Source organism: Grus americana, chromosome 1 (assembly GCF_028858705.1).
Source record: "Grus americana isolate bGruAme1 chromosome 1, bGruAme1.mat, whole genome shotgun sequence".
In the NCBI taxonomy this organism is placed as follows: Eukaryota; Metazoa; Chordata; class Aves; order Gruiformes; family Gruidae; genus Grus; species Grus americana.
The window spans coordinates 16284487-16407778 of record NC_072852.1 but is presented as its reverse complement, the minus strand read 5'-3'; the positions used below and the strand labels follow the sequence as shown (position 1 = coordinate 16407778).

General features: G+C 44.2%; 3 protein-coding genes and 1 long non-coding RNA gene across 5 annotated transcripts; 2 read left to right on the top strand and 2 right to left on the bottom strand.

Moving 5' to 3' along the window:
* Positions 1 to 13236: 13236 nt before the first annotated feature.
* LAMB4 (laminin subunit beta 4) lies at positions 13237 to 56393 on the top strand. Its single transcript, XM_054841717.1, has 34 exons — positions 13237 to 15815; positions 17040 to 17197; positions 20869 to 21004; positions 22477 to 22550; positions 23205 to 23393; positions 24192 to 24255; positions 24802 to 25016; positions 25809 to 25929; positions 26653 to 26841; positions 27909 to 28088; positions 28673 to 28782; positions 29257 to 29336; positions 29738 to 29888; positions 30833 to 30964; positions 31718 to 31903; positions 33056 to 33177; positions 33887 to 34001; positions 34976 to 35153; positions 36491 to 36634; positions 36862 to 37093; positions 38675 to 38832; positions 40437 to 40661; positions 41744 to 41964; positions 43183 to 43279; positions 43634 to 44009; positions 44380 to 44540; positions 47685 to 47890; positions 48781 to 48984; positions 50541 to 50685; positions 52508 to 52712; positions 53175 to 53313; positions 53554 to 53730; positions 54735 to 54888; positions 56254 to 56393. Exons 1-34 carry the CDS (start codon positions 15782 to 15784, stop codon positions 56391 to 56393), a joined length of 5418 nt encoding a protein of 1805 aa, XP_054697692.1. The 5' UTR covers positions 13237 to 15781.
* LOC129212882 (uncharacterized) lies at positions 52636 to 61305 on the bottom strand. Of its 2 annotated transcripts, none has more exons than XR_008579316.1 (3): positions 61179 to 61305; positions 59868 to 59919; positions 52636 to 53197 (listed from the first exon to the last, which is right to left on the bottom strand). It is a non-coding gene; the product is annotated as an uncharacterized LOC129212882 (long non-coding RNA). The 2 variants fall into 2 exon arrangements; XR_008579318.1 differs by having other exon boundaries at positions 59868 to 59962; positions 61179 to 61302.
* On the top strand, positions 60979 to 104761 carry LAMB1 (laminin subunit beta 1). Its single transcript, XM_054841849.1, has 33 exons — positions 60979 to 61194; positions 61340 to 61509; positions 63914 to 64049; positions 66056 to 66129; positions 67997 to 68185; positions 68297 to 68360; positions 69803 to 70005; positions 71300 to 71420; positions 71598 to 71786; positions 72147 to 72326; positions 72744 to 72856; positions 73810 to 73889; positions 76494 to 76629; positions 78697 to 78855; positions 79639 to 79766; positions 80212 to 80335; positions 80880 to 81084; positions 81244 to 81387; positions 81484 to 81715; positions 82223 to 82386; positions 82772 to 82996; positions 83858 to 84075; positions 84178 to 84274; positions 93692 to 94061; positions 95757 to 95941; positions 96977 to 97218; positions 99243 to 99446; positions 99818 to 99962; positions 100657 to 100864; positions 101085 to 101226; positions 102056 to 102232; positions 103441 to 103600; positions 104450 to 104761. Exons 1-33 carry the CDS (start codon positions 61158 to 61160, stop codon positions 104584 to 104586), a joined length of 5358 nt encoding a protein of 1785 aa, XP_054697824.1. The 5' UTR covers positions 60979 to 61157; the 3' UTR covers positions 104587 to 104761.
* A 2112-nt stretch (positions 104762 to 106873) lies between these two features.
* On the bottom strand, positions 106874 to 122829 carry DLD (dihydrolipoamide dehydrogenase). The gene is made up of 14 exons (XM_054841977.1): positions 122720 to 122829; positions 121574 to 121649; positions 120683 to 120762; positions 117548 to 117616; positions 115040 to 115109; positions 114568 to 114668; positions 114078 to 114221; positions 113811 to 113912; positions 111874 to 112064; positions 110633 to 110803; positions 110031 to 110220; positions 109521 to 109658; positions 107988 to 108077; positions 106874 to 107882 (listed from the first exon to the last, which is right to left on the bottom strand). The coding sequence occupies exons 1-14, from the start codon at positions 122756 to 122758 to the stop codon at positions 107817 to 107819; spliced, it is 1527 nt and encodes a 508-aa protein (XP_054697952.1). The 5' UTR covers positions 122759 to 122829; the 3' UTR covers positions 106874 to 107816.
* Positions 122830 to 123292: the final 463 nt, after the last annotated feature.

The window sequence follows — 123292 nt, the reverse complement described above, 5'->3', positions numbered from 1 at the left end:
GGCGGCGCCCCGCCCGCCCCGCCTGCGCGCATGCTCGCCGCCCCACGGGCATGCGCCGCCCGCCACCGCAGCCGGGGGCAACTGTACAGAGGCTGCTGCTTCTTCAGGGAGGAGCAGATCCGCGACCTGGCGAGCGAGAAGGTATAAGCAAAAATACTGATATATGGAGCAAATGGACGCTGTTTCCCGCCCGTACGGCTTGGGGGGAGCAGCGGCTGCCGTAACGCGAGCGCGGCGCGCTGGGGCCCCTTACTGCCAGGCCCGGCTTGGAGAGCAGAGCCAGGAAGAGACGCGGGGCTGAGCCCTCCGAAACCGTAGTTAAGTTACTTAGTCCGTGTGAAATATGGGCTGCAGCTCCGCAGAGCTTCGTTCACGGACCCGCCGCAGATCCTTCAGATGTCTTGGGCCCTCGGGAGCTGCAGCTTCCTGCAGAGGTGGGGTGCAAGGCCGCCGGCACGGTAACACTCAGAGAAGGAACATACTGCTTCAAGGAGAAAATGGGTATCAAGAAGAATTTGTGAAGCTGCGAGCTACTGAGTGATCATTTAAAGTGATGTATATCAAGTATCAAAAGCAAACTGGAAAAGTGCTATAACCTGGCTTGCAGTGGTAATGCTGTTTTAGACGTGATGGATATAAAAGCAAGCAATGCTTGAAAAGAGACAGTGTCTTCTCTCAGGTTAACTATGAGGGGGAAGGCTTTAAGACAGTGAGCTGTAATAGTGGGGAAAGACAGATTTTAAGCTCACAAGCCAGTCTTCAAACCTGAAGTGAAAAAAGTAAGAGGGCTCATTTATGCCCAAAATCTCTGTTCTGTTCCCTGTGTTGGTGGAGCTAATAAAAAGGCACTGCCTCTCACCGCACACCTGACACTCAGTAACAGCATTGCTAGTTTTTCTCCAGATTTTCAATTTTTGTGGGGTTACATTATGCTACTGTCGCCATCCCCACAAGTTCACAGGTAGCTAACCTAGACATCTTCCTACAGCCAAAAGGAGAGCTCTCCAATTCCTTTTGGGAACTACTAACATCTTGGGTGACATCAAAGTTATTCAAAGAAAAGTGCTCCATGTAAGATTTTAAAAAAAACACATTTATATTCATAGATCAGAAAGAAGAGAGACTGAAGACTCCAATATTTTTTGATAGTGAGGCAAGCAAATAAACCCCACACCCCAGAAACAGAGAAAGTGATGAGTTTCACAGCATTAATACAGATTTGGTCTTTTTAATGCTATAGAGGAAAAAGTAGATCAATGACAAGAGAGTCTCAAGTAGCATGTCAAAGTATATACAATTTGAAGAAAAAAACTGGGTATCTACAGTATTTGAGAGCAAAAGGAACCTGAAAATGAGAACAGAATCAAAGAGTATTTTTTTACTTTTTAGGGATAGGCAGACCGTGGGTTTCAGGAAAGGAAAGAACATACAGGAACGCTGATACTGTCACTGAATTCTGATCCATCTGTTTTGATCATTTTGGCAACTATAACAACAACTGGATCAGAGAGTCAGAAAGAAAAAGGGTGTGGGGGAGCAATACTACAGGAGATAAACATATTTTCAACCTGGTTATTTATCTGTACAACAGCAGACAGCTTTAGCTACAGCACTTAAAGCTCTTCTATTGACATGCCAGTGGTTGTAGGGTATGATTCAGCAGCCAGGGATTTTGCTGGCTAAGCCCTATTTTCCCTTGAAATGCTCTCAGCACTGAGGCCTGAAAAGAGCAACCGATAGATCTGGTTATTAGCTGTGCATCAGAGATGCTCAACAGATGTTCTCACAGACTATGAACTAAAGCAATCCAATCTGCTCACAGACAAAACCAGTTTTGGAATTGGTGCTCAACACCACACTGAGATGCCTCTTGCAGAGGAGAAGTGGGGTGGGACAAAACTGCTTGCACCTGTGCACCTTTATAGTCATTATTTTAACTACAGATTTCTCTATAGGATTTTATGAGGGAAAATGCAGTAAACATTTTTCAGAATTTAAGGAAAATGGAGAAAATTATATAGTGATAACACTGTGCATTATACCAGCACTATGTATTCAACTGTACTGTGCTAAAGCGACATAATCATACTGCATATGGAGAAAATTATATAGTGATAACACTGTGCATTATACCAGCACTATGTATTCAACTGTACTGTGCTAAAGCGACATAATCATACTGCATCTACCAAATGCCAGACTATTCCAATTCAAACTGCTCCTTTCCTTATGCACCTGGTGTGCTCGTTTTCTGCTCTCCTGATCGCACCTTGGTGGTGGCAGCCTATGAGCACCTGCCAAATTACCTTCAGGAGCCTGAAGGGAGCTGGGAAGGAGGAAGAAATCCAGCTGTGAACTGCAGCCACACAGGCTAGCCAAGGGGCTTCCCCTCAGATGCTGCTTCACACACATTTGTTTCACTACAGTATTTAACAAGATCACAAAGCACCCTGAGACTTGAGTGCAGTCATCTATGTAAAAATACAACTACCTTGCCAAAAAACCCAGCACTTCTTAACACTGGTGATTTATCAAGTCTCTTGATGAGTGCAAAGAGGGGAAACCACTTAAGATGTCTCATATCTGTACAGTTTAGCAAACCACAAATGACTCAGAACAGAAGAAAAAAAAATCCCAGGAATATTAGGGTATGAAGCACATTGATATCTAAGACAGTAACAGAGAAGATGTTAGACTAAACAAGAGGAGCAAATGTAAACATACACAGATTCCCCACCTGTGCTTCAACACACTTCAGCATTAACACGCTGGAAACCGTATGCAAGATACACAAGGCAAAATTTAAAACCTGGCTAAAGCATTTTGAGACTAAACCCAAGCCCCCACCATTTGCTGCTGCTACAGTTGCCTGCACAGGTGGTTCACGACGGCTGAAAAAGCGCTTTGAAAGGGTGAGAGAAACGGGCCGGGTAGCAGGAGTGGCTGGGGGTTAGCCGCCCCCCGGCAGGGAGAGCCCGGACCGGCGGGAGGGCAGAGGAGAGGAGCAGCGCGGAGGGGATGAGGCGAGGCAGGGGAAGAGAGCAGCCGGTTTACCGGAACCTGGAGGATCGAGGTGGCATATAGGAAGGAGAAGGAGGAGGAAATACAGGTGCAGAAGAGCACATATGGAGATGAGGGGGTGGGAGTGGGAGTGGCTGGAAAGGGGGTGGAGGGGAAGAAAATCAGTGTCGGGGGCTGAGCAGTGGGGGCTGGAGGGACTGAGAGGGGGTATATGGGTGCGACACCGCGGTGTGGGATGGTCAGGGGCGGTCCCGAGGGAGAGCAGCCCTAAAGCAGCTGCCGGGCGCCATAGAGCAGCGATGGCGGCGGGAAGTGCCGTCGGCCAATAAGAAGCAACCACGCTCGCAGGAACCAGAGAGAGGGCAGGAGAAGGGGCCATCGCCGTCATGCCTGTCTAGCCCTCGCCGGGCGCTGGGGGGAGCTGGACGCTGCCGTCCCCTGCCGTGGCGCCGTGCTGTCGGTTGCCCGCGTCCGTCCTGTGCCGCGGTGCCGCTGAGGGAGGTGCTAGGTGACCCGCGGGCCCTCTTAGAGCGGGGCCCTGTGCGTTGCCTCCCGCTGTTTTACCTCAGGGGCAGCTGTGCCTGTCGCCCGCCTCTGAGGCGGTGAAGCTTCTACGTCCCCCACTTTAGCTAATGCTTAAAACCAGTTTGTGTTGTCACAGGTTGCCACACGTCTGTGCCTCTTGCCGGTGAAGTAGCCGGTCAGCCCGGTGGAGGCGCGGAGCTGGCCAGGTCGGTCGGTCCCGCGGCCTGGGTGGAGGCAGGCGGCAGCGGAGGAGCGGGGAGCCGCGGTCCCGCCATGGGCTCGCCTTACCCCGTCGCTGCGGCGAGGGTTCCCGCAGCTGGAGGCGCTGTTTCCTTGCCCGAAATCTGGATGGAGTTACCGTCCCTCCGTGTGTAGGGGTTGCGATTGCATTGCAATGCAGTAATGCAAGTGGTGGTCGTGGCTGTGGTGGAATTTATTTACGGTCTTCCGTTTTCTTGGCGCATTTGTAGCGGGTTTAAATAAAAAGATGGCAATGAAAGGGGGCTTTGGTCTCTATTCTACATTGTTTTTCCACTTCTGGTCTTTTTAAATGATCTTCATGAAAATTTCTTTTCATAGGGTCTCAAAAAGCAAAACAGTCCAGTTCACTGAAAGGAAAAATATGTTACTTAGGCTATCTGAAACAATCCTATTTACAATTAATTCGTGTACACAGGATAACTCTCTTCTACGGAATTACCACTGGTTTAATACATAATCCAAAATTATTTACTGCTACAAATCTTTTTTAAGATAAATTAATCCTAATTCTTCTTTTGAATATTTCTGTGACTTAGCTAACATTTAAAATGCAATTTATACAGCTGCTTCATGAGGCTCAGACCTCACTCAGAGGGGAGCTGGGAGACAGTACTGTACTCAAGTGAAGCACTGTGAAAGCTGCAGTTAAAAATATTACACTGTAATCTTGTTTTTTTTCCTTTTCCCAAGAATTTAAATTGTTCGGTGTAGGCAGGTAACTGATTCGAAGTTGTGCCTTTAATTCAGCGGAGATTTGCTATATGTTGTTGATATGGGGTGTGCGGGGAGGTAGGGAACATCAGTCACTGAGCTGAATTCCTGTCTAGTTTACAAATGTCAGGCTAGTAATAAATCCTGATCTATCACCACTTGGCTATTTTTAGTAATTAGATCATGATTACAAAGCAGAAATATTTTTATAATTGATTAAGTTACATAAAAACACTAATCCTTTCTCATTATGGCTTCTTGAATTGTCTAAACACTCAGCACAAGGCCAGCAACTATCAGGAGACAAGAGACACTTAAACTAGTGTATCGTATGACCTTCTGTATTTCTTTGATTTTAGTGTTCTGTTTTCCGTTCTTTGGAACACAGTTTTCCTGAAAAAAACACATGACCATTAATAGGTTTCTCAAAGTTTCTTTGAAGTTGTATCCACAAATAATCATAATTTTTTAATCCTTTGCTACAAGTTTGTTGTGTCCCAGCATAAAGCTTAGTCTTGAAAAGTATCACTAGTCTCAAAAACCTGGATGGTAGGAAGGATTTGGGCTTCTGCAGGGCTACCTGGTTGAGAATGGTGTTAGCTGGTGTGGTGGAGGGATATGAATGATTTGCCTTTGATAGAAGAAAAGGCATTGCTATTTGTTAATTGCATAAAAGACAGTAAAGTCTTTTTCAGGGTTCAGGAGAGGTCTGGATAAGCCATATGTGAGCTGATGTTGATACTAGGATATTCATATATGACAAGTTTGACATAATCTTACTAATATTTTTATCAGAGTTTTTCAAGTTGTTGTGACAGTTGTGGTGTTAGTAGTATGCATGTATGTAAATTGATGCTTAACCAGCAGAACAAGGTTTCCCCAAACCTATTGTGAAATCTGTGTAGGTAAGTACACACATTTGATTGTTTGGGCTCTATAAGAATTAAAACTTTAGAGTTTTCTTGAAAATGTTCTGCTAGGCCAAACATGTTGTAAGAAAATCTTGGCAAATTGCTAGAAAGGTTTTGCTCAATAAGTGTATTGTTTTGATTTTAATAATAACATTAACTCCATGTTTTGGTGGTGTGGGGTTTTTTAATTTTATTTTACCATGCCTGTTGCTTTCTGTAACAATTTGAATATGATTGGTGAGAGCTGAACCTAGCAAAAATAACAACTGTTAATTAAGCTTTATCTAGTCTGAGTGTAACGTGGCAATCACCAGGGTTTCAATTAATTTTCAGAACACTTCTGCAAGGCAATCTGAAGGGGTCAGGATACTCTTACATGAGCACCTCAAAATGCCCAGTAGGTCCAGTGCATCCCAACTCTTTAAACAGATGTACTTCTGCACAGACCTGCCCACGCAGTGAATGGAGACCCTGTAGCCATGCCTATGGATAGCCCTGTTTTTTCAGGCTCTGTTCCTCCATGACAATACCTTTTTTCTGAACTCCTAGCACACAGCACTTCTTTCATGCCCAGCTGACTAAGCCACAACTTCCAGCTACAGTTTGCAATGTCTTCTCTGTAATCCCCTGCCCAGCTCTCTCCACATCTTCCTTACCCGGTCCATGTCCCTATGAGTACCTGTGGACCTTCTCAAAAGATGCAATCTTTTCCCTGCCAGGGTACCTAAATCAGCTGCTTCTCTTCCCCCTCCCACCCTCTCAATCCCCAACTTCAAACCGACCCTGGCTTCCCAAGCACGACTACAGGCTGGGCGAGGAATGGATTGAAAGCAGCCCCGAGGAGAAGGACTTGGGGGTATTGATTGATGAGAAGCTCAACATGAGCTGGCAGTGTGCGCTTGCAGCCCAGAAAGCCAACCATGTCCTGGGCTGCATCAAAAGAGGTGGGACCAGCAGGTCGAGGGAGGTGATCCTGCCCCTCTACTCTGCTCTCATGAGACCCCACCTGGAGTACTGCGTCCAGCTCTGGGGTCCCCAGTACAGGAGAGACATGGAGCTGTTGGAGCGAGTCCAGAGGAGGCCATGAAGCTGATCAGAGGGCTGGAGCACCTCTGCTATGAGGACAGGCTGAGAGAGTTGGGGTTGTTCAGCTTGGAGAAAAGGCGGCTCCGGGGAGATCTAATTGCGGCCTTCCAGTACCTGAAGGGGCCTACAGGAAAGATGGTGAGGGACTGTTTATCAGGGAGTGTAGTGACAGGACAAGGGGTAATAGGTTTAAGCTGAAGGAGGGTCGATTTAGATTAGATGTTAGGAAGAAATTCTTCCCTGGTAGAGTGGTGAGGCACTGGAACAGGTTGCCCAGAGAGGCTGTGGATGTCCCATCCCTGGAAGTGTTTAAGACCAGGTTGGATGAGGCTTTGGGCAACGTGGTCTAGTGGAGGGTGTCCTTGCCCGTAGCAGGGGAGGTTGGAACTAGATGATCTTTGAGGTCCCTTCCAACCCAAACCATTCTATGATTCCCCAAAACTCTGGTCCTTTTCTACCCTGTTTTCTATTGCATACCCTTCAAGGTATAGCAGAGACTCTGAAGTGCCAGCTGGCTCAGTGTTCATAGACACCTACTACCCTGACTCCACTGCCGAGAGCTCAGAGTAATGGTCGCAAACTATCTGGTGAGAAAGGATGGGCAATGTGTGAGCAAACCGATTGCTGTTGAAATGCGCTTTGCACAGATGGTCAGCAAGGGAATGATTGCTTCCTGCCTCCTTCTGCTGAAGAGGAACTGCCTCAATAATAGCATTGGAAAGCAAGAAGTATTTCCTTCTCCAGGTTTTCTGCTGACATTTTCTGTGTTTGGCTGGGTTTCCATCGTACCCAGCTGCTCCTGCTTGGTGATGACAACACTTCCCTTCCATATGACAAGGGGACATCAGGAAAGTGAAGGGAAACGTTATTTTTCTGCTTTCTCCCATCTGGTATAATTAAGTACTTGAGAAGAAGATAAAGCAGAGGTTATATATTCTTGATCCTGGGCAAGTTATATAAAGCTATGCACCAGTTCCCAACTTGCTAGCATGCAATGTTATTACTGTGCTACTGTTACATTGGTTATATCATTAGGGTCCATGACAAAATCTAATCATTCCCCTCACTTATTTTATGTGTGACTTATGTGTGATGCTTCCTGTGTTTGTACAGATTCCAGATGTTACAGGATAGATACAGATAAAATTAAACAGCTGATAGTCAGCTAGTCATCATTCTGTCATACTTTTAGGTAATTAACATGTATATGTTGATAGATTTAAATACCCCCCAGAAGTCTTTATATTAAATTTCATTTCAGACTGAAAATGGAGAATCTCCAAAATGTCAGTTTAGCTGTTTATATTGCCAAGTTTGGCAAAAGAAGGTATGTGTAGCTGTTGAAGCTTTTGGCTGAGCTCTGGTTCATCTAACGCCTGTCTGCTCTGCGCTTGCTGTCTTCTGCAACCAGGGACCTTGTGGGTGGCCACAGGAGAGGGCCCATGTGAGGGTGCTGTTGAGGTCACAGCCAGACACCACTTGTATCACAGGTATTGGTGACTACAGATGGAAAGCATCAGGTTTCCCAGTTATTTCACCATGCAGACCTTTCTATTTCTGCAGCTTCCTGAAGCTTTATTAATTTCAGTCTAAACGTACTTCAGATTCCTAGTGATTTTGTGCTACTTTTGTTTTCCAATTATATGAGAAAGAAACCATTTTTTTCTAGCCAAAGATATAATGAGGAAGAAAAGTGTTTTTCAGTCCATCTCACTTTTACTAACCAAAATTAACTAAATGACCCAAAATTATTTTATTCCAGGTCAATCTAAACAATAATATTTATATTTTCAGTTCTAATAAAAAATAAGGAGAAACTATGAGGCCAGACTTATTTCAGAGACCAGTAGTTTGGACGCTCCCCAGGATGGTGGGAGACCTGGTTTAACTTTGTGCTTCTGACCAGAGGACCAGACCCAGTGGCTCCCATGGGAGCTCTCTAACCACTGGGCTTTGGTGGCTCTGCAGGGGATACTTTTGCTGCTGCTGCCATTGTCCTCCACTGGAGACATTTTTCTCCCCACTGTTTTCTGTCCTCAAACTGAAGCTTCAGTCATCCTTCTGTCTGTCAGGTTCTCTTCCCAATGGTCTCAGTTTCCTAGGGGTTTTGGGGAGCTTGTGGAATTGACTGTTTTCCCTTTGTTTCATCTTTGAATTGTGGTCTCCTGGGTTCTGATTTTTGTTTATTCCCCACCCCAAAAAAACTCCAACCATAACACTTAGTTCCCGAACAGACTACAGTATGGAAGGTTTCTGCATTGATAGCAAAGTGTTTCTAAGCCAGTAGGCCACAAGGGTTCCTCAGGGGCCAGAGAGATTTTCTGAGCTTAGTATAATTTCTAAACAACATTAATTTAACCTTTGCAGAAGAATTTGCTTTAACCTAGAGAAAAATACTTAGGATAATTTAGGCTGTCAGGTATGGAAAATCTAATAATAGGGATCTAAAACAGAACATTGCCACAAATTTGGGTGAATAAAAATAGGACAATCTTTTCTTAGCACTTTCAACAGTACAGAGACCATTAGCAGAATAAGAGGACTGTTATGCCCTATTAACAGATACTGTGGTGGAAAAAGCTTTTCACTGAAAAGCTTCATTATTTTATGTTGCAGGGTAGTGGCTGTTGCTGTCGTCCTAGCCCTGTGTATATTGTCCTCATACAATTTGTACTTTAAAACTATAATAGAATTTTAATCCCTGTTTTATTAAGAGGTTCTTTGGTCTTTTATTTGTTTGCCAAAATATAGCTTGATGTTTTAAAACAAAGTATGATTGACTCTTTAAAAGCATATAGGTAAATCTAATTCAACAGCTGCTCTTCATGCTGCTCGAGTCAATTTACTGGCAGAGTTGGAAGGACCGTACCCTCTGGCCTGTGTTGTGTGTACTTTTCTTGAAGAAAGTAATTGAACAAATGTCTTTCCAAAAAAATCTTTGGTCAAATTGTCTTTAAAACTAGCCATTTTTTGTGACTAATGTGAAGCACCTTGGCTTGAACGGCTTGAAACAAGCATCAGTTCTCTGAGAAGCAAACCTTTCCATGTAGTTAAAACAGTGAGATGTGCAAAGTGAATATTGGCTTTTTAATTTTTTTTCCAGTTGTCTTATTTGCAGAGACTTAGATTATTCCTGATAAAATCATCAATATAAATATAGCTTGTCTTAACTCCTGCAAGTCTGATACAACTCTCCCTTTTTAGTGGAGACCCTATTTTAGAAGATAAAATGTGCATGGTTAATTCTTACAGTTGTGGGGTTTATATATATATATATATATATATACATATATATATAGCCTACAGCACTCCTATTAAAGCCTCAAAATGCAATTTTCTCCTCATAATCACGGAGGAAACTTGTATGTGGACTTCATGGGGCTGAATAAAGCCAGGAACCCAGAGAATGTTCTTGGGAGGGTAAATCTGCTTTCCTTGGTGTACTTTCCCTTTGTTCCCCTGTGGAAGGTCAGCAGGGACACAGCAGAACATCCCAGGCAGCTATGGGTGACAACAGCCTGTAGGAGCAAATGCTCCATGGTGAAGCACCTATTCAGTCTGGGTCTCTGTTGGTGTCTCAAAATCTGTAGCAAAGCCAACAGAGGTTCTCCAAACAGCTGTGGAAATGTTGCTATGTGCAAGAAAAGAGCAGGGGATGCCAAGGGAGGAGAGTTATTTGTGGTTCCCCAGGCTGGACGTCATTTTGCATTCTCACCTGGAGGGCAGCCTTCATCAGGGGGATGCCAGTTCCATGGGGTTTTGCAGCTTATTGTTCAGGTATAATAAATCATCACTAGAAAAATGTATCTAAGAGCTCATCATAGCTATCCAGACAATGTGCAAAGCAAAAAGCAGGGCAACATCTCAAGCCCTGAGGAACCATGGTTACTGACACAAGGGGGGAAAGACTATTCATGAGGACTGTGGTGAGGGAACAGGCCCCTTTGGGAGGGCACCTAGGGCACCTATGAGTTCACCTTCACCATATGGCTGTGCTGATCTAACAGTTCTCCACGGCTGGTGCTCTGGCTTCAGCCTTTGTCCACATACCTGGCATCAGTACTGCTGTGTCTCTGATCCCATGTAGCATGGCACTGATGGGCACGGTCCCATGGCATCTGAACACAGCGGCCAGAGCTGGGTACTGGTAATGGGGTTTGTCGATACCCCCAGGCTCGATAACGGGTGAAGCAGCCTTGGGGTTCGTCCGGAGGTCTAGTTGGGAGGAAAGAATAGGAAGAAGGGCCAGAGGCAGCCTGGACACCAGGCTGCAACACCTTGCAGAGGTTGGAAAAGCTCTTTTGCTTCCTTTTCCTCATATGTGTCTTCAGTTGTTTCTTCCTGAGCATATTCCTTTTCTTTTTTTCTTTCTAGTCCCCTCTGCTGTGTTTTAGTGCACAGTAATCAATTTTTTCTCTTGAATTTATGGAGAATAATTATTTCTCATTAATAGGCTAGTAAAGCAATGAAAAATTTCAAGCACTTTTGTTTATTGATGTGAGAAGGTTCCTAGAAACAGCCTTGTCCAGTTGTACTGCGTGATCTCACCAATTCTGAGTAAACTAACATGAGATTGCAACAAGGTATGTGACAGACTTCTCATCCTGCCAGTCGTACTGCCAGCTTGGAAATGTCAGGGCCTTAGGTGATAACATGAAACACTGTGTCTTGAATATGTGTGTATATATATATATATGTATATATCTTGAATAGCACTTTGAAAATCACACTGATACTTTAAAAAAAAAAAATCTGCTCTGCCTTTTTTGTCTTTAGCGTTGATTACTACTGTCAGCAACACTGTGCCTGCCAGGGAGATAATATTCAAGTTGAAACTGCATTTCTTGTTTGTGGTGGAAAATCCAAAGACTTAAACACCTCTCTTGCAATCAAAGGTGAAGGGCACTGTGGGGTACTGACTATTAGAAAATGAAGAAGCTTCTTATAAATTATAAATAGACTTTACATCCTTTTGAAATGTGGAAAAGCTCTTTTAAGCAATTATTAAATACAATTTTAAAAGTAGCTGTTTGCTCCAGGATGCAAGGTACGGAGGAGCAGCCAGCCGGTGGGATGTGGAGGCAAGGAGGCTGGGGGACAAGGTGGTCTCCCTCTTCCCCTGCCCCTGAGCTCCGTAGCATATTCTGCTGTCCTTAGTTCTCTCCTGATCAGATCTGTCAAATAAAATACTTCTCTTAATTGTAAGCTTATATTTCATTCTGGTTTTACTATCCAGTGCTACAGTCTCCCAATGTGTAGAAAACCAAAAAATGCAGAGTCTTTTGCTTTGAGAAATTACACTTTAAGCATAAGATACTCTTGAAAAAATGAGAACAGAAACAAAAGAGAAGAGAGACAAAAGTAGCAAGATGGTTTTGCTTTTTGGACCATTTAGGATTTTGGCCAGTTCTCTATGGATGGGATTCATCTCAGTACACTTGAGTTGCTTAAAATACAGGCATCTGTTCTAGGTAGAGAACTGGGCTGCCCATAACCAAAGGAAAGCAGTGGGTACCTCCAAAGGGGGATTTATCCCTGTAAGATAAGTATCTAAAGGAGGTGGTAGGGTGGATCCTGTAGAGATCCCTGTCTTTCTCCAGTGACTCTAAAGGAAGCCCAGGTGATTAGTTTACATTAAATACTTTTCACATGGGAAGAATAATCCCAGGCTTGAATTATTTCATTCCTTATTGAATCTTTAAAGAAAACCAGATTTTATTTTTTTTTCTGATGTTTTTCACATTTTCATTACAGGTGAAAAATCCATATACCCAAAGAGACATTTTTATGCAGGATGTCCATCAGAGGAAAATGCATCCCTGTATGGTGCCAGCTGCCTCTCAGCCGGCATCCTGGGGCCAGGGTCTGAAGCATGGCTGGTGCCTCTGCTCCTGCCCTCTTCCCTCACTGCTGGCTGGTGTCTGGGAAGGATATATATGCCCAAGTGCTAGCAATTCCTGTCCTTTGTGTGTATCACGGATACGCCTTGGGCCTAAGAAATGACAACCCTAGGACCTGTGGCGACTTGAAAAATCACGCACCAATGCTATCTGCCCTCGAGCCAGCATGGGACGAGTGATGCATTATAAATCCAGATCCTTTACCAGTGGACAGATTAAGGAAGCAAGAATGAAGTTTCTTAATCCCTGCCTCAAGCCATTTAAAACCTCCTTCTTGCTTGGGGTCCGACATAAATCAAAACACAGGACTGGCTATATTCTGCAAATAAATCTTCCTTGATATTTACTTCTCACATAAATTCTTTGTAACAAAATGTGAATTCCCTACCAAATATGCTAATAAAATGTCAACCATTCTATAATTTAGTAGCATCATACTAACAATACTTTCCTCAGTTACATGTCATTCTTTCAGAGAGCATTTGACATGCTGCTTACACATAAAAAGTAAAATTTATATCTTAATATATCACTTAGTCTTTTATTTCTTAATATTGAAACCACTAAATATAAACCATATGTACAATAATTAATCATGCATGAATATAGACCAAATGCAGATTAAATTAGCCTGAAAAAAGTCTCCCATGAGTAATTTCCACATGCACTTGAGGAAAATAATTCAAAAAATGTGAGTATATTAATTATTTCTGCTAGAGTGAACAATCATAGTAATGGCAGAGGACGCTTAGTACTGAATTAAAGAATGTGTATCTTTTTTTTTTTTCTGAAAGAATAGGACTGACCAAAAGAAAAGCAATGACTAGTTTATAAAACATACTTTGCACATATAAAAAACTTTGTGTTTGAGGATGTGATGATACTTACAGGCAATCATGAATTAAGCCTTACAAGCAGTCAGAGGAGAACTGATAACAAATATGTCACAGCTAAAAATATGTACCCAAGACAACCTGACATTCTGGAAACTGGAATCAAAGTGTCACAGGTTTCAACAAAGACACAAAAACCAGTGGCCAGTTCTGTACATGACTGGTGAACGCCATTTGGAAGCTGCTCCATCACCGCGTTTCCCATGACCGCCCTGTACACCGCACACCACCCTGCCCCATGCTTGCCGCTGTGGGCAGTTACAGGCAAAGCTTGTGCTGAAATGCAAAGCTGTGACTCAAGTTGCCATGCTATCTTTAGCTTTAAATTGAAAAAAAACCCCTAATGCTTACGGCAGCAATCCAGAGCTTGAGCAAAATTTGAAGCTGGCTCAATATGCCCATATGGGTGCAATCACAGCTTTCAGGTAGGTATGTTTACAGTCACCTCAAAACCCCAGATCAGCCCTTCCAGACCGTCTTCACCCCTACTATAAGGAGTTGTCCTTTCTAGCCCACATTCAGATAAATCAGTGCCACTAGACTTCTGATGTTAAGTCGCTGTAAAGACTTTGACGTTTGGTTGCAAACCGGATCAACTGAAGAGTTGTTTGCCAGCACTTTAAGAATCCCAGCCTTCTTTTTTCAGTTGCATGAACTTTTTCTGCTGTGAACTTAACCTGTCACAATTTTCTTTCACTGCACATATTTGCTGATGCCAGAAGCTCCGGCAGAAAGAGTTCACAAATCAAGCCTTTGGCAGGTTGCAGGCTGGGTCTCATTCTCACCTACACCTCGGTGCCTCGGGGGACGCACTGTCTTCTCCAGCTGAACCGCACAGGTATGCCTTTGCTTGCTTCCCTCAGCCGGCTGTGCTCATTTCCAGCTGAAACACTTGGCTGTCTGAAACCCAGGTAAGACCTCTTCAGTATTTAATTTTCCTGCTAAGCATGGAACTAAAGTATGTTGCAGTTTTGCCGGTCCTTGTTTCTCTGTTAAAGTGAGTCACGTTTAAAGAGTATCACTGGTGTTGAACGTCATGGTGTTAGACAGGGTAGGGACTGAGACATAGAACTTCCAAGATTACTCTTAACGTGGATACCTATATTTTACTGCAGTGCTGTTGCAGTTTAAGTCATTTCTGAGCCAGTCCATCATTCTGACAGAGTATAAAATTTAAAGTCCAACTCAGCAGGAAAATGTTTGCTCGGTTTTGCCTCAGACACCGGCTCTGCTGCCAGCTCTCTCTGTATCCAGGGAGCCAGGCGCAGCTGAACGGATGCTCTCCAGCATCGTCTCACTGTCACACGCCAGGCTTTCTGTGGTCGTGGCAGGTGAGAAGAGCTGAAGCAGCACGAAGTGCTGGTGGCCCTTGATATCTTTCCCTGCCTGTGGTTGCTGAAATAGCTGTGTAGATATGGCTGTTGTGTCATGTGCTGTATAGAGCTGCATGAACCAAGCCTATGTGGAGCCTGTAACATCTGAAATGCTTTGAATGCCTTTGCTTTGTTCCCCCTGCTCTGAGGGGGGTTATTTCATCTTAGCTCATTCAGCACAGCGACGGCTGTTTGAAGGTGAGGAACAAGAACAGAGCTGAGAAGGGGCACTTTGGGCACGCTCATGTGGGAATGCCCCAGCAGCTGGAGCTGCATCAGGGTGTGCTGGCCCCGCTGGTGCCTATAGATGGAGAAAGAGATGGAAGGCACAACGATGCGGGGCAGGCTGCAGTTTGGGAGCTCTACTTGGTGGCAGGATTGGGTTGTCTTTTATACCCATGGGTGCCTTCTGTTTTTCCAGCAGAGGTTTTGTGTTGGCAAGTCTTATTTTCCTCCAGGTGAATAGGAAGAGGAAGGATGTGAAGTAAATGCCACAGTGAACCTTCCTTGGGTTCACTCTGAAGTTCCCCTGTACGCATCTTTTGCATTGATGCTGACATTGCCTGTTTTTCCTCACCACACTTTAAGATGCAGTTATAATTTTGTCTCTGCCAAAATTCATAGCACCTGACTTCAGGCATTTCTCTCTGGCGTCTTTGTTAGGACATCGATCTTTGTTTTAAGTCAATGCAAGAAACATGAACCTCCAGAGGAGTTATATCTCTGCAAACAGCCCTGCTGAATTTAGTTAGGATTAAATAGCTTGTATTCAAATACTACAATATTTTTCCTGATAGCATTTTGTTTTTACTTTAAGTGTGAATATGTTTTTTATGGTCTTCTCTGAAAGCACTTGTGAGGTGTCCCTTTGCTTTCATCCCAATTTCAGCACTGAAAATTTTCAGGAGAAATTATTGCTAAAACAAAATCAAACCCAGAGTTTCCTTTTAACCTTTATATTTTTGTTATGGCTCTGTCACTTTACTAAAGGCTAGTTCTGAGTAAGCCTATGTGCAAGGGGTGCCTGGGTGAGGCAGAACACTGGATGAACCACCAGTTCTTCTCTTGCAGTGGCACCAGTTTGAGTTTCACAGGGAGGCATGAGGCTGGGGCTGGCCATCCTGTTACACCTCTGTAAGTACAGATGTTACAGTTATTCAGGCCAATTTTGAAATATTACCATGTGATTTACATATCTTTCCAAGATTTTGTTAGAGTGCTGCTTTTATGTATGTTATTAAGACACACATGCCAGTGAGTCCTTATTCCCCACTCTCCTGCCTGGGAGCTATGAGTGATATGAAACCTTTAAATACAAAGCAAAGCTAATTGAGTAACTGTAATTGAGTCTGAATCAGGTCCTGAAAGGGGCAATCATTATCTACTGACAGCTAATACCACGGATCTGGATAAACAAAGGACAGGCTAACCAAACTTATGCATGGCTTTATACCTAAAGTGTCAGGCTTCACTCATTATCTGAAGTATGCCTGAGCCATAGACTGAAACCTGGCTGTAAAATACTGTATATTTACTGCTGTAATTGCATTATTGCTTCTGGTGTTCTGTGGGATCTTCATGTATTGATTGTAACTTTTTTAACCGCACTTTTTATAACAAGTTGAGCCAAGTAAAGCTGAACAGATAAAGCCTCCAAGGTACCCATTCCTGTTCAGGGTTTCAGGACAGAACTTGTTTAAAAGGACAAGCCCTGTAAGGGAAGACTTAACAGAATGGGGAAAATATTTAAAGTTGTTTCAGGCAAAATAACCCAAAAGATCCTGCAATCGTTTAGAGAATTCAGAATTATTCTGCTTAATTATTAATGATCATTCCATGGTGTTTGAACGGAGGATTCTGGGACTGGACCAGGAGGTTCATTGCAAATCATCAGAAAATCTGGGGGACCCCTGACATCAGTCCTGGTCTCAGTTCCACCACTATAATTTGGAAATCAGCAGAAATCAGCAGAATTAATCCAAATCTGGCTCTGCTCACAGAGTCAATTGAAATGCCTGTGGTTCTGCTGCAGGAGTGCTGGCTATGGGTATGCCAGGGTAGGAAGCATAATAAATTATTGCTCATAGCAGATTGTCATGTTTACTGCACAATAATGTGCTGAGAATTTAAGTTGTAGCATAGATTTGCAATATGCTAGCTCTATTTTTGATAATGATTTTGCAGCAGGTGTGTTCATTACCAGAGCTCTTCAAGATTCTACCAAACGATACTATTAAGGACAGAGGCAAAGGATAATTTAGTTTTCTGCTGAAGTGAGGATGTAACTGATTTTCTCTGGAGAATACTGCTAGGTATACAAAACAATTTCATCTCTCTTTGATTTTCTTTTGCGCTCAGCGCTGATAAGACTCCAGCATGCACAGGATGACTGTGATGCTGGGTCTTGCCACCCGGCCGTTGGGGACCTCCTCCTGGGTCGCAGCAAGCAATTAACGGCCTCATCAACCTGTGGAATGAATGGCCCTCAGAAGTACTGCATTATCAGCTACCTAGAGGTTGGTTTGCTCTTTCTTTTTTAATAAACTGAGCTCTGCTTACTAACAATATTCTTATCTGTAAAAGGAAGATACCCAGACTAGGAAGTTTCTACTGAAGTGGTCTCAGAAAACATCAGACAGCATGGCATAAGCCTGGTGGAAGGCTATGCCTTATCGCAGCACACGTGGAGAGTTTGGCAGTAAACAGCCTCCACAGTGATGTATAACTTCTCAGGAGGGAGAAACATCCATGAGATGCAAACGAGCACAGGGATTTCTGAAGGAGCTTTGCTATGGGGGTCCTTTTCCCACTCATGCCTCAGAGGTGAAGACCACAGTTTGCATGTGCGTGAGTGGTTAGCAGGAGGAGTGCGGTCCTGCAGGCTGTAGGCACTGCCTCAACAGGCCTTTGCTGGAGGACGTGGCCCATACAGTGTTGAGATCTGAGGCAGCCTGTTAAGTGATTCACACCATGTCTTCTCATGTCTTTTCATCTGAAAGTAGACCAGTGTTGATAAAAGCAGAATGCCATTGCTGGCAGAAGGAAAACCTAACAGTGTAGTTGAGTCTTTGGCCATGTGGGTGGGTGGGCAGATCTGAAATGTGGGTGATCAGAGGGATCCCCCTCGCTCCCTGGCCGCAGCAATGGGGGCCTTGGGGGACCAGCGGGTGTGCAGGAGCCATGGGCAGGCAGAAACGGGAATTCCCCTGTTGCATGTCCTGGAGGACTTGGCCCCATTAAGCTAATAAATTGTTGCAAATAGAAATATTTTCGCTAAATACCAGCTGTAAAGCTGAAGAGGAATTTAATAAAACACAACTTAATTTATAAGCATTTGAAAATAATTACAGTTTATGACCTTCTGGCAAAACACTGTGACACATTTACAGTGCAAAGCTCTGCCATACTCAGATGGCACCAAGCACTGCTCCCGGTTACTCATTGCAGCTACAGTTTTCTGCAAAATGTAAATACCTCTTTCCTCTTCCAAAAGAGCCTGTGAGCCACTCTTCACCCTTTTCTGGTTTTCCCCACATTATTTGAACAAGTGGATCCTGGGCAATAACTCCTTGATTGTGCTCTCAGTCTTGGCACTGCTTGGTAGCTCGGCACAAAGAGCCATCTCAGAGACATCGCCTTTCTGCCCCTTAGCTGGATGACTGCCTTTTTTTCCCCTCTTTTTAAGAGGAGATCAAAGAGCAATAAAAAATTAGTATTTTCACTTGCCTGTACTTATCCTTTGAAATATGTAAATACAGACTTATGAAAAGGAACAGCTGTTCCGCAAAAATCCCTGTGATTTAATGCTGCTTCAACTTATCTTGACCCCTGGTGACTGTCTCCTGAAGAGGATGAGAGCTACAAATTCTGCTGCTTTGCAGAGCTTGAGAGATGGAGGCTTATGCTCTGGCAATGTGATCTGCTGTACCAGCTCCCCTTAAATGTGTGTGTCACCTAAGGTGTATCAGAGAGTCCAGCTCAACTTGATTCTCTTTCTCACCAGCACATTGTTGAATACTTGGCTGGAGGCAGGCCAGGAAGCTTTGCATCTTGTGTCTTGCAAAGCCAAGTGCTCTCTTCCTTAGTTCCCCTCCTGATGACCTGTGCCAGGCGTTACGATGAGAGCAAACCTGACTTGTGAAAGTGTGTGTTAGTCAACGTGGCAAGCTGCCAAGAGCCAGGTCTCGGTTGGGATGTCTTATTGAAAATTCAAATTAAAAAAAATTAGACTTTAACTGCTTTGTGTTTGAAAAGAAGCATTGCAAATCATTTTCAGTCTTTAATGTGTCTTATTGTTTCTAAATATAGGTCAAGTGGGTTTTAGCCTTGTGATTGGATTTACTACTTACATATGTTTTGAAAAGAAAAGAAAGAAGACTCAGTATTAAGGACAGTATAAAGCTGCACACTTCAGAGGCAAATGGGATCTGCCAGACTTGCCTTACATGGACATGCATGTGCTTGTCCTTTGGGGCACAAAAAGATTTTTATGGAGCAACCTTAAACATAAGTTGACTGAGCATCATATTGTATGTGTCTGTATAAACCAGAGAGTGGGTGTGCACAGTCCTGCCAAATGCTTTGATAACCTGAGCTCTCCTTACCAGAGCTTTGTGAAATGAGATGACAGAGTATTTTTTTGTATTTCTGTCTCGTCTTCTAAATTGTACATTTGCACATTTGTCAAGTGTAGTATAGAATGACTGAATATAATATATATTTATCGTAATGTTTAAAACACATGAATTATACCATCCCTCTAAATCTATATCTTTTTGTTTATTTAAATGTGAATAATTCCCAGGTGATTCCATAATACAAAGATGTTCCTAATACTTCTTCGTAGATCCTGAGCAGGCCAGGCAGGGTGCCTCTCCACCCGTCCCCTTCTGGGTCATTTCCAGCCCAGCTCCTGCCACTGACTTCCACTTTTTGTTTTCAGCAGCATCCCTGCCAGCCTCCCAGCCAAGGGCACCGAATTTGTGCCTCCTCCTTCAGCTCCCTGTGGGGTACTATTGTGCCCCCTTCTCCCTGCCAGTCCCTGCCAGCCAGGCACACAGCTTGGGCACCACCTTCTGCTTTGGCTTATCCCTAAGTCCTCGCACTCCGGCTCTGCCCAAATCTCATAGAATCCGTCTGTGTAGCACAGCCACCTCTGCCCACCCTGGGCATCCCCCGGTGCAGCCACTGCCATTCGCTTCCCCATGGCACTGTCAGCTGCGATCCCATGCTGCTTGGGCTTCTCCACGTGGCTCAGCCCGGTTCACCTCCCAGCCTGGCATGTTAACCTTGTCTCCCACTCAATCCCCCTCTTATCACTTTAAATAGGAGCTCATTGCCCTCACTTCCAAAGCCTTTTCGCAGACAAAAGCCTCTCCTTCAGCATTGAGATATTGGCTAATCATTGCCACCTTCCTCTTCTGCTTGTTACATTTTCAGACAAGACCCTTTTGTCCTATTGACATCCTGATTTTCCTCCTTTTTAAACTTTTCCAGTTTCCCTATGCCTACAAAAGGCACTGACAGTGGTTGGGGTGGTGGTGTCAGCCCAGGCCACCTACTTTGTACCTGGATCCAGCCTTGCCTTCCATTTGTGTAACAGCACCTGTCTGCTGCTCCTGGCTGGGTCTCCGAGCTGCTAGAAAATGTGCAAAAGAGAGAGGAAAAAATGTATAAATGATTTAGTGAATGTTACTCTTCAAGGCTTCTTCAGATCTTGAAAGATCCAGTCCTCCTTTATATCCCCTCTGCCTCCTCAGTCCTGGCTCTGGCTGAAAGTTTCTACAGCCTTTATGAGACATGAATAAAAGCTGAGGTTTTAAAAAATAAATTTCTCCCAAGAAACTCTTGCAAAGCAACCCCTCTGGCAGCTAAACCCAGAACCAATAGCTTGACAAACTTATTTCTTTGCTCTTACTGAAATTCCTGCTCCACAACTGGAAAAATGTATTGTTTATAGACTACCTGGGGCAAACCGAGGCCAACATTTACTATATGCATGGTTTGTGCATATGATGATTTTCTTGGGCTTGTCCCTCATATATGGAAGCCTGAGTGATTAAAAGCACAGGCGCCCAAAGCAACATGACGGGCTCCAATCTTGCAATGGCATAAACACGTGTACATCCACTGGATCTTTAGACCAGAGACCAAATTAATCTTTTATCCTGCTCGTTTTGTTTTCTAGGCTGAACAGAAGTGCTTTCTCTGTGATTCCAGATACCCATATAATCCCTATACACAGCACAACAGTCACATGATTGAAAATGTTATCACAACTTTTGAGCCCGATAGGAGAAAAAAGTGGTGGCAGTCAGAAAATGGTAAGTTTCTTTGAGAAAATATTACTGCAAAATGTTACTGTGAGATTCATTTATATAATTGGAATGCATCACGTTGCTTCGTGAAGAGATGAAACAAAACTGCATCCATTCTCTGATTCAGTAATGGGGTCATTTAAACCTATTTGTGTGTAACAATATAGGATTTCAGAAATTTTATTTTTCTACAGACAAATTTTAAGCACAGTATGTCCAAGAGCTGGCCAGAGGACCTGCACAGTGCTGTGTTATACACAGTGGCCATGTATCTTTCACAAAGTGCTTTTCAGGGAAATGTGATTTGTGGCAAAAGGTACATTTGCCTACAGCTGTGTAATGACAGAGTGTGTAAAACACAAATATCCATTAAAAAAAATAAAAGTGCTTGCAGTGTAAAGCCTGAATACTTTAGGAAATAATTAAATGAAGCTTGGCTATCAACACACTTATTGCCACATGTTAATTTTGTCACAAGCTTCTCTGTAGTAGTTCTTCATTGATATCAATTTATATATTCTTACAGCTTCTCTGTGAAGGCATGATAGGAGGAATAGCATCTACTCTACTTTATTTGACATGTAGTGAATATGTAAAAAATATTTGACTTGTTGGAAATTAAGGCATAGAAAAATTAAGATAATTTTGGGTATCCAACTAAAATTCATAAGCCTTGTTTTTTCATGTAGTTTGGCAAGGAACTGTCACCAGTTTTGGACATCAATGTCAATAAAGCTGTGGGCCAGCTCTTAGAGGATCTTTTCTTGCTCTCACCATCTTTCTTCTGGGATGAGGTCTCACGCACAGCCTGGTCAGCAGGAGTCCTGGGATGCTGTGTGCATATGTGAACAATGGGGATATCAGCTGAGCTCCTGCAACTCTCTACAAAGAATGTGTGAATTGTGGGGGTTTTTTCCATACTTGTTGCAATTTTGTAAGATGCCTGGTGGGATAGCTCTGCTCATGACAATTTCAGGTCTGGCAGTATAGAAGGGTTTAACAGACCTGTTTAGCATGAAGAAAACCCCATATTTTTATTTGGTTTCATTTTTTTTTAGAAATAAGCAAACTATTTGGATGGATTTAAAAAAAATCTTACTGGATACAGGAAGACTGTCGTGGATGAAAATATTTTGACATGTGCTGGGGCAGGGTTGCACCACCACAAAGACGTAAACCTAGAACCTTACCATCACCATCACTTACAGTCCAAATGGTCTGAACAGGACTTTTAACCACCTCCTGCAGTCTCAGTGACATGTGGCATTGCCAGTGCCAGTGCCGGAAAGGCAGCGCATTGCATTGCCTCCGAAAGAGAAATCCAGCTGCATGCCGGGTTTGTGTGCAGGGGATGCCCTAAAGAGCCTAGCTGCTGTGCTGGAAAAGGCATCTTTAAATTCCCCACAGGAGAGCTGTCTCAGCACCCCCCCTCCAAAGTGCACACTGTGCTCTTCACTTCATTTTCATTCTCTTTTCAGGTGTTGACCATGTCAGCATTAGATTGGACCTAGAAACTTTATTCCAGTTCAGCCATCTTATCCTGACTTTTAAGGTATATATTTTACCAGAGCTTTTATGTAATGTTATACACTAATTACTTAACCGCAGGAATAAATTGCTTAGAGGGGCAGTGAAAGCTCCATCTTTAGAGGTTTGTAAGAACAGGTTAGATAAACACCTGTCAAGTATGGTTAAGTTATAGTTGATCCTGCCTTAGGGGAGGAGGATAGACTGAACAGCTTCCTATTCATGTGCCTTCTGGTCCCATTTTCTATAAATCTGAGAATTAAAGCTGAAAAAAGATTAAATTGCAAAATTACGACCTAAAAATTTAGGACATTTCTGAACTGAGGTTGCTCTTTCGAGTTTAGTTCAGTCTTCTCATGCATATCCATTATGATCCAGATGGTTATAAATTTTTTTTCTACAAAATTCCTACATTGTTATGGTAAACTTCCTTACTTAGAAAATAATCTTATGTCTATGTGGAAGGTTGCGCTCGTCTTTTGCTGAGAGGGTTCAGGTGAGGCATCCAGCTTTTTCAGAGAATCATGTAACCAGCACAGTAGCCCTGTAGTGAGCCTGCAAGCTCCCAAACACAGGATTTTAATTGGCAGCTGTTGTCATCCCCCATACAGGAATGTCAATAGAACAACTCCTGAGATGTCTTATCAACACCTTGCTAAGGAAATAATGTTTCTTGCAGACATTTCGGCCTGCAGCAATGCTGGTTGAGCGCTCCACTGACTTTGGTCAGACCTGGAAAGCATTCAGATATTTTGCACAGGACTGTGCAGCTTCTTTTCCCAACATCTCTTCTGGTCCAGCAACAAATGTGGGAGACGTCATTTGTGATTCAAGATATTCAGACATCGAGCCCTCCACTGAAGGCGAGGTATTGCCAAGTGTCTGTGTTTGTATGAGTTCAGATCACACGTGGCTATTTTTCTGGAGCTGAGGGTCTCTTGTCTGTATCCATCAGATCCACTTATCACTGAATCACAGAATGGTAGGGGTTGGCAGGGACATCTGGATATCGTCTAGTCCAACCCCCCTGCTGAAGTAGGATCACCTAGAGCAGGTTGCACAGGATCACGTCCAGGCAGGGTTTGAATATCTCCAGAAAAGGAGACTCCACAACCTCTCTGGGAAGCCTGTCCCAGTGCTCAGTCACCCTCAAAATGAAGAACTTATACAAGTTCTGAGACATGAAGTGCTATTGACTTCGCTGAAGTAAGAGGGGAAGACAAACACTGCACTTTACCCTCAGTTTCATATCCGAATGAACTCATAAAACAACTTGCAAAAAACCTTCTACTGCTCTTTCCTGCTTTCCAAATTCACATGGAAGTCCCCCCCTGGATCTTGACCATCCATCAGCCTCTACCACTAAAGGCAGGTGCCTGTCCTTTGATCCCTTTGGTTGGTGCTAGTCCTATCTCTACATCACTCTATGGCACTGCTTTTCCTTCCTCCTGACACATCAATCCACCAAAAGGTCTTTTTGCCTTGCTCAGCCAAGGCCAGGTTGAATGGGTGAGAGCACTTCCTGAATCAGGACCACAGCCTTGTGTTTTTTCTTTTATGGCATCAGTAAAGTGGCGTTAGTAACTAATGGGTCTCAGGTAAAAGACTTTATATCCCAAAAGAATAGCTTCAGTGATCTGTAGAGATGTATTAATTTGTTTTGCAGGTTGTTTTAAAAGCTTTGGACCCCAGCTTTGAAATAGGAAATCCATATGTGCCATATATCCAAGGTATGGACAGTAGGTTTTGTCCAGAGATACTTTGCTGGTGTTGCGTGTTTTGTACACTGAAAGGGTGAAAAGCTCAGCTGGTGTAAGTCAATGATGTTGAAAATTAGGTACCAAAAGATGGGAGACACCTATATTAATAAATAAAATGGGCCAATCTTATTCTCTAGCCCTGAGGGGAAATGGCATGGCTCTGCAGGGCTCATGCATGCAGCCAAACTATCTTTCCTTCTGGGATCAGGTGGCCCAATCCACACTGCCTTTTGGGAGCAGTCCCAGAGCTGTACATGAACCCACAAAGACATTGACTGGGAAAACACTGGGAAAAGCCAGAGCCATACCAAGGAGGGTGATAATGCTTACGCGGCTGCATGCCAGGAGTGGGTCCATGCCCTGGCACTGTATGGGTTACTGGTCTTGGCCAATATCAGATCATTTGCATTATTTCTTCAAAATGGCAGAATTCTTAGATGACTAATCCAAGCTGAAAATTTCATATGTTCATCTTCAAGTGAACTTGGGCTCTTGATTTCTCTTCTTTCCTTCCAGAGCTCATTATGTTGACAAACCTAAGGATCAATTTTACTAAACTCCACACCCTTGGCGATGCTCTTCTTGGAAGAAGACACAGTGATCCCCTCGAGAAGTACTACTATGCTGTCTATGAGATGGTTGTGCGGGGCAGCTGCTTTTGCAATGGCCATGCCAGCCAGTGTGATCCTGTGCAGAAGCTGCGGGGAGATGTTTTCCATCAGTCTGGGATGGTGCGTTGTTAATGTTGTCTCCATCAAGGGCATACCTGGTATTTTGGTGGAAGGAAGAGATGGAGGGAGGGAGAGAAAGCAAGGAATTTCTCTGCTGACCATTGGATTGACCATTTGCAACTCCAAGTTGTAAAATGTTTCAATACAGCTTCCTCCTTTAAAACCCTGGGCTGGATTGCTCCGAAGTTGTCTCTGTTGGCACTAGTATGGTGTTTCAAAAGCAACTGGGACAAGGCATGTTGAAAATAGCAGCAGAATACCAGAGCTGTAATGGTGCAAATGTAATGCAGTAAGTAGCCTGTGGTGTGTGCAGACTTGAATGGCCACTCATTGGATGCATTCCACACTCCAGCTGGGCTTAGGGGCTCTGCAGCAGGAGAGGAGGCATTGGCACAAAGAATAGCTGATAATGCAAAGCTAACCCATGAAAAATGGATTATTAAAAAAATCAGGAACATGGTTGCGAATTCGTTCCTTCTGGGAATAAGAGGTTTGTTCTCCTGGAAAACATGTATCCCAATATAGAGACCTGTAGGGAGAGAGACAGAATTTAAAAAGTTGAATTCTCCTTTGATATCTCTAGAGTATTTTTTTTAAAGTGTTGCTCAGTGGCTTTAAAACTATTTGGTTAAAGTTTGCAGGTATTCTCCAGACCTTTTACTCAAATAACTGAGAATTATGTCAGCTGAGGGAGCCAAAGAGCTTTTAATTTTCCTGATCTTGCTGGCATAACTCAAGCAGATATCTCCTCTCATGTCACCTCACCTCCTCTCTGTTCTCACCATGTTCCAGGTCCACGGGAGATGTATCTGCCACCATAACACCGAAGGTTTGTCCTGTGAAAGATGTAAAGATTTCTACAATGATGCTCCCTGGAGGCCAGCTGAAGGGACACAAGATAATGCTTGCAAACGTAACTCAAACACATTATTTTCCTTTTTAATAGCTGGGGGGTGGGTGTAGCACAATCCCGGCACAATGCATAATGGGATGGCCAGGTTTCTGGGAGGGAGATTTTTCCATGCCACATCTAGAAAAACAGACAGATTCCTGTATCCATCAGAGCTGTTTCATGTTCTTATTTTTCATAAAGTGGACAAAAAAACCCAACAGAGAGAGGAAAAAGCAGCTAATGCAAAAAAGATCATAGAATGGTTCATAGAATGGTTTGGGTTGGAAGGGACCTTAAAGATCATCTAGTTCCAACCCCCCTGCTGCGGGCAGGATCATTCATTGGTTTGCATGGGCTCTTTCTTGTGAATGAAAGAAGAATTTAGACAAGGCTAAACTATTTATTTCCACAATAATGCGTAAAGTAGGATATACAAGAATATTATATTAGGATCTGTAAGAAATATTTAGCTAGATCTTTCTTCAGTGGAGCAGTGTTCCGCACTGCGTGTCAGGCACACTCACCGGCATGGGTACTTTTCCAAGTGCGGGGACCAGTTCTGTCCTCAGTCTCTGATGTTTCCCCCCAGCTGTAAAGCACAATGCCTGGGAAGCTATAATCGTGCTGGGGCACTGAAATCACATGAGTCATGAGTAACCCCACATTAACAGTAAACAGCAATGGTGGCAAGACCACAGTAATAGGAATCGTGGTGCGAAATATCCCCGTTTGTTTTGGTTTCAGGATGTAACTGCAACGGCCACTCTGGCAGATGCCACTTTGACATGGCTGTGTACCAGGCCAGTGGTGGGGTCAGCGGTGGTGTTTGTGAGGACTGTCAGGACAACACCACGGGGCAACACTGTGACCAGTGTAAACGTTTCTTTTACCAGGATCCACTCAAAGTCATCTCAGACCCTCACGCATGCCTCCGTAAGCTTTGCTTCTTTAGCTTCTCTAAGAATGACTCAAAACGGGGTGGTTCTGGTTCTCTTTGCTCTGAGCCCTATGGCATCCTCATGATTATATGTTCATAGGTTTATAAAAAAGTTATCAAACCTATAACATCCAACTACCTTATAAAGTAGCTGCATGACAATATCCTTGAACCAGCATTGTGAAAAGGGCTGCATATTCCAACTCATTGCTAAATATACAGCAGGGCTATCATCTTTCTTGAACAACATCAATATAAATATGAATAGTAATAGTGGTGTTGCTTCTGTGAGAGTCAGGGATTACAGGAGAGGTTCAAAATAATGGGAGGAGCAGTAACTTTTGCTAGATACCTGCCACATATAAGAAAAATAAGCTTTTAGGCATGAAAGCCCTTCTTCTGAAAGATTAGCTAAATTCACTATTAACATAGGATGGGAAAAATGCTCTGAGTAGAATTTAATTGTAGTAATTGGTATGACAAGTCCTTAAGGAGCCAAGGGAAGATTACCCAGGGAAGTGGAGTGGTAAATGTTAGCTCTGGTGTGAGAAATGGTTAGTGCCATAGGAAAAAATGGGATGCGTCATGAAGGCAGTGTCCCTTGCTGAATCCATTGCTTCCAGTAAATAATTCAGCTATGGCCAACTCTGACCAGCTCTGGGGAGGTGGCTTACACTGGGTACCCCTCTGCAACCCTATAGCTTTCGTGAGAGCATCCCCAAAAGTTATATTTCATAGTTATAGGGCCCTGTCCTCCCCAAGTACTCTGGAGAGGGTAAGGAGTGGATGAGTAATGCCTATTTCTACCCAAAGCAAAGGGTGTATTTCCGCTAAAGTGAAGACTGTAACTCTCCTCTAGAGAAAAAGTAGATCTTAGAAACACTCTTATATTTCTTAACAGCAGCTGTGCATTAACTGAAAAGCATCCAACACAGCGAGCATGGATGAATGTCTCTAATCTTTACAAGAATCCTGAATTTGTGCCTGCTTGCAGCTCTGTAGTTGCATTTTCATGCTTATATCTAAATGTGCTTTTTTTATGTCTCCTTGACCACGCCTGTAGCCTGCAAGTGTCACCCAGAAGGTACGTTGCACAACGGCATGTGCAACAGCCACACAAATCCTGCTCTGGGAACAGTCGCCGGCCAGTGCCCTTGCAAGGAGAATGTGGAGGGGGTTCGCTGTGACAAGTGCAGGGCAAACTACTATGGGCTGAGTGGCAGTGACCCTCTGGGCTGCCAGCGTATGTAAACCACCTCTTTTGTTCTTCTTTCCATAGCACTTTTAAGAAATGGAGGTAGTTGAATGCACAAATGCACACACCAATGCACAGATACTACCTGCTTCACAAAATACCCAGTTGCCTACTGTAATTTAATGTCAATGTAATTTAATGTACCTGGTGCAGCATCTGAGATGGAAAAGATGCAAAATCACTCACAGAATACATAGTATATGATAATGGATCAGGCTGTTGTTAATAGAAGCATTGTTAAATATGCAATTTAATTTGAAAAGGAGATTGAAACACGTTATGCCCACCACATGGTACTCAGCAACATGCAAGGACTGTGCAGTGCAGATCAGCACACAGCAAACCACTGCACTGGACTTCTGCCAGTGCCCCTGCTCCCCCCAAGGAGGGTGCCCACTGGGGAAACAGTTAATTCCTCGAGGGCAGTCTGAGGACTGCAGGGTGCCAGGGCACGTCCATCTGCAGAGGCAGAGGACAGAGACTGCCTGTCACACTGATGCTACATCTAAAGCAAACGTCAGTCCTGCTGCCAGCACTGGGGCCTGGGTAACCACACGTTTCTCTCCCTGCAGCCTGCAACTGCGATCCCTCCGGCAGTTTACCTTTCTCCATCTGTGATCCTGCCACCGGAGAATGCCTCTGCCAGCGGTTTGCCACAGGGCGACGCTGTGAAAAATGCTTCGTACGTACTCAGTTTTTGTTATTACTTCTGCATGTGGTTTTAGAAATCCCCTTTCCCATCTACTGCCTTTTCATTGCCAGAAAAGTAAACAATTCTTCAAAATTCAAAATAATTCTACAGCTGTGTACTTCCATTTTGCATTGACACATCTGTTTCTTTTTTTACTGCTTGCAAACATTTGTGCAATCAAACTGCACTAAGAGGAGCACTCACACGAAATGCAAAATCATGTTCTCAGACCATCTTTGCTATTTCCAGAGCAACTTGCTTGCACAAATGGGTAAATATCGGGCTATACTTGCAGTGGCTGAGCACCCATGCAATCTGGTAAGAGAAGCAATCTCACATGGTCAAGCACAGGCAGGCAGCCCAGGAGTGCTCCAGAGCATCCTTCATCCGGGGGAATAAGTTCTGTTGTGCTTTACATACTTAAATATTTGCTGTAAAAAATCTTTCACTTTCTTTTTATCCCAGGTGGGATACTGGGGTCTTGGCAACAGCTTGTATGGCTGTTCTCCATGTGACTGTGATATTGGTGGATCCCAGAACAACTTGTAAGTTAATGTTCTTCAAGTTCTTTCTTGGTTTTAATTTTTATAAACTCTTACCCTAGAGTTACTGTAGGTAATAGATATAGAAAGAGATACAAGAAACGGATACAGGAATAGATGTAATGGATGCTCAGGAAACAAAAGGATCTGTGCTTCAGGTATGGAATGGACAGAGAAAGACAAAGCATGTCATGTCTCCTAAGCAATGAAAAAGTAGCATTGAATAAATCCAGCATCGGAAACAGAGGGGGTGGGTGGTAGGAAGACATTTAATAAGGGAGGCGATCCAACAATGGAAGAAACTAAGCAAAGCTGAAACAATGGTGGAGCTGAGCTGCTCTCATGCTGTGAGGACCCAGCCATGCTGCACTCTGATGTCCTCCCTCTTCCAACTCTTACCCTAGGTGCTCACCAAAGGATGGTCAGTGCAAGTGTCTTCCCAACATCGTGAGCCGCCAGTGTAACGAGCCAGCCCCAGGCTACTTCTTTTTACCCCTGGACTGTTATATTTATGAAGCTGAGCATGCAAAGCCCCTTTCTGGCTCTGCACCCTTGGTACGTGGTTGGCTTTTTAGGTGTCATACTAAGAGTGGATCTACACAGTGGTGGCACAGGAGGCAAGGCTGAGGAGAGGAGCCCTTGTTGGGGGAGCAGCTGGAGCGGCTCTTTAGCAGGAAGATACAAAGCAAGTCCCTTGACCGTCCTCAGTTCATCCTTGTTCTTCATGGACATGACTATCCCATAACTGTGGTTGTTACCAAGGGACAGTCGCTACAGCACAGCATGACCTGCACAGCTGTCCTTGCTGCTTCTCAAGTGTGGGCTGATCTAGCATGAATTAGAGAAATTAATTTAATTATTTAAATTAGAGGAAAGTGTTTGAGTTGCTAACAGCTATCACGAACTGTGATATTTCTGGGAATCTCCAACAGGGAAGAATCAAATTCCTCTCTGCTCCATTGGACTCATTCCTGCTGCCTTACATAATGGCACTGATTGTAGCCCAATTTCCTCAAGAATTTGGCATCTGTCTGTAATGTTTTTAGAAAAATTAATTTATTTATTTTTTCCTCCAAATGGGGGTAGTTGTTCCCCATGCAGAGTACAAGTCTGGAATGCATTCTTTCCGCTGCCTACATTTTTACTAACATTTCTTCTCCAATGTGTTGTCCAGAAGCTATAGAGAAGGAATAATAAAAAATGTTTATTTGCAGGTCGCATCCACAAATATTTAGCTATAATCACAACCAGTAATCATCCTACAGTCCAATAATTAAATGGAAAACAGATGTCTGGGACATAGCTTAAGAGGAAGTACAAGTTGATTGTAAGAGAGTAAGGGAAAAGGGTTTCCAGCAGCTGCTGGGCCATAGTGTAGAGTTTCACCCCACAGAGAATAGAGCTTGTTTTAAGAATGTGGATTTTCATTTAGCTGCTTACCTACCCTTCAACATTGTTGAGACAGTGCTGTCCCCTCCCTCATTAGTTTTACTTCGTAGGTTAAACCAAGCACTCTTCCAAGGTGTGACATCTACTTCCAGAAGCAAGGCTATGAGTTCATGATTGAAAATGGAAAGATTGTGTTAAACAGGAGCAAGAAACGAAGCATAAGAAAATCTGGACTGGAACAGGTACATTAGTACTTTAGTATTTACTTAAGGTTACACCAAATACTAAAATTTTATTTTGCAACAGAGGGCAAGGAAATGTCTGAGCACGTGGGATTCACAGTCCTAGACGTTACAATCCTGACACAAATGAAATCAATTTTCTTTGGTACACAGTTGGGCTGGACATTTATAATTCACATCAACAGGTTTGCTCTGGTATGTCCAGTGCCATTGTAGGCTCACGTTCAATGAATTGTTTACAAGGGAAGAGCCCCCATGAAAGGTAAAATCTTTTTTTTGTTTTGCTTGCAAGACATTTCCAACATTTGCCATTTTCCAACAAGCTTACCAAGACATTAACATAGTACCTACTGTATTTAAATGCTGTCAGCTTTGTCATTGTAAGTATTGATATGTATTTATTCAGCTTATAATGAAAAGTCCGGCCATGTATGAAATCAAGCTTAATCTGTTTAAGGTTTGCAACATGAGTGCTTGGAGATGCCAAATATACAGAGTTGGATGGATTATTCCAGTGCCTCTTGTTGCTGTTGTTGCAAAGCCATAGGAAGCTTTTCTTTATATGTGATTCTAAACATCCTACATTTGGGAGAGTTCTTAAATCGTCCATCTCGAGCTTGTTCAGAAAATGAGGCTGACTGATGGCCGAAATAAGTAAACAACAGGGCAAAAATACTTCCTTTCTTTTTTCTGAGTTTGTTTTTTTGTAATTTGACTCTATGTGCTGTTGAAAATGTCAATATGCCTTTGCAGGGTGCAATGCAGTTTGGACAGGACTCGGCTGTGGCGGTGGTTTTCAGGCAGCCCAGCACCAGTCGGTCTGTCACATGGACGGGACCTGGCTTTGCCCACGTTCCCAGCGGAGCTGGGCTGAGATTTGCTGTCAACAATGTTCCCTTTGCTATGGACTTTTATATCATGATTCGTTATGAGCCTGAGGTACTAGTGATGTCTTGAGTGTCTTGTGATGTTGTGACAGATGCAGGGTCTATTTTGTCAATAATAGGATGCAGCAATTTGTCCCCCTCTTTATATTTAAAATTAAAATTGTTTGCCTTTTCATCCTTATCAACCAAGTATACATGCCCTCCACTCAAATCTGAAAAATCAGCACTACAAGTGTTTTCTAAGCATCAGCCAAGGTTTCGTCTTCTGGAGTTCCTCTTTTGGTACCTTTGCTTGGACTGGACTTTTGTTCACAAATCAGACATATGCAAAGTGCAGCTCCTTTTAGATGGGCATCCTGTATTTCTAGCTGGGATTTTCTGGGCAGGAAAATGTGCACAGGCAGGAGTGATCTGAGTAGATATTTATCCAGGGCTTTTGCAGACATCCAGCTTCCCAGTTGCTCCAGCTGGGCTCTGAGATGTGTAAAAATTGTAGGAAAATAGTCAAAATCTTATTTTTTGCCTGGACAAAATTTCTCAGTGATGAAGACATGTCTAGGGAAATCTGTTAACCCAAATTTGGTTAAACCCAAGTCCACACCCATGTCTTCAAAAACACAGGCAAGTGTTTTATCGGTACCAGTGTTTGTACATGCCTTGCTCTTCTGCTTTGCAGCTCCCTGGGACAATCCCAGCACTCCAGATCCTAATTCTGTCTATTGTGTTCTGTTCTCTTCCTGTCATTCTGGGGCAAACAAAACTCCCAGTGTCTTAAAACGTGAGAACAACTTTGCAGTGGGCTCGTTTGATGTAGCTTTTTCCTTCTAAGGATTAGATTAAACGGTTGAATTTTAAAGACTCTTGTTACAAAGTCTTTTATGTTTGTTATTCATTATTAGATGTGAGAGGAGGCAGATAATGAAGGATATCTCCGGGACAACACTGTGCTAAGAAAGGAAACAACTCCAGTGACTTTAATGGAACTGTTTCCATTTGCACCAGCTGAGATCCCGTTTCCATCTCTGCTCTTCCATTAGCCATTGCAAATACAATGCATTTTTCACAAATAACATTATTTTTTTAGTCCTGTAAAGAACAAAATCTGTTTTGTCACTGCAGTGTGCAATCATTCAGGTCCCTGGCAAAGAAAAAGTGGGTCTTTCAGATATGAAAAATGACCATAATTTTTTTCATTTGTTTATAGTCCTTGGAAGACTGGTTAGCAAGTGTTACCATCCAGCCCGCTGGTATTTTGTCAAGTCAACACTGCAAAAACAAAGGCATTTCACAGGAGCCACATGCATTGCCTTTGCCAGCTATAAAGAGGTCTGACTATTCCTGTCCTTTCTCCTGTAGATTTTCTGTGTACAAATCTTTTACTGAAGCACTGCAGAGCGATAAATGTGTGGGGAAGTGGGAATATTAGAAACAGATGTGCGGCCTTTCCTATTGTCGTCACACCACAATACCACGTAGGCTCTAAGGAAGAGTCTGATGCTCCAGTCCTCAGCCTGGCAAAGGTTTGCCCAAGCCAGGAGAGCAGCCCGAGATCCTTCTGGGGTTAGTTGTTATTTTGGCAAATATCCAGCTGCAGCTCTTTCAGTATAGAAAGGAAATACTGACTTAAAGTCACTGTCCTAGCCTATTTTCAAAACCAGCTTTTCAGCTTGGACCTATGTAAAGAATAGAGAGGAGCCAAGAGGATGTGACTGAAGTCTTGATCAAACAGGGACAGGAAAGGACAAATATGAACAGTCAGTTGCAAACTCCTTTGCTTGAAGTAGTAAAACCAGCCATTTTCAGTTTAATCTGACCGGGTTTAAATTGCGCTTGGTGAATCATCCAGGCAGAAGTCATGCAGCTTTCCCGAAGCCTGCAAGCAGCAGGGCAGGGTGTGCTCCCTGCAGCAGCAGGGCTTGCTCGGGGCTGCAGGCGTTAGGATGCAAGCACAGAGGGGAGGGAACACTCACAGCATCCAGTAAACGTGCATTGTCCTGACTCCTGGCTATAACTGTGCTTTATTTCTGCTAAACAGGATTGCACTTCTGCAAACTCCAGTCTGCCTGGAGCCGGGAACAGAATATTCTGTGGATGTGTATTTTTCTCAGCCCTCTGACCCAAAAGTGAAATCATTCATCTTGATTGACTCAGTGAGTAGTTCTGTCACAGTTCCCTTGAGGCTGTTTTTATACCAGTGTGATTTGTTTTTATATAGACTTACTCAAAATATGTTAAATCATTTATAGCGGTTTTAATAGAAATTCAGGGAAGTGTTCTTCTGCTTACCTCCATTGGCACTGTGTTTGCAAGTTTTTGTATGGAAAGACAGAATTGTATCTGGTTTAATTTTCATGGAGCAATATCATAACAGCTCATCGTCATACTTGTTGCATATGTTAATAGTCAGAGTATGTACCTCTATCTGTTGCTCGTTTATTAAGCACACTGCACATATGCTGACAAGATGCTGTGGTTAGGGATATAAATTCATGCAGTTCTTCATCACTTACATTTTTTAAAAATCTCTATAATTGCCCTGAATCTAATTAAAAAAGTCATGGATATATTTGAAGATGACATTGGAAAAATAAAATTAGTTCTGTACTTGTCCAGGAATCAAGTCCAGACATTTCCCAAGTTTCCACCAAGTCAGGAACTGGGTGTTAGTTTTGAGTCCTTCTCTTGAGAAAAATATTTTTAAGTCCATTCCTCTAATTACTTCTGTAGAACTGGACCTGACAAGGGCTGGCCATACTTGGACATAGAACCTTGAGCTGATTTTTTTCTATCTCAGTAATACAAGTAAAATTTTTGGCCAGATACTGCTTTTGGAGTCATCAACACAGCACCTCTTAGAAGCAAAAATAATTCTGAGCGTACTTCTGAGATCTTATTATGATCTAACTTCTTAAACACATTCTCTTTTATTTGAAGAACTCAGGGAATGTCTAGACCTTCAGAATAAATGTGAATTTAGATGACTGACCAGCACAATGGCAGATTTGGAAACACAGTGCTCCAGGCCTCTGTCCTTGCAATGTGGAGCACATTAAGAGAATGTGGGAAATTCTGATTTTCAGTATATCTAAGCAAAAATATTTTCTTTTCCCTCTTAACGCCAAAGCTTGGACTTATTCCCAGAATCGGCTCTGTGGAGAACTTGTGCAGTGAAAAGGATTTAGATGAGTACCAGAAGTATCACTGTATTGAAATTGCATCAGAAGTTGGACCTCACGTCCTGCCTGAAGCGTGCGCACGGCTCATAGTGAGCATGTCAGCCCGTATTCACAACGGTGCCGTCGGTAAGGAGCAACCTGCACAGGCAGCTCTTTTGGACAGTTGCTGCTTTTTCCTTGAGTTTGTAGGATATGTTGACTGCAGAGCTCTCAGCCCATGGTGGTTTAGGTAAGCGAAGCTGACCAGCATGTGGATGTGCAGGATACGTCCCGCTGAACCCTGAGTGTGCTGCAAACACCTTTTGGTGGCATGGCTCTCGGAGTCCATCATACCTTGTGAGGTTCATGGAGCAGCGTGACAGGGACCATGGCAGTGCTTGTGTGTTTTCTGAAGACCATTTCAAACAGATGCAATTTCACCAGATGGTCAAAGCAGTAATTTTCCTACTTTTCTGGCTGCTGTAAAATGACAGAGGAGTTTTTAAGGCCTCTCCTCGGATGCTGCAGGCCAGTTGGATGCCCTGGTAGGACTCCAGGCATGATGGCACACAAGATGATGTGCTGAAAGAGATTCACCAAGAAAACCTTGGTGGTGTCCCAGCAAGAGGGCAGTGGCAGCTGGGGTTTGAAGCCCCAGGCAGTCTCCTGGACCCACTGCAGAAAGGGCAGCTGGGCTGAGTGGCTCAGGAGACTTCCCTGGTGTTGGGCCCAGAGAAACAGATCTTCTCTGCACTTCCAGTAACAGGAGAGGCCTTTCTGGACGACTTTGGTGGGCAGCTCCTTTCAGGGAGCCTTGCCTCTAGCGGACCTGATAGCATCTGCTTGGTTTGGGCTATTTTTAGAAGGACCAATGCCTCACTCACACATCATATGATCATGGCTATGCAGCCACACACACCCCTCATTTAAGTTTGGGCTGTGCTGACTCCCCATTAGCCCAATTCCCATAGTGATGGGATTCTCCCAGTGAAACATGGCACTTCGGCTTTCTAGCGCTGGCAACTGAGCAACCTGGACAAACATACTCTGTGAGTTAGCAGACCAGCTTCACTCAACAAGTTAGTCCAAGGTGTCCAGAAAGCAGCAAATAATACACAAATGCAGGCTAAGTACTGCTTGCAGGTTATGTCCAGTGCTGCAGCTAGACATAGATTTACATCAAACCCTTCTAGTCTTCAGGATATCTCCATTTTGGCTCTGCATTTTGCTACGCCCTCTTCTGAAGTCAGTGCCCTGAATGTGGCAGCTCCAACACCGAGACTTGTGTTGGTGCCTGACACACTATCACCATTGATGCTACAGCATCAAATAATCCAAGCCATGGCCATCAGTGGTTAGTGAACTCCTGATGAGAAGAATAAAGATTTTTCCTTCCTATTTTAAAGTGTAAAACCTGCAAGTTTACAAGAGCAGTCACGCTCCTTTATAACCAAACCTGGTTTGATTTTCTTTCCCCTTGGCAGCGTGTAAGTGCAATCCCCAAGGGTCACTGAACACCAACTGCAGTAAACTGGGGGGCCAGTGTCAGTGCAAAGCCAACGTCGTGGGACGTTGCTGCGACACCTGCTCTGCAGGCAGCTATGGCTTTGGTTTCCACGGCTGCTACGGTGAGTACTTGGCAGTTAGCACCAGTACCAGTATCTGGCTCTTCATGCATACCTCAACTTTTTAAGGGCTTTGAATCAATGATTATGTATGAAGCAATATAAAAAATGTTTCCATAAATAACTAATTTTCCATCCCCGCTGCTTGCTCTACCTCCGAGCAGTGTCAGTGATGAGCGGGGTTGGTGGGAATACCTTCAGGACGCAGCTTTGCTTTCGGTGTTTTCCAGCATGCGAGTGCCACCCGCAAGGCTCGCTCAGCACGCTGTGTGACCAGGTGACGGGGCAGTGCTCCTGCCGCCGGGAGGTGGATGGTCAGCGCTGCAGCCGATGTCTGGCTGGGTATTTTGGATTTCCCCACTGCCGCCCTTGCCACTGTAATGGCTACGCAGAGCTTTGCGACCCGGTCACTGGAGCATGCCTGAACTGCCGTGGGTTTACGGCTGGAAGCCACTGTGAAAGGTAGGGCGATGGGCAGCACTGCAAAGCTCAACCAAACACTGGTGCTCTCTGAAACACATGTAGCTGGAGGCCCACCTACATCCCCATGAATGCATCAATGGCCTTAACTGTAAACACATACCTAAACCCAGGATTAAACTGGGCCTTGCTGCTGAATGGCAGGTAAATGTGTGTGGAAAGGTGCATGTAACACCTGTGGGAGGACTGCAGGCATGGAACACACATAGGATCGCAGTGTGCTCACTGCAAGAAGGCATTTGAGACATGGGTGCCACGGCACCATGTGCTTAGAGATGTGCAAAGCGCTGCATATGAGATACACTGACTCCTGCCAGCTTTTCAATTGCCAAGAGGCTAACCTTGTGCTGAATACTCGTTTTAATACCTGCAATTATCTCTGAGGAGCTTAAATAAACATGCCCTGTTTTCTGGTTCATATTATTTCCATATGACCAGCAAATGACTTTTCCCACGTGTTCCATCTCCATTCAGAACAGTGCTCCTCTTTTTTATTCTGTACATGGGCAGCAGATTCAGAGTTCAACACAGACGTCAGAATTAAATTCGTTAGCTGTTTAGTTTAGTTTGGCTGGATTGTACCTTGTCATTCACATTTAAGAGGATTTCCCCATGAAACCTATTGAGCTTTTCTTGCAGTGCTTTTGGACAATACAGCCTTTGGCTATTGTGCTTGTAGGTGGCAAATAGATTAAAAATGGGAGATTGAAATACTTGTTGCCCTGTGCCTCTGCAGGAGCTCCAGACCCCAGGGCGAGGATAATCGAATAGCCAAGACTTTTAGCCTGGCTTGTATACATCTAGAGAATTGTGTTCCCATTTGCCATAGTAAAGGAGATCAAAGACTGAGGATACTTCAGAAGCCGCTGCATTGCCGCAGCTGCGGGGCCATGGGGGGCCGGGATGTGGAGGCAGGCAGGGTAGTGGGGGTGGATGAGCCCCCAAGGAGCCCCCAAAGCCCCCCGCCTGTCTGGGTAACGGCACAGCCACCACCACCTTGAAACAGCTATCACCCCAGGTTTGCACAACATGTCAGACACAGCATGGCTGCTTTCAATACATATGCTGCATCTAAAATATGCAGTATTCTCTGAGTGCTCTGAATGAATCGTTGCTTTTTTACCCATGCCAGGACTTTCTAATGTCATGCCAAGCACTCTGTGTGTGTGTGTGGAAATAGATGAATATATGTGGTTATAGATGAATATACAGAATATTTACATGGCAGCTTTTAGCTGCCTATGTGGAGCATGTATGATAAATCCTACGTATATATTATCATTTAGATTAAAACTGTTCCAGTGTAGGTGAAAGTCTTCAGAAATATTCCTTGAACAGCAAACATATGTTTTTTTCTTTTTGCTCCAGCTTTTGGAAATGCAGCTCTGATTTTCTATTTTAGAACACCTTTGAAGCTTGATAAATCTGTACCAATTAATGGGGATCACATTACAATGACCTGGAATGTTAAATTAATTATACATACATATAAATTGATTCACCTGCAGGGACTGAAAGGAGCATTTGATGATTCCTGCTGCTTTGTGTTGACTGCTTTGACAGGTGTGTGGACAGCTATTATGGAAACCCTCTGAACGGAGAACCCTGCCACCCATGCATGTGCCCAGGGGCGCCTACAAGCAATAGGTATTTTGCACGTTCCTGTTACCAGGACTCCCAGTCTGCACAACTTGTCTGCAATTGTCTCGAGGGATATTCAGGTACAAAGCAAAATAAGGACTGGTTTTGATTCTATTAAAAATAATGTAAGAGAGAAAAATGACCCATCCTCTGCCCATCCTCTGTTCAGAAATGACAAGTGAGGTAATGGTAATAAAATAGATAAGAAAAGTTAACACTCAAGTTTACTGAAATTAGGTGGAGAAGTCCTGACTGAGAAGAGTGGGAATTGTGCAATTAATGTTTGAAAAAGGGATTCACCTACGTGGATACAGTGAAGCCATTAATAATTATTCTGATGGCAATCTCTGGAAACCTTCTCCTTTCCAGAGGCACTACATTAACCTAGTGGGGAGAAGGAGGGAGAACTGCAGTTGCTTATTACCTCTGAAAAACAAGCGTTGGAGGCCCAAATCAGAAAGAACAGAGTATCAAAAAGAACCGATAAGATTTCCTAATCAGAGAAAATCTTTCTTCATATAGAGGAATCTTGCTTTGACATTATGCCCAAAAGTGACTGTTTCACCATTCAAACGGTCACTTTAGAAATGAGGTTTCCATTCTCAGCTGTCTCAAATGCAGATATTTTTGCAGCAAAAACTGATGCCTTGCTTCCTAAGATCCCATTGACTTAGCTCGAATTTCTGCAGGGAAAGCTGAAGACATTTCCCTCCCCCTGGGCATTAGAAAGATCTCCAGTGATGGAAGCAAATCCTAATGGGAAACACTGCTAAAAATTAAGCCAATGCTGTCATCCTTACTTAGGCCAAGTTCCTTTATAAGTCAGGAGCAGTTTTGCTTGAGTAATTGCTATAAGGCCAAAATGATCCTTGTTGGTACTCACCACGGGGACTTCTGTTCTCACAGAATGCTTCAGTCCTCAGTTCTGCACTTTCTTCCTCCTGCTCCTTCCCGGCAAAGCTCTTGATCACCTCTGTGGCACTGGGCTCACTTCCTCAGAGATTGTGAAAGGCTCTGGTCCTGAGGAAGAACCACAGCAAAGGAGCCGAGTCCTTGGTTGAGGATGAGCCAGTGGATGAGGTCCCAGCAACACCAGCCTGCCCAGAAAGGTTTCTGAGATGGAGAGAGGTAGCTCCCCAATCAGAGCAGGCATTGGGATGGCATGCAGAAGTAATAGCAATGCCAGCAAGCAAGGACAGAGCGTCCCAGAGCTCGTCTGACTTCCTGGGGATCCCCCACTGGGTTACAGAAAGGAGGGCAGGTCTGCTGGGCTCTGGGAAAGGGCACCCCACACCTTCCCATGCTGCTGTCAGGATGGAGGCCCCAGGGAAAATTCTGCAGATATGGCGAACCCTGACTACTGCCACTGAAAGGACTTTGCTGGAAAAATATGTTTGGAGGTGTTGTGTGAGGGGGTTCCTATTTACTCCTACTGAAAGGACTTTCTTGGAAAAAATGACTTGGGATGAGGAGAGTGTGCTTCTGTCAGATTTCAGTGTGAGAGATGATGTAATTTAAACTGATCGTAGGATTAAAGGGCAACAGCCTCAAACAGGTGGATATTTTCCATTGGAAATGTGCATTTGAACAGACAATCTGAATCTTCTAACAGTATTACTGGAAATTATATCTTTCACTTGATTTCCTATCAGCCAGCAAATATTTTTACCTTCCTCTCCAACAGGCAGTCGGTGTGATGAGTGTCCTAGTGGGTTCTACAAAAACCCAGGCAGCCCCGGGCTTGACTGTGCGCCATGTCCCTGCAATAACAACATTGATGTGACAGACCCAGAGTCCTGTAACAGGGTCACTGGGGAATGCACCAAGTGTTTACACAACACCCATGGAACAAACTGCCAGTTCTGCAAACCAGGGTATTTTGGCTCAGCCCTCCATCAAAACTGTCAAAGTAAGTAAGCAAGCAACAGCACTGCAACTGCATATTACTACCACAAAAAGTTTTAAAGAAATTAGGCCCTAGGGAGAGGTTAGCCCTTGGAGGGACAGTAAAACTGAAGCAGATCAATGGAGCAAAATATGAGAATGCAAAATATATTTCTATCCAGTGATACAAATAACTGTTATTACAGCATCTATTAAATTATTTGTCATCCAAATCTCACTAATCTCATACTGAATATCACTCCTAGGAAATACTCATTTGTGAAATTAAATCAGCACTCTCTATTAGAAAAATAAATGTGCGTTCAGCCCATTCAGGAAGGAACAAAAAGTAAAGGAATCAAAGATAACTGTTTATCCATGTTGCTGGCTGATGCCAACTAAGCAATGCTCAGTTAACCAGATGATCCCTTCCTGAGCTCCCCGCCTTACCAGTTGTTTTCATTAAGTGGCTAGAATGAGACTGTTCAGGCAATTTAATAGACTCCATGAGGACACTGTCAATAACTCAGTACTTTTAACAGTTAAGTTAACTTTTTAAGTTTCTTCCCAATGTTTCTCAAAGACTGTTTTCACAAATGTGCCTGATTGAGGGTCTAATTTCTACAGGCCAGACAAGTATAGGTATTTTCAAGAAACTCTTTTTCTGGGAATCTCTAAAATACAATTCAAGCCCATTCCTTGTTCATTCTTGGAAGATGTCTGTTAGACATGGTTAAGCAAGAACTTTTGGCTCCACACTATGAAGGTTTCTTATCTTACTTGGCTTACTGAGGTTTCCCACGCTGGATAGTGCCTGCTGTAAATCAGCTTCTCCTTACCCAGCATATTTAACATTTCATTCTAATAAGATTCAAAATTCACTGTGCCTTCATTTTTTTGTGCCTTTGGAAAGTACTGAAAGTTCCCAGTAGGTTTGCTCAAAGCAATATATAAGCTACAACAGAGAGATAGGTAAACTGTATGAGATTAAAAATGTATTCAAGCATACTAAAAGTAAACCTACAGCATGGGGTTTATATACAGCTCTGATTGTCCATCAACTGTCTATATTATCATCTTCTGTAGTAATTGCACTTCTTTTACCAGGGTGCATGTGCAATCCGGTGGGTGTTCACCCTGCCATGTGCCCAGGGGGAGATGCAGCCTGTCTGTGTGACCCAGCCACGGGAGCTTGCCCTTGCCTGTCCAACGTGGTGGGCGCGCCGTGCAACCAGTGTGCCTCTGGCTACTGGGACCTGGCTAGTGGAAAAGGATGTCAGCTCTGTGACTGTGATCCAAAAAACTCCCAAAGCAACCAGTGCGACCAGGCAAGAAAATGACTCTGCTTTCCGGGAACTGGGGTGGTGGTGTTTTGGTATGGCACAGTGGGGACCCTCTTATAAATGAGGATAGTTTTTTTGTTGTGTGTCCTGAAAACAAGAAGTCTTTGGAAGTTTGCAGTTGGAGCAATCACACTTTGAGTCATTAGATCAAACGTGCTGTTCTGATAATGTGGCTCTCCTTGTAAGCAATTTCTCTTTGCCTGTTTGTTTCTTTGTCAAGCGGATCTTAGAAATACTTTGTAAGAAAATGTCACATAGGAAATAACTGCCTCATAAGTACATGTCTAGGGCAGAAGGAAGTCCAGGCTTGGACCTGAGTCTTATGAGTATTTTTTTAAGCATTTATTTTCATAAAGTAGCAGCTGTAGCCATTACATTAATCATGCCTCTTCTATCAGACTGCTAGAGTACCTTTTCTCATCTTTAACTCCTATGCACTTTTTAGGGCTAGAATGTAGAAAAAATAGTGTTTCAGAATAGAGGGGTGTCACTGTGGTCCCATGAAGTCAACAGCAATTTTGGTATTGAGTTTAGAGCACCAGGAGCTTATCCCAAGCTCTTGCTGATGTGCTTTCACATTTTCCTTTCAATATGCTTTCTGTTCCAGTTTATTTAGTGGTTTTATTCTTTTTCCTAGAAAATGTAGCTCTTAACCTCAAAGAACTACTACTGCTTTTTTGAGCTGTACCAGTTATCAGAGCTGTAAGTCCCTGCAGTTTAATTTAATAGCTGAATTCCAAAATAAATTTTTTAGGGCAATGTGCATAATGTACCCTTGAGGTTTTCAGTTACAGTTAATATATCATGAAGTTAAAAGTTGAAATGTTAAGATGAGTACTTTGCTCCAGCAAAAATAAGAAATTAATCTGTTTTGCAAAGGAGAAGAATATTCTCTCAGATCATAGTCAGAGAATGAGTTCTCAAAGAGCATCTGTAGACTGGAACATACGAAATCTTTCATATTAGTAAAGTAAAACCACCTCTCAAAGTCCATTTTGTTTCACAGCCTTCAGGAGGTAGATGGGAAAGGTGGGCCAATACTGTATAAACTATGGTGTTCAAAGACAGTGTGCAAGCAATGTCACTGCAGTCCCCATGCAGCTATATGACATAAGTCACAGGGAGAAAAAGAAACCCAGTAAATGATGTATATCCAACCATATGGCTCTGCAGGAAGTTATTTAATCCTAACTGTCTTTACAGCTTACAGGCCAGTGTCCATGTAAACTAGGTTACAGTGGAAGATGTTGCGATGAATGTGAGGAAAATTACTTTGGCAATCCCCGGACGCATTGCATTTGTAAGTATTTCTAAGTGGGGGCAAGTGGATTAGAAAATGCCTCAAAAGAAACGTTTACTTTTTATATTCATAGGAGAGACAGGACATACGTCTAGAGAAGCTGGCTTTCATATATTTGTGTGCATGAGATGGATAAAAATGTTTATATTATTTATCTGTATGGTTCCTTCTACAGTTATGTTGGGACCATGGAAGTTAGAGATGAAGAAGAGACATTAGTCAGGCAGTCCATTTTGTTCTACCTCAAACACTGGTTTGCTTTTATTGTCTTGAAATGCACGATTGTACCTTTTGCATGAGTTAATCCCATGGAAAAGGAATAACTGGATGTAACTGGCTGTCCTTTTCTTGCAGCATGCGAGTGTAACCCGGAGGGAACCAGCCAGCCCAAGTGTGACAAAGCCACTGGCGTGTGTAACTGCCGTGCTGGTGTCACCGGCCGGTTCTGCGACCAGTGCGGCCGCGGCTTTGAGAAAGACTTCCCCTCTTGCCGTCAGTGTCATCTTTGTTTTGATCAGTGGGACACTGAAATTATTGCTCTTGCTCAGACTGTTCAGGGGTTAATGAGGTTTGCTGCAAATCTTGAAGATAAAGGAGGACAAATGCCCATCTGTGACATGCGCTTCAAAGCCTTTGAAGATGCCATTTCTGAAATTGAAAGAATTTTGAGACATCCTGTTCTTTCACTGGAGGCCCTCTCAGGCATCAAGGATTTTCAGAGCTACGTTCAGTAAGGGCTCGGTTGCTCCTGAAAAAATCCCTTGGCTGAGAAAGCAGTGTTACCCTGGGCTCCACCAGCCATCCCTACACATCAAGTCCTGCTTCTGATCAGCACACAGATGCTGGTCTACTAAATCACTGTTTTCAATAGATCTGTGAAGAAAATAATCCTTATAAACATGTTATCTGTCCCCCACAGGCATATACCTACATGCTGGAATTTTCCAGTTCATCCTAAGGGTTTTCTAAATAAGCCATTACAAGTAAATGTTTCTGCTCATTTAGAAATTTATCTCTTGTCCTCTAAAATACTGTGTGTATCAGTTCTAGTTTAAGAACAATCTGGTCTGACTTCTGCATAACTGCCATTTCCCTTTCAGACGAAAAGTTGCACAAATGGATCCCCTTCACAGCATGCTGTATGAGTTTCCTGACCTTAACAAGAACATAGAAGACATTGGGGAAGAAGCTGACCTAGTGTATGAACTTCTACAACAGAAAATACATCTGCATCAAAGTTTTCATTACTTGAATGTCAAAGGTAAGACAGCCAGCAATTAATTGCAACAGGTGAAAATTTTCCGTGAAATTTCAGGCTGTTTTTCTCACCACCGAACCATACAACATTTCAAAGATCCCTAGATTTTAGCTTCCTATGGTAACACAACAATATAATCACTAACAAAATTTTATACTGACTTTCCAAACTCCCTTTTATCTTAAAATACCATGATTTCTAGCATCCTAAATTTCAGATGCGTGTGCCAGGGTCACGTCAGTCTAAAGTCTCATGAATCCTGATGTTTACATCAGGATTTAAAAGCCACCCAGTTTTGCAGTATAGACTCATAGATCATACAGTAGAACAGGAAAGGATTTTTTCCCCACTTGTGACTACTCTTGCTCTTAGCAATACTTAAAGTATGTTGTACAGCAATGGTTTGTTTAATTAAAGCAGAGATTCATAGTGCAACTTCTTAGTGTTCCCATGGGAAAATACATGACTTTATGTGGTAAGGAACTAGCTTTCCATCATCAAAAAATGTGAAGTCAGAACTGAGTTCCTGGGCATTTTTCAAAGAATTACACCATGTATGCTTGAGCTAAGTATAGTCTCCATCAGCTGCTGATAGCAGTAATGGTTTCTGGAGAAAGATGGGGACGTATTAGTCGGGGATCTCAAACAGACGCTAGATCATCCCCAGGGGCAGGAGATTGCCAGCAGTGTACTCTCCAAAGAGACAGCTGCCAAGATATGAACCCCCAGAAGATAATGTGTGCACTACCGAAGACACAAGCTATAGGCAACGCACTCCTATTTACAGTTCCTCTGTGTTTCATTTGGGTGAGAAAAAAATTGGCCTAGACAAGATTGAAAAAAAAGAAGGAAAAGTCAACAGAATACAAAGCCGAGGGAAAGGAAGAGGGGAAAACAGGGATTATTTAAGATTTAGGACTCCCCTGCCCTGTTGTACTTGGCAGTGCCCCTGGGGCCGGCTCTTCCGCTCAGGTCCCTGTGCGAGCGGTTAGCACAGCTCTCCCAGGCTCTGCTTCCCAATTCAACTGAGTCTTGTGCAGACTCTGAGAAAGGCAAGAAGGCAAAGAAACAATAAATCCCAGGGAGGTCAGTGGATGCACAGCTGAAGCATCCGTGGTGCTCTCTGGTCATGTTCCAAACCCGCTTCGTCTTTCAGCCTCAGGAGATGGATAAACAGCCCTATAAAAAGCACACGGGGGTGTGGGGAGGGGAAGACCTTGAATTTAAGCTCAATTTCTGGTCAGGACCACAAATATTCATTGGTCCTGCTAGCAAGCATCTAACAGCACAGAAATATTATTTCCCTCAAGATAACCAGCTTCTCTGATATCCAGAGAAAGCCTGGCTCCCTCACCCCATCTTCATTGTGGGACCAGCAGCGCATGCTAGGTATGGCTTTGTCTGCTTTTTCCCCCTCTCTTTTTTGCTGGGGTAGAGCAGGATATGGCCACGTACACCATCTGGGGCACATTTGGCACTTGTGCCCTAGACACACGTGGGGAACAGGCTCCTACCTACCTCTCTTTGCAGAGGATCAAGACTTGGAGATTTCCTCACAGGCATAGTACATTCAGCTGGCTGACCTGGAAACGTCAGTATCTGATGATGAATTAAAATCACTGGAAAAAACAAGACACAAGTGTCCTTAAAAGAATATTTGCTGTTTATGAGATCTCATTAAATTATGGCTTTCGAGCCTTGGTCCGTGGCTTTGCAGCCACTACAGTATGGTTATGCAGTAAGTACAGATTCCTAGGCTGTAAATCAAGCCTGTGCTAAGACGCTGTGTTTAACGTAAAGGAATTTGGAAGCTCTACAGCTCCATCACAAACCAAGCATGAAAAATGCATTTGGGCCACTTAATGGAGAGCTGAAACACTGTAAAAAATTCCTGTGATGGAATTGTTGCACAGCAAACAGTCTCTGGCTTAGATATGGAGTTACAGCAGCCTCTTGCTGGGTATTTTGTATTAGGAGCTAACTTTAAACTGTACGTTGTTTCCAAGAGTTACAAGATAAAATAAATAGACCTGGTTCCACATGATAACTAAACATTCTTCAGCTTCAATCAAAGCAAGGCCAAGGGGCTTTAGAGCCTGATTCAAAGCATGCAGGACTTGATGAGTGCCTTGTCATTGACTTCAACTGGTAACCAAATTGGTTACCAGCACAAAGAGGGATGTTGATCAATGACCTTTAATGCTTATTCACTGCTGACGCATCAATTCTGGCTCATTGCACATACTTCTGCCTGGGGATTTGGGGACAATGTGGGGTTCTCTGGAGATCTGGGAAGCCTTAACAGCAGCAACTTTAAATTATGTGTTTTGCAAAAGGCCTGAGTCCTTTCCTTAGGCTATTAATCTGCAAAAAATGTAATATTCTCCAACCGTTTTGAGTCTGCTTAAGGGAAAGCTTACACTAAGCAAACAAGAAAGACTCTTGCTGGAAAGTATTTTTGCCTGGCCTACAAGCTTATGATGGAAATGCTTTTTTTTTTTTTTTAAAGCATCAACCCTGAAATTGGATTTTCCAGAGCCAAAGAAAACTCATAAATTCACATTTATAATCTAAATTTTGGGCTCAGTTCAGCAGACCATTTAACTTTTGGGTGCTATGCTGAACAGACAGGACAAATACTGTACTGACTCACAATCAGAGAGCTGATCATTTCATAGGTTTAACAACTGGCAGAAACCGTTCTCCTGCCTGAACTTCAAAACAGTATAAGTGACAGGAGCTTTATCAAATCAACAACGGCAGCAATGCATGAGCTACTGATGAATGCAGATGAGTAGCAGTTTGTGTCATTAATGGGATCCCTTTCATACTTTTGTATCTTCCACTGGTTTCTCATTCACCTTGGACTCTGAAGAATGACATGGGACCCACTGTATTCACATCTATTTTAGCAGGTTTTATGAGTATCAATAACTATTCCTGTTTGGCAACTGGCTGAGTAAAGGATTATAAAGATTGCCTGAGGAAAAGACATCTCCTGTCCCTCCCTGCTGTCCCAAATCAAACACCAGTGACAACAAACTGAATGACCTGTCACTCACCATTTGTCCAGAATTCAAATAAATACATGAATTAAATGCAACCAAAATACAGTCGGTACTAAAGCCTATATTTGTGTTGCTACAGAGGCCATCAGCAACATTAGAAAACAATTTGAAGTATCATTGCTGGCAGAACAGAAGACCAGTGGGACAACCCCTACCGTAAGATACTTACAGTACACCAGGAACCACATGCTTGCTATGTTGGGCAACCAGGTCTTGAAAGCAAGCAGTGTGCTGGAACAGCTCAAGAGGATCAAAAGCCCCGACATCCAAAACTTGAATGAAAAGGTAGGTGCTGTGAATTTTTGAATGGGAGCTAAACAAAAATCTCTTTTTTGATGCTGTTAGTAGGTTTTATTTTAAAAGGGTGCTTACATGCATTTTTAAATCTAGAAAACGACATTTCCCTGGCACAGACATGAAGTCACGTCACAAACAGCTGCATTTCTCAGCTGTGGTTACTGCCACCCTTCTGGAAGCCATTGCTCCCAGGGCAGACCCAGCACAAGGAACTGTTCAAGCACTCTGTAGCCTCAAGAGGCCATCAGTGTAAATTCAGAAAGATTAACCCCAACCTTATCCATCAGTAACTTAAACTAAGCAGAGCAACTTTGCCCTGGGGTGGATGTGGAGTGCTCACATATCCTTTGCATCACCCATAGGAGAGGAAGGGATTTCTGTCCTTCTGCGGGGCAGCAATGAATACCTGATAGCACCTTCAGCCAGCCCTGCCAGATCTGGAAGAGATCATCCATCTAGGCCGTTAGTCTCAACATCTGTGTCAAACTACATGGAGGGCTAGACGTGGTACTGTGTTGTGTGATAGGTGACCTGGATCCTTTAGAACAAGCCATTGACCCATGGGCTGGATATGGCCAGGGGACAGTCTCAGACCTTTTGCCATAGAGGAGTGAAGCAAGGGTCTTAGTGCAACACATGGAGCCCAACAAATGGCTCCTGCAAGGATGCTCAGAGCCATGGGCTGCCATTGCATCCTTCAAGTCAGGCGAGGGTGACCTGTAACTGTCAGTGACAACAGTCTTTGGAGAGACCAGACCACTGTCTCTTCGGCAAAATTCCATCCTGTGTTCAGTGTTCATATGATGTCGATTCCTTCCCCCATGAGTGTCTCTCAGGCCCCAAGCGGCGTCCTGACATAAGCATCTTCCTTATTGCAGATCTGTGGTGTGTCAGGAGACCAGCCCTGTGTCACACCAGCCTGCGGGGGAGCTTTGTGCCGGGACAGTCACAGACTCAGGCAGTGTGGTGGCCCAAACTGCAGCGGAGCTCTTTCTCTCTCCACTGATGCCTTCAGGAAAGCTGAGGAGACTGCTGTGTTGCTAAATAACTTGACTACTCAGCTACAGGAACCTGAGAATCAGGTGCTGTATATCAAACCTACATTTGTTCAGTGAAGTAGATGGAGAATGAGATTTGGGAGGTCACAAATCTACAAAAACTCACCTGCTCCTTGGACAAAGAGCAGTGACATAATGATGGACCCTGTCCCAACATCATAGATCTATCATGGTTCAGTATTAGGTGCCAGTCCCACCAAGAGACTCTGGCTCTAGCTGTGCCTTCCTCTTCCTCATGGCTGCCAAGATCTCATGGGTCATGGTACCCTGTGTCTATGGAAGTTGGTGGCATCAGGCTAGTATTGTCTATATTTTTATTGGGAAAGATTCAAATAGCACCATTTGTCAGTAGCCTGAGTATGGCCCACGCTTACTGCAATGGGATTACTTCTGCGCACAGTGTTAAGCTCTATTTATACAACTTTATATTACTCTTATGTTTGCCACTAAGTAATTTTTGCAAATAATTTCAAGATGAAGCTTTTCTGCTCCCAGTGATGTTCTGAAGGGCATCAAGTAGTCGGCTGTACTGCACAGTAGCAGTAAAAAATAACTCAAGCAAAGTGTGGCCAATGCAACATGTGCCAAGGAAACAAAACAGACAAGTCCCAAAATACCAGTAAAGACAGTTCTTATTAACAGTCAGAGATGATGCCTGTTACAGTTATAGGCAAAACACATTTTCCAGCAGAAATGTCATTCTGCTGTGGCTTTGTCCTGTCCCTGCAGGGTGCCTGGGCATCCATTTCCTCTTTTTAAAATGCACGCGACACTCTGCATCACAGCTAATGGGTTTAGAAATGAGTAACTGGGGCCCCCAGGACACAGAGGGGCAGCAGCAAAAGGCATCTGCTGAGGTGGTGAGCACCACGCTGCCAGGACATTGCCTTTTACACTCACTAGCCTCAGGCAGCTCTGTGATAAGCGAAGTATTTTGATGTTTCAGAAGTAAAAACATCACCATTTTTCTTGTTGCATGGGGAAACTGCATGTCTCTTCCCTCTGTGGACCGCAGAGAGGTGGTACCTGTGCATTTCCTGAAGGCAAAGCATAGTCCTCAGCAAAGCAAAATACTGTTGGAATTTGATGATTAATCTAAAGCTCTCATTTAAATTATCAAGAATATTAATTTAATAGCAAAATGTAACTTTTAAAGATAAGCCTCAAACTCTACCTTCCTTATTTGGGTCCTCTTAAGTGTATTTTTAACAGAAGTTCAATGTGAAAAGGCAAATAAAATTACACGCCTTTTCTGTTCTGAATCTGATCACTGACATGCTGCAGTACTGCAAGAGAAAATAAGTCAGCACCTTCTTTTAGAAACAAAAGGGGCTGTGGTTTAGCAGTGGTTGCAGAGAGAAAAAAATGCTTGATTTAGGCTTTTTCTGAGGCCAGATGAAGGCTATGATGTAGCAACTTCTGGAGTTCCCCAAAGGGGTCTCCTACTACTTTTCAAAGCCACCTCAAGTGATTCCAGCTGAGGCTTGGATCAAAATGATTTTTGTGTTAGAGCTCAACTTACCAAGCAATGACAGATAACCTCCAGAAAATGGCACTGCTATTTCTAATAATATTTCCAGGTTGAAAGTGTTAGAAAAATGGCAGACGACAGCAAATTGAAAGGCTCACAATTTAATGAGCAACTGGAGAGGGCTAAGAATCAAACTGAAGTTGATGGAGAGATCACTAAGGAGTTCATCCGAAAAGTGAAAGACTTCTTGTTAGGTAAATATGCAGAGTTCTTTTTGACTAATTTTCAATATATATTCTAATGCAATATAGCATAATAGATGGCCAGAAAATTATCTAGCTGTATACACGTGAAATTTCTTGTCTGCCTCCTGATCTGTGCAATCTTTTTCAATCCCTTTTTTTCTAGTGTTTCTTTCTCCCAGGTGACAGTACTTTGTATTAATTTTCCAATAGATCGGCTACATTCTGATTGTCATCTTTTATTAATGTGCTTAATTGGAAGCATGCAAGTAGTTCCCTCAGTTCCTAGTTTATCTGAGTAAAGGACTACTAAGATAATTTCATACAATATATAATGACCAGGCATGTTCAAAGGATCCTCAAATTGTTATTCCACCCCCTTCTTCCAGGTCCATAAATAGAGGCCCTCCGTAGGGAGTGTGGGAATTAGGACACATACCGCTCCATCGTCTCCTTAAAGCTGTAACTTGAGGAATCAAAAGATTCTGGTAGAACTTCACAGCTCTCATAAAAAATAACCTAACAACCGTATATACCCTAAAACTTTTTCCACCCTCGTGATTGCAGAAAAATGCTGTAAGAAATGGACCCTAAGGGTTTTTTTACCAAATGCACATCAAAGGATTTCAAATGTGGTAGGATTTTTTTAATCTCTTGAATGTAGCCGATCTCCTAAGTTTCTAAGGATTGCATGTTGGCAGCCCCTTGGCATTCATACCTCTACATCCAAATGGAAGCAAGGGCAGAGAACAGAGGACTTTGTTTGGGAACATTTAAATTATTTTATTGAATTGGAAGAAAAACTCCATTTAAGTCCTTAGGATTCTCACATTTTTATTTGATAGCAATCGAAAATTCCACCTTTGGCTCTTCTTTTGTATTTCTTAGTAGACATACGGCATTTACTAACAATTATAAAAGCATTTTTTCCTGAATTTTTGTTTTGTAAATTGAAGTCTCAGAACAGTAACAGCTGAGATGCATACAGTTACATTAAATATGCTGTACTCTACATTGACGTGAATGGTAGTTTTAGATGAATGTCTTTCTACAGAAAATAGCTCTCAGGAATGCACTACTGTTTGCACAGTAAATGTTTTCTATTTCATTCTTGGTGAGTTACTTTGGAGCATTAGCACAAGCATTTAATATGTTTCAACTGTTTTACCACCCAAGGTCTTGTTTATAAAGGGAAGTGAGCAGAAAACAGAAATGATGATGAGACTTCACAAGGCATTCACTCTGTGTGCCTGTGCCTTTTAGCAAAGAGCTAGGACGAGCTCATGTGTAAGGGGAGTTGTCAAAATATGTTTTTTCTGTTGTAAATTCCCATCCTATCTGAGTCTGACCTAAGTTCCCTCTGTAGCTTAGCCCTTCTCATTAACCAGGGAAGGAACCACTTTCTCAATATTGTGGCAACTCCAGGGAAGGGATTACACCCACCAGCCGGCTTGGAAAGCTCCATTCACACCCCAGTCTCTCCAGTACCTCTTTGATCTGAGGGCCAAGGGAGAAATGGGCTCTGACACATCTAGCTGTGCCGTGCACTGATTTAAAACCTTCCACGGGCTCAGTTCTGCATCAGAATTTTAATAGCCCAGTTCAAAGTGGGCTCAAATCCTCATTTTAGCCAGTTCTGACAACACTAACAGCAGTACCTGGAAGCATAATATTAAATTACAAAATGTTGGAGATAATTCTCTTACCCCCTTGCTGTGCCTGTCAGCTTTATTCTTCCACGTAACTCAAAGGATAGGCAGCCATAATGATCATTTACATTTCACTGGGAGGAAAGAGATGCTTCAGGATACCCTCAGCTCCATTTCTGTTACAGATGAGAGCGCACCACCAGAAGACATTGAGAAGGTGGCAAATTATGTTCTGCAAATAAACCTTCCCCTGACTCGAGAGCTCACAGGCATGCTTGGCAAAATCAGGAGCATTATGAACCACTGTGAGAAGTACAAACTGAATGCAAATAAGAGAAACAGAAAAAGGGAGGAAGCTCGGACACTGCTGGTGGAGGCACAAGAAGCCAAGTGAGTAGGGTATTCTCGTACTGATGTGCTGACTCCAGCTGGGGCGGCACTGTGCGTGGTAGGACTGCTCCAAACCCCAGGCAGTGTCCTAGTAACACCGGACTGAAAGTTCAGATGACAGCAGATTTCAGCTTGCTGATTCCACAGGGTCTCCCCAGCAGGAGCGAGCCATGACCACTTGGGCTGCGGGAGCCGACGTGCTGCAAGGAGGCAGCTACCGCCAGCTCTTGGCTCTTCTGCCTGCTTAGTCAGAGGCCAAAGCAGCTACTTACTTCCATGCTGGACCTAGTGGAGCATTACATCTGGTTCACTGGGAGGTTTAAGTACGGGTGAGAAAGAACCAGCAAGAATTGGGGAGGGAGAAAATCTTCCTTACTAGGAGTGCACCACCAGGCAGCCTGCAGCATCCAGCCTCACCTTTGATACAGCAGCTCATCGCATGCTTCTATTTTTCCATTTTAGCAAAGCAGCTAAGGCTCTTCCGCCTGTGGATGAAATTAATAATAAACTAAAAAATGTTGTGAAGTCCCAAGGGCACTCCAAAAACACCTTCATAAAGTTAAATGAAGAGATACAAGGCATCAGAACACAAATCTCACAGGTATCTTGCTGTAAATCTATTTACTGCATACATTTTACAAAAAGATACTTCATCTCGAAGTTTCTTTAATGTAAACTTAAATAAATAAAACCAGAATGTGGCGCAGATATGACACCAATTCCATAATGTTTAAGGGTCTCTTCTTCTTAATCAGTTGACATTAAATCTCCCTCATTATCACGCTCTGCAAGCTGGATGGACATTGCATAAGAAACCAAATCCCTTCAATTGCTGTTTTAGGCTGAGAACCAAGCGAACAAGACAAACGATGAACTAAATGGCTTGTCGGCAAAACAGTCTGAGATGGAAAATGAAATTGCCACATTGCAGGCAAAAATGCTGATGAACAAGAATCAAGCTACAAAGGCAAGAGCAGGGGCAGAAGCAGCACACAAGCGAGCCCAGAATATTGATAACGTAAGTCTTTCTGTCACATGCTAAGGGAAAAAAGATTCCATCCATGTTCAATAGTATTTTGGATTCAAAAGTGTAATTGTGTTACCCTTCTCTCCTCAAAACTGTTAATTTTTTCCTTATGCCATGCAGTGTAAAATGTTACAGGTTAAGAATAGTTTCTTTTTTATTTTAAGGCTTCTGGCATATAACACTTCTGTTTGCTTGAATGAAGAAAAACATACACATTTCTCTGGCTACTCCATAACATTTTTCCTTACACTGTGTATAAGACTCAGAGTCACCATGGGCACCAGTAAACACAACAGAACAAATCACAAAATCAGATATTAAAATATGTGAGTGATTGAGGCAGCCAGGCCATTCATCCTGTGCCATTCTCCTTCAGAGAAAATTGCTGTGGGATCTACTTGGAGTTTTTGGTTGGCTGGGTGCTTTTCAGTAGTTCCGATTTTTGAGAATGCAGCTACAAATTTGCTAAAATTGCAAAGAGAACCAGGCACCTACAGCACAAGCTGGGAGCATGACCAAGCTTCCAGGTTGTAAGAAACCTAGTCGAAATCTAAACTGCAGCATCAACAGCAACTTAAATCAGCAGGAAATGGATTAGCCAGTGAATATTACTAGAGCCAAAAATGTAAAAAACCCAATGTTGCTACAGATAGTTCATTAAATTTGAATTAAGCCTCATGGCAAAACAAAATTTACAGAAAAGCCCTATCAGAAGTAGTAAACACAGCGTAACCTTTAAAAATCTGAAATAAAATTTTCTTTACATCCTCGCCGCCCCCCCGCCTTGGATTACTTCCCTGGCAGTTTGTGCTAATTGATGTCTATCAGGTTTTGCAAAGCATTGCTTGATGTAGGCTCATGGATTATTTTTAAGATTTAAGAGAATGAGAGATTTAAAGTTCAAGAGGATACTAAAAGAAAGTATGAAATTCTCCTTCAGTACTCCAGATTAATTATAAGATGCTCTTAAACTAAGTAACATCATTTTGTTACAGGAATTTGCTGACATTAAAAGAAAGTATGCTATTCTGCAAGAAAAGCTAAAAGCCCAAGGACCTCCAAAAGTAACACTAGAAAAAGTGAAGCAGCTGAAAGAAGCAGCAGAAAAACTGGCTGAAGAGACTGAAAAAAAAATTAAAAGAATAACAGGTGGTGTTCTTACTTCCATAGCTAGCAGTGAAAATTGTGACAGTCTTGAATTAAGCTGAAGTCCTTGCCCACAGACACTAACAGACTAGGTTCACCTGAAATCAGGTTTAAAACAATTTAACTACTGAAAATCCCTACTTGAAATTACTCAAACAGTTTAAAAGTAGTTGAATTGATTTGGCTTATGTACTTTTTCTGACATAAATTGGTTGCTATAAACCGAGTTTAAGAAGTGTCCACGCAGGGACTTGCAGTGATTTGATTCAGACAGTTTAAAAACAGGACAAGTGCAAAATCTGCATAAAACCTGGCTGCAGATTTAGCTGAAAGCCTTGATTTATGCACTTGCTTTGCGCATTTGAAGCTTAAATCTTTCCTCTGTGCTTACATTACCCGAGTGATGGCTTGTGTTATAGAGCTGCAGGGTTTTCTATCTATCTGTACTTGTTCCCCTTCAGACATTATCTCTGAGCAATGGCAGAACAAACCAGATACAAATACTGGCTTGTGGAGGCTGAAGCCAACGTGCCCTGGACTGGTGGGGCCATGGCCGGGAGGCAGGGGGTCATGGGCAGCAGAGACTGGAGCTGCTGCGGCCATACGGGCACCGGTCCTCACACAGCCCCTCGGGTGGGTTTAGAGGGTCACTGAAAAGGAAGAGTACATTGCATGTAATTGCACGCAGGGAACCTAATTCTGCTTGTAGTGAAGGTCTGGGCATTCCCACTGGGAATCCTTGGGTCTAGGATCCTGCAGGGTTTGACATCTGAAAATACTGTGTAACATCAGCAAAACTGAGGCAGAAACTCCATCCCAGGAGCAACTTCCTCAGGACAGGATCCGAGTAAGTATTTTGAGCATATACCTTGAGGGGAAGCATTAAGAGCATCTCAGTCACTGCAGATGCCCAGATGATAAATGCATTGGCAACAGGCAGTGAATAATGTGATTTTGACTCATCACCAGTATGTTTACATTGGTGTAAGTTCACAGGGACAAGCAGAAAACATTCCTCTAAATGAGGGAGACCTAAGCCCATTACGCCTGAATTGCCTAGGCTTTACACACGTTGATGGACACACTTCCTCTGAGTGTTTCTATTTAAACCAATTCCTTTAAGAGCTCCGTGTCCTGCCCATCCTAGCTGATGGATGAAAGCACACACTGAGAAATTAATTTCTTTAAGGCTGTCATGTTTCTCTTGCTATCCGGAAGCCAGAGTTTTCCCTCCAGTTGCATATATAACATTCCCCATTTGAAATGGGCTTATTGCCTCTAAAACTGCTGGGAAAACAAATACTGTTAATCCCTGGATTTTACTTACACAATAAATATGAGCATCATTGCATGTCTTTACTTTTCTAGATTTGGAGAAGAAGCTTCAGGACCTGAATCAAACCAAACAAGACAAGGCAGAGCAACTGAGACAACTAGAGCAACAAGTGATAGCCATTAAAAATGAAATCACGGGGCAGGAAAGCAAGTATGCAACATGCAAAAGTTAGGGTCTGAACAGACCATCAGGTACAATGCAACTGAAGTCTCCCTGCTTACCACCTCCTGAGCTTCCCAGCACGGTGGGCTGTCCTCTATAAATACACCTGAAGGTGCCTATAGTATTTTGGCACAGTGAATAATGTAATTGTCTTGGTTTGGGTTTTTTTGCCCAGCTGAGTTTATATGGAAATAGGAAATACCTTTTAATAAACTAGTTGATTAAGTAATCGGGATGTAGTCTTTGAGGGAGCTCTGTAATACACACCTTAGGGCTTCTCGCTGTAGGGGTTGGAAATGCACAAGGAGGATTGCTCAGAGAGCTGCAGGTAAGTGCCTCAAAGACAGAATCCCATCACCCTCTGTCTTCTGCTGAACCCTTCAATAACCTGTGGCTGTGCCACAACCCAGCAAGGGGCTGTGCAAACCGGGATGGGGCGATGCAGATGAAGGGCTGTGGGCTTCTGTAGCCATCCCTGCTGACAACCGGTGGCATCCCCAGGGTCCTGTCACGCCTCCATCCCCATCTCTTCACTGAGACAAAGCAGGGGGGCACTATTAACCCATGACCATGTGGGGATCCTCCTGTGTTCACTAAAAATGCACAGCGATGGGCAGTACCTCCATGCAGTGCTGGGCCATCAGAGGTGGGCAACAGGGAGCCAATTCCCCAGTGCCCACTGGATGGCAGTGCACAGATGCTTAATGCCGAAAACAACTTCATTTCTTTGTCAATGCCTCTCCTGCAATGCCTATTTTTCTTATGCTTATAAGGGGTTTCCCACATTTTTCGTTAATGCAGTCAACAACTGGAGAGTAACTCCAGCTCTTAGGTTTAAGCAGCGAGTCTAAAGGGACACAAATGTTGAAAAACAGTTTCTCCAGCTCTTCTCCCACAGGCAGCACTTCACAGAAGTCAGGGTTCACTCAGCAGTTTCTTGTAGCCATAAAGAACACAGGAATTGTCTTAAATTTTAGTTTATAATTCCTTTTTTTTAAAAAAAGGAGACTGGGGCTAAGTAAATGCTACAGAAGAGCTAGGGTTTTAAAAGACTGAAGGGAGCTACGTCTCAGTTTTAAAATCCCACCCTTGGTATAGAAACTCCTGCAGGATGCTGAACAGACTAACGAGGGCTTTTCCTCAGTTAAAACGAGTCATGTCATTCCTGGCTGGACTGTCTCACAGTGAGCAGCCATCGTGGACTTCATTCAGCTGGGGTGAGAGCCCTGCACTGCTTCAGAGCTCGGATGCAGCCCAGAGTGCAGCTGTAAACCAGGGAGTGCTCTGCAGGAGTACAGGGCTCTTAGCATTTACCCATCCGTATGCGGTGGGGGGCTTGGGTGGGAATTGCTGGCATGAATGACATTTCAGAGATATTCCTCTAACTCAAACCAGCTGTGCTCTGGGGCAACGTGCAACATGCATGACCCATATAATAGCTTCTATTGTGAAAATGATGGAATTAAGTTATAACTCTGATATAATCTAACAAAGACACCTGAATGCAGGTATGCACCTAATTTGCAGTTTAGCTTTTTTCTGAATCTTAGCACTTTAAAAAAATCATCTGTGAGTTGTGAGGCTTCTTTATAAATTACTAGGCTGTAATCAGGGAAGTGTATTTAGATTGACTTTGCCATAATGAAATCAAGCACCTCTGTTTTACTCAGAGCACACAACTCACTGAGCTGCTCACACGCAGTTCTCCAGGTAACAAAGGATTTCCTGCAGGTTTCAATGCAGCCCTGCTGCACTGCACCTGAAACAGGCAAACTGAAGCGCTTAGATAGAAATTCCCAACTGCATATAAACTAAAATTATTTCATTCATGGCTTTAAAAATCTGAATTCACAAGCAGAAAGTTGAAAGAGAACTTCCTCCTAAAATCCACTGCTGGCTGTGAGAGTTGCCATATGGCTTTCGACAAGCCATGAGGATGAGAAGTCTGTAAACACGAGGCAGTTAAACAGGCCTGGAGGGGAGATGTATCCATGGGGGGAAACAGAAATCGCTGGAAGAAAAACGGAAACAGGAAGAAAGTCAGCATGGAGTCTGACCTCCCCTGCATTCCTCCAAGCATGCTCAGGCACACAAAGCAAGCAGACCTGATGGGACCAGCAGCTACAGAACACCAAATCCATCCCGTGACTGCTTCCGAGGTTTACAACTGTGCACCATTCCCCATTGGAAGTGGTGCAAAAACTTATAAAGTTAATTTGTGGGAAAATGCTGTATCTGGATCAAAAATACCTATTTTTAATTCCCTCTGGCCCTCCTTCTTGTGGGCAGAAGTGGATTCAGAAAACTTTCTTGGGAAAAAAAAAAATCAAAACTGGTATCTTGCTGTAGAGCATTTTGACTTCAATGACATTAATCAAAATGCCAACAAACACTTAATCCCACCCACATATAATGAAAGATGTGTTTAGTCAAAAATGATCTCATCAGCTCTATTTGCTAGACATTCAACCACTGCAGTGTTATAAGAAAACGGGCAGTCAAGTGGGTCCCACTGAGGTAAAATTCTGAAATTTGGTTCTTTGAGAAGACTTCCAACCCAGCACCAACACAGACACCCCAGGATGTGAAGCTGCTTCACCACCACAAGGGTAGGATATGACATAAAACTGAATTTTTATCATTTGAAGAATCAAATTAAACTACTCCCACTCACTATTGCTTGGGAGCACTGCAGAGAGGGGCGGACAGGAACAAGTTCACTGCACCTAATTACTCACATGGTGAATGCTGGTGGCTACCTCTGAAAGGTGACCACGGTTACGGGTGACAGTGGCCACCCCAGCCTGTGGCTGCAACTCCAACTCTATCCCTGATGCCACACAGCAGGGTCACCCCCAGGCATTGTCACACCGTCCGCAGCAAGGCACGAAGGAGCCTGACCACAGCGGCAACGAGCTCTGGAGGGCAGCTTTAGTCCATTTTAGGTTTAGGGGAGGATAGGACTTCTACAAGGCTGTGAAACAGAAAATTAAAAAAAAAAAAAGGAGAAAACTTCAATAAAAATTGAAAAAATATGGGACAGAAAAAAATCCAGTGGCGATGAAACACTCTGTCCTTGCACAGTCACACATGGGGTGATGCTGCTGCCTGTCTGCCATGGACCAGAGGAGTTTCTAACCACAGCAGAGTAAAACATTTTCTGTTAGTGGGACAAAAATGTTTGTGGTACTGAAGCTTAAAAACAAAGCCGTGCTGTGATTTACATGACGATTGTGAAACTGAATTAGTTTTGTGAATTTAGAAGACCACATTGCAGAAGAGGTTGAGAATTACAATACCTGCCCTGTCAGCTTAAAATGGTTTAATTTCCTGGATATCTTTAATGAAACAGCCCCACGAGTTCTTCAGTTGGGAGTCCTGGGTTATGTTTCAGACCTGGTGTTTAACCTTTAGGGCAAGTCACTTGGTATCTCTCTGTTTCTGCTTATCCATCTGTAAAATGAGAACGAACATATTTACCTACCTCGGCAGGGTTTGCTGGAACGGACAGAACACGGTGTGTTTCCACGCCGGCACTGCAAATAGCAAGAGCAAAGAGTTCTTGAGGGACACCAGTACCTGGTAAAGATTTACACAAGTTTACGTGTTACACGTGTGCAAGCAAAGCTCGGGTATATAAACCCAGGCATCTGTCCCAGCTGGGGCTGTGCTCTTCACACGCATCCATCCTTTGTACCCGCTGCTCAGCGTTCATTTACCAGTAAACCTTCCCCTGGGTGCTGAGGGGACTCTGCTGCCAGCTGATGAAGCCCCCATGTCCCCCCGCAGAGCCCAGGGAACCGAAGCGGGAGGCTGGGAGCAGGGGGGCAGCTCCAGCACAACCATTCAGCCCTTGCAGCAGCCCCAGCGCCCCTGGGAAGCGCCGCAGGCTCCCAGCTGACGAGAAACAGGCTGGCAGCGGCCAGCCCTGGCTCAGCCGGCCTCTCTCCCACGCCAGGGCCAGACCCAGCCATGCTGCCGTGCCCAGGAATGGCACTTCCGAGCCATGTGTGTAGGCACCACAGCACCGCGCGATTTGGGGCCACTGAGCACCATGTGCGACGGCTGCCAACCCCCTGGCCCTTTGCTGGTTTTGGGCCTTGCCACATGGGCACGCTCCACCCATCCCTCCCTCTGTCCCCCGCCCCTCGCTCCCAGGCACCCAGCCCTACCAGCACCCCCGGCAGAAGGCAGAATTGGGTCAAAAACCCCATTCCCGCCTTGTTTCCCCAAAGGGAGAGGGGTCGCGCCATCGGTGATCCCCTCCGCGATTGCTGCACCCTTGCCCAGAGCCCGCTCCCAAAGCGGGGGCGCAGCGGGGAGGACGCAACCTGTGGTGGCCGGCGGCTGGCGTCCCCCCGCTCTCCCCTCGGGGCTCCCTGGTTGCAGTGGGACGGGCGTCCCCCTCTCAGGCCCGCCGCCGGCCCGCTCTCCCCCAGCCTCCCACCCCGGCTGAGCTACCCTTCCTCGACGGCAGCCACTTCCCCGCTCCCTCCCCCGGGACCGGCGCTGCGGCGGGCCCGGGCGGCCCCGGGGCGGGGGGCTGGGGCGGGAGGGGCCACGTGGGGCGGCCCGGCCCGGCCCCGCGGGGGCGGCGGGGCGGAGGAGGAGGAGGGCCGGGGGGCGCCCGGCGGCGCGGAGCCGCTCCCCGGGAGCCACGGGGAGCTGCGGCGCCTGCGTGGAGCAGCCAGAGCAACAGCTTTCCGCGGCGGCGTGGAGGGGGAGCCCCGTCCCGTCGCGTCCCGTCCCGTCCCGCCGGTGTCCGCCGCCCGCCATGGGCCGCCTCCCGCTGTACCTCTGCTGCTGCCTCGGTAACTCCCGCCCCGCTCCTGCCGCCGTCGGGGCACGGCGGGCTGGGCGAGCCCCTGCAACCCTCGCCGGGGCGGCTCAGGGCGCCCAGCCTGACCGCGCTCCCTCTTTTCTCTCTCACCCCTCTCTCCCTCCGCGGCCGCGCAGCGCTGTGCTCCGCGGCGGCGCAGGAACCCGAGTACAGCTACGGCTGCGCCGAGGGGAGCTGCTACCCCGCCACCGGCGACCTGCTCATCGGCCGCGCCTCCCGCCTCTCCGCCTCCTCCACCTGCGGCCTCCGCCGGCCCGAGCCCTACTGCATCGTCAGCCACCTCCAGGTGAGCGCCCCGACGGGGCAGAGCAGCACCCCGGGCACCCGGTCCCCGGCGACGGGGCTGGGCATCGCGTCCCGGGCTGAGGGGGCGGCGGGGGGCACACGCCCGCGGGCGTCGTCCGGACTGGGGCGCTGGGATAATGAGCCCCAGGCCGCGGGAGGGAGGTGCGGGCAGCGGTCTCCAGTGGGGCAGCGGTCTGTCTCCAGTGGGGCAGCATCGTGCCCCTGTGCGGGACCCCGCGGCCCGTCGAAGCGACCCGGGTCTAGGGAACCTCTCGCGGCTTTCGGCTCCCGACCCCCCTTCCCTGAGCGAGGTTAATAAGGAGGAATGTGCCGCAGTAAGTTCAATTAATACTTTATTTTCAGACTTACTCGCAGCCGTCTAGACAGCTTCCTGATTAAGAGTGGTCCATAGGACCCGGGTAATGTTTTGGCCACTGTTCCCGTAATGTAATTACATTTGTATGGTCTCCAAGTGAAAGGATGCAAATAAGGTTGTCTCGCACATCTGGTAGAAAACACAAAGCTCGTTACTATTTAAGCCAGCAGCAGCTCACCAGACTTAAAATCTCTGAGACAGAAGGGATGGCAGAGGAGAATAAAATATCAGTTATAAGTGAAACTCTGTTGAACTGAAAGTAAGGGGATAATCTCGGCTGAATTTACTGCGGAGACAATAGGGCCGGATTCTGGCACTTGGACGGAAAACCACGGGAAGCAGGAGGAGCCGTGCCTGAGGGGCTCTGGCACTTGGCCTGTTTGTGCCCTGAAGTTACCAAATGTGTGTGTACCCCCTGGCCTTTAGTTTTACTGTACTGCTCTGTCTACTAGAGTTAATACTTGATTTAACATGGGGTTTAGCTTTGCTGGAACATTTTCGGAGTATGTCGGGCTTCACTTTAACAGCATTAGCATCTCTGATAAACAAAATAGTGAAGGCGCTTTGTTATGTTTTCTTGTCTCAAAAAATGCTGAAGTGCCATAGTAAAAAGCATCACTTCAGAAGTTCACGTGTGCCCTTATTCCTGATCTCGTAGCCCCAGTTCAGCGTTTGGGATGATTCCCGTTTGGGATGAACCATAAGATGGTATTGAAGAAATTGCAGGAAGGTGCCGAGTATCCTCTTAATAACATGGGTCTTGCCCGCGCTGAGCGCTTTGCAGGATTGGACCTTCTAGGATTCAATTTCCATGGGAGGAGTGAGCCGTGGCATGAGGCGGGGGCTGTGGTGCCGGGGGAGAGGACCCGGGAGCAGGCAGGAGGGGACATCTTCCCCAGGCTCCCCGCTCTTGTCGTGTGCTCTCTGCTGGAGGACTCTCCGGGGGCTCATGGGGGGTGAAGCGCTGGACTTGGGAGGAGCTGCTGAAGCCGAAATCTGTGAAATGGAAAGCCTGTGTGGCGCAGACCTGCCAGCTCTCACATTCTTGGCTGATAAAGCGCCGCATTCGTCTCCATAAACCCACTGGAGGAATGATGCCGGTGTAGCTTTTGACAGTGATGAGTTGCTGGTGTGCTGGGGCTGCCTCGCTGCGGCGCAATGAGCTTGTCTCCCCTCCCTCTGCCAAACAGCGAGCTGGTTTGGGCAGGAACCCTCCCTTTTGGTTTGGTTCACATCTTACCTTGCAAAATTGCAAAGTGGTGGGTTTAGGCACCACGACAATGCAAAAATAGCATTGTTCATAGTAATAGTCACGATGGGTTTTTGTCCTCCTGGTGAAGAAACATCTGGCTTTCCGAAGCAGCACATGCCAGACTTGCACCCAACTGTTTTTTTACGGGCGTACCTGGTAGCGTGTGCAAACTGGGTTTGTGAGCATAGCTTGGGATTGCAATCAGAGGTGAAGATGCAAGGTTTAGGTAGGAGCTTGACAAGCTGGATTCAGGGTAAAGTTAACCCCATGCTGAAAGGGTTCGGTCACTAAGTCACTGATGGCCCCGTGATGTGCACTGAGCCTTGTTGTTAGTATCCCTAATGCAGAGAACTCCCATCTCCAAGCTAGCTCCCAAAACCCAACATTATTTTGCACACGTTATTGAAGATGCAGTTTTGCACGTGTACATTTGTACAGAAGCAGTTCAGTGATTTTCTGTAGATGCTGCCTTTGGTTCTGACTTCTGCTGGAGAATTCGTGTGCTGGAAGAGATTTCCTGCAACTGCAATTTCGATAGAAAACATACTTCTCCTAAAAATAAAGTTTATGGAATTCCTGACATATTTTCCATTTGGCAATTTGCATTAATTCATAAAGGTAAATACGCTTATCATTTCAACAAAAAAAAACCACCTTTGATGACTCTTGCAGGCAAAATGAGTGGAATGTGATATGGATGGAAAATACTCTTATCTGCAGGAAACAACCATTGCCCCACGGATGAAATCAGTAATGCTGACTATTTTGTTGTTTCAGGAGGACAAAAAATGTTTCATATGTGACTCCGAGGATCCCTTCCACGATACTCTCAATCCTGACAGTCATCGCATTGAAAACGTTGTCACCACATTCGCCCCAAATCGCCTGAAGCTCTGGTGGCAGTCAGAAAATGGTAGGGAGCCATTTCCAGGGCTGGGAGCTGCTTTCCCTCCTTTTGTTTAAGGGTACCTGGGGTTTTGCTGTTATCTCTGGCCTGGTGATTACTGCGGTGGGAAGGATCATGCTGTTTGAGGAGGGCTGAGTAAAACTGGCTGCTTTTGTGTGCCCTGGAGCGGTCCTTAATCCGTAAGGAAACCCCCTCAGCCCTCTGGGAGTGTTGGAAAGAGCTGTCCCACCACTTTGCAAGAATCCTTTCCTAAAGAGAAAAGTTTCCCACACTGGTTCCAGATCTCCCTCATGTTTGGGCAGCGGGAGCAGAGCAGCCTTCCAGGAGTAAATATCCCGGGGCGGCGCTGCCAAGGAAGCACCGCAGGGCTTCCCCACGCCGCTGGGCTGGGCCGGAGGGGGGCTGCGGAAGGAGGTCTGGGCGCAGAGCAGGGGCTGCCGTCCTGCCTGCAGACCTCCCGTTTCCCTGTCCTACCCCGGAGAGCAAAGCCAGGGATATCTCTTACCCTGCAGACTGCCTTCTCCCTCCTGGGCTCCCTGAATTCCTGTATCCATATGCCAAACAGTAAAATGAACACCAGAAACAAGCCAGCTAGTTAAAAAAAAAATTTACATGTTAGTTTGGTGGCGCTTTTTTTTTTTTTTAAATTCTTCCTCTGTCCTTTTTACTTTTATGGCTGTGCTTTTGCCTGCCTTCATACACAAAACAAGGCATCGAGGTTTCTCAAACAGCGGTCCTACCCTGAAGCCTTAAAGCCAGCAGGACAGGATGGGATTTCTGCAAATGCATCGGCAGTAGCTGTCTTACTGCATAGGAGAATAAACCGGTAATATTTGTAACATTTCTGCTGCCCGGTAAAGAAAGGTTTTCACTAAATCCTTTAACCATTTAGATCAGCCTAGCAAGCCGCTTGTCTCCAGCGGCTCTCTTCTAGCATTCCAAGTAATTCATGTTTTTTGCAACAGGCTTGGCAGCATTCACACAGAAAAGTTCTTAGCTCATAAGGTCATGAAAATGTCCTTCAACAATAAAAAACAAATGATTCTTTCTGTCCAATTCATGTTTTCTTCTATTCAGGCATACAGCAGAAGGGACCATTGCTGCACGCTCCACATAATGTTACAGCTGGTCAAAAATTTAAGTGCTTTATTGGTTTATTAGTTCCATTTCTTACCCTTTCTCCTCTCTGTAAATCTTGATTTTTATTTTTTTTTTATTTCTAACTACATTATAATTAGCATCCAGCTGTTCTGAGAGGTCTTTTCACATGACAAAATAATATTTGTAACTGTTTTTCTTCCTTTCTGTGTAGAGTCCTTGACTGTAGGTTAGTTGTACAGCAGAGTTTGGAGAACTTTTTGCTTCTCACCAGTTTCCTAGCTCTCATGATGGCAAAGCAGGGCTGTGATAGTTGCTTTAAGGTTATTTAAAAACCAGATTGTAAAGGAACTTTTCCTGCGTCCAGATGGACAGGAGAGTCCAGAGCGAGTGAAGAAAGGTGGGGAACAGCCCCCACCAGCCCTCGGTGAGATTTGGGGTGTTAGGGCTGCAGAAGCTCACACCTCTGTTGCTGCCAGGCAGGCTGCAGTGTGTGAGGACAGCCTGGGGTCACCATGCAGGTCTGGGCTCAGCATCCCCAGTTGTACCAGCCACTGGGTGCTCTGGTGCCAGGATCCAGCCCATAGCAGTCCCCATCCTTACCCTACATCTGGTGATGTTAGCTGTGTCACACAGTCTGAAATAACAGCAGTGCAGGCTCGTGCTTTGGGTGTAGCGTGTTCGGTGCAGGTGATGCGCAGCAATCCCATGTGCGATGCACTCTTCAGCAGGTTCTTGGTGTCCCCCTGTACCTCAGCAATGCACTACTCCTCATATCCCTTCTTCACAACAGAGCCAAGTGGCAAAGAAAAGAGTCTCTGTGCCACTGGAGCCAAGAGCTTTGGCAAAATCCAGATGTAGAGGCTGGCAGGTGTCCTTGTTTGCTGCACGGCTTCTTTTCTCTGCCCCTGCAGGTTTGGAAAACGTGACTATCCAGCTGAACCTGGAGGCTGAGTTTCATTTCACTCATCTCATTATGACCTTCAAGGTAAGGAAGCCACAGCCTTACCCCAAACCCTAACACACGAGGAAATGTAGTCCTTCACGTCTGTTTGATATTTGGAATTTGGGCTTTGTCTGAGGTGTTTTGCCTGATTTTTCAGAGCTGCTGAAGTCGCACAGGAAGGCTGAGTTGTGACTTGTGGCTTGAGTTGTGTGGCCTCCGGTGAGGCTGCAGAAGGAGTCGTACTGAAGCTGGGATTTGTGTTCGTGTCTCTCTCTGGTGGTTGTGTTCCAGAAGATCATTAGCTAAATTGTATAGTAGCAAGGATTTTTCTTCCTAAAAAAAAAAAAAAATTGGCCATGGTATCGGTTTTCATTTGGCAAATAGAAAGGTCTTCAGGAAGAAGGAACATCTGTACACAAAGTGTCTTTGTTTCCTTACAAACAGATGTCTTGGAATGGCAGATTATGTCTTGTACATCCTAAATCGCAGGCAAGCGCTAGCGGCCACCTTCAGCTGAGGTTTCAGGGCTGCAGTTCCTGCAGGGCTAAATCCCTGCTCTTCGCGTGTAGGCAAATCGATGTCTTCATTTTTACCCTGGTTCCTCTTTCCTGTGGCGCCAACTTGGGTTTCTCCCCCTGCTTTAAGGTGGTGGCTGAGGTAGAAGGTGGTCCTTTCTGCTGGACCCCAGCAGCGAAGGACCCCCAAGAGCCCCCTGACCCGATGTGGGTCCTGCGGCCATCACGCCCTGGTGCCACTGGTCTTGATCTGCCATCAGGAGGGAGACTGCGGGGGGAGAGATAGTTTTAATGATGATTTGTTGACTTTGTGTGGTAGACACTTGAGCTGCCTTACCTCTGGGTTGCTACATTTTTTGTTGGGTGAGATACCAGTTTGTAAGTTGGGTGATATTTTCAGCTGGGAAGCAGAAAGAAAATTTCTTTCCTGCTGTGACTGAATGCTTTTGTGCTTGGCTCTGGGAGGGCCCCTTCTGGATGCATAAAACTAATGAAGAGACTGTTGGCATTTCTTGGTGGGTGCAAGCCAGGTGTTGAATTAATATCTGCTTTTTGAAAGGCAGCGCATAAATTGAAACGTGAGATATTTAGGTCAGAGGGATTAAAAATCTTTTAAAAATCTCATTAGCTAGTTGTTCTAGAGTTGAATACGTGTAGGTGAGAAGGATGGTGGTTCGTGTGAAGCGAATGCAGCAAGGCCAGCTGGAGGAGGGTCACTGGGCGTTCGGGGAGTCAAATGCAGCGAGAGTGGATGAAGCTGAACCTCTCAAGCTCCTTAAAGAAAGGTTTTCTTAATGCAGCACAGAGGACGGTTGGCACCGGCTGGCAGAGACGCTGCAAAAGGTAGTGTGGTCAGACCAAGAGAGTGGGGCAATCCCAGGGCTTTCCTGAGCATCAGAGATAACTGCTCACCAAGAACTTCTGGGCGTCAGAGCTGGAGGGGAAGCACCGAAAGTCCCCAAGGCAGGAGAGGAGGCCCATTAGGTCCTTTGTAGAGGATTAGGCAAGGGGGTACAGCAAGGAAGAAGGCTGTGCTGCTTTCCACAAGCAGTGGAAAAAATTCTTTTGTCTCCATAAAGCCCTGCTTTAACCCCCAGTTTTGAGAAAGAATTTGGAATCAAAAAAACTTACAAGTTTGCTTATTTATTGTAAGTGTGTTTAAGTGCTTGGCCACTGAGTACCGTCTTCTTAAAGGTGAGTAGTCTGCGGTTTGATGTGTGTTACTTCAGAGATCTGCCTCTGATCAGAAAGTGGCATGTCAGCAGAAAAGTATTTCCAGTATTTCCAAATGTCAGTATTAAAATCCAGACATGTTGCTCACACTTAAAAGTGCTCAATGTAAATGCAAGTAATAATTAACCGAATAAAACCTCTCTTGGTTTTCTTACTATCAGACATTCCGTCCTGCTGCAATGTTGATAGAAAGATCATCTGATTTTGGAAAAACATGGCAAGTATATAGATATTTTGCATACGACTGTGAGAGCTCATTTCCTGGGATTTCAACTGGACCCATGAAAAAAGTGGATGATATAATTTGTGATTCCCGATACTCCGATATTGAACCTTCAACGGAGGGAGAGGTCAGAGGGGTTTTTTTTTCCCAATATGTTTATTGTATAGACTTTTTCCATGCAAATTCAGATTCTCTTATTTTCAAAGCTGAGTCTTTTGTTGTACCATTTTTCCTCCAGGTAATATATCGTGTTTTAGATCCTGCTTTTCGAATCGAAGATCCATACAGTCCACGGATTCAAAGTATGTATGCAGTTACTTTCCAGGCTCATTTGAAAGCATCTCCGTACTTATTCCCTTACTAATCAAAAAACAATAAGCCACCCAATAATAGTTTTGAAGTCGTATGAATATATTTGTGGTGACATGCTGGGAAATAACGATCAGTGTTGTCAAATCAAGTGATTGCTTTTCTTAATTGATCAGGGAATCATTTTCATTAAAGACCCCCCTTCCCAAAATACACACAGTTGCTGATTTAAACTTTGGAACATGATCCCATAATTGTGCAGTGTTCGGAAAGCAAAGAAACAGAACGAAAACGGTACTTATATCATCTTGCATTTTTAGCTAAAATCAAGGGGGCTGCGTTTTGTTTTTTAGAACACCTGAGTCATTTCTTTAGAACGGTTGGCCTTGGTAGCGCTGCGTGGCTGGACCACACGGATGTGATCGTAAACCACAAATGACCATAGCATTCGTGCACAGTCATGACAATCCAGGAACGCAAAAGTGAAGAGGTCTGTGCTGTAATGTGCCTCAAAGAGAAACCTCGTGGGGCGCTTGGCCCAAGTAGGGAACTGCAGTGCTTAGCCTTAAACTTGACCTCCAGTTTAATATTCTTTCTCAGTTTCGGTTCATGTCCTTCAGTGTAAAGCTAACTGGAGCACAAGAAAATACCTGAAGTAGAAGTGTCTGCTAGTTGCTGTATCGGTTGGATGTTTTTTAACCAAAGTTTTAAAGGGAAACTATGAGAGATGCTGTGCTTTCATGGGCTTGAAGTGCTTTTTCAAGCCTAGTTGGAAGGCTATAAGAAGTTACACAGGATTCATAATATCAAAGTGAGCATGTAGACTGAATCAATTACTGCAATATTGTCTTCCCATGGATTATATCCCTTGAAAACTTCTCCTTTGTATTTGGTCAGTGATGGGGTGTTGCTTCTTTCAGCAAAATGTAACTAATTATATTTGTTAGGAAACTTGGGCGTGTAAGAAAGAAGAGTATATTCCTGTATTGTTTTCAGCAAAGATTTTTATTTCCCCAAAAGGCTCATAACGTAAAGCTCCTGGTCTGCTTGTAAGCAGTTCCCTGATATCAGATCCTTGCCCATCTTACATTTTAAAACCCCAAAGAAGCAATGTTTCCTTGGTGGTACTGTTGCATGTGCCTTTAATAGGTGTGTTGGTGCCTGTGTATGCCTACAATAAAATAGACTAGTGTTTTTAATTAAGCTTAAACTAACTTATACGGTGATCAACCTGCAGTAAAATTATGTGATTTTTTTTTTTTAAATTTGGGAGTACGATGTGATGTGTAAGATAGTACGTAAGTGCTGAAATTCAATCTGATCAAAATATGCCCATAGGAAGTGTGCTTGGGAAGTCACTCCTGGCGTCCTCCCATTCAATACAATATCTGGTGAGTAATTCCAAAACAGAGGGGTTTTTTGTTGTCCCCTGCAGACCTATTAAAGATCACGAATCTGAGAGTCAAATTCATCAAGCTGCACACGCTGGGAGATAATCTCTTGGACTCAAGGATGGAGATCAGAGAGAAGTACTACTATGCCATCTACGACATGGTGGTTCGCGGGAACTGTTTCTGCTATGGACATGCCAGTGAGTGTGCGCCAGTGGATGGTTTTAACGAAGAAGTGGAAGGAATGGTAAATATTCACATGTTGCTGCATAAAGCTGTTGCTGCATAAAGCTGTTCCTGACTCTGCCTCTTTTGAGTGATTTAAACGCAAATTTAAAGATGACACTCTGCCCCCCCCCTTAATTTTCAAACAAGAAAACAATTAAAACTATTCCTTCTCAGCAAACACATATGTCATTATTGGTGTTAATCAAGCACAGAGAGCTCAGATTAGGTGAAAATTCTTTAGCATTCCTTTGCTAATTATGTTAAAGAAATGTTGAAATTAAAAGGCAGAAATGTAGAAAGGAAGTGTAACCATATCGGGGCCAGAGATGGGTGTGTGGGTCGACTTGGTTACCCTAAAATTGAAGTGAATAGAGGCATCAAAGCATGAAACACCTTCGTTAATCAAACATGACCTGTGTTTGTATCAGTCATTATCAGCTGAGAAGTGGAGGCTGTAGCCCCAATTAACAGCAGGCTCTGAAGGAAAATCCTGCTGCCTGCCTTGTACACTGCTGCGTGATTGCCACATCCCTTCTGGGTTCTGGTTTTCTCCATGATTTTTTCTCAACAAGCAGTAATAGCACCCCTGTTAATGAGTGAGTTATTAACTGGATGAAAATGTGGAGGCATACGGAGAGGTTGTGTGGATTGCCCCGGGGGCCACGGGATGCCGGCAGGCAGGTATGCTCCGTTGCCCTGCGCTTTTGGTGAGTGTCAGCAGCAGCAAGACTGGCTTTGCCTTTAAAATCTTGGCTCCAGTGCTGGTAGTCCTGTCGTCTATGGCAGGAGCTGTCACACAATCGCTGTTGGTCTACTTGGTGCTTGTTCTGTACATGTTGAAGGCAAAGTCTGGGGTTGATGGATAAAGGCATCCAAACTGTCTGTTATCTTTGCCTTGAGAACCAAGGTGGGGCTGGAAAGAAGGCACTGGGCTAGTGACATGCTGATATAACTAGATGCATGTTAGTAGCTAATTAACAGCTAATAAACAGCTAACTTTTAGGTCCAAGAGGTTTTTGTGATTATTGAGGTGGAACTGTGCTCTCCTTGTTCGTGTCTGAATGTGTTTATTCAGGCATTAGTGCTGGTAAGGAAAGAAGGACAGATTTGTATGAGGACATTCTTACCTTGGCAGGTGAAGGATGCTCCTTTATGTCTTCCTATGTACAGTTACATACATTAAAGTCTCCAAAAGTATATCCATTACGTACTAGCTATATTTTGCAGTAATTGGAGCATGTTTGTCTTTTCCCTTCCTGTTATATAACCAACTATATTGCTGGTTTGGTGGTTTTTTCCCTTTTTAATGACAGGTCCATGGGCACTGCATGTGCAGACATAATACCAAAGGGTTAAACTGTGAGCAGTGTTTGGATTTCTACCATGACTTACCCTGGCGACCCGCTGAAGGCCGCAATAGTAACGCATGCAAAAGTGAGTTTCAGTAAAATGCAGACCTGGAGTCTGGTGTGAGCATTACATGCTGTTACTTGGGAACTTGTGACAGTATATAAAGTCCCGCATGCTTTGGTTGACTTTGGTGTGTCTTTTCTGCAGGCTTGCATCTCCCCTGGGACCAGACTCTTACTTTGCTTTCTATCTTTGTCACAGAGTGCAACTGCAATGGCCACTCCAGCCAGTGCCACTTTGACATGGCTGTGTACATGACGACGGGGAATACCAGCGGGGGAGTGTGTGACGACTGCCAGCACAACACCGTAGGACGCAACTGCGAGCAGTGCAAGCCCTTCTACTTCCAGCACCCGGAGAGAGATCTGCGGGACCCCGACGTCTGTGAGCGTACGTGCAGTCCTGCTCCTCAGGGTGGGAATGGCCGTGGCATCCCGACTGTGGCCCCCCCAGGGCTTTCCCTGGAGAATTTAGGATTTACTGCCCTTCTTTTGGCCAGTGCTGTGCTCCTGAACAAAGATCCTTGAGGGAAGGTGGTTGTCCTGGAGATCTTGAGAGAGCCTGGCTGGGTTTTGTTTTCAAGAATCTGGAAATTTATCTAGTCATTACGTGTTCAACCCATGTCATGTCTAATACTTGCAGGAATGATACACTCTCTCTACACAGCAGCTGAGTTTAAATAATTCAGTGTGAGACTTGGCCTTTTCTTTTGTAGCAGTTAATAAAACATGTGTGATGCTTCCTTCTTAGCTTGCGACTGTGACCCAGCTGGCTCCCAAAATGGTGGGATCTGCGATCGCTACACCGATTTCTCCACTGGCCTCATTGCCGGGCAGTGCCGTTGTAAATTATTTGTTGAAGGGGAGCGTTGTGACCTCTGCAAAGAAGGTTTCTATGGCTTGAGTGCTGATGACCCAGTGGGCTGTCAGTGTGAGTAAAAACATACGTTCCTTTATGTGTGATCAAAAGCTCTTTGAGGAGCTGTTAGAGCTGGGAGAAGTTGGTTTGCGGGGTGGATTTTTTGGCCTTTGTTTCATGTTTTTGCTAAAGGAAAAACATTCTTGTAGATTTGCCGTAGCTTGGAGTCCACGCACCCTTAAAACTCGGTTCCCCAGCTGATCCTTCTAGTGTGTTCAGTGGAAATAGCAGAATCCTCCTTATTTCTTTTTAATTATAAGTTTTTAAGCCAAGGAAGTTTTACTGGGATGGGTTATGGGCAAAATGTGCAATTACTCTCTATCCCGGGGAATTCAGGGGAAGCTTTAATGTAAATATTTAAGTTGGATAAGTCTAAAATGTAACTCCAATCCTGTGTTTTGACCTGCCTATTTGTATTTCCCAATCTAGCTTGTGCGTGTAATCCTCTGGGTACTCATCCCGGGGGCAATCCTTGTGATTCGGAGACAGGAAACTGCTATTGTAAGCGCCTGGTGACAGGAAGGCAGTGTGATCTCTGCCTGGTAAGTAGCTTACCATAAAATAAATTAGGAGATGCTGGTGTGAGGGAGGCTGGCGTGCGGAAAGCGTGGAATGAGGCGCTGGCCGCGGGCGCCTGGCATTCAGGCTGGAGGGGCACCTCGAGATGTTGGGAGCTGTGAAGCGGGCTGTGTTACAGGGAGCTGGGAGGCACGTCAAGGCAGAGAAGAGCATCCAGATTAATTTCCTGGACCGTAAGGAGTGAGACGTTAGGATACCAGTAGTGGTTGCTGTGTGAAAATGAGGCAGCTGGGGCAGTTCTGCTGGAGCTCTTGCTGGGGTGAAAGACAAAACAGTCAGAGAAGTAGTGTTACAAAAAAATTTGCTTTCTATACAGGCCATTATTTTAGGCAGGGATTATTTCATACGCATGCATTTCCATATAGTGTTTATGCGTGCTGGAGTGTTATAGAAACACACTGTCAGATAACTGGATGTGTTTGTATAAACACTGACAGGCTGTCTTATCTAACAGTGAACTACATGGAAAAGCTAAACAAGTCCGTCTGTCCAACAAGCAAGTTGCAGAGTAGCAGCCCTGCAAAGGCAGTGCCCCACACAAAGCCCCACCACCCCATGCACGGCTCTCTGCTGTGGTGTGACGTACTGGGCTGTCCAAGCCCTTCATGGGTCGGGAGCCCAAACTGGTGTAAATGGTGCAGTAGGAGTGAGGTCTCTGAGCTTGGGTCCTCCTGAATCTTGCTTTTAAAGGTAGACAGAAAGATGTGGTTTTTTCCTTAAGCCCTTGAGATGATCAACAAGGTGGGGGAAAGCAGGTGGGGAGGTTGTGTTGGTGGTTGTGGGGGTAGACCCACAACCAGGGGAGCAGGATTCATGGGTTGGAGTTGCTTATGATGAGTATTTCAAAACGTGCCTTTGGGGTAGATGGAGTTAAATCGGCACCAGGTTATAGGGCTGGTGATGTTTCCTCCCACAGCCTGAGCACTGGGGCCTAAGCAATGACATGGATGGATGTCGGCCGTGCGACTGTGACCAGGGAGGAGCGCTGAACAACAAGTGAGTCTCAGCCCAGTTACTCTCCTGTAATCATTCATCCCAGTGAATTTCGCTTCGATTGCAACCACAACATCCAGGGTTCAATGTGCTCTGGAGGAGGATGTTTGGGACCGTCTTTCTGCTCCAGAAAGTGACAGGTCTTAGTTGCAGCAAGGGGTGACAGAGGCATCCATGTCTTTTCCGTGCTGAGCAGCCTCCGTTTGTGCCACTGGTGCAGATGAACGTGTAAAACTGGTTTTAGTGTAGCTCTGCCTTTGGTCAGCCAGGGTAGGAGCAGGCCATAGGTTGAGCTCTGCCTTGGCTGTAACCTGGGGTATGGCCCGTGTCAAAGCTTTGCTCTCACAGGATCAAAGCAGGAGTCAGACGGTGACATGGGCTGTCAGGCTGGTTCTTGGTTTGCTCCCAAACTGGCCCTTTGGCCAGTCTGTCTGTGTGTCCAGCAGTGCTGGAGGAGGCGCGCTAGCTGCATGGTACTGCTGCGTTGCCTAGTGGTGCTGTGTAGAGTGGGATGTGGACCTGGAAGTGCCAGCTGGGGAGGTGAAGATTTTTCAGAGAAAAGTGCAGGTTTTGAAGATGCATCCATCAGTAAGAGCACGGAAAGTCCTGGCTTCAATGCCTGGTCAGAGGGGTGCTGGGCAGCCAGGCTGCTCCTCTGACCAGAGCAGTTTTCTGTGTGTTCGGTGCATGTCCAACCCCAGACTTTTCAACAGCAACACGTTCCTTCACTCTTTTTTTTTTTCCCCCTTCCCTCCATAAACCCTTTGAAATGTCCTGCTTTTGTCTAAAGCCACAAAAGTTTCCCAAGGGGGTGGATGAACTGTTTCCCACTGGAGCCTGCGGGATCACGCTGAGGGAGTTTAGGACTGATCCTGGTGTCACTCCTGTAGGTTGTCACAGCCTGTGGACACCCCATCTGCGACAGGGATCGCCATGGGAATGTCCTGCAGGCCATCTCTCCCTTCTGCTCCCGAGTGAATTATCACCCCTTGGCAGACAGTGGTGTGGTTGTTAGTGATTATTTACTCCTCTGTGCTTGCTCCCTGCACACAGATCGGATACGCCGCACAGCTCATAGTAGCTCTCCCAGCGCAGCCACTTCCAGGGTTCGGGGTACGGCTCAGCTGCTTCCAGAGGTTTGGGGTACGGCTCAGCCCGGCCTAGCAAGGCTTTGCAGCCTGTTTCCCATGCACTGAGCCCAGCGATTGCAAAACCACGTGGGGAGGGTACATGCGGTGTCCTGGGGCGGGCAGGGAGCAGCTGCGCTTTCCTCCAGGGAGAGTTGCGAAGCCCGGCTCCAGCTCCCGGCTTCGCTCTCCAGCGTCAGTGGGAAGGGGGAGCTTCGCCCTCCCTGGGGCTCCTCTCCTCAGCTGCTGAATTGCCGCCTCCTGGCTCCTGTTCAGGGTGTGGGATGCAGCACCTGGGGCAGCTGCACCTCACCCAAAATTCATCCCTGTGCTGTAGCCCAGACGGTGGAGTCATTGCCGTCCCCAGAGGGGAAACTTCCCAGCTCCTCGTGTGGGGCAGCTAGGGCAATACTGACTTTTCAAAGTGAACATTTAAGTGAATCTCTGCAATTTTAAAAATGGTTTCGGTTAAAAATTACTCTTAGAATGGGGGCTTGAGAAGCCTGCAGATTTTCTATGGAAACCAGAGGGGTTTGACTTTAGAAAATGTTTCTAAATTCCACTCATATTTAAAGAAAGGGGCATATTTTGGTGGACCAGAAAACCTTCCTGTGAAAAAGTACAACTGGGCGCATGCAAAAATACAAGCTGCCCGAGGGTTCTTCATAATACGGGGCAGACTCTGGGGACAATAAAGCCACCAAAAGACAGTTTGGGGATAGAGCTGTATTGAGAAAAGAAAAAAGCTCATTATGAAGGAAGTGGAGCTGCTGTATGTCACCCTGGACAGACCCTCTGCATTCCCGAGCGATGGCTCTGTCTGTCCCATGCCTTTGGCTGTGTCCATCCTACTTTAACGCAGCCAGGTATGGTTTTTCCCTGTGTATAGCTGCTGGTGGGTGACCTCTCAGGATGTGCTTTGCGGCATACGAGAGCAGCTCAACATCCCAGGGCATGCAGGATCGTGCATGTTCTTGCTTTGCCCGAGCCCATACAAAAAGATAAGCTGCTTACATGGCCTGCAAGCTGGGAGCCAAAGGCTGCCCTGGGCTTGCAGGACAGACGTGCCTCTTGGCTATGTCTGTGGTAGCAAGTAAAGCTCTCCCAGGACTGCTGTCTGCCCCCAGGGAACCGCCTGCATCTGTAACATGAAATCCTCTCACCATCCAAACAGGGGAAACCGCAAACAAACTGCCTACTGGAAATGGTCCCTGGCCCGTGCTCACTCCCAGCCTGAGCCTAGGAGTCGTTTGGGAGAATGATATTTGGGTTGAGCCAAGACCGCGCCTGGGACCATGCTGCCATTTTAGCAGTGCAGATGGTCCAGCCGCAGAGCGCGAGAACATCTTGTGTCTAGACGCAGCTGTGTCCAGAAGCGCTTCTCTTCCCATGTTGCTTGAAATGTCAAAGCAAAAGATAGCTCTGGCACCGTCTCGGTGTAGCCAAGATGTGTTGTAAATTCATTGCTCTTCCATTTTAGCTGCTCGAGTCAATCTGGCCAATGCGAATGCCGGCCCCGCATGTTTGGACGGCAGTGCAACCAGGTGGAGCCTGGCTATTACTTCATTTCACTTGATCACTACATCTACGAGGCAGAAGAAGCCAGCTTGGGTCCCGTGAGTAGCAGTTTTAGTGGGCTGGTGTGTCTGGACAGCTGTGGAATAGTTGCTTCACCATTTAGGTGTTGGAAGCACCTGTTTTATACCTTGAGTGTTTTGCAGTTAAAACGTGGAAAACACAAAACTGAATTGTGTCAGAAAACTGTCAACTTCTCTTCAACCTTAGTATCGATAAACAATAGTAATTTAGGGGGGGAAACTGTCCTTTTTCTTTTTAAACCTGTTTCTTTGATCATGACTGTACAGTTAGTTTCCTGTCAGCATCCCTCCCTATACCCCACTGCGTACACGCCCACCGCACCCACTTCTCCTTCCCCTCTTATCTCAAGAACTGTGGGACACTGATACTGGCTCTTCTCTGGAAGAAACCTGGAGGGAACAAAGCAGGCATTTAAGCACATTGCCACAGCTTTTAGACTTTCTGTACATCAGAAGCATTTCTTCTATTAATGAGTAAAACCATAGTTGATTGTGCAAAAAACTGTTTTTGTAAGTGAGGTTGCCGCTAGCTTGTTTTGCCCGCTGGCATGGCACATCAGGGTCTCTGGCTCTTTCCATTCACCACCACATACACAGCCTTGCTTTTAACTGATTAACAGCAGCTAGGTGATTACATCAATTATTTTTGCCTCCAGCAAGAAGTCAAGGAGATGAGATAATGGTTTCTCTGAAGCAGCAGATCCTTGCCTGCCTGCAAGTGGGGCTCTTGGTCCTAATATATTTATTTCAGGCAAAATGCAGCTACTTTGCAGTTTCAGCCAAGGCAGAGGATTTTTGGTCTTAGATAATTGCAGAGAGGGGAAGGCAGTGCAGAGCAGAGGTTGGACTGCAACAGGTGGCGTGTGAGCTGGCACAGGGGTTTTGGTGCATTTGTGTCGGCCCGGCTGGAGAGGTGGCACCCGAGGCCGCCTGGGATGGAGGAGCCCAGCATGAAAACCCACCTTGCCAAGCAGAGCGAGGGCATGTGCCGCCGGTTTGCCTTTTGAAACCTTCAGAACAAACCATTTTAAAAACTGCCAAATTTGAAAAGCTTTTGCACAAATCTGGTGGCAGAATAAAACTCTGAATTCCCTGACAGGGGCCCAGCACAAGACAAAACGAAGTGATGCAGGGATGTTCAAGCGGTGCCAAGCCCCCACGCTCCCCACAGCTGCACACCCCCGCTGATGTCCCACCTGCCATCCTTTCTGGGGAGGTCCCACCCTTTGACAAAGCCAAAGGGTAATAACTTATAGCCAGGCTCTCTTCAAAGAGTGTGAGAATAAGTGAGGGGACATCCAGAAGCGACATGTATATATATAGACGTTTCCTTACATTCTGTCCCTTTCTACTGAAGCAGCTTCCTTAGGAATGCACAGGATGTTGTTCTATGGCAAGAACTATTTGTGGATGCAGATGTATTTGAAACGGGAAGTTTGAACACCACATGTTTCCATTTTCTGTTGCCTTTTCATCTTCTTTGCTTTATATGAAGAGGAGCAGATGAAAACCTGGCACCTCAGACTGAAAGGAGTGACCACATATTGATTTGGCTGTTAAATATCTGTCAGTGATTAGGATCTCTTTTATTTAGTTACAACTTACTCATGACGGCCATGATCTGCTTTTCAAATGTTATCCAGAGTAGTGGTTTGTTTTGGAGCAGGCTGGTGTAGTCAGGAAGTAATTAGCACTCAGCTTGGGCAGTTAACAGAATAGTTCTGTGTCACTGCAGTAAATTCTACTGCTACAGGTATGATGTGAAAGTCTTACAGTGCATGAGATGTTGTAGCTGGTGGATTAGCAAGTTTTTAAATTTAATTCTTCGCTATAGCAGAGAAATGGATGAAGACTTGTGCAGTGTTGTTTTATGTTATTTTTCTTGCTTTTTGTATGTTGTTAAGCGGGGGGGCAATGGTATGCATGCACATGGGTTTAAAAGAGAATTCGTGTTCTCTGGGATGCAAACGATGGACGCTGTGATCCAGAAGTGATCTGTCAGCAGAACTCATCGCTTCACACACTCCCACGGGGCTTGCAAATTTGATGTATTGATATTAAAATCTCTGTTCCCTGTTTTTGTAGGGAGTAAACATAATAGAGCGCCAGTACACACCGGACCGCACACCATCGTGGACAGGCATAGGATTTGTAAGGGTCCCTGAGGGGGCATACCTGGAATTCTACATCAACAACATCCCTTACTCCATGGAGTATGATATTGTGATTCGCTATGAGCCACAGGTAGGTCTGTGAGTATGGGCATTGCTGCCTCCTGGCAGGCACTGGCTGTCCCGGTGCACAACTGACAGGAGCCCGGCGCTTCCAGGAGTCATCAGGACTCAAAGACAAGGATGGACACTCAGTTAAATGTCTGAGATGTGTGAAAATCCAAGAAGATGTTGACTGTTACTAGTATTATTTGCTTTACAGTTTAATTCATTATTGCATTGTTTTAGCACCTGTTTAATGAGCAGATTAAAAAGTGGCAAGTCCTGTCAGAACAGATTTTAGAATATAAATTTGGCTTCAGCCAGCTGGCCTTTTAATGGGTGGAAATACTGTTATGCACCTTAGGAGACAAACTGCCTGTCTTGGATGTTGAATGCCTGCAGCCAAGAGTTTGCAAGCAGTCAGTTTTGACTGTAGGTAGTTTGCAGGGTGAAGGAAAAGAGGAAAATCCCCCCCCAGCTCCTTACCTAGAGCATGGCAGGAATTGACTGCAGTGAAATACTCAGATGTGGTACCCAGAGGTCACCAAACCCCCCGCTGATGCCATGCCACAGATGGGGCTGCTGACCACCTACACCTAGTGATGGTTTTTTGGGAGGGAGGTTGTCCTGCTGGAGGATGCCCAGTGGCACATGCCTTGTCTTGTCTCAGCCCAAACCTGCAGCCAGTAGATGCCCCATTGATGCTGGAGCTGCTGCCCCATCCTCCCCAACGCACAGTGACTACCTTGTCTGCGCACACGCTTTTCCTGCCCTGAGCTCTTGATGCTGATCAGCCTTTTTTTCCCCCCACCAGTTGCCGGATCAGTGGGAAAAAGCTGTGATCAGTGTCTCGCGCCCAGGCAAGATTCCCACGGGTAGCCGGTGTGGCAATACAGTTCCTGATGATGATAATCAGGTCATCTCGCTGTCACCCGGCTCCAGGTTGGTATAATCAGATGGCCAAAAGGAGAAAAAACATTTAAAAAATTGAAACGGAGTAATGTCATGTTTTCAGTTTGCCATAGCCTCTATGAAAATGGATGAAGTTCAGTTTCCAGTGGATTATAAAAACATATTTAGCATTGTGTCTGTAGACTCAAAGCTTTTAAGTTTATTCTCGTTTTCTGATTTGTTTCGTTCACTGAGTAAAGTGGGGGGGAAGTGTTTGCACAGCCTGTGAATGAACATCGGTATGACTCTTTACTTTGCCGATAAGCTTTTCCGGTTCTGACTTGCACAAACCTCCAAACCGCCTCTTTCACATCGTAGCTTTTGTTCTGCCCGGTCTTGGCTGCTTTCCGTTATCTCGATTGCTTTACAGGGCCACCTGAAACACTTTATGGTGCTGGACGTTTGAAGTAAGAATTGTTTCCTTTTCCTAATACAGATACGCTGTTCTCCCGCGGCCTGTCTGCTTTGAGAAGGGGCTGAATTACACCATCCGCCTGGAGCTGCCCCAGTACTCCTCGGTGGATACGGAGACAGAGAGCCCGTACACGCTCATTGACTCTGTGAGCAGAAAATTGTTTCAGGGATGCTCTGGGCTAAAAGTGTATTTAAAAGCCTGAAAGTTTGCATCTCCTCTGGCATGCATCTGTGTAATCCAAAGTAATATTTTACAACGTTGCTGCTTTCAGCTGAAGCCAGATTTTAGCTGAACAATGTAAAGCAGCGTAGGTTTCTTCAGTCTCAAAGCCTGTGGGTTGTTTTTCTGCTAAGAGGCTTTTGCTGTGTTTTACAGGACTGCAGCTAGTTCCACAGACCCGTAGTTTCTTTGGGGAAGCTCATGTGTGCCATGTATGTCATGAATGTCAACATCAACTTTTTTCTTTTCAATTGATAGAATGTGGTAGATGTGGTAAGAATTTGGTAGATACCAGAACTATTCCACCAAAAACTAGAGAAGTACCTTCATTTCCCTTCCAAATTCTGTCTGGCTGTTTGCTTTTTGGCCAAGAAAGGATGATAGGAAGTGGGATAATACTGAATTTTCACAATTTTGGTGGAGGCTATTTATAAATAGTGACACTTAGTCATTGTAAAATTGTTTTGTAGCTTGTTCTCATGCCATACTGCAAATCGCTGGACATATTCACAGTGGGAGGCTCAGGCGAAGACGTGGTCACAAACAGCGCTTGGGAAACTTTCCAAAGATACCGGTGTCTGGAAAACAGCAGGAGTGTTGTGAAAACCCCCATGACAGACGTCTGCAAGAACATCATATTCAGCATTTCTGCGCTATTACACGAGACTGCATTATGTATGTAACCATCTACTTGTAGGGCAAACTGTGCCTGGAAGCTGGATGGCGCTTGCAGGCAGAGCGGCTTGCACGGGGAAGGCATATGCATGGGATGAAGCAGGTGGTTCATGTCCTGCACGATGGTACTCACTCCCTTTGATGCTTTTCTCCACTCAGCATGCCAGTGTGACCCCCAGGGCTCCCTGAGTTCAGTGTGCGACCCCAGCGGAGGACAGTGCCAGTGTCGTCCCAACGTTGTTGGAAGACAGTGCGACAGATGTGCCCCTGGCACCTTTGGGTTCGGGCCGAGCGGATGCCGACGTACGTTAAGCCCATGGCTCTTGGCTGTGCTGCGGTTGGGGCCCTGCGTTTAGGGCTTGCTGTGGAAACGCATCCCCTCTTCCCCTCTCCTTGCAGCGTGCGAGTGTCACGTCCGAGGCTCTTACAACGCCTTCTGCAATGCGGAGACGGGCCAGTGCCACTGCTTCCCCGGGGTGTACGGGCGGCAGTGCGACCGCTGCCTGCCCGGCTTCTGGGGCTTCCCCAGCTGCCAGCCCTGCCACTGCAACGGCCACGCTGACGACTGCAGCCCCTACACTGGGGAGTGCCTGAGCTGCCGGGACCACACAGCAGGGCACAACTGCGAGAGGTACGGCGCACTCACCCCTCCCCGGCCCCTCTCCTTCCTCGCAGCAGGATGGGTGCAGCAGCTGCTCCCCTCTGGCGCTGGTGCTCAGGTGGGTGTGAAGTCACCAGGGAAAGTCCCTGGACCCTGGGAGCCAGAGCAGCACTGGTGGTCCTGGAGGAGGATGGGAGCGGGGACCCCCTCTTCCCTGCCCGCAGCCTTGTGCCTCCCAGCAGCACCTGCCCAGGTGAGCAAGAGCACCTTGCAGGACCCCAGGGCTTCAGAAAGGTTCTCTCCATTGGAAGCCCCCTGAGAGGCATCTGCCTTGGGTCTCCTGCTCTTACACTGGCATAAGCCAAACAAAATTGCCTCTGTGGGCACAGCTGTTTGGAGTGGGAGTGGCACAGGAGAGCCATAAGGAAGTTTCTGCCCTTCGGTTCTTCACAGTGGTTGAAACCCTGAGCGTAGTTACGGCAAGGCTGCAGTCAGTTTGCCTGCGGTCCCCTGCATGCCATGTACCCCATCGCACAGGTGCCAGGCTGGCTACTATGGAGACCCCATCCTGGGATCAGGCGACCACTGCCGCCCCTGCCCTTGCCCTGACGGCCCCGAGAGCGGACGCCAGTTTGCCAGCAGCTGTTACCAGGACCCGGTCACACTGCAAGTCGTGTGTGTCTGTAGCGTGGGATACATAGGTACTTGGTGGGTGTGTGGAGGGGGGCTGGTTGGGTTGAACTTGGAAGGTGCCAGAGCAGAGCGGCTTGTGCAGGCAATGCTGACGCTGCCATGAACCTCATCCCCGGCAGCGTGGCGAGGGATGACTGGTGGTCGGCAGAGGTGGACAGGACAGCAGTGGAACCGAGGGGACGAGTGTGCTGGCAGTACGCCAGGCGGTACCATCCATGCTGCACCAAGCTGCTGCAGCCTCACCAAGCGCTGCCTCTATTGCTTTGAGTGTGATCCAATTAACATCCCCCCCCATTAATGGCCTTTATTGTCTTGCTTCAGTCTTGCTGTTTACGGGGCTGCGCACTAGCGAGCCGTGATGGTAATTCCCACTGTGCCTGTTTGTTCAAACAGGCAGTCGATGTGATGAATGTGCGTCTGGCTTCTTTGGGAGCCCCGACGAGGTTGGCGGTGCCTGCCAGCCCTGCCAGTGCAACAACAACATCGACACCACTGACCCGGAGGCCTGCGACAAGAAGACGGGAGCGTGCATGAAGTGCCTGTATCACACGGAGGGCGAAAACTGCCACCTCTGCAAAGAGGGCTACTATGGGAGCGCCCTGCAGCAGGACTGCAGAAGTGAGTGGGGAGACACATTTGCAACCCCTCCGCGAGCCATGTCATGGGGCAGCAGCAGCCACCTGAACTCTTTCTAATTTATCCGGGAGCATTTGGGGTGGAGGGGAAGCCCCATTACCTCCAGCTAGACTTGTGTGCAGCTGCCCTGCAGCTCAGCTGGGAGCGGGGCCCTTTACATTTGACAGGGAGGGCAGGGACAGCATTTACATGTGCTGAAAGGATGAGAGTTTTGCAGGATAGGGGTTTCTTGCTCTCGTTAGCCATCTTTGTTTACCTCTTCTCCAGAGATGGGGGTGGCGGGGTGAGGGTTTGACTTTTGTTTACACCAGCATCCCTGCAGATGTGGCTGGACAGTGGGAGCAAGGGCCGTGGCGAGGAGCCGAGCTGCGCAGTGGGGAGGCAGACCCTTCTCTCCCTCGGCACCAGATGCAGCCCGACAGGGCAGACGGGTCGCTGGGTGGGTGAGCAGAGCCCTGGTCTGCTTGGCACGCCATGGGCCGCTCCAAGCAGATCTGCCGCTGTAGCCAGCTGACAGGAGCGGGGCAGGCTTAGGCTTTGGTTGTGTAAAGAGGGAGGAAAGGAGAAGAGGGGAAGGCTGGGCTGCTTGAACGAGGGGCTCCTGTCACCTCCTGCGTGCTGGCGCAGAAGGCGTAGAAGTGACCAGCCTGGGACATGAGGAGGGCTCTTGTGCGGTGCTGGATGTCGTTCAGTGTTGGGTCAGCCAGGCCTGGCCACAGGCATTGGGACGTGCAGCATCTGCCCACGCCTCTGGGGACTCAGAATAAACTAAATGTGAACTCCGGGCAGTCTGGTAACGAGAGGGCAGGCTGACATGGAGGTGCCACGCTCTTTCCCTCACAGAGTGTGTCTGCAACTACCTGGGCACTGTCCGGGAGGACTGCGAGGGCTCAGAGAGCTGCCGGTGCGACGCGGCCACGGGGCAGTGCCGGTGCCTCCCCAACGTGGTGGGGCAGACCTGTGACCGCTGTGCCCCACACACGTGGAGACTTGCCAGCGGCGCTGGCTGCGAGCAGTGCGGCTGCGACCCCACACGCTCCCTCGGGCCTGCCTGCAACGAGGTGAGGGGAGCGCAGGGAATGCTCCGGTGGCTTCGCCTTGGCTCTGGCTTGGGGCCAAGCTGCTGAGGTGGTCACATCCCCTGTTGGGCTTTTCCTTGGCAGTTCACAGGGCAGTGCCAGTGCATGCCGGGCTTCGGAGGCCGGACCTGCCGGGAGTGCCAGGAGCTCTTCTGGGGTGATCCAAGTGTGGAGTGCCAAGGTGAGTCCGGGCTCAGCGTCTGCTCCACCTGCTCCTTTTGGAGATGAGCTGGTGACCAGGCATGCCATCACCCCCTGCTGTGCTGGGACACCCCTGCCAGGAGCAGTCCCTCCAGTGACCCCTGCCAGTGCCCACACGAGCCTTGGAAATGAAGGAAGAAGGCATGGCAGGATCCGTCCCCGGGGTTTTGGTGCCTCCAGGGACAGGAGGCCTGGGAGGAGCCCAACCTGGCACTTGACTGGTTTGTTTTATTTCTTGTCAGACCCTTATTTAGAAACAAACCTGTCTGTTTAGAAACTAGCTCTTCTTTAACCGTTAGGTTGCAATGCAGTCAGGTAAGCCTGACAGGTAAGAAAACATATTGCAAGTGTTTGGGTTTGAGAATTGGTTTGGAAACCACTTTCCTTTGCCTTTCAGTTGTATGTAGTGGAAGACCACTGCGTTCCTCTTGTGTCTTGTTAGGGAGACCGAGCCTGAAGAAATAAGATTTTTGATTTAGCAGGAGACTTTCCTTGTATTTCAGATGAAAATAAAGAGACCATGTGGCAGGTTAGCCATAGCTGCTGCAAAACAGAGCGCCATGAAGTCGCTTGTTTAGAAAACTGGATGCTCGCTGTCCTTTCATTATAAACAAGTCTGTTCATTAGCTGGAAAAGAAACTTCAAACACTGTCCAGACCAGAACAAACTTGTATCTCTGATCTGTTCAAATAGGAGCCTTTGCCAGGAGGGTTTGCAGTAGATTAAGGTATTTTTTCCTGCAGGGAGGAATGTGCTTGCTGTGGTCTTTAATAAATCCCTAACAATAGAGATACCTTAGAGCCCATTATCTAACCAGATAGACAGGTCACAGCTACTTGGTTAAAGCAGCAGATGAAAGGACTGGGGAATTGTCCCAGTTCCTGAGTACATACTGGGTTTCTCAGGGGGGTAAGGCAGCCTTTCAGGGAGGCTGTGTGTGTTCTGGCGTGGTCAGGGGTGCTGACCCTGCCAGCTCCAAGGCAGGGATTGTCTCTCAGTATCAGCTGTCTCCATCAGGGTTTATTGATGGAGTCCATCTGCATACCTTATCAGCAGGATTTTGCAGCTGGTCTCTCATGGAGTTTCTGCTGTCTTTTGAGCATGTGAAAACCTGCTTTTTAATATATCTAAAGTAAAGGGAGGATATATTCTTCAGACCCTGTTTTTACCCTGCAAGCTCTACACTCTCCTTCCTACCTGCTGCCCTTTCTGCCTCCAAGTGTGACACGGGAGACTCACTTGGCGGAAATGCAGATTTTCCTTCAGGATTGCATCCAACAGGAGGTCTCTGTGGCGGGTGCGGAGACTGCTCAGGACTGAGCTGTGGCAGCCTGTGGTGCTCCCCAGGGGAGCTCCAAGCACACGCTCACTTGTGGAGCAAATCCGGCACTGCGGAGTCTACCTGGTGTGGTGGTGTCAGTGCCTCCTGCCCTGTCTCCCATCCTTCCTTGGCAGGGAGAGAAGTGGCTTCTCAGCCCTCATTTAGTCCTGGCGAGTGGAGGGGTGATGTTCAGGCTGGCGGGCGTGCAGCTGCCACGTGGGCAGGTAGCAGCTCTCAGTGGCAAGCGGTTTGCAGGCGAACTGGAAAACTGCCGTTTAAGGAGTTGGAGAGCAATGCCCCTTGAAAATAGCTTAAATTTGGCCTGCAGCCAAGGTGAAGCTGGAACTGAGATGGGGATTCATCACAAAAACGTCTGCTCCAGCTGCAGGGGCACACGTGGACTCCTGGCCATGGCTTTTGCCACGTACCCTCAGCGGCACACTCGTGCTGGTCTGAGCAGCCAATACGGCCACATTTTGTGCTGTGTTCAGGAAGAAAATACAAACCGATCTGGATAGGCAACGGCAAGAGCTCTGAACCGTATGAGTATGGATGGACAGTCTTTACTGTGGGCACTGAGCTGATGCAGAGGTGTGGACATCAGTCCTGACGACGCCAGGGTGGGATCCTCCACTGGCTGGGGCAAGTGGCTTCTGCTCAAGCTTGGAAATCACAGGGTGCATCACTCAAGGGATGGTAATGTGTGATCTCTTCACAAGAGGTCTTCAGGCTGTTGGCACCAAGAGACACAAGCTCCTGTTGAGAAATGAGGACTGTACTGCCCATGTTGCTGTGACACCCTTTACAAATTTTTTAATTACTTTTTTAAAAAAAAGTGAGGTCATGTGAACACAAGTGCCTGCAAATAACCTCTGGATACAGCTATGTGGAGATGTACAAAATGGACCATCTGGGATGGGGTGGAGGTCGCAGGCCCCATGGTTTTCCAGGCACTTGCAGCAGCACCGAGCTGTGGATGTGGCTCCAGGGTCCCAGCACGCTCTGCTGGAAGCTGGATGCCAGGGCACGCATCAGTGGTGGTGACTATTGCAGGCTGCTGCCTGTGACTTGTTTTGTAGAAGTCTTAGTAATATTGGAGATGGTGAAGCAGAAGCTGGGGAAGGCAGGTTTTTTCACCTGGTCTGGGTGCTTTGATTTGCAGTCTGTGCTCCCTGCAGTGGAGAGAAAGCATCATCTGATGTCTCCTCTCTGCATGTTCCCATGGGACCAGACTGCTGGGGCAAGCTAAGGTAGGTGCCTACGTTTGGGCAGCATCTCGACCCCTTGGTACTGAGTATGCTCCCTCCACCCACAGAGGTCCGTTGGGGATTACACACCGCAGAGAGTCTGTAGGACTGGGTCTTCAGAGACTGCTTACCCCATGCTTCAAAAAAGCACAACGGTTACTCATTTAATTTAGCGTAATGCCTGAAACGAGCACAGGAGAGGCCTAGAGGATAGGGAAAAGCCCAGCGTGTTTGTGTCTTGGCCTCGTGCAGGTCCCTCTGAGGATTACAGTGAGCAGGAGTTGTGCAGTGAGCATCGTCTGCTCGGGGGCCAGTGCCAGCAGGACTCTTCTGGCTGTTGCTTCAGCTACGAACTATATGCAGCTCTACACGAGCCTGCACGTGAATGTGTGCGTGTGCATAAAAATCCTTGCTAAGGTAGTAAATAATAGGATTACAAATTTCATCAAACTTGAGTCTCCCAGGCATTCTGCTGGAGCTCTTCCAAAGCCTGGCAACCACAGTGCAGGACTGGGCGTGCTGAGCTCTGTGCTGACTTCAGCCCACAAAGAACATTTCTGGCTGGAGGCTCCAGGCTCCCAAGAAGCCTCTGAGGTATGGCGTGGCTGCAGAGGCAGCTCGAACAATGCCCTTGCATAGTAGATATTTGAAGCTTATGTGTTTCATATAATATCCAGGAGATGACAATTTTACTATCATTGCTGTTTTAATTGAACAAACAGAAGAGAGTGCAGTTAGTAAAAGGCACTGTATGAGATTGAAAGTTAGGTTGTAATGCTGTCTTCCCTTTACAAGAAGCATACCTTTGTCAATATTTTTCTGTGCTGGACTTGATTATCAAGCGCTATTGTAAAAAACAGAATTTAATTGAACTAAGATGAAAAAAGTCATGTTTTTATCAAATACTCATTGCAAACATTGGCAGAAAGTTGTTTTTCTCAGGTTTTAGTCTTTGTTATGTACCTGGTGCCGAAGCATCTGTTCACTGAAAATTACTCCATTGCCATTTAAGAATAGGCTTTGTAATCATAATTTAACACCTGGGTCTTAAACTAGTCACGTAGGCTGCTTTTAGAGGAGGTGTTTATGGTGCACAGAGAAAGATTAGCAGATGTTTCTTCTCCTTCTGTGCTGTCTAAAGGAAGTCAGACAAATTCTGCGCTAAAGGAAATATAATTTTCACTTTGAGTTTCATAATTTCAACTGATCTGTGGTCTTAAAATATTATAATGTATATTGATTGTTTCCGGAAAATTGCCCATTTGGCAAGGTCTGCTAACATACTAAAATGCAGCACAACTCTAGCAATTCTAGGCTGGGATCTTAACACTTGTACTGAAAGTCATAACGCTGCGGCATTAGCAATATGTTTACAGGGTAATTTGAATCAATAGCTGATTATTCAGAAGAAATTTGCTAGCTCTGCAAAACTTTAACCTTACAAATTGCTGAATGGTTTTATCATCATAGTGCCTCACTATCACTGGGAAATGATGCCAAGAAATCATGTTTAAACAAACCAGCTGGTTGGGGTTTTTTTGCTGCGGAGGAGTTAAACATTCGATGCTCTCCATCCCCGATCTCAAGCAGCAAAGAAAATATTTCTGCAAAAATTATTTCTGTTCTGTGTAGGATGAGGTATGACACTTGCTTGTTCCTAGCATCCTGCAATAAGGCATTAAACACTGAGACTGATCTTCATACAGCCCTTTCAGTGTCCATTAAATCATCTCAGCTGTAGTATCCACTGCTTTGACACACCTTCGTTTAAATTGAGTGATATGCAAATATGCCACATATTAAATTACAGTAGCTCAAATGGAAGTGAGTTCTAAATATTTAAAACCAGAGGGAAAGGTAGCAGAGCTGTCAGAGTAAGTAAAAGATAAAGTAGTTCATAGAGCCTTGTGAGCTTGAAGCAAACCACTCAAGCTAGTCATTTACTACTTCGGAATTTCTCCCTTTAGATTTCTACAAGACTACATTCAATAAACATATATGAGTGTTACTTTTATCTTTAAGATCTGGAAAAAACATTACTGGAAGAGAAATGCATTCATCAAGGTGGTATAAAAACTACTCATGGATACTCTTTGGGTGTGTGCGCATGTGTGCACATGCATTTGTGAATAGATGCAGCTACAATCTTTTGTAGTCCTAAGCTGCTAATCAGTAGATCTTGACTAAAGAATTTGGCTAGAAAATTTTGCTGTCAAAAATGTGATTTTGCTTAAGTCAGAGTATGCCACAGAAGAATGTCTGATTAAGTTAAACACTCAATTAAAGAAAACAATACAACCACCCAGTTCCAAAATGACATTTCGAAACAGAAACCTATTGTTTAACTTAGTAAATGCTCCTTTGAAAACCCTCAGATCTTTGACCAATGCTTTCAAAAAACTTCTTTTCCCCTGTGTATTTTCCATGGGAGGTACTGCAGTGTCCTGCTCTGCTTACCCGGGGACAGATTTGATTCCTAACTGATCTTCAAAGCAAGCAGCCCAGTCTGTGTTAACTTGCAGCCCTTCACCCTGGCCTTTGTCCGCTCCTCTGTATGAAGGGAGAATAATCAACCATTTGTCCTGAAGGCCATTTCCAACCCAAACTGGTTAAGGCATCTAAATGTCTTGCAGTAAACTCAGCATCTGTGTGTTTTTACAGTGCAAAATGAACCACTGTTCCAAATTCCTAGTCACATAAGCATAAGCAAGTCATTTAAAAAGAGCTTACAGGGCGTTATGTCTTTGCCTATTCCACAGATATTATGTTAGGTGGAGTACAAAGCCATCACTAGCTACTGGATAGTATCTGAAACACTTCTGCATCCCTAGATGTGCCTGCGTGTTTCTTGTTCTTCTTGGGGAAAATTAGATAAACCAGGCATATGCTAAAATTAGATGCGGTATAGCTACTCAAGTGTAATATCAGACTTATGAATGTGCTGGTTAGAGCTGAAATCTCCAGAGCCAAGGTGTAGCTTGACGATTGTGTTTGCATTAGCCTGTTTGAGTACATCAGAAGCAAAACTGTTGTAAGAAAGAGAGAGCATCATTAGCACAGGACTGCACAGGAATTGGCTCAAATGGTGGCCATAGGACTAGTTGGACATCAAGGAAGGAGGCGATAGAGGGGCAAGATGTGATGTGGCTAGATGTGATGCTGGGGTACTTTGGCCAAAATTAATGCTGGGCATGGCATGCTGGTTCGTTCTGGCACAGTGTTCGCTCTGTTTCTAGCAGGTGATGGGAACCAAGGCATCTTCTGGTTTCACATCCCAGTTCATTGACAGTGATAATCAAATGTCACATGAATCCTTTGGTGGATGTGCACCCATGGTCATGAGTGATGGATGTGTAACTTGGCGCATGGTTATTCTGCCATGAGCTATTTGCCAATCCTGTAGCTAGCCTTTTCCAGTCTGCACCAGCTAGGAGGTCCTCCTTTCCTTTCTCGTGCATCCTGGAGCTATTTGCCTGCTGGCCCACGGTGTTCAAGGCACTCCGTGCTACCTAGAAGGCTTTATATGATCTGGTTCCAAGGCTTGCTTACCTCCTCTTGAGACGTCACCACAGCTGAAGTCAGTTGCAGGTTTGATCTTCACCATGCTGTAAAGGGACGATGCTCTCTGCAAGAGCCTTGGATGTGCTCCATGCAAGGGTGTGAAATAGCGTGTTGGTGGTGGCCATGGGATACAGGACTCCTCTGCTAAAGGCACTGGAGATGGTGGAGGTCCTGTTCCACATGGCCTTGGAGGGCAGAAGAGCAGGCTCTGTGGCTTTCTGGCTGGCCAAATTTAGTTATTAATGCCATGTTCAGCAATTGGAACCCAACATCTCATTGAAGGCCTCAGAGACTGACTCTAGCGAGGAACAGAGATGATTTCAACTGTGGCTGAAGCGCTTGGCTTAGGTCATCTAGACTCTAAAAAAGAAGACCGTATGTAACCAAACACTGGCATGCACGTGTCATTTGTGAGATGAAAGGTTTGCTCACAGGATGTGACCTGTAAGAGGAGCCGTGATGCTTTTGTGAGAATCTAAGAAATGTTTCAGTCTCTGCCACAGTAAGGCTGTAGCTAGAGAGACCATACCACCAACATGTAGAAATGCCTCCCAAATTTTCAAAAGGGAAAGAAAATAAAATCTACTGGAATCTTCTTATTCCAGTTCTGAGGGAGGCTTTTTCTTGTTTTCCTTTAGACTTTATGATTTTACTTAGAGATAAAATTATCTTCAGTTTTTACCTTTTGGTTTGAAAGCTGGTGTGGTCCTGTGCATGGTTAATGGCTTTGGAAGATCATGAAGAAAAGAAAGAGTAAGTGTGAAACCAGCCCTTTTGAAAGCCATTTTATATATGTTGGCTTCACACTACTGAAGTAATGCAGAGCCAGCATTGCCTGCTTCTGGGCTTGATAGAGAATCCTAATAAATATCCGGACAAACAACCCACAGTACTGTTTCTAGCCGCCTTCTACAATTTTCTTGTGGGTCCCACAAAGCTCAGTTTGAAAGTTTTGTAGAATTCTAGAAATGTGATGATTCTTCCAACTGTTGTGCTATATTTAGAATAAATTACTTCTTTGCTCTTTATCATCTCCCAACAGGCAACTGTGGAGTTTGAGTTTTCACTTTGCAAATGAGTTAGTACTTAAATTCTCCTCTCCCCTTCCCCAGCATTTTCTGGTTCCAGAGATTTTGGAATCCACATTACCATGTAAATGCTGCTAAAGCCATGTCATCTGCCTTTCCTGAACATGCAGGTATTCAGGAGTAGAATTACCAACATAGGTTGGTTTGGGGTTTTTTTCACTTTAAGCTTTTTAAATCCGCAAGTAAATATAGTGAGCTGATTTGCCAGCAGCAAGCATTCATGTAACTTGATCAGATCTCAAGATCTTTGAGAAGAACCACATGCCATTTAGCCTCTTTTTATGCAGAGGAATTTGGACAATTCATCATTATATGAGGACCTTATTAGTTGACAGAAGGGTTAACTGACCTCCTTCTAACAGGAGCTTGATGGTTTGCCTGCAGGGAACGTAGTCGTGGTGAGTTGACTACTTAAGCACTTTCGATGTAAAGTGAAAACAATCTCTTGTGTCAGGGTATAATTCAAAGAACAAAGGACCATTTTGCTCAATTGTGCAGGCAGCAGAAGTTATTTTTGTCTCTTGCCTATCATATTCACATTGTACAAGAAAGTCGTTTTGTTGAGGAGCGATTTGTTCTGCTGAGGCTCTTTGTGTAATTTTTGAACTGAAGACCACCACTGTGTTTTGGCATTGAAGCAAACAATGTACAGTCTTGAAAACGGCTTTGTGTTTTGCCCTTTTTTTTTTTCAAGGGGGCATGTGCTTGGGGTGTGTGAAGTGATTTATGGACTTTTTTGAGCCATTAACCTCCTTCAAGGATGCCTGGTAAATGGATGTGTAAGTGAAGGCTTTTATCAGGTGTTGCAATCCTTTTCCTGTTCAAGGAATGTGTGCTTGACCTGCTTCGGGTGTTCTCTGTCAGGATGGTAGGTAGACAACCTGCCTGTTCGCAAGGCCTCTCTTTTTGTTCTTTGCTGCCATGCCTTCGTTAAAAGCTTTGCAGGTTGGTAATTTCGTCTGCTGCTGCCTGAGTAATTAAGGAGGAGGAGAGGTCAAGTGGCAGCCCTGCTGCATGGAAAGCCTTCTCCTGATAGCTGATAGCACTGTTGTGTACAGAGTGTGTCCTTTTAGAAGTGACTGTGCATCACTATGTTAATTGAGTAACTTCTGTTCATGGTCCCTTAGTCCAAAGAAGGGCATCTTTCTTCTAACAGCTCGTTAAAAAAGGGTGTTGCTTAAACCTTATCACCCCAATTTGGCAACCACCCGGCACCCCTGGGTCTTACCTGACTAGCATATAAAGATAAGTAGGTGTTCACAGTTACAAAAATAAAATAAGAATGAAAGTCCATTTCAGGAAGGCATGAATACTGACTCCTGAGTTGGTGCTCAAAGTGTGAAATAATTTAAAAAAAAAAAAAAATCTGTAAATCGTCCTCATTCCCACTTGAGGGTGACAAGCGGTGTGTAGGCTCTTGATTGTTACCACCAGTGTTGAAGACTTCCCTCTTCCTCCCCACCTGGCAGAGCCAGGCCCCGTACCTCCGCATAGAAGATCTCTCAAGGGCTGTTACTCCATGAATTTGTCACGTTCTTCTCTGAAGCCACCTCAACTTTTAGCACCCACAGTGTCTTGTGGTAGGGAGCTCTGCCACTTAACTATGTGCTGTGTAATCAACTATCTCCTTTCATTGTGTTGTTTGTGGGAGGTGCAGGGGGAAGGTGGTTGATTTCTCATCTGCCGGATTCCTCAGTTGACCCCTACTCCTGTGCTGGAGGAGACAGTAAATGGTTGTTCCTTGTTCACTTTTTCTATTTCATTCATGTTTTGCTCTGAAACCCCTCTGCTATGTGCCTGCCTGTTGTCTCTTTTCCCATCTGGAAAGCCTTACTCTATTTACTCTTCATTGTAGGAGTAAAACTGGGATCTTTGTCTTCAATTGCTGTCCAACTAACATCCAAGCAGTGTCCATCCATGTTCCATTATTGTGCACATTTCTGAGATGTGCAAATCCTGGTCTCCCCTAGAGTTATTCCTTGTCTCTCCTCTTTCATGCTCAGCCCTGGTTCCCCCATACCCAAGCAGACATAGAGCTGATTATAATCTAGACACAGACCACTTTGATACTCGTTTCCCTGCTTCATTACAACTGGTTGAATTTTGTTTTTTTCCTCCCTGCCAATGTCAATGTCATTTCCCTCACTGTAGCCTTCACACATGCCTTTTTCTCCTTCCAGCTTGTGATTGCAACCCTCGTGGCATCCAGACCCCACAATGCGACCGTGCCACTGGGCAGTGCATCTGCAATGAAGGGGTGGAAGGGCCACGCTGCGACAAGTGCTCCCGGGGCTACTCGGGCTTCTTCCCCAACTGCGTGCCATGCCACCAGTGCTTCGCCCTCTGGGACGTGATCATCAGTGAGCTGGCTAACAGGACCCAGCAGTTCCTGGATAGGGCTAATGCCCTCAAAATCACTGGAGTCACTGGCCCATACCAGCAGACACTCAACACCCTGGAGGAGAAGCTCAGTGAAATTAAAACCATCATCGCTCAAAATCCAGCTGCTGAGCCCCTGAAGAACATTGGGAATCTCTTTGAGGAAGCGGAGTGAGTACAGTCGCAGTTATATGGATGTCTAGCGTGGGAAGGAGTGGGAGTGCCAGGGAGCTGGGATTTACTTGAGTGACTGATGTCCCCGCGCTGAGCTGAGGACACCCAGCTCTGCTCTTCCAGCTGGGTGAGCTGTGCTGCGGCTCCCAGCACTGGTGGAGCACCTCGCCATGCTCAGCGCCCACAGTGAGCGCCCGTCCCTGGCCAGGGAAGGTAGGAGCAGCACAGCTACCATGCTTTGGGCAGGGGTTATCCTGCTCTCACTGCGCACCAGGCAGCTAATTACCACGGAGCCACTCACGCTTGCCTTGCACTCCCCTGGGGCAAAGGACAAACACTGCTATTATGTGAGAGAATGAAGAGGGGAGAGATTAAATTCCTGGATTTCCGTGTGTAGCCAATGAGTTGGAAACTTGTGCTCCTTTCTGCACTCTGAGCATGTGTGGGGGGAAGCACCAGCTTTATAACAAGGATTGTTTCCATTTTTCTCAGGGTAGGAGCCTTGTATTTTGTTTTACAGCTAAGCATACAAAAGATGGTAGTTTGTTCTTTTGGAAATGGGGTAGTTTAACATTAAGTAGGATTACAGATGCTTTCTAGCCCTGTGTGCTACTGCTTGAGCTTGTTTGTGCATTGTAAAGGGGACTGCACAAAGCAAAGGGGCAAGGATTAAAACACAGATGTCTCAGTTAGGGATATGCTTGTGCCCTGCAGCTCCCCGCTCCAACTGGAGAGTGCTGCTGCATTTGGGCTGTGTGTGTCCTGAGGGAAATCAGAGCAGCAGAGAGCTGCTTTTCCCTAACACGCATATGTGTGTGTGTGTGTGTATATATATATATATGTATCTGTTCTTGCTCCTCTCTGGCTGTACAGAAGTACTGGGCATTGAAGGACTCCTGGAAAAAAGCAGGCTGTTGGGCTACTGAGCGAGCTGTAAATTGATCACAGAGCTTAAACACTGCCTGATTCTTTCAGAGTGAGGAAACGCTGGGATTGGTGGGAACACCATGGATGGGAATAGCTTCCTATGCCCACTTCTGTTCCACAGCAGCATTGTGGAACATACACTTGTCTTTCCTTTTAGGGTTATCCCACTAGCTAAAGCTGCTCTGCGTCTCACTGAGGCCATGCTGAATGCTGAGGGCGGGAGGTTTTCCTTCATAGCCCTTGAGAAACAGCTAGTGAGGAGGCATCTTTACAGACAAGTTAAAAGAATCCATTGTATTGAAAATAAGGCTTCCCCCACTGCTTCCTGAAGTTTAAATCTGTCCCATGAGCTTGTAGTAATCAAAACTGCATTTGTAGCTGTGTGGGATGGGAAGCAAATTATGTATGGATCATAGTAGTCAACTCTGACCTATGCAGTTGCCATGATACAAGAGCATTACACCAGTCCTCTGGAATCTGCCTCCAGTTAATCTTACACAAAGCAGCTGTTTTCTGAGCAATTTGGTGCTTTGAGTTTATAAACGTGCTGTAGATTAAAAAGTAGTTTTGTGTGATAAAGGAAACAAAACAGTATTCTAGGTAGGCATGTTGTTACAAATCACTTACAGCTCCACCAAGGGAGGACAGGTCCTGCTGTGGGAGAAGCTCTGCATGGCTCTAACCACCACGCTTCAATGAAGTGAAGCACCGACGCTTACAACCCTTCCTCCTCCCCCTGTTGAGGCCCATGTCTCTGTTTTACAGAAAGCTGACAACAGATGTTACAGTTAAGATAGCCAACATAGAAGAAAACCTGTCAGCCTTAGCAGCGAAGAGCAATAGCACAGACACCGACCTGAGCACGCTGGAGACAGATGCCAAAAGCCTAGACCGTGTTGTGAAAGAGCTTGCAGAACAGCTAGAGTTCATCAAGATCTCTGATGTTCGGGGTAAGTGTTGCAGGCAGGGGGAGAAAGCAGAGGGGTGGCCAAAGATTTAATTAGTGGATGGTTTTAAATGTCTTCTAACTTGTAATAAAGCACAGTTCCTAGGAGGGCAGCTTCTTTCTGTGCATTAGCAGAGTTGCTGATGCAGCAGGAATTTTGTTTTGCCCCCTCACCCCCTCTTTCTCCTTCTGCACATTGCAAAGCTGATTGAAGTTCTTGGGACACAGAGTTGCCTTAAAGGCTCTTGATTAATATGTTTTAGATGAGACACAACAGCTGAAAGTGCAGCAGATTCCAAGATACACCTGGACAAAAAGGAATGTCTCTAAATTCTTTGGAAATTTTGAAAGCTGACTTCATTCCAATTTGAAACAAAGGAATTTTTTTTTTATATTTCCTGCTTTGCAGGAAGTCTGAGATTGTTTCCAGTGAACATAGGATGTAGAACGGGGGAGTCTCCGACTAGTGGCATTCTGCAGAGGAAAGCTGCCCTGAGGTGCAGAACGTGGCCACCCCCACAGCATCCCTCACACTTGCTCAAGGCCTCTCCGAGAGTCGTCCAAAACTAGCAGTTCCATAAATCAGCATCAAGCAGTTGTTTCTATGGAAAGCTCTGACCAGTTTCCAAGCAGTGACTCCATAAGCCAGACATCCCAGGGCAAGCAACAAGAACTGTGGGATAAGCAAATCCTTAGAAAACAGACTGTTGCCCTATAAACCTAAAAGGCTGGATCTCCTTTTGCCCTCAGGGCAAGCAGAATTCAGTCACTAGCATCAGAGAAAGGCTTAACTTCACAAATCCAGCAAACCACTGTCAACCAAGCAAAAAAACCCACAAAAAACAAACCCACTTTTTTCCCCACGACAGGCTAAATTCCATCATCCTTACAATGGCACTGACTATAGCTGCAAGGGTAGCATCTCATTTAACTTGATATTCGTATCACTAACCCTGATGTGTCATCTGCCACCCTCCATAATATAAATTCCTCTGGGTTACTGAACACATTTCTGAGCAGCTCCATCTGATTTCTGCAGGGGCCTTGGATAGTATCACCAAGTATTTCCAGATGTCCCTGGAGGCAGAGGAGAGGGTCAATGCCTCCACTGTTCACCCTGATAGCGCCGTGGAGCTGTCAGCGCAAACACGGCAGGAAGTGGAAGACTTAATCAATGAGAAGGAGGCCCAGTTCAAGGCTAAACAAGAGGAGCAGTCGCGCCTTCTGGATGAACTTGCAGGCAAGCTGCAGAGCCTGGATCTCTCCGAAGTGGCTAAGAAGGTACGCAGCTGAGAATTGCTGGTGTAAGACCTGTAGTAAAAATAAAGTTGGGTTTGTGAAGAAATGGCAGGCAGGGAGGAACTGTTTAGAGCTTGACAGTGTGAGATACAGTTTGTTCATGAAAAGCACAGGTTTCTTGGATGACAGGGTATTTTGTGGGCTGGAACAGGGCTGTTTAATCAGTGGGCTCTGAGACCTACTGGCTTTCAGGCACCAGTCTCTCATGTTCCCAGCCCTGACAAAGCACCCATCTTTTTTTCATCACCCCAGCTCTAACCCGAAGCCCTCTGCTGTGGACAGAGCTCCCATATGCTAAAAAGCGTAGCAAGTCTGCTGGACTGAGAGCCATCCTCTTCAGCCTGTTGTCAGTTCACATGCTTGCTTTCTCTAGGCTCCTCTCTTCCTTTTTCCGGCTCTGCAGGGTATGCACCGTGCCTGTGCAGCGCCTGGCCAGGCAGCACTTCTACTCACACCGACAGGCTGCCCTCCTCAGCATCACCGCACTCCCATCCTCGTGCTTGAGACAAAGCAGAACTTAGAGGGAGCTGGAGTCAAAAGGGCATTTTTCTCTGTTGAAGCTGCCTGCTCATCTGTAAATATGATCAAGGGTGGCTTTTTCTTGGGAGAGGCTGGGTGTTCCCTCAGTTTCACTTTGAAGTTGGCCAGCTGCATTCAGAGAACAATCCCACAAGAAGGCAGGCTGCAGGGGACTGCTCATTAACTTCCCTGGGCAGGCCAGGCCTGTGGCAGAGGATGAGTTCTTCACATGCTGATTTGTCCCGTCCTTTACAACTACAGTCATCCCTCCCGACTCCCCCCAGCCCTCCTTTTTTCTCAGGAGGGAAGAAAGAGACATCTTTTTGTTTAGTTTCCCGTCCCCTACATTCCTGCCTAACTGTTCTTGAGGACTGCAGATCTTGGGTAGATGTTAATCAAGGCTGTAAACACTGAGTTGCTTGGAGGTGTAATCACAGGACACCAAAAAACCCCAAAAAACTCTTTGCTTTCTAGCTACTGCTGGGTTGCATGCCAAACAGGTAAGAGGGACTCATTTACACTTCACAGGAGACAGCTGCACTAACTTGGCACAGCCCTTAGGTTTTCCCAGAGAGGTTTTTTTGGCTGCAGAGTAGTTCGGTTAGTGACTATCATTTGGCAAAAGGGGTGGGGTGGAAAGGGAAGAGAAACTCACAAGAATGGGGAATTTTCCAATTTTCCCTCTGGCTAAAACAACTTCTGAGTGAATTCATTGTCCAAACAATTGACCAAGTAGTGGATAATTCTCAGTACAATGTTGCCGATTAAAATAGTTTTGCTTTCAAAAAAAAAGTCTACCCTGAAAGTTTCTGTGGGAATACATCCTTGACAACAATTCACAAATTGGAAAGTGCTCTGGAAAGATGAAATCAGAGCACACATTTGGTGGAAGGGAATGGGACAGCTTGAAGAGAGACAAAAAAAAAAGTTTCCTGTTCAACTTGGAGCATTTCAGCTTGTATTACATTTCTAGGGCTTTAGAGCAAAGGAGAAGATACTGCTGTGTTCCACGCACTTTCTTCCCTATACAATAGTTTCTTGGGCTGGCCAGTTTTTCCTCCAACAGTAGTGAAGACTGATTGCAAACAAAAGGCACACAGACAGGAGTAGCTTCCAGCTTGAAACCAAAGCTTAAAGGCAGCTTTCCAGTGAAAGATGATGTGCAGGAAAAGTGGATGATGACAGTGAGGCAAGGCTTCCCTCATAACCTCCAGCTACTTCAGCATCAAGGAGCTGCATATTTGTTACTGAGTTAAAGGCAGGAGGGTGCAGAGGGCACAAGAAAGATTAAAGTCATGCTGGTACAGACCTGCTGCAGGAATCACCTCCAGCTTAAAGCTCTACTTCAGCTTTCCTTCCCTCTGGTACTTGGATGCTACTGCAAGGGGCAGAAACAACATAGAGCAGGGTCCAATTCCATCCCCCCTCGCAGCTCCACAACGAAAATAAAGCTGTGACTGTTTTCCTCATCTAATGTGTCTCTGCAGACGTGTGGCACTCCTGTGGGAGCCTCTTGTGCTGAGTCCGAGTGCGGTGGTTTAAATTGTCGAACAGATGAAGGAAAGAAGAAGTGTGGAGGACCTGGCTGCGAGGGGCTGGTGACTGTAGCTCACAATGCCTGGCAGAAAGCCATGGATTTTGACAGAGACATCCTCAGTGCATTAGCAGAAGTTGAGCAACTCTCCAGAATGGTAATATGCCAAATCAATTGTTAGGTATTTAAAAAAAAAAAATCTCTTGGTTGTAACAGAAGTTTAGACACTAATTGACAAAGCATGTGCCTGGCTTACTTCAAAATACTTCTTTTCATGCTTGTAAAGATCCTCAGAAAAGGAGCTTGCTAAAGTGAAGCTTCATGGATAACTGTAAACATTAGCCTGAGTTGTTTAACCTAGGATTGGTGGCATGGCTCATGGCCAGCTTTTAAAAGCATTCTGTGAGTTTTATGAGAAAAAGCATTTCTCATTACTATTACCTCTGACTCTACCTGAATTTTTGTTTTAAAACAAGCTTTAAAGCATAAGAAAATACGCAATCAAGCCTTCCATTTTCCTCTCTTTAGGTTTCCGAGGCAAAACAGAGAGCTGATGAAGCAAAACAAAACGCACAAGCAGTTTTGCTCAAAACCAATGCTACAAAAGAACAAGTGGACAGAAGCAATGAAGATCTGAGAAATCTTATTAAACAGATTAGAGACTTCCTGATGCGTAAAAACCTTACATTTAAATTACATTTTAATTCTACATTTGTGAAAATAACTTTAGCCCTGAATCATCCTCTAAGGAGTAACGCAATAGTTGTGTCCCCCTCCCCCTGTTTCAGCCAGACTTAGTGTGTATGATGAAATCTGGAAACAAGAACCAAGACAATAGGAAAGTGAGAGCAAACTGTGACACGTTGTGTTCGTTTCAGCTGAGGCTGTGGTACTGCTGTAGCTTGCCAAGTGTGTTCATAAGCGCTGGCTAGAAGTACTATTAAAGGGAAGGAGAGTCAGGAACTGTGTTTCTCTAAGAAAGCAGGTAAAGGTTAAATGAGGGCCCTGCTCACTAGTGAGCGGCAGCACAGCAAACCCACTCCTTCCCTGTTTGCATAAATACACTTATGTGCAGCTGTTGGCTTCCCTTCTTGTGGGCTCGCGTCTCCCCCACCCTCAGCATGGTGTAGCTAATCACTGAGATCTTCAAATGGCTTCCAGGAGAGCTATGCCAGCAGGGCCTACGCGCCTGCTGGGCCTCTCAGAGAGAGAGGTTTCACCCTCAGGAAGCAGTTTTAACACCTTGATTTTCTGTTAAGTTTGGGGGACGAAGTTTTCCCATGATTTTCCTTCTTAAGTAAACAAAAAGTTTGAGTACTGAGACTTGACGGGGGAAGCTTTTACTTACATCTTTGTCCATCTACTAGAAGACAGCGCTGATCTGGACAGCATCGAGGCAGTGGCTAATGAAGTGCTGAATATGGAGATGCCAAGCACTCCCCAGCAGCTGCAGGCCCTGACAGAAGATATTCGTGAGCGTGTAGAAAGCCTTTCTGATGTTGAAGTCATTCTGCAGCAGAGCGCTGGAGACATTGCCAGGGCAGAAATGCTACTGGAGGAAGCTAAAAAAGCAAGGTATGCAAAACCCTGTCCTGTATTAGCTGTTTTCCATCACCAATAGTGTGAACAAGACTTTAATTTCATTGTATCAGAAAATGCAGAGTTTAACTTATCCCAGTGCAGATTCTCATTCCTTCACTAAGGGGCAAAACCAGCCCTTTGCAGTATATGACTAGTTCTTTCTCCAGTTCCAAAGCAAAAGCATTTTTAGCATTAACATAGTTTTGCTCCACAGCAAAGGTGCAACAGATGTTAAAGTCACTGCAGACATGGTGAAAGTAGCACTGGAAGAAGCTGAAAAAGCTCAAAATGCAGCTGAAAAAGCCATCAAGCAAGCTGACGAAGATATTAAAGGAACTCAAGACCTGCTGACTTCAGTGAGTTCTTACTACTTAAGATATAGAAACAGCACCAAGTCTGATACTTAGAAGCTGATGTAAAGCTCATCTAGGGAAGGCTCTTGGGTACTGCAAATCAAAGACTGCTTAAAACAAATCTAACCCATTCCTGCCTTCACAAAAACTTTTGGGTTAGTAGAACAGATTCTAGGGGACCATTTACCCCTTAAAAAGAAAAAAATAAGGCTTTTTTCACCCCATATCCTGCACCACTCAAGTTAAAGGAGCAGGACTGCAGCCCTCTAACACAGCAGGTGTGCCAGGGTCCCTGAAAGTCAAAATTGTTGACCCCCTCAGTAGTTCCTGGCATAGCTGTGCTATCAGTGCCATCCACCACTGCAGCACAAGACTAAAACAAACAAGTGCTGGATTAAAGCGGCAATTGCTGTAGTCTTGTCAGATAATGTATTTTCAGATTTATCTCAAAGCCCTCATGAGACCATAGCATTATCTATACCCGTGAAGCTTGGCCAGCTTAGACGATATGCAGCTTCACAAGTCCATTATCAAATGATGGAGTCAAATGTCTGAAGTTTTACCAGTGGATTAGGCAACTCTTGCATGTGTAATACAATCGGGTAATTTTTAACCATGTTTCTTTGTGCCTTTGCAGCCCCATATGTACCCCACCTTCATGCAGTGGGCTCTTTCATCTTGACTGCAATTGGCCATTTGTAACAAAGCTAAAACACTAGGGTTTACATCAGATGTACGGACATGAAGTAATTCGTCGATCGGGGCTTATCTAGAAAGCTTACTATTATGTTCAGTGTCTTTTGAAAATGTAACTATTGTCCCTCTTTTTTAGATTGAATCTGAAAATGCAGCATCTGAAGAAACACTGAACAATGCTACCTTACGTCTGTTTGAGCTAGAGAAGAGTGTAGAAGACCTTAAGCAAAAGGCTGCTACAAATTCAGAGAATGCAGAGAATATAGAAGAAAAAATTGTTACTGTAAAACAAAATGCTGAAAAAAATAAAAAGGTGAGAAGCTCAGGAAAGATGCCAAGGAAAAGCCAAGAGAGCTGTCGCTCCACGTTTGGCTAAAGGAACATTAGTGAATACATGAGATCCATTTCATTTATGGGGGACCAAAAGAAACCACTTAATGCCCTTACCAAAGATAGCAGCTTTTTACTTACTTTGGTACCAGATACAAAGAAGTATTGGGAAGTTTTCCAGTTCTAAAACAGCTGCAGGAAACATGTCATGCTGTCACGCTGATGGCCTTTCGTAAGATTTGTTTCTGTCCCTCAGCTCTACTATCTGCCATAGGAGAACTGCTAATTTTTTTTTTCCCATTTGATAGATTATTTATGGTTCTATGACAAGGACAGGTGACAAGAAAGATCCTTAGCTCAGTATAAAACCAGAATAATTTCTAAATACCACAGATGCAAAGTTTGCTTTATGACCATATGGTGTTGCTCCCAATGTCTGCTACACACCTTTGTAAGAGCAAAAGAATGCTCATTAACAAAACAATTGACAAATCTGCCAAAGAAAGTTCCCTTGCTGTAATCTGTTGTCTATAATTAGCCCATTAGTCTCTAGAGAGACATTTTCTGCCAGGAGGGATGTATTATCCATCACATCAATTATTTCCAAACACTAAGTAGTATTTCAGGTGGCTGTTGAGTAAACACAAGAGACTTCCCATACTGCTGCAGCTTGTTAACTTGCTTATCGGTTGAATTCAGTTGGGTCACAGGACTCCTTAATCTTAACCTTGCAGAGAAAAGCACAGCCAAGAAACCAACCTCATGACTTCTCCAGCACCTTCACCTATGCAAACTAGGCATCTGTTCTCCTTACTGAAAGGGTAATGAGAGGATTCCTCCCTACATGCAAACATTCAGCCAGAAGCAGTGCCAGTTCCTTACCATACACAGCTTTCCAGCTGTCCTTGGGGCCATGGCTTCCATTAGTTACAGAATTGTGTCACTGAATCCCATAAAAGCTTGCAAAGTGTCAGTGTTAGAACAGACACAGATCTACAAAAGGGCAACTGATGACTCTGCACCCCAACTCTTAATCTTGGAAATACCCCAACACTGTTTCTGCTTTTGTTAACTGAGCTAACATCTGTAGTCTCTTTACACCTGGATTAGTAAAGAGAGGGAGGAAATGCAAACTCCTGCTGCATTCTCTTTTGAATGAGCTCCATCTTGTGCTTCAATCTGGAACAACAGGTCCTCAACACCGAGCTCAATGACAAGTATAAAACAGTGGAAGATCTCATTGCCAAGACGACAGAGAAGGTGGCTGATGCTAGGAGGAAAGCTGGCATGTTGCAAGATGAAGCTAAAGCCTTGTTGGCTCAAGCAAACAGCAAACTCCAGCTGCTCAAAGGTAAGGCTGTTCAGAGGAGGTAAGCTGTTATCTTAGACTATGAAACAATGTCATGCTGTTAAAAAGACTATTCATCAGCAGCAGGGAAAAAAATGGGAGTAAATTCTTTGTTACTGAGGTTTGATCTGCTTTCCTTATTCTTACGGATACAACATAGTCTTTTGAATCAAAGATTTCTATAAAAAAGCTGAAACTTACAGTGAGACACAAACTTTTGGTATGGTACCTATTGCTGCTCCAAGAACTACCACAGGGAAGGAACATAACTACCATGCTTAGGACAAGGACTAACCTGATCAAGCAAGACAAATCTTCAAACAATACTACCCCCACCCCAGAAAAACAAAAGGTAATCAGGATACAGCAGTCCCAGTTTACAGATTAATTTAACATTTACTATTGATGATTAAAGTTGACTGAAACAGAGGGGGCAACCCACCCATAACTACCAGGGAGGGAACTAAGTTTTCCTTCTGTTTGTGCCAGGCCAGGAACTCAATTCTTCCCCTTAGCTCCTCCTGCACAGTTACAAAAAGTTGCTGAATAGTCTTAACCATAACAAGCCAAAGCATTTCACTGTTCTGTAAGAGCCACCATAGGGCAGAGAATGACAATTATTTTCAGCATGAATCAAAATATACTTTTGGATTTCCACTTATGGAAAACTACTGCCTTGTTGCTTTATGTCCCAATGGTAAAAAAAAAGTGCCATTCCAGCCTTTTTTTTTCCTAATCAGATTCTCTTCCGCAATAAAGTTGAGTAGTAGTTTATCTGTAACAATAATGATTTATATTTTACTGCATTAAAACACCCCTAATTAAGCTGTTTTCCTCCTCCTTTGCTGACAGACTTGGAAAATACATATGAAAACAATCAAAAAGTTCTGGAAGACAAAGCCAAGCAGCTGGTGGAGCTAGAAGAGACAGTTCGCTCCCTCTTACAGACAATCAGCCAGAAGGTTGCTGTTTATAGCACTTGCTTATAGATGGGAGCAGGAAGTGCTTGTGTTCAGGATGGATTTTACAAGTATTACACTAGTTCTTTTTGACATTACACTAAGACCTGATAAATCAAACAGGTTTTATATTGACTTTCAAGTCACAGAACCAAAGACAAGTAACTTTTTGATGTTGAAAATAAACAGTACTTTTGTATCACGGTATGTACCTAGTATGACTCTAAGTTCCTTCCTATTTTCAGTAGCTGAAATAGGAAATCAATTAATCCTTTAACAAGTCTTGTTTTTAAACTCGTTAGAGATCTAATAAAATCTTGGCTCCAACTACAGAATTCTAAATAAGGGCTCCAATTACTATGAAATATAGGATGGTCACTCAAAACTACAAGTGAACGAAGAAACACCATCTTCATGGGGTTAGCTAGCATTTACACCACAGTATTCAAAAAGGATTATTTACCCTCTGCATTGTATCTATTTAGGCTGAACACTAGTTTCATGTCACTGATTATGAAACACTTGATATGGGAAGCGGAAACAGGTCAGCACTGAAAGGGTGAGTGTGGTTTATATTTCAAGCACCGAATTTAGGTGATAAACCAAGCTTGGAGGATCAAGCCTCTCTGGAAAAGGAACTACTAAAGTTCACAGGGTCTCCTCTGAAAACAGCTTGCACTTAAAAGACAAATAAGACTTTTTTCAGAGTGCAAGAGTAACATCCAGTTCACCATACTTTAGCTCAGTTATGCAGAGCAGCATACCTTCAGACAATTGTATTGTACCACACAAATTAATTTACGACATTCATCAGCTACACAAATTAGCATCCAAAACTGCAACGTGCATTTACACTTCGCACATCCCGACTGCAAACTCTGAGCTGAGGAAGGCATCTGGTATATACCTTGATCAGCACCTTACCTAACCTTGACTAACATTACTGAAAGTCAGCTAGGAAAACTGTGGCAGAATATATCACCACCTAAGCAAACTGAAGAGCAGTATGTTTAAATAATTACCCATAAGCTCCACAGGTTACAAATACTAGAGAAAAAAAAAATATCAGTCATGAGTATTGACTACCATACCAGCATCACACACCATTACTGCCAGCGTACTTAAGCAACTGTTAAAAATACAGTCTGCAAACTGCACCATTCAGGTTTAACTGCCATCAGAGCATTGACAGGAGGCTCAGTAGCTCACCTTAGGTGTACAAAGAGTGTTTGTACACCTAACTAGAACAGGAACAACGGCAAGAGAAATAAAAATACAGTAACAGTCTTATGGCCTTGAATTTTATTTTCAAGTGTCTGGGACACTGTAGTCTCCAGTATAATTTTAGTAGTATTCTCAATTAAAGTTTCCCTGACTTTCCAAAATTCATTTAATATGAAAAAAATGAGATCTGAGAATTTGTAACTGATGAACCTCAAGGCTGAACTGCACTAAGACTGCCACAAGTATTCAGGGAGGTGGTGGGAGTGGACACAAAACTATTTCTGAAAGAGCACAGCTTCTAGGAAGAACTTGCAAAGCACAAGATTAACACTTAATAGCATTTGCCTACAACAGGCAGAAGTGGTTCCGAAATGCCTAGATCTATCGGAAGAATCAAGTTTTTCTTCCCTCACTAGTGTCTCACCTTTGCATTCCCTTCAGCAACTTCCTACTAACACCTGAAAGCAGATCCACATTAATTCACTTACTCCAATTCACAGATATGCTGGGTCATCTCATAGCCTGGTGATAACTTTAATGAGCTGTCATGATTTAACACCATCTACACTTAAATCAGGAGTTAAAAAAAACCAAAAATGAAGAACTGGTGTTTGTTGATTAATTGATATCTTAATAAAACGGTAACATTTGCATATATTTCCATCACTCAGTATGGATACTGGATCAATACTTAAGCTCTAAAGAAAGACAGGAGGATACAACCATCTTATCTATAGACAAAACCAAGTAGCTTTTGCACCATTTTCTGAATGCACATTTCTCATCTATCATGCCATTGGCATAATGAAACAGAACATGCACAATAGCAATAGGTTTTAAGGTTTTCTTCAAGTCAGAAGAGCCTAGCAATAAACCAACCTAACAAAAAAAAGATCAAAAAACACCCCCCCAAAAATGGCACCCTGCAAAACAAAACTTAAAATGAGCTACTGGAATTGGGCACATTCCCTGTACATGTTAGGGATCTTCCAAAGATGCCATTTGTGAGTTTCTTCACATATTCAACAACCTAGACACTAAAAGGAGTAACAGGGCCAATCAGCAAACAAAACCCAAGACGACCCTCCAGCCATGTTAAATATTTATTAAGCTCTCTTGCTACGGAAGAGACAGGAAGAGAGCACAAAATAGAAAACAGAAGGAGGAGAAGAAAGTATGTCTTAATTGTGACAAGAGCTGACACTGCAGCTGTTGTGTGTGGAAGGTGCAGAGTAACCCTCATGTCAGCACTTAACAGCAAGCGCTGCTTCACTACCCAGTTTTAGCATTTTGAGTTTAAGAGGTGGACAATGGAAGCTTTAAAACAAAAAAAGATTAAGTAGTAAGATTCATTTTTCTTCAGTCTTTCATTTCTCCATCAGCACTCAATTTTTCCCCCAATGAGTTTTCAATATGAAAACGCGATGTGTGGAGAATCACACAAAGAGAGTAATTTCCTCTTTAAAAAGTCTATATAGTTTTAATGGATCTATACGAGCCCCTCTTCTCCCAACATACTAATACTACTAGGTCAAAACAAATTTTGATACTTGTATGTAAGAAGTAGGTTAAATAGTAAAGTTAATCCTTTCAGAAGGAAACATGTTTTTGTGCGGAAGTGACAGTGGCATTTTAAGTGCCAGCGGCATTATAAGTGCCAGCATTCAACTGGTTTAGTCTATCACTACTTCAAATAAGAAAACACCAGATATACTGGACACTATTTAGAGTTTTGACCAGCACACCTGATAATCCCATGCAGCAGCAACATGTTTGGTTTTGAATAAGAGAAGAGTTCCATCAGGTTGTTTTTCTGCAACATTCATCATGTAAATAAACATGTAATTTTAAGTATTTAATTTACAGAGACTGGATAATTCCACTTGTTCCAAACTCTACTTGTTTAAATATTTGATGTTTAAAATTAAGAGATTCACTTAATTTCATTCTAAAATCCTCAGACTCAGCTTTCCATAAGGGCCCACTGTCCATTTCCAGAGAAGTACTATACACGTACAAAGATCTGCTCTTTTATTTTAGAAGTTGATAGCTTTGCCAAAAGATGCTGCTAGGTTTGCTTCCCTGAAGGCTTCTGACACTGTCTGTAGGGAGCAAACACAAAAAGGTAAAAGTCATTAATAGTTAGGAGTGATTATAGCATGTCTGTGTAACACCGGTATTTAATAGTCCGTTTAGAAAACACTTACTGGATGGGCATGGCAAACTCTGGCTACATCTTCACACGATGCCCCATATTCCATAGCAAGGGCAGCTTCATTAACCATTTCACCAGCACCCTGTAATTTAATGGTATTTGTAATTAGCAGTCATCCAGGTTGTCCAGAATCACTAACAGCTTGTAAATAAGCATCTTTTGCTAAAAAAAGTTGTATTATAGCTAGCACTTCAGCTGTGTTCTAATATGTTATAAGTACTTAATCTATTGGGTGACTGTGCTCAAGCCTGGCATAAATCTACACATAATTCTTATTAAGAGTATTTGTTCTCTCATTACTGAGAGTTGTGCAATATCTGGGCATTTTTCCATCACAAGATACTGGTCAGTTAATACCCATGTTCTCATCAAAACTCCAGTGTACATAATCACTGCTGAAGCCTCCCCAAAACTTCAATGCCCTCCTAGAAAGTTAACTAGATAAACAAGAGTGTGTTACTACATCTCCACCCTCATTTTTATTAATGTGAGTTGTATTTACTCAGAGAACATTTCTTTGAGGAGTCAAAAATAGTGAAATCTCCTGTTACATTTTTAGCATTCAGATCCACAATCATAAGATTTCCCCCCAGCCCTTTCTGAATGAAGAAAATTAGTCTGTCTCACACCAATAAACCTAAATTGTGCTTCCTTTAAGGCATGTTGATTTTTAAATGACTGGCATTGTGAGAGAAAATAACTAGCATAACGTCTTATTATGTATTTCTATCAGAAATCATCAGAATTGAGTTCAGAAACAAAAACCCCATCCACTAGTGTTGACGGTATATCCATTCACAGGAATAAAATTTCCTTTCCAGGAAAACAGAGAGCAGTTTTATCTCTTAAGGAAAGCTGTATACAAAGATGCATGGAAGTGTTTCTGCATACATCTTTAGGAGGGGGAAAAAAAAAAAAAAAGATTTAAAGCTAAGAAACAAAACAAGGAGAGATCAGGGTCTAACTTTGGAATGCGTGGGACAGTGGAAGATGATACTTTTCCCAAATATAGTTTTCTGATTTCTCATCTTTACAAAGGATTTTCAATCAAAGTTCCGTAAGTTACTGACCCCAGATGTGGTGACTACAGCGTAAGGTTACCAGCTTTGCTGAAGTCTGAAGTTCAGAGAGGGAGGGGAAAAAAAGAAAACACCAATGATAAAGCCACAGTCTGTTCACTTCCCTCAGCTTCCAGAACTTGAGTCAACAATTTCTGCTGTTCTCTCAAGTATTTGGCAGTATTCACAAAAACCCCCACCTGGTCAGAGAAACCAATTAACCCGAGCAATTCTATGAGGGGGGGGAAAAAAAAAAAAGCTGGGTCTAACACCAAAGTAACAGGAAAGTGGGAAGGAGGGGAGGGCAATAGAAAAGAACAGTAAGTAAAAATTACTATGGTAGACTCAAGTCTTCCTTCTTTTTACAAGCACCACTTCTCCTAACTTGACAACTACTTTGCAACTGTGCAACGCTAAATAAAAGACCCTTACAAGGCCAGGACAGCAGCACAATTTACAATACTTACCGCGCCTAAAATGTGAGCACCCAACATCCTGTCTGTTGATTTTTGACTAAGTATCTTCACCATGCCATCTGTGTCAGCATTTGTCTTTGCTCTACTGTTGGCAGCAAATGGAAATTTCCCAATTTTGTATTCTACACCCTACAAAACAGACGTGTTACTCAGTTAATGACAAGAATAATGTAACCATACAGACGATTTGATAAGTACAAGAACAGAAGCAATACAAAAATGAAAGACAAGTAAGACACAGAGCAATGCATAAGAACAACCACCAAAAGGAGTATTAAAAAAAAAGATTATTTAGCAAATAAACAATATTCACAGAATTCATTAAATAGAACTGTGATCCTTGAAAAAGTGGTGTGCACAAGGGAATCATTCAATCTTACACCCTAAATAAATTCAGATGCAGAAATTCTCCCGGGAAAAGTAGCTAGATAAACTACTAGACAATGAAACCATGCCCAAGATGGAAAAAACAGTTTTGTCTGAGAAGAAAACAAACAGTACCTCTTCCTTCAGCTGTTCTTCTGATTTGCCAACCCAGGCCACTTCAGGGTGCGTGTATATCACAGAGGGCACGCAGTTATAGTCAATGTGAACTGCTCCTCCAGCCATCCCTTCTACACAAAGAATGCCTTCATCCTCAGCTTTGTGGGCCAGCATAGGTCCAGCAACTACATCACCAATAGCATAGATGCTATCAGACCAATGAAACAGAATAAGACATTGTTTAAAAACATCCTAGCAAACCTAGGCTTACATTATATAACAGTCAGTTTAAAACATATTACTGAAAACTCATCAAAACAGATTAAAATATTAAATGTCAAAAGAAATACAAAGTATAAAAGCAGTTTCCACAGAATGACCACACTTCAGGAACTTCTAGTGACATGAAATACACACAGTAACTTTTAAATTACAAAACTTCGAAGGCTGACTACAAATCTTTAGTTCCCAAAACAAACAAGTTTCTGAGTCTTCCTTTCAAAAAAGAAAGCTTTATTCTGCAATTAAAAACAAAAAAAAAAGTGCTATAGTAGGTTAAACTTTGAAAAATAGAGAGTTCTGCTTAAAAAAAGTAAAAAATATTATTTTGTATTACTTACTTTGGAATTTTGGTTTGGAATCTGTTATTGACTGGGATTCTCCCCCTCTTATCAAGTTCAATTCCAATATCTTCAAGACCTAGATTTTTTGTAAAAGGACGTCTACCGATGCAAACTAGGAGCACATCACAAGTTATTACTTCTGCCTTGCCACCAGCAGCAGCTTCAACACTGTAGAAAAATAATTAGCAAAACCACTAAGCTGTAAACTTCTGCAGCTGCCTTGCATCAGGTGCATCCCTCAAGCACATCTTTGTGTTAACTGCACCCAGAACAAGTTGAGATCATATGTTCTGAGAGCACAAGAACCAGAACATAGTAAGTGAGGATAAGTAGGAAGTGTGCTTCAAAAACATACTCCTGAAATAAAATGAAACTACTCTAAATGTAGAAACAGACTACATGAGAGATCCAATCAGCATCAGTGGTGGCCCAATCGAGGACCTTTACAATCGAGGACAGACTATTGCAAGGTATGGTGAAATAGTAAATACAAGTCACCACATTAAGATTCCATTGAAAAAACCCAAACATTTAAGCTTACTTTTGTTAAGTAACACTAAGCATTTTCTTAAAACTCAAACTACAGCTTAAGTAGCCAGACTGTAACCAGAGAATACATTAACAAGAACAGATGTAGTGTATACGTATGGACTTATACAAAGCAAATTTGCTTTATATATTTCTATATTAGCTCTTCTTCTGTAAGTCTTCAAAGGGCTTGAGTGCCACCATTAAAAGACACTCTGGGGGAGGTTCATTTATTTCTACTCAAAAGCAACCAAATCTCTGCCACACCCATTTGGAGACAAGGGGAGGTCTGGACCAAATAACCCCTCCAGTAAGCAGCTAAGAATTAATGGTGTGAAAATGACTGTACATATAATCATGGTATTTACGTTAATTATACCAGAACCAAAGATCTTCCATAAAAAAAGAATGATTTAGAGTTCTGGTTTTATTACTGATCTCACTAGAACAACACTGGTTCTTTGCTAGCACGCGTTCAACTCAAGTTAATGAAACCTCTCCTGTATAAGCAATCTAAGACTTGATAAACCTAAAATTATGAACTCTAAGTTACAATACAGGATAAAAATTAAATTTCACTGAAGAATTAAGTTTCATCCTCAATCTATCTTTTCCTATTCAAAGAATAATATCAGACTATTTTTAAATAGGATTGAAGGATTGGGTGGAAGAATATATATGTCATTCCTTTAGTTTTACGTTACACTTACGCTACATCAATTTTTCCATCTGGTTTCTTGGTAGCACCAGTGACTTTGGTGTTCAGTTTAAACTTAAGTCCCTGTTTTTGAAGAATCCGTTGGAAGTTTTTAGAGATCTCCATGTCAATTCCCATTCCACCAACGTGGCCCATGAACTCAACAGCTGTCACATCTGCACCCAGGCGCTGCCAAACTGAACCCTGCAGTCACAACAACATGCATAAGTTTTTGAAAGGAAAACTTCAGATTTCTTTACTGTCACACTTACCACTTTGATTATAAACTTTTCAAAAGCAGGACAACAAGTAAGAGCAAAATGATCTTTTTTTTTTTTTTTTTTTTTTTTTTTACAAACGTTACACTGTAGGATAAAACATCTCTGCCCCCCATCCCAGCCTTTCCACAAAAAATGGAATCACTGCTTGCTTGCATACCCAAAACTTGAGTGATTGAATTCACAGAATAAATCTTTTAAAAAAATAGCTAACAAAATAATTAAGTATAAATTAGGTATATTTTATGTTATAGGCATAGGAAAAATTCAAAATCAAAGAATCTGAGTGTAGCTTAGAAAAATCTCGAGGAAGTTGTTTGTGGTCTCCTAACATGACTATAAATTAAATCAAAACAATACCACATTATGGAAGTTTTATGCAATAAAACGGAACCACTGCTGCTTCTGTATGTATTTATAAACATAACCACTATCATCAGCTTCACCAACAAAACCCATATACATCCTATTTACCTCAAGTTACCCACATCCGTCCAACACAGTATTTCACTTTGCTTACTCTTTCCCTACTTAATGGTCAGGAAGCTAAGCAACCACTAAGCAGATGTGCACATTTGGAAGCAGTTGCAAGACCAATAAATATACATTCTTCTTGAACCACGTAAGTATGAGGCAAAAGGACTCAGACTAAGATGAACTACAAAGTCTCTGCTCCTTTGATTGTTAAATAGAATTTGTGCAATCATATCACAAAAAAATTCTTGGGATTAACTGCAACACACAAAAAATTATTGAGGTTTAAAATGAACTTCCCTGAAAAAGGAAGTTCTCTCATCTATATATACACAGAACAGGTACAAAGCTCAGCGAAAGTTGAGCCCTCTCCAAAAAAAAAAAACAAACCCAAACCTATATGTGAGACCCTGTATGTTCCTGTCCTAGTTTCAGCAGGGATAGAGTTGATTTTCTTCCTAGCAGCTGGTATAGTGCTGTGTTTTGGATTCAGGATGAGAATAATGTTGATAACACGCTGATGTTTTAATTGTTGCCAAGCAGTCAAGGGCTTTTCAGCTTCTCATACTGCCCTGCCAACAAGAAGGTGGGGTGCATTCAAGAAGCTGGGAAAGGACACAGCCAGGACAGCTGACCCCAACTGGCCAAAGCGATATTCTGCACCACATGACATCACACTCTGTATATAACTGGGGGGTTGGCCAGGAGGAAGGGCAGCTAAGGAACTAGCTGAGCATCAGCTTCGGGTGGTGAGAAACTGTGCTGTTCATCCCTTGTTTTGTATATTCTTTTATCATTATTATTCTCCTCCTTTTCTGGCCTATTAAACTGTCTTTATCTCAACCCACAAGTTTTACCTTTCCCACCCCCCCTCTATTCTCCTGCATTCCACTGGGAGCAGGGGGAGTGAGTGAACAGCTGTGTGGTTGTTTTAGCTGCCTGCCAGGTTAAATCATGACAGTTCCTCTCTCATATATCTGCTTAGCTAACCAGCTGCAGGAATACTGATCCTACAAACACTCAGCCCAGCTGTTGTGGTAGAAGAGGGAGCTAGCATGCTATGAAGTCTGAACAGTTTCATTACAACTCACTCAACGAAACACCTGTTAAATCACAGCAACACAATCAAATATAACACAAAACCCAACACCCTGTTCCTTTATAAATTAAAGGTCAAGCGGTTTAAATATCCTCTCACCAGTTCTACACCAATGACTCCTGCACCAATGACAACCATCTTTTCAGGAACTTTTTTCAGTGACAGCGCACCAGTGGATGACACGATATTATCTTCATCAATCTAATGAAAAATAAATCCATAAAGGGATGTATTACAATCTCTTTTATATATTATATTTAAAACACACAGAGTTAAAGTACAATCAGATGCAAAAAATTATTACACATTAAATCATGTGGATAGTACACATTGGAGAACAGTACCATTAAGATTTCAAATACGTACAGTAATTCCAGGGAAGGGAGCAACTTCTGATCCTGTGGCTATAAGTATGTTCTTTGTATTGATAACTTGTGTGCTGCCATCTTCTTTGGTTGCAGTGACTTGGTTTTTGCCAGTTATTTTTCCAAACCCAGATACATGTACAACCTTTAGTAATCAGAACATAGTAAATTCAGGTTCAAATTACTTATATAAGTTATGCTACATTTAATTTAAATTTCACTAATGCTTTAGAGAAGCTGCTAACACGTACCTCTGCATCACCATCTGGTATGAATCACAAAGTAATCATATACTATTCTTTTAATTAGATTAAGAATGAAGGAACTGTTCATTTAAAAATTTCATAGAAGAGAAGCATTCAAATTCCACCCTTGCCAAGTCAGTCACTTGAATTAATTTATGTGGCAAGAATATGAAAGTGTAAAAAGCAAGAAATTCAGGTCAGAAAAAAAAAATCATGGATATACCCCAGTATATAATCCAAACTAACCTTGTTTTGTTTAAATAAATGAGCAATTCCGCCTGTTAAGGCCTTCACTGCACCACTCTTCTGTTCCATCATCTTCTCTAGATTCAATCGGATTCCTGTAACTATAGTTAAAAAAAACCTTCTATGAAGCATTGCAGTGTTTTTATTTAAAGGAGCTAACCTAAACATAATTAACAGTTCTGACACAGTAAGATGTGTTTAATGGCTCTACTAAATGCTAAAGTTACATTCAACAACTGCAATGTTAAAAAGCAGTATTACACTTTTCAAATATAACTTACCTATCCATGATTCAGGGTTCAAGGAGCAGACATGTCCCTAACCTTCCAAATGACAGACAAGTGACATTATTTATAAGTCTAAAAAGTTTTCTGACCAGAAAACTATACTATTCAGACTTGAATGATCAAATTTGCTTGTTGATGGAAACAATTTATGTTAACAGGCTCTTCAAGTTGCTCTTCACACTTACTTTCAATTCCTCTGTTAGCAAAATCTTTTCCGTGGGCTAAGTGATACAGATGTGAGTTGTTCAGCAATGCCTAAAATACACACACAGAAATGTGAATTGGGACATACATTCACAATTGAATTAATCACATTATCAGGAAAAAAATAATCTGATGTTATATTTACAAAACATTCTCACTATTAAGAAAAAGTCTGACATACATATTTAAAAAGGTGTATTTCAAACACAGAAGTTATACTCAGTAGCTCTTACTGAGGTGTTTTATAAAGTTAAATATGTAACATAAAAATAGAAAATAGTTAAATTCACACCTATCCTTTTTGCTCATTTCACCAGAGAAACTATGAATGACTCCATGAGGATTAAAAAAAAAAAGGATGGGAACAGATGTTAAATAGAGAAAAGAAAGATGATTCTGACTGACTCACAGGAGAATTTCATTATTACCTCAGACAAGAGATTACTGGTCAACAAAAAGAGGATACAAAAAACTGGACGAGGAAAATATATACTGAAATCCCTGATGAAATTTTAGCTTGTGTAGACACATGTGAGTTAAAATTTTGTAGTTGGGGAGTTCTGCTGAAGTTACTACAACAGCATAGCTGGTTGAGCTGAAGCTAGATGGCTTAGAGCTGTCTCAGGTCACCGGACATTCAGAATTCAAAATTAAAGTTAAAAGTTTTTATAGCGATGTTTATAAATCGGCAGCTTGAAATGCAGAACCTCTAGAACTGTATTTCGATTAGAAATAGCAATATAGTTAGGAATGGATCTTGGTAAGAAAAATTATGTCTTTCACCATAGCCATCCCAAACATGAAAGTATCAGCATCTTTTCAAGAAGGACAACAGCACAAGTCTGCGCAGACTGAAAGCGGGCACAGTATATCATTCACAGCACATTTTGAGATACCTGCCTTATATACACACACTTGAATAAAACTAATACAAATAAAAATGGAATTATCTTACTCTGACAGTAAGTTATCAACTCTCACTCTTTTAAAATTCATTTGCCCATTTCACATAACTGTCACAACCCTGCATCTGTAACACCCAACATTATTGAAGACACAGCCGTCGCTTAAGACTTCAGTAATTAAAAAAGAAAAAAATTCCTTGTATTATTTTGGGTGGCTTTTTGGAAAGTAAGTTTCGAATAGTTTGCTGTTGCTTCAGTGTACACAAGCTACATATCCACTTAAGAAATTTAGTGCCATTCAAAAAACATTCTGGATAGCATCTGAGTTTAGCCATGTGTTCAGAAGTATTTTCTTAAGAATTTCAAAGGATAAAAAAAACCCCAAAAAACTCAAGAAGAAAAGTTAATTAAATAAATCCTAGCCGAGTTCCAAACTTTCAAAGTAACACTGTGTTGATCTACACCTCATTTTTGAGTTTTGCCTCTGTATATTAAGATACTCTGAACTTCATTAGAAGTATTAGTAAAATGTTTAAGAAAATTAATCTATCATTTTAAAAACTTTGTATTTATACTGTATCTTCTCCTACCATGCTAGTGGAACCTCTCTGAGCAAACATTAGAAATAGCAATATAGTTACAAGGAATCTTGTAAGAAAATTATGTCTGTTACAGCCATTACAAATCTGACATTACCAGTGTCTTCCTTCACCTGCTAGGTGCTAATGAGGCAGACACAGACTAGACTAGTAAGGCTATCGAGCAATAGCACTGTTCTTACAAGGCCCTAGTTCTGAAATTACTTAGAAGTGGACTGACATCATCAAATATTAGATTCTTCTGAATTTCTTCTTCTTTGTTTCAGAGTGCATGCCCTCCTCTCCCCACCTGAACTATACCACACAAGCACCACCAGCCACTCTCCAGGCCATCTTTTGGGGCTGCGAGAATACTATTTTAGCTTAGACTAACATTTCAAGAGCTAATCAACTAGGCTCTTTCTACAGTCAATGGAGAGACACAGCTCTCTTCACAGCATGGTGCATCCAACCACAACCAGAGTTCACAATTTTTCAGGGGTGCCCCTCTCCCTCTAATTTAGATTTACTTTACCCCTAGTGGCAGTTGAGCATTCCTTTAACATAAAAACAGCATATTGGACAAAACTACATGTTTATTTTGAACAAACTGATGAGACAATCAAGAACTTCACATGGTAGACTACAAGAGATAAAACCACCTGAAACAGTTAAGACTGTAGTCAGTTACTGGTTACAACACAGACTTGACAGCTCATCAGAGCTGAGAAGATACATCTGTATGCACCTCTGGTTTTCATTCTCTTCCTCTGTTTCATTTGAGAAAGCTCACAAAAAACATTTTGCAAACAAAGCATTTCTACTGAGCAAATAAAAATTTAACCCTTTGTGTTATTTATTTGGATCCTCAGCTTATTTGGACTGCAACTTCAATTTTTTAAAGAAAGCATGTCAATCTTGGAAAAAGACTGAGGAGGAGTTTCTCAAGTGACACACATAATATCTGTTGTTTTTAATGAAGTTATGACAAACTATGTACACTTACCTTGGATGGAATACATCCAACATTCAAACAGGTTCCACCTAAGGTTTCATTTTTCTCTACACAGACAGTCTGAGAAAGAAGGGGGGGAGAACTTTTTAGCAAATTTATGCACCATTTCCTTACAGGGTATCTAACAAGTTACAATTTATGACAAAGAACAGGCATTTACCTAGTAACTCTTCCTCTACAAGTGTCTCATTATTTTCATTCCTACATTTATTTTGTGTCTCAAATTTCCCCTCATTTTTTTCCTAACTTAAAAGCTACAAAATGGCTCTTCGCAACAAAATTCTCTACCAGAAGAGAGCTGCGTTCCCCACTACACCATTTATACTTTCATACAAGTTTAAGTGCTGTTCTGATTCAAAAATTCACGAAGTTGCCTCAATTGAATACAACACTCAGTTCTGTGAAAGACATTCCCCCTACAATTAAAAAACCCCAAACCCTGCAAAAAGCAAAAAAAGGAAATCATGCAAAAGATTCCTAAAAACAATCAAACAAATGTTAAAATCTCATGAAGTAATCTTTTCTTTAAAGAAAAGTGCTAAACTACAAACAACATTTCCCTCTCTAAACACACTATCCTGCAAGACCCTTTGCCATAAAGTTCTGCCGAAATCTATAAAGAAAGAAAGAATAAAAATTAAGTAAAGCCAAGCAAAAATAAGGTCAATATCAACAGGGATGGAAAATATTTCATCTCCTTCTCATCAACTTGCTAACATCAAAGTGTGCAAAGGGAAAAAAACAACTGACAAAACTTCAAGGAAAAAACAGATCACTTGAGGGGGGGAAAAGAGAGTATCGTAAAGCTTTTTTGTAGAAGCAAAAGAATTGGCATCTCCTCCTTTGCAAGGTACACGCATGTTCAAAATAACAGTTCCTTGGTTCATAATCTAAGAGATCCAATCTGCTGATAGAAGTGACTACCCAGGAGAAAGCCTTTCATCATTTCTTTTAAATTGCTGCTTTGGTGCTGAAGTAGAGGTGATGGTAACACGAAGAGCAAGATTCACTGCATCAAATCACAGAAACACATTGAGACATGCTGATCCGCTATTTACCCTTCCTCCTGTTTTAAGCACATGAATGCATGAAAGATGATCCAAGGGCTTTAAAAGCTGCACTATGGATCCAACAGCACCAGACTGCTCCTACCTTTACCTGATAAGGGGATTCGGCCTCATCCACTTTACATCAACTTCAGCACCGAGGCCAAGCAAAGCTGTTGAAAAGCCAATGCCCAGAGAACATTGTTGGCAATAATGTGGGATGCTGTGGTGGCAATACAAGGACTTAACGCTTGTGCCAGTACATGTAGCACTAAAATTGAAGGTTAAAGTTCAGTAGAGCACACTCAGGTTCTTCCATGAATGGTGTCACTATAGAATCTTTTTGCTCATATCACAAAAACATCTCACATTCCTCAAGGGCAGCATAAAGTTTCTTCACATTTATTCAGTGCTACAGGTGACACATGCAAGCATGTCCAAATATTTTGTCCACTCCAACTAGCTGCAAAGCAGTATAACAAAATTATTTTTTTGCCATGATGAAAAACAGAATCTGGGGTACTTTTTAACCTCCTTGCATATGGTACCCTATTGTCGATCACAGGTATGAAGGACCTGAGGACAGCATTGCTCCAAGAAAAGCGGGCATATAGCCACAAAAAAATAGCTTTAGAATAAACTAACATGAACTTACATGGTAGGCGGCCTCAATCTCAATTAAAACCTGTAGCACCAAGCACCTTTTTCCTCAGATACTAATAGCTCAGTAACAACATACATCTAAAAGCGAGAGTATTTATTAAGAAAAAAAAAATTTAAAAAATCACAAACATGGATAAAGACAACTCACTTATTTGCACTAGGTCACAGGCAGATGTAGAACTTCTTAATAGAATCTCAAACATTTATATTTTGGTACAGTTACACATTAGAAAGCTGAAAGACACCCAAAGAGACATCACTGAAACCCAGTTGTGGGAGTAATAAGCAATGAGGGACAACGCTCAGAATTGCCAAAAAGTTTATCTGGAAGGTAGCTCCTCTGGAGGCCATCTAGTCAAACCTCCTGCTCCAAACACAGTCAACATCAAAGATGTATCAGGTGGCTCAGAGCCTTGTACAGCCAAGTTCTGAAAATATCCAAGGGTGAAGACTACACACTATCTGGGCCCAGTATTTCACTGGAACTCCATTCATCAACAGGAGTTCCTGTCCTTACCAGGTGGTCTAATCAACTCATTTTTGTCATGAAGTTCAGATGTTGTAATTCAGAAGAATTAGGACACATAAACCAGCAGGAACACACTCAAGACTGCCAGCACTTTCTCAGATTTCAAAATAATTAAGAGAAGAATAACGCAGTGCCAAGACAGTAAGTTGGTCTCATATTAAGGAGTGAAGATAACAAAATATCCTGCTGAAGTCATGCTACGTATTTTCATAAGTTTAGAAAATCTGAAATGCATTATACACCTATAACTCTCACAATACTCAATTAAATGACACATCATTAGCACACACCAGATAAAAGTTGCCTCTTTCAAAAGGCATTCAAACACAACAGACAGAACAACAGAGATGAACATAAATAAGTGTAAATTAGATACTACAGTATTTCTACAGACATATTTTCGCCTCTAAAATTCTCACATAGCAATGGAATTCCTCTACTCACATTCAAAAAGTACATCAGTTGAATACTGTTTTTTCCTCTTGAGTTGCCTCAGTTTGTTCTTCAGGACAGTTTTTCAGTGGCCTTTTTGTCATTGTTACTGGTTTTTGGGGTTTTTTTTAAATCTTTGTTGGGAGAAAAATTCCTTCCTAGCATTCTTTTCCCACCTTCTCTTCACAAGAGTTAAGCCCACCTCAATTATCACTTCCCATCAAAAGCAAGCTGTCCTGAGCAGCTTTTTCAGTAGCAGAGCTATAGACAGTAATACCATCACATATCCATTTCAACTGCTGTATAATCTGGGTAAGCAAGGTAAAGAAAGATTACCAACATGCCAACAGCATCTGATGGCCCAAAACGTGACAGGAGAATTTCAGGTTTTCACTGTCACACAAACACCTTTCAAGTTCATCTGGATGAATATTCTGCTGAGTGAGGTCATCTTACCTTAAATCCAAGCTGAGCTGCTTTGATAGCAGCAACATACCCTCCAGGACCAGAGCCAATAACTGTGACATCAGCATCAACTGAAACAGAGAACATTTGAGTTATTTTTGTTTCAGCAATTAAATTTTTACTGCAGAAATACCTGTTTATAATTTCTGAAATAATCCATGTTTGAAAATACCTTTTTTTTAAAAAAAGCAAAATAGCTGTTAAAAATGATGCAACAATAAACTAGGTTTAGATAAGTAAATTACACCTTACATCTGAAAGTAACTTTCTGGACAAAGGGAAAGGTTGCATGGAGGTATTCACTCTACAACAAAACCAGCTAGTCTTAAATTTTACCAGGAAAATAATGTAAAATGAAACGAAGAAACTGAATTCTGTCTGACCCATCCCTCTCGCTATAAATCTTTTAAGAAATTAACCCAAGATGTCTGGATAGTTATTATTTTTCCAACATTTCAAGCTTCTATTGATGTTTAGTGCAACAGATAAATGCTTACCGATTGCCATAAAATGAGTAGTTTATAAAGGAGAAAGTATGGCTGAAATAGATATCTGTGCAACCTCTATTGATTTGGAACACAGCAGAAGCTATGAACTTTGTACCTAATTCATAACTTGTAACCACAAACTCCTTTGGAATATTAATTACCATCACTGTTCTTATGTTATACAAAGTTCAACTTCTATTTATAGCTTTACCTTGATATTAAATAGGGCAAATAAACCACTATTTTTCATCTAAATCTCCATGCTGACATGGATTGCCCCATCACCTGGAAGACTGATTTCTGAGTTTGAAGCATTGCTTTGGTTTTTGAGGGTTGTTTTGAGTTTTAGGTTGAGGTTTTTTTATGTCCAAAGAAATTCTTCACAATTAATTACCTTGATCAGCATAGGTCCTTTGTGACACTGCACAAATTCCCTGGAGACCATGATGAATTCTATCAAAATGGCTTCTCTAAAAAGGGAAAAAAAGCTTAATTTTAAAAGTTGAAGGTACTCTTGAAGAAAAATAAGCATTCAACCCCACACAGACAAACACATAGTTACAGTCACCAGTTAACCAAAACAGGAACAACATGACTGAAGCAGACATGAGGGCACTGACTGGAACAAGAGATAGAAGTCACTCTGCCATTTACCTGCTCCGCAACCTCAGCCAATCATTACACCTGTTTTCATGTCAGCCTCACCTAAGGCTGCCTCTAACTCTGCACTTTCAACCCACTCGGGGCTCGGAAACCACTTAATAGCATAAATTAGACACCCACAGGAGTTAATGGAGTCTTGTTGTTCCATAACCATCCCCTCCGGCCACTTCCTGTGAACAGGCAACATCTCAGAGGCGGTTCTGGAGAGCAAGATATTTTAATTGTAATGGGACAGCACAGTTGCTACAAGCATCTCGCGGGACGATCACCCTGTAACTGGAGTAGAAGATGGTCCTGAAAGCATTTCCGAAGCCCTCAGTGCTACCCAAAAGGCGGGAAGCGGCCCTCTGACAGCCGGCGGTTTCCACGGCCACAACGGTATCCGCCCTCACTCCCGGCTTCGTCCGGCCGCTCCCTCCGGCTGGAGCCTCCTGCGGGCCGGGGCACCCCTCCTCCGCTCTCGGGAGGACCGACAGCCAACGAATTACACGGCAGCGGGGACAACACCCCCAGCCCACCCCTCCTGGGGCAGCGTGACGCCCGCCCGGGGCCAGGAGACACGGCGGGCACCGTGTCACCTCAGCCAAGTCGAGGCCGCGCTGGGCGAGGAGCGACTCCCCTTCCCTGCGAAGGAGGCGAAAGCAGAGAAGGGAGGAAAGAACAGCCAAACCCCGCGGCCGCCAACCACCGCGCCCGCCCCAGGGCGCCTGCTCCGGCTCCGCCCGCCCTCACGCCCGCTCCCGGCTAGCTGTGGGGGGGCGTGAGGAAAGCCCAGGCCCGAGCTCCCAAGCGCGACACGACTCAGCTTCCTCCGCCTGCCCGCCCAGCCCCGCGGCAGTGCAGTGCCGTGCCCTGCCCTGCCCTGCCGGCGCCGTACCCGAGCAAGCGCGCAAGAGACACGTCCCCAGCGCTGCATGTCCGCCGCCCTCTGCCTGCGCCCCTCAGCCGCCGCTCCAAGGACTCCGCGGACTCGCGCAGGCGCAATGGGCCGGGGAGGGAGGGGGGGCGGCGGGAGGAGCGGACGCCGCCGAGCGACGGGGCCCCCTGGCGGAGACACAGCGCTGAGAGTGGCGTTCGGGGGCGGGGCCTGAAGGGCAGGGGCGGGGACATGCAGATGAGACTCTTAAAGCGGCAGGGCGCTCCCAGGGCGGCTCTGCACAGCAGATCGTAGCCCTGCCTGGCACTAAAATGAACATTCAGGTCAAGCAAAGAAGCTCACAAACCCACACCTAATAATTGGAAATGAAATGAAATGAAATGAAATGAAATGAAATGAAATGAAATGAAATAACAGAGAAAGTAAAAATATTTCAGTTCTCAGAATTAAACCTCTTTCATCTAAACGATGAAGTGAAATGTACATAAATTCAATTTTTAAATATTCAAAAATATAAAATCTAATATATTTCATTTTGGAAAGAATTTCAAGTGACTTTCAATTTATTTAATC

Bases quoted from the DNA above. Each gene is read 5' to 3' on its own strand.
- LAMB4 (XM_054841717.1), top strand. From the start codon at position 15,782: ATGAGGCTGGGGCTGGCCATCCTGTTACACCTCT. The intron at 28,089-28,672 runs GTATGTAAACCA...CTCTCCCTGCAG, and splicing joins TGACCCTCTGGGCTGCCAGC to CCTGCAACTGCGATCCCTCC. The intron at 54,889-56,253 runs GTGGTGTTCTTA...TTACTTTTCTAG, and splicing joins AAAAATTAAAAGAATAACAG to ATTTGGAGAAGAAGCTTCAG.
- LAMB1 (XM_054841849.1), top strand. From the start codon at position 61,158: ATGGGCCGCCTCCCGCTGTACCTCTGCTGCTGCCTCG. The intron at 76,630-78,696 runs GTGAGTAGCAGT...CTGTTTTTGTAG, and splicing joins AAGAAGCCAGCTTGGGTCCC to GGAGTAAACATAATAGAGCG. The intron at 100,865-101,084 runs GTATGCAAAACC...TTTGCTCCACAG, and splicing joins GAGGAAGCTAAAAAAGCAAG to CAAAGGTGCAACAGATGTTA.
- DLD (XM_054841977.1), bottom strand. From the start codon at position 122,758: ATGCAGCGCTGGGGACGTGTCTCTTGCGCGCTTGCTCGG. The intron at 115,110-117,547 runs GTAAGTGTACAT...TGTGTATTTTAG, and splicing joins TTGGATGTATTCCATCCAAG to GCATTGCTGAACAACTCACA. The intron at 108,078-109,520 runs GTAAGTATTGTA...ATTAAATTACAG, and splicing joins GTGCTCACATTTTAGGCGCG to GGTGCTGGTGAAATGGTTAA.